The following is a 144,179-nucleotide window of genomic DNA, read 5'->3' on the forward strand; positions in this document are numbered from 1 at the left end:
TCCCAGTTTCAGCACATACAAGCTATGTAACCTCAGAAAAGTTGCTAACCTCCATGTCTCCATTTCCTCACCCATGAAACAAGAGTGATATTAACACCTTCTGCTCAGAGTGGTTGCAAATATATCTAGGAGACGATGAAAGTAAATGCACTATGCAAACAATAGAGATTCTCATTTTTCAAATGAAAAGTATTTCTCAGGAGTATATAGTCAGGATTCTAGGCCTCCCTGGGAAAAAAATAATCTAAGATATTAGAGCAGCATTTGTCCTTGTGTCCAAAGGCTCTGTGCTAATGACTTCAACATGACCACACAGTTTGGCCCATTTATTTGTTGACCACAATCTCACCAGGGCTAGTTTAGCTCTTGCACAAGCCCCAACTGGGAAGATTCCATTAGTCTAAACAAAAAAAAATCTTATGGGGAGTACTTCACTGTGATCCACATATACTTATTTAAGGCTTTCGGGGTAAGGGATGAGGAGAGGCGAGGAGGCAGAGGGATCACAGTATGAAACCAAGTAGGCAGAACAGAATGTCGGTAGACAGTAGAAGCTCCGAGTTCAGCGTGCCTCTTTACATCACTTTCTGACTGTAAACCTAAGAGATGCTATTTAACATTTCTATCTCAGTTTTCTCATTTGTAAAATGGGGACAGTGACAGTACCTAGCTCATTGGATTGTGGTGTGAGGAGATGAGATGAAGTATGTGACATGCTTGGGACAGTAGATGGCACATGGAAGCGCTCAATAAACACTAGCTATCCTCAAAACACATGAAAACTACTCAAGAGACATTTCATTTGTGGGCACATGAACTTACTACCAATCGAGAGTCAGAGTGCTGAGGGTGAGCAGTGAAGGAGCATGTCAAACGGTAGGAATTAATCAAGAAATCCTTCCAGGAGGAATGACAACTTCAACACAGGTTAAAAGAGAAGAGACAGGATAGCACTGCCTGCAGTTGGGCATGTCCTAGCGTGTTTCCCCATTATGCTAGACCGGCAGCCAAGAGGAGCCAAGTAACCCCACAGAATTACCACCAAGCCACCAGCAGATGGAGCCAGCCACCTCCACACACCGCTGCTCAAGGCATCAGCAACCTCTAAATGGACCGGCACCCAGCCCATCTCCAGTCAAGAGCAGAACTGAGAGAGAAAAAGGGAGAGTCACCCCCCTCACCCCTGTAGAGATGATAGGGGTGCTTTCCTGCCCCAGTGTGAAGGGAGAGGGAATCCAGACTCTCCCTGATGCCTCAGAGGCACAGATCACTGTCAGAGTCTTTGTCATCCTGGGAGCCTAGAACTGCAGCCCGTGCCCTTGTTGTTCCTCTCCCCAGTTGTGGGAAGGAAAAGCAGGATGCCTGATGAACTTACTTTGAGGGCTGGGACTGCACTTGAATGTAGAGACTGGTACCCATCGGAGTCCGGGAGATTCTGAAAGCAAGAGGCCCACTACAGTAGCCCCTCTAGCAGGGCTCGAAGGATCCTGGGGCAGCATGACTGGGAAGAAGATGGTGGCAGCTCTCCCTTCCCAGGGCTGTGGGGTCCTTGAAGGATTATGGGAAAGGATCCCTACAGGCCCTGCAGCTCTACATGGAGATGCACGGAAGTCAGTAGAAGGGCAGGAGCTGAGGGTTTGCCCAGGTACCCATGGCCAAGTCAACAAAGGGTCATTGGGTGCCTGTACCATTGTTGAGGCTAAAGGGAGGTGCATCTGTGTAAGGGAAAGGGGGGAAAGGGTGGTTTTCAGTGATGGAGGAGGGTGGTGTGAGATCTTCAGCATCTAACAGAGCCACACAGAACAGGAAGGGGTAAAGGACACTCCTGTAAAGAGGTCTCTTACTCTCCATCCCTCCCCTCTGCTCAAATACAGATGCTGAGGCCCAAGGAGGGAGGAGGTGAGGCACCTTCCAGCCAGGACCTACTTCCCCTCCACTGCTCCAAACAGCCAGGACCCAACTCTCACTTGTCATGGAGGGAATGGGAGAGAAGAGCTCTGAATCGAGTTTGCGATGAAAGTTTTAAAAATATAAGAGGCTGAGTCTTTATTACTGGAATAAGACTGTTATAGTAACCGAACGTGGCTGAAAAGTTATGGAACCAGACCAAGACATCGTTAAGGGAGCGGCTCCTCAGCAGGAAAGAGAGATCTGGCACAGCACAGCCAGGGCAGTTACTGGAAGAAATAAAATCATTTCATGTTTATACCCCAACGAGGTGAGACTCCCCAGTGAATCAGGCACACAGGAAGTACCCAGGCCTTGAACACCAGTGTCCCTGTGGTCAGAATACCCCAAGAAGGATGACATCACGTGGAGCACATCCTCCTCTTCCTATTCAGGTGCTATCTCACCTCCCAGGGCAAGTGAAGCGGGAGGAATTTGTCCTCCAGCTTTAATGAGGCACTTACAAAGAGGAACAGGATGGTTTCTTCTTACAGGAATCTTCGCTGGAATGCAGGCGCAGGCAGCTGAAAGAGATGGTGCAATTTGCATACTTCTGGTGGATTCCAGGAAGCATCAGCCCTATTTCACCCTAACAGCCAGTGGACTCTGCCTGGGAGGGCCAACAGTCAAAGAGAGCTTTCAGTCTCCAGGCTGAGAAAGTCAGGAAAGGAACAAGTCAGGGGACACCACCAGCCTTGGGACAGCATGGCAGCATATCCAGAAGATCAGGAAACTGCCACAGAGACTTGGTCCCCTCCTGGAAATTGAAAGAAAATGAAGTTTAGAAAGAGCAGGGTGGGAACTGGTTTGCAGAACAGAATGTTCCCTTGGCTTATTTTCATCTGGGGGAAAGGGAAGAACTAATACTTATCAAATGCCTGTGCTGAATCAGACACTATGTTCATTCTTGCCTTATTTAATCCTCCCACAACCCTGTAAGGAAAGCATTTTCTCCATTTTACAGATGGAAAAACTGAGGAAGAGTGGTTGCCTAAGGTCACATGTTGTTGGAATTTGAACTTCATGTTTGTCTGTATGGCAGACATGGAGATTCCATGCTTACATTGCCCCTTCAATAAAGGACTCACTCCCCTGCTACCAAGAATGTTGGTTTATTTGCCCCCAGCAATTAGTTCCTTCAAGGACCACCTCAGTTTTTAAGCCACAGTCACTCTCTTCTTAAGGCAGCTCCCAGCCAATGGCTGAGCAAGGTGGTAGCACAATGGCCCATCCCTCTTCTACCAATGTGGAACTCCTCTAACAAGCGATTTTTGCTCAGAGTACCCCATTAGACTGGCAGAGGCTTTGTCAAGTCTACATCAGAGGCCAAGAGCTCTTCCTGGCCAAACTGCTTCCTCCCTTTTCCATTCACAGATGTCCTCCCCTTTGCACTTCTACCTCTGTTGCAGCATCTAGTTCCAGAGAACCCAATGGAGACTCCCAACAGCCTAACTGCAAAGTTCTCCCTTTTTCTGACACTTTATCTTCATTTTCACTTGTCCTTAGGTAACAATGCTGCAGTGCAGGAAGTGAGCTCCCTCTTGGTAGCAGGGGCTTCTCCCCTTCCAGAAGAAAGCTACTAAAAGTTTAATGATTAGGGCAGTTCCCAAAGAGTTAGTTATGCTTGATGATTATGTGTTCAATGCTCAAAGGCAGTTGGTAACATTCATACTTTGAGGTCTAAAGTCCAAGTAAAGAGTCTACCCCCATCTTCTCCCTTTCCCTGATATCAATTCTACTCCCTTAAGTTGCTACAACGTGGAATTAAGATATGTAGTTTTATTATTTGTTGTGCTTAATGGAAAAGCTTTAGGATTTCTGAGTTTAATTTAAAAAGCAGATGGTCATAAGCAACAAAAGAAAAAAATAAATAAATTGGACTTCATCAAAACTAAAAATTTTGTGCTTCAAAGTACACTATTAAGAAAGTACAAAAATAAGCCAGCACCCATAATTCCAGCTACTCAGGAGGCTGAGGGAGAAGGATCACTTGAGCTAAGGAGCTCAAGGCCAGCCTGGGCAACACAGAAAGACCCCATCTCTAAAATAATAATAATAACAAAGAAAGCAAAAAGACAGCCCAATTAAAAATGGGCAAAGAATTTGAATAAACATTTTTTCAGATAAAGTATACAAATAGCCAACATGCACATGAAAAGATGTTCAACATCATTAGTCATTAGGGTAATGCAAATCAAAACCAGAATGACATATCACTTCATATCCACAAGCATGGCTATAATTTTTAAAATGGATAATAACAATTGTTGAAAAGAATGTGCAGAAATTGGAACTCTCATGCATTGTTGGTAAAACTGTAAAATAGTATGGCTGCCTTGGGAAACAGTTTGGCAATTCCTCAAGAAGTTAAATAAAGAGTTACCATATGACCCAACAATTTAACTCCTAGGTATATATCCAAGAGAATTGAAAACATGTGTCCACATAAAAACTCATACTCAAATGTTCACAGAAGCATCATTCGTAATTTCCAAAAAGTAGAAAGAACCCAAATATACATCAAGTGATGAATGGATAAACCAAATGAAGTATATCCACACAATGGAATATTATTCAGCCACAAAGAATGAAGTACTGATACATGCCACAACATGGATGAACCTTGAAAACATTATGCTATATAAAGAAGTCAGATATTAAAGCCCACATATTGTATGATGCCACTTATGTTAAACATCCAGAATAGGCAAATTCATAGAGACAGAGAGTAGATTAATGGTTGCCTGGGGCTGGGAGGAGGGAAAAATGAATAGTGACTGCTTAATGGGTATAAGGTTTATTTTAGGGTAGAGTTAGATAGTGATGATGGTTCACAACTTTGTGAATATAATAAAAACCACTGAAATGTGCAACTTTAAAGGGTAAATTTTATGATATGTGAGTTATATCTCAATAAAAACATTTTTAAGCTTCTGAGTTGAATATTTTACGTTTCCCTAAGGAGACCAAACCACTTCAATTAAGCTGGCTTATTAAGTGACCTTTGACTGATTTCCTCCCCCCAGGCTCATGGTCTTTGATAAAATTAAACTGCCTATCTTTGGTCTAAGAGGCTCATATTTCAGATACTTGAGGGCAGAGACTAGATTAAGTAAAGTCATTAAAGTTTTCATTTAGGGGAGAAAAGAAGAGAGCTAGCTGGGACCCGGTGAAAACCCAGATGTGGCATTAAGGACAATCAGGAAAACCGATCAGTCAACCAGAAAACAGAAATACTAGTCTGTCCTTCCTGTTAGAAAATGAGTTCAACATCAGGGTTTAGAGGACAATTCAAAAGACAAAGGTCCTCTGGCCAAAGCTCGGTCCAGCACTTTGAATCCATTTCCATCGGTTCTTACAGTCAGTCATCAGACCCCAACACTCAAAATGGTGAAGCAGAAGAGCAAGTTTGCTTTTCAGGAAGGCTCAGATGCTGCAGGCGATAAACTTGTAGTTGACTTCTCAGCCACATGATGTGGGCCTTGCAAAATGATCAAGCCCTTCTTTCATTGCCTTGCTGAAAAGTATTCCAGCGTGGGGTTCCTCAAAGCAGATGTGGATAACTGTCAGGATGGGATGTTCGCTTCAGAGTATGAAGAAATGTATGCCATCTTCCAGTTTTTTTAAAAGGAATGAAAGGTGGGTGGGCTCCAGTTTTTGGAGCTGATAAGGGAAAACTTGAAGCCACCATTAATAAATTAGTCTAATCATGTTTTCTGACAACATAATGAGCCATTAACTATTTAAAACTTGTAGTCTTTTATTTACCAAAAATAATGAAGTATGGAGACTATATACCCAGCTGCCATCTGATTATAAATGACAAACAAATATTAATTCTACCTTTTAAAACAAACAAAAAAAAAAGTTATCTGGCCTCATAGGAATAATTCTATCCTAATCTGAGGCCAGTGCCTAGAGCAAGTTGTGAAACTAGATTCAACCACAAACCTCAAGAAAGGATCCAAGGTTATGAGGCATCACGTCTTCATAATGAACAACTGATATGGCTCATTAAGTTTATGAAATGGTCATGTCTTCTTTTTACAAAAAAAGAACTAATGACCCACACATGTATGGACAACTGATTTTTGACAAAAGTGCAAAGGCAACTCAGTGGAGAAACGATACCTTCTCAACAAATGGTGCTGAAGTTATTGGATATCTTATCAAAACTAAAAAATAAGAAATCTCTCTGAGCATGCCCTGGCTGGAAAGGCTGCCCAAAGATAAAAAGATTAAATTAAATTAAAAATAAATAAAAATAAACTTCAATCCACACATTTTACTACACACAAAAATGAATTCAAAATAGATCATAGATCTAAATGTAAAACCTAAAACTATAAAACTTCTTAAAAAATAGAAGAAAAATTTGTGTTAACTTGAGTCTCAGGTAAAAATTTCTCAGCTATGGCACCAAAAATACAATCCATAAAAGAAAAAAAAATAAATTGGACTTCATCAAAACTAAAAATTTTACTCATTGAAAGACACAGCTAAGAAAATGAAAAGACAAGCTACACATTTGAAGAGACTCTTTGCAGAAGACGTTTCTGATAAAGGTCTTATGTCCAGAAAAATACAACAAACTCTAAAAATCCAACAAAAGAAAGCAACCGATTTTTCAAATGAGCTAAAGATTTGAACCGACACTTCAACAAAGAAGATAGATGGAAAGTAAGAACATGAAAAGATGCTCAATATAATTAGTCATTAAGAAAATGCAAATTCAAACCATAATGAGGCACCCTACACACCTATTGGAATGGCTAAACTTTTTTAAATGGCCATACAAGTATTGGCAAAAATGTGGAACAGGTGGAACTTTCATGGTACAACCACTTTGGAAGACAGTTTGGTAGTTTCTTTAAAAGTTAAATACATACCAAACATATTCCAAGATAGTTACCTGAAAGAAAAGATAGCATAATTTCAGAAAAGACTAGTACAAGATTCATCATAGCAACTTTGTCTGTAATAGCCAAAAAATAGAAACAACCCATTTGCCCATTCATGGTAAAATGGAGAAACAAATTGTGGTGTATCTATACAGTGGAGTATTATTCAGCAATTAAAAAAAAATGGACTGTTGCTATGCAGAACAATGTGAATGAGTCTCAAAGTAATTATGCTACATGAAAGACTCTTGAGAAAAGGAGTACATATTATATGATTCCATTTATGTAAAATTTTTAGAAATGCAAACAAATGTATAGTGACTGAAAGCATATCAGTGATTGCCCGAGGCTGGGGGAAAGGGGCAAAAGTGGGTGGGAAAGACAGACAGCAAAGGGATACAAAGAAACTCCAGAGGATGATGGGTATGTTCACTGTCTTGATTTTGAAGACAATTCTGTGGATGTATTTAAAACTCATGAAATTGTAAACTTTATATGTAGTTTATCGCATGTCAGTTGTACCTCAATAAAGCTAGAGAGACAAAAAAAGAGACAGAAAAAAAAAAAAAAGAAAGAGACAGAGAGAGAGAATTCATGAGTAAATGTACAACGTATCATTAGGCTGGGCACAGTGGTTCACACCTGTAATCCCAGCACTTTGGGAAGCCGAGGTGGGCAGATCACCTGAGGTCAGGAGTTCAAGACCATCGTGGCCAACATGGTGAAACCCCATCTCTACTAACACACACACACACACACACACACACAAATTAGCAGGGCATGATGGCAGGTGCCTGTAATTCCAGCTACTCGAGAGGCCGAGACAGGAGAATCGCCTGAACCCCAGGAGGTGGAGGCTGTAGTGAGCCGAGATTGAGACATTGCACTTCAGCTTGGGCTAAAGAGCGAAATGCCATCTCAAAAAAAAAAAGAAGTATCATGATAATATCCTACAAAATGGAAAAAATGTGACAGAGACTGCAGCTCAGATCCTGTCCCACCCAAAGGACTTGGGGTTTCAGGATGGAATAATCCCAGAAAGCCCAGTTGGCTGACGCTTCCCCAGATCTTTTACACAAACTTTTCCTTTATCAGAACACCTATCTCTCACCTTATTGCTGTTGAATATCAATGTATCTTTCAAGCCCAGCTCAAATCTAAACTATTCCCTGAAGCTTTCATTGTCTTCTCCAGGCAGAGCTAGTTTGTGGCTCAGTCTGTGCTCTCTCAGCAACTGGGAATCCAGTAATATATCCCCCTTGATATTCTAGGATGTAAGATTTGTGGTTTCAGCTGTTCCCAAAAGACCATAAACGTCCCCCAACTTGTACTGATTTGTCATTTTACTGAGGCATAAATTTGATTCCAGCCAGCTATGAAGTCCCTACAGAGAAGGAGTAGATGAAATAGTGAGTAAGACAAGCCCCAACCCACCCCCAAGACTTCATAACCCAAACCAACTTGGTTGGCATCTACTTAACAAAAAACAAATTTTATTTTTTCTTTTATGAAGAATGGACTGCCCCCCCGCCTCTCCACCACCAACAACAAAAAACTATCATCTGGTGATGGAAATGATGAGTGAGTGAAACAGCCCAAAAATGGAATGGTCCTTAGCCAGAAAATAGCTTTATAAATTACTTTAATCTTTTATTAAGAATCTGGAAGGATCACTTAAAAATCTTTGTTGTACTTCACAGCATTTTATGGGGAGAAGTTATATATATACTACAGTGGAATTAACAGGATTGGAAATTTGAAAAGGCTTTGGGCCTTGCCCCTCAATAATGTTAAAATTTCCCAGTAGCTCTAGTGAGTACTCATCACATTGCGTTATAATCATGTGTTTAGCTATCCCTCCAGCCTAAGAAGCAGTCATTGACACCCGAGAGCCACAGCATCTGGGCTCAGATCTCAGTTCACCTAATAACCAACTTGAACAGGTTGCTTCACCTCTGGGTGCCTTGATTTCCTCATCTTTAAAGTAGTAAAATAGGCCAGGCACAGTGGCTCACGCCTGTAATCTCAGCACTTTGGGAGGCCAAGGCGGGTGGATCACCAGGTCAGGAGATCGAGAACATCCTGGCTAACACAATGAAACCCGGTCTCTACTAAAAATACAAAACCTTAGCTGGGCGTGGTGGTGGGCACCTGTAGTCCCAGCTACTCGGGAGGCTGAGGTAGGAGAATGGTGTGAACCCGGGAGGCAGAGCTTGCAGTGAGCCAAGATTGCACCACTGCACTCCAGCCTGGGCAACAGAGCAAGACTCTGTCTCAAAAAAAAAAAAAAAAAAATACTAAAATAGTACCTAACTAATCACATTAATTTTGAGGGTTAAATATGGCGATACGTAAAAAGCACTTAAACTGGTGTCTGACCCGTCAAAAGTGATTGATAAATGCTAGTAACTAGTTTAAGAGTTTGCTCAAGGGCAGAGTTTATGTCTTAGGGAGCTTTTTAAAAATGTCTAGCTCTCCAGTGGCTTAATGCAGTGACTTGTGCACATGGTACGTGCTCAATGAGAGCTGAAAGAATGAGTGAAGGAGTCAGTGAGTAAATGAGTTATGGCTCTGCCACTTTGTCCATAAAGTAGAAATTGCTTTATTCTAGTATAATGGCGGCATTTTGGCTTGGCTGGTCTGGTATTCACACATAACTAATTCTGGCCAACATTCTCACAATTATCAAATCCACTACTGCAACCAATTTGCAACTTTTGAGAAACATGGTGCTATGATTGAGAGTGAATGAAAGGAGCAGAGAGGACTGATGGAGGGGCAATGCTTGACCTTTGACATGGTTTGGATGTGTGTCCCCTCCAAATCTCATGTAGAAATGTGGTCCCCGATGTTGAAGGTGGTGCATGGTGGAGATGTCTGGGTCATGGGGATGGATCCCTCGCCAGTGGCTTAATGCTGTCCTCGTGGTAATAAGTGAGTTCTCACTTTATTAGTTCACATGAGAGCTGGTTGTTTAAAAGAGCATGGCGTCTCTCTCTTGCTCCCTCTCTCACCATGTGACATGCCTTCTGCCGCAAGTAAAAGCTTCCTGAGGCCTCACCAGAAGCCGAGCAGATGCCAGCACCATGCTTGCACAGCCTGCAGAATCATGAGCCACATAAACCTGTTTTCTTTATAAATTACCTAGTCTCAGGTATTCCTTTATAGCAATGCAAAATGGACTAATGCCTGTTGACCATGGTGGAGAGATGAGGAATAGAATCTGCCAAAACTGTTCAAGAGATGCAGAAGACAGAGCTGCCTTGTTATTCAGGTAGCACGCACTCTTGCCCCCTGAAGTCTATGTTCAACCCAGCACCTGGTGTCATCCTTTTAAAATGTAAATTGGATCATGTCACTTTCCTACAGAAAACCCTCCAGTGGCTCCTTGTCTCACTTGGAACAAAACCCAAAATCCTCCCAATGGCCTGGAAGGTCATCATACAACCAGTGGTGCCTCTCCCCTCCCACCTATCTTGCTCCTCCTTGCACACTCCACTCTTGCCTTTCTGCTAGACCTTAGCCTTCTTGCTGTTCCTCAGACACTCTCAGGAGACTCCTACTTGGAGTCTTTGCACTTGCTATTCCCTCTGCCAGGTATGCTTCTCCCCAGAAGTTCATGGTTTGCTTTGCCACTTCATTTGAATCTCTGCACGAATACCCACTCTACCTACCTAAAACTCCATGACTGTAGGGACTTTATTGTATGCATTGCTCCAGCACCAATACCTGGCCTAGTGTCTGGCACAGAGTATTCAATAAATACTTGTTGATTGATCTAGGTAAAAAAACCCCAGGAATCCTCTTGGTTTCTGCTCCTATCTCCCTTCCAGGGCTAAGTCCTCCCCAAGTAGAAGCTTCTCCCTAGTAGTGAACTATCTGTGTCCAAACATAACTCCTGCACCCCCAGCAAAATAAGGGAGATAAAAATGTGTTATTGAAACAAAAAGGAGCTGCTGATTGTATAATCCTCTGGTGGAGAAACTCAGGGATCCTCGGCTTGACAAAATGAGTTTGCATTTGCCATTGTTTTCAAGGAAAGGCATAAGGTATAAGGCGTTCAAAAAACGGAAGTCCTGATTACTGTGACTGTTCAACAACTAAAGTAATGGAAGGGAATATGGTATGAAAAGAGAGAAAGAAAAGGAAAAATCTGAATCATTCATGAGGCTCCCCCAGGGTGGGATTCAAGAATATGCATTTTAACAAGTTCCTTGAGCGCTTTTTAAGCAATCAGCTTAAGACAGGTCCTTGGAAATGGCCTAGAGATTTAATAAAGGATGAGTTCACACATTATGGTGGGAAGGACATGAGCCATTACAGCCAAAAAGGCCTGGGTTCAAATCCTGCCATCACTGCTTATTATCTGTGTAACCCTCTGCTATTCATACCTCTCAGATGCTGATGTTCAATTTCTAGTTACAATAGATAAATACATCTATCCTATTGTACTGTTATGATGGCTAAATTGAATAACATATGTAATGTGCCTGGTATATAGTAGTAATATAGATGGTAGTTTATTACTATTAGTTTTACGAATTCTGTTTTCTGAGTGCTTTCAACCTCCCTAGAATGTTCTGTGGCAAATTGGCATTCTTACCCCTCACCCCACTATGTGACCTTACAGAAGTGAAAACATATAGTCAAAAGGACCGATTCTTCTGCGAATAGGAAAATCTTCAGCCCATAGCTTCCCCAGAGTTCATCTTCTCTAGAATAGATCAAGGAACATATTTTTGCTCTTAACTACCCATTAAGCATTAATAATAAATCCTTATATTTTTAGAGTCTTCACTCTACCAAGGCTTTCACATATATTTCCATTATCACTCACTTTCAGAGGTCCAACAAGTGGCCTGTGTGCCCACAGCTAAAATGTGAGTGCTCTGGGACTTAAAACTCATAAACCCTGTGAACGTTCCATTAGATGACATTCCCCATCATCAAGACCTCCTCCCCCGAGGCAATAGGGCTCTGTAGTAATGGTGGAGAATGAGAAGGTAGCAAAGTCAATCTCCCAAGCTTGGCTCTCCATGAGAAGGTAACAGTCTCCCGAGCTTGACTCCACATACCGCAAGGATGATTCCATCCAAATCAGACGGTGGCAGCAGCGCCGCGTTCCGCTCAAGGCTGCCAGCCTTCTGCGACTCCACAGCCCCACCTGCTGGAGGCTGCCTTGCACACAGCCTGACTGTCCACAGCCAGCCCTGGACTACCGCTCTCCCTGAGTCCCACACGCCGCCCCGCTGGGGCTGGTTTGGGGGCTACCGTACAGACTGGTAGCCTCAAACTTTGACTGAGGGAAGCATCTTTATTTCTTTCACAGTCTATGGTAAATCTTAATCTATGCTGTTGAACGAACTCTTTGCTTTTTCTGAACTTCAGCTTCTCCCAAGTTGTAAACAGAGAGATTTCACCTCAGGCTTTCCAGGCCCTCCTAGGGTGTTACACCATGGAATAATAAGGCATCGACTCTGCCAGATGGAAAGAATTGGGACTTTGGAGAGAAAACTGCTGTAAATTTCAGAACTAGGGGGATAAAAGCAGCAGCATTCCCCAGGAAACATGGAAAAATGAAGTCTCAGAGAATCAAAGTAAGAAGCCACAAGAAATGGACTGTATTCAGCCCTCCACTTGGCTGTATTAAATGAGCACCTACTATGTGGCTGATACTGTGATACATGGATGAAACAGTCTCCACACTTTAAGTCTTTTCACTGGGACTTTCACTTTCCCTGGGACATCACCTTTCTCCTAGCCATCTTCCTGTCAGTTTTCCTTCTGTGTTCTTGGTAACCTCATTCCACTAAAAACAAATTATTCTATATCCATAACAACCTGCAGGAACTTTCACTATACCTTTCTCCTCCTTACCGTAATGGAAGCCTGGCCTTGCCCCAAGAACACTGGTTCACTTGCAGCCCTCTTAAGGGAAAGCTGCTCTTCCTCCCACGAGTTCTATTTTCCAGCCAAGAAGGGGGCACTTGGGGTCAGCAGTCTCCCAGCTTCCCCTGCCAGTTCTACATGATTACTTTTCTACCTTCATCAAAGTCCCCCTCATACCAAGTGGTTCATTGCCCTCTACTTCTGGCTGTCACTGACCCTGGCTCACAGCAGCTGAGGGCTCCCCCATTTACCTTACACATTAACCTCCACCATCATCCTGAGACAAACTGCCGAACCCAATCCATCCCACACCCTAACCTTCCCCGAACTTCCCTAATCATTTCAAATAACCTTCTGCTCTACTTATACTTTTCAAGGCCACAATTAGACCATTACTACCATAGCTCCACTGCCTCTCAAAAAAAAACTTTGGATCCTTTGGTAGTTCATAAGCGTGATGACTGGGTTTTCACTTTCATGCGTAAGATGTGCCTCCCTCAAACCTTGTTACAACATTGGCACATTACCCTTGTGATATGGAAAAGCATGAAACTTCAACATCCCACTTGAACCACAATCCTCCCAACTCTATTCTGTTCCTCCCACTTCACCACTCCTCGGCCTCACTGAGTTCCAGCCCTTTAACCCCTTTGTGGCCTCACAGTTTATCTTTCCCTTCCCCTCAATCCCCAGGCTTCAGTCTTTTAAAACCCAAGCTAGACCTCTGGCCAACAACTTGAATTATTTCCCACCAGCTCCCTCAATACCCATGCTCCCCTTTCCCTCCACTCATAAGTCCTGGAAAACCCTACAGAACCCAGTTCTACAGCTGCCCACCCTGGTCCTAAACCTGGAGCTCCGAGTCCTGGTACAGAATACTGTACACTCTGCAATAGATTTGTCTTTTGAGAGGTTCGTGAAGGACTATTAGAAATCCACCTCATTCTCCCCATCCCCTCATCATATAGCCTGGCCTCCTGCTTCACTGGGAAAATTAAGTCCAAGAACTCTCAACTTATCCCCTTCTTTCAAAAATATACTTGCATTACCCGCCACATGGTCTTCTTGAACCCAGTAAAGATATCTATAGGCTGGGCACAGTGGCTCATGCCTGTAATCCCTGCACTTCGGCAGGCTGCTTGAGCCTAGGAGTTCGAGACCAGCCTAGGCAACATAGTGAGACTCCGTCTCTATAAAAATAAATAAATAAATAAATCACATCTACAGTGCTTTGCCTGAGCAACATAATGACACCCCAGCCCTGCAAAAAATAAAAAATTAGCTGGGCCTGGTGATGCACTCCTATAGGCCCAGCTACTCAGGAAGCTGAGACAAGAGGATCCCTTGAGCCCAGAAAGTTGAGGCTGCAGTGAGCCACGTTCACGCCACTGCACTCCAGCCTGGGTAACAGAGCAAGGCTCTGTCTCAGAAAAAGGTAAAAAAAGCAACTTAGTGCTTACATCATACTTTATGGTGGAAGAATGAATGCTTTCCCTCCCAAGATCAAGAAGAAAGCAAGAAGATAGCTGCTCTTTCAGCTTCTATTCAACAATGTATAGCATTTCCAGTACAGAAGAGAGAGTGAAGAAGATAATACAAGTTGTAAAAGAAGAAGCAAAATGTTCTGTAGTCACAGATAGCATGATTGTGCCCATGGACACTCCTAAGGAATCTACCACAAAAAATTGTGAAAATGCCAGGCATGGTGGCTCACACCTGTAATCCCAGCACGTTAGGAGGCTGAGGTGGGAGGATCACATTAGCCCAAAAGTTCAAGACTGGCCTGAGCAACATAGTGAGACCCTGTCTCTACAAAAAATAAAAAATTAGTCCAGGCACGGTGGCTCACGCCTGTAATCCCAGCACTCTGGGAGGCCGAGGCAGGTGGATCACGAGGTCAGGAGATTTAGACCATCCTGGCTAACACGGCAAAACCCCATCTCTACCAAAAATACAAAAAATTACCCGGGCACGGTGGTGGGCACCTGTAGTCCCAGCTACTCGGGAGGCTGAGGCAGGAGAATGGCGTGAACCCGGGAGGCAGAGCTTGCAGGGAGCCGAGATTGCACCACTGCACTCCAGCCTGGGCGACAGAGCGAGACTCCGTCTCAAAAAAAGATAATAATAAAAATTAAAATTAAAAATTAAAAATTAGCTGGTCATGGTAGTGCACATCTGTATTCCTAGCTACTTGAGAGGCTGAGGTAGGATGATTGTTTGAGCCCAGGAGGTTAAGGCTGCAGTGAGCCACGATCACGCCACTGCACTCCAGCCTGGGTGACAGAGCAAGACTCCATCTCAAAAAATAATAATAATAATTAAATACAAATTTAAAAAATATGTATTTTTGGTCGGGCACAGTGGCTCATGCCTGTAACTCCAGCACTTTGGGAAGTCAAGGCAGGCAGATTGCCTGAGCCCATGAATTCAAGACCAGCCTGGACAACATGGTGAAACCCCGTCTTTACAAAAAAACACAAAAAAATTAGCTGGGCATGGGGGCACGCACCTGTTGTCCCAGCTACTTGGGAGCCCAAGGTGGGAGGATCATCTGAGCCTGGAGGTCAGAGTCTGCAGTGAGCCAAAATTGTGCCACTGTACTCCAGCCTAGGCAACAGAGTGAGACCCTGTCCCAAAAAAAAAATTTAAGTGAAAACTAATATGTGAATGTAACAATGTTACCAAATACAAGGTCAAATATCAAAAATAAAATATTTCTCCAAAGACTATGAATAAATAATTGGAATTTTTTAAAAACTTTAATACCATTTAAAATAGCATCAAGTAAGGAAAATGTTATACATACACACACACACGCACCATGGAATACTACTCAACCATAATAAAAGGAAGGAAATCATGTCTTTTGCAGCTACATGGATGGAATTGGAGGTCGTTATCCTAAACGAAATAACTCAGAAACAAGAAATCAAATACCACATGTTCTCACTTGTAAGTGGGACCTAAACAATGAGTACACATGGACATACAGAGTAGAAGAGCAGACATTGGAGACTACAAAAGGTGGGAGGGTGGGAGGTGGGTGTATTAGTTCATTTTCACACTTCTATAAAGAATTTCCTGAGACTGAGTAATTTATAAAGGAAAGAGATTTAACTGACTTACAGTTCCACATGACCAAGGAGGCCTCAGGATACTGACAATCATGACGGAAGGGGAAGTAGGCATGACTTACGTGGTGGCAGGTGAGAGGGAGAGCATGTGAGTAAAGGAGGAACCTGCCAAACACTTATAAAACTATCAGATCTCATGAGGACTCACTCATCACTATGAGAACAGCATGGGGGAAACTGCCCCCATGATCCAATCACCTCCCACCAGGTTCCTCCCTGAATACGTGAGGATAACAATTCAAGATGAGATTTGGGTGGGGACACAGAGCCAAACCAGATCAGAGGGTGAGGTCTGAAAAATTCCTTATTAGGTACAATGTGATAGGTACACTAAAAGCCCAGACTTTTTTACTACGTAATATATGTATGTAATAAAGCTGCACTTCTACCCCCTAAATATATAAAAATTAAAAATTGGCACTTCTGAGAGCAAGATGGGTCACCAGCAGCTGTACTGGAGCCACCCGCGAAAATTCGGCCAGGGTTCTCGCTCTTGTCGCGTGTGTTCAAACCGGCACGGTCTGATCCGGAAATATGGCCTCAATATGTGCCGCCAGTGTTTCCGTCAGTACGCGAAGGATATCGGTTTCATTAAGTTGGACTAAATGATCTTCCTTCAAAGGATTATCCAAGGCATCTACTCAGTGAAAAACCATGATAGTTCTTTGTACATAAAATAAACATTTGAAAAAAATAAATAAATAAAAAATAAAAAAATAATAAAATAAAAAATTAAATAAAATAGCATCAGGACTTCTAATTCTGATCGACATGGAGTCACAGGGACCAATTAAAACTCCAGGCACAATATATGAAACAACAGCTTTCAGACATTAGGCATCAGGCATCAGTGAATTCAGGAAACAAGCAAGGTGTGTTCTATGATTTTCTCAATCTGTGATAGGAAAGAGTTTCCAGGCTTCACCACAGGAAGGAGGAATGCAGGCAGAGCCCAAAAGTCTCCCTCAGTTCAGGAGATCATGCTGGGAATCTGAGGAGGCCAAGCCAGCTAGAGTTCATCCGGGAGAGCAACAGAGCTGAGAAAGCAGCACAGAGAAAGAGCTCCAGGGATCTGCGGAAGGTCTGCAGCTGAAGGCTGATCTGCACATGCGTGTGAGGAAACTACCAAAGGCTAAGAAAAATTACACCTGAAAAAAGTACAGGGAAAAATCTTCAGCGGTCACCTACTAGCCACAGTAGAAAACCTCATCATTAACAGGTCATCAGGTAGAATATTCAGAAAGGCGTTGCTGTAGTAGTGGGCAATATCAACCATACACCAAAGAATTCTGGTCATGCCAAACAAAGTAAGCCTCAGAAGGACCAAACAGTTTTCAAGTAACTTAACTACATCACAGAACAACACTCAAGAATATTAATAAGAATACAGAAGTATTCAGCACCCAACAAGGTAAAATACATAGTATTCGGAATTCAATAAAACATTATAAGACACACAAATAAGCAAGAAAATACAATTCATAATGAAGAGAAAAATCAATGAGAACTAATCTAGAAATGACATGGATGATAGAATTAGTAGACAAAGACATTTAAGTGGTTATTAAAGCTATATTCATATGTTCAAGAAGGTAAAGGAAAGATTGAGCATGTTAAGTAAAAACATTGAAGATATTTTTAAATTACCAAATGGACTGACTGTTGTGGCTCATGCTTCTAATCCCAGCACTTTGGGAGGCTGAGGTGGGTAGATCACTTGAGTCTAGGAGTTCAAGACCAGCCTGGGAAACATCGGAAGATCCCATCTGTACAAAAAAAAATTTTCAGAAAAAATCCCATAAGAAAAGATCCCATCTGTACAAAAAAATTTTTTTACAGAAAATGTGGCACATATACACCATGGAATACTATGCAGCCATTAAAAAGGATGAGTTTGTGTCCTTTGTAGGGACATGGATGCAGCTGGAAACCATCATTCTCAGCAAACTATCGCAAGAACAGAAAACCAAACACCACATGTTTTCACTCATAGATGGGAACTGAACAATGAGATCACTTGGTCACAGGAAGGGAACATCACACACCGGGGCCTGTTGGGGGTGGGAGAAGGGGGGAGGGATAGCATTAGGAGATATACCTAATGTAAATGACGAGTTAATGGGTGCAGCACACCAACATGGCACATGTATACGTATGTAACAAACCTGCACATTGTGCACATGTATGCTAGAACATAAAGTATAATAAAAAACTAAATAAATAAGAAATTTGTTGGGCATGGTGGTATGCACCTGTAGTCCCAGCTATTTGGGGTGAGGTGGGAGAATCGCTTGAGCCTGGGAAGTCAAGGCTGCAGTGAGCCAAGACTGAGCTACTGCACTCCAGCCTGGGTGACAAAGTTAGACCCTGTCTCAAAAATAAATATATAAAAATAAGAAGCCCAAATTGAACTTGTAAAGATAAAAATTGAAATATTTGAGATTAATAACAACACATTAGACATTGAAAAAATTTAGTGAAGTCTAAGACAGAGCAATAGAAACTATCCAAAATGAAACATGGAAAGAAAAAAGACTGAAAAAAAATGGCCAGAGCATTAGTGAGCTACGAGGCAATCAGACTCCAAAGGGGGAAAAAGAAAGAGACAGAGGGAGTGAGAAGAGAGGTCAGAAAAAAGATATTAAGAAATAATAACTGAAATTTTCCAATTGTTATGAAAATTAGATGTCCAGAAACCTAAGAAACTTAATAAACCCCAGGCACAAGAAACATGAAAAACCAAGCACATCATAAAATTGCATCAAAAACATAATATGCTTAGGAATAAATTTAACAAAATAGGCGCAAAATCCATACGTGAAAAACTAGAAAACATTGCTGAGAGAAATTAAAGAATACCTAAATAAATTGACAGATATATTTTGTCCATGGATTGGAAGACACAATATTGCTGTCCACTCTTACCAAAATGATTGATCGATTCAATAATTCCAGCGAAAAACCCTACAGACTTTATTTCACATAAATTGACAAACTGATTTTAAAATGTATATGGAAGTTCAAATGACCTAGAATACCCAACACAGTTTTGAAATAAAGAGTAACAAAGTTGTAGGACTTGTATAACCTCACTTCAAGGCTTATGATAGAGCACCCTAAATAATACAATGTAATATTAGGGTAAGGAAAGACAAATACACAAATACAACTAAATAGACCAGAAATAGACCTGATGCATGGCCAACAAGCACATGCTAAGATGTTTAATCATTAGTCATCAGGTAAACAGAAATTAAAATCACAATGAAGTACTACCACACACACCTACCAAAATGACTACAAATTAAAAATTGCAATGATACCAAGTTTGGTGAGAAAATACAGCATCTAGAAATCTCATATATTACTGAAGACAGTATAAAACAGTTGAATCCTTATCTTGATTATTATAAATAGTGCTGTAATAAACATGGCAATGCAGATATCTCTTTGATATACTAATTTCCTTTCTTATACCCAGCAGTGGGATCGCTGAGTCACATGGTAGTTGTATTTTTAGTTTTAGTTTTTTGAAGAATTTCCATACTGTTTTTCATAACGGCAGTACTAATTTACATTCTCACCAATTGTGTGCAAGCGTCCCCTTTTCTCCTCTTCACCAGCATGTTAGTTTTTATCTTTTTGATAATACCATTTTAATTGGGGTGAGATAATATCTCATTGTGGTGTTGACTTGTATTTCCCTGATGATTAGTGATGTCAAGCATTTTTTCATATACCTGTTGGCCATTTGTATTTCTTCTTTTGGGAAGTGTCTATTCAGAACATTTGCTCAGTTTTTACCTGGATCTAATTTCGTTCTTCTGCATATGGATCTTCAGTTTTCCCAGCACCATTTTTTTTTTTTTTTATAGTTTTCTGACAGAGAGGTCTCTCTTTGTCACCCAGGCTGGAATGCAGTGGTGCAACCACAGCTCACAGCAGCCTTGACCTCCCAGGCTCAAGTGATCTTCCCATCTCAGCCTTTTGGGTAGCTAGGACCGTGGGAACGCACCACCACATGTGGATAATATTTTTTATTTTGTAGAGTCTTTCTTGCCAAGGCTGGTCTTAAACTCCTGGGCTCAGGCATTCCTCCTGCCTTGGCCTCCCAAAGTGCTGGGATTACAGGTTTGAGCCACTACACCTGGTCCCCAGGATTATTTATCGAAGCAATTGTCCTTTCCCCAGTGCATGTTCCTGGTGTCTTTGTCAAAAATGAGTTGGCTGTAAATGTATGGATTTATTTCTGGGTTCTCTACTCTGTTCCACTGGTGTATGTATCTGTTTTTATGGCAGTACCATGCTGTTTTGGTTATTATTGCTTTACGGTGTAATTTAAAGTCAGGTTATGTGATGCCTCCAGCTTTGTTATTTTTGTTCAGGATTGCTTTGGCTATTCAATGTCTTTTGTGAGTCCATCCAAATTTTAGGATTGTTTTTCTATTTCTGTAAAGAATGTCATTGGCATTTTGGTAGGAACTGCATATAATCTATAGGTTGCTTTGGGCGGTATGGGCATTTTAACAATACTAATTCTTCCAATCCATGAACATGGGATATCTTTCCATTGTGTGTGTTTCCTCTTCAATGTCTTTCATCAGTGTTTTATAGTTTTAATTGTAGAGATCTTTCACTTCTTTGGTTAAATTTATTCCTAGGTATTTTATTATTGTAAATGAGATTGCTTTCTTGATGTATCCTTTTTTAGATTGTTTGCTGTTGGCATATAGAAATGCTGCTGATTTTTGTGTGTTGATTTTGTATCCTTCAACTTTACTGAATTCATGTATTCTAACAGTTTTTTTGTGGAGTCTTTAGGCTTTTCTAAATATAAGATCATGTCAGCTGTAAACAGGGACAATTTTACTTCTTCCTTTCCAGTTTGAGTTCCCCTTATTTCTTTCTCCTGCCTAATTGTTCTGGCTAAGAATTCCAGTGCTGTGTTGAATAAAAGTGGTGAAAGTGGGCATCTTTGTCTTGTTTCAGATCTCAGAGGAACAGCTTTTAATTCAGCATGATGTTAACTTTGGGTTTGTCATATATGGCCTTTATTGTTTTGAAGTATGTTTCTTCTATACTTAGTTTGTTGTAAGTTTTTATTATAAAGAGATGGTGAATTTTATCAAATGCTGTTTCCTGCATCTATTGAGATGATCATATAGTTTTGTTCTTTATTCTTTTGTACAATGTGGTATATCACATTTATTGATTTGTGTATGTTGAACCATCCTTGCATCCCTGGAATAAATCCCACTTGATTCTGGTGTGTTGTCTTTTTGATGCATTGTTGGATTATGTTTGCTAGTATTTTGTTGAGAATTTTTGCATCCATGTTCATCAGGAATATTGGCCTGTAGTTTTATTTTTGTTGTTGTTGTATCCTTATCTGGTTTTGGTATTAGAGTAATGCTTATCTTATGGAATGAGTTAGAAGTAATTCTCTCCTATTTGTCCTTTTGGAATAGTCTGAAAATAATTGGTGTTACTTTGGAGGGAGATTTTAATACAATGGAAATGTTCTACATCTTGAGTGGGGGCAACATGAGTATATACTTGTCAAAACTGCACCAGAACTGCCTGTCAGCTGCTCAGGCAGTAGCATCTGATGGTGGCATCTCTCTGGGAACTGTACATTCAAAATAGGTGCATGGGTTGTATGTAAATTACATCTCAATAAAGTTGATTTTTAAAAAGGAAATAGAAAAAATCTAATTAAATTAATCCCTCTCTCCTGATTCTCCACCAACATCTCTGGAGAGTCCTCCTTAATCTTCTTTATAAATTCTTCACTTTTCCCTTTGAAACTCAGGGGTTACTTGATGTTCCATTCTTGATGCTCTTCTCCCTCATATAACCATAATTATTTCACTCAGTATTTGTGTTATAACTACCACCTATTTGAGGATCGTTTCAAATCTATATTTCTTGCACAGACTTTTCCCTTGCACAGACTAGCCCCAGAGAGCTATATCCAAATGCTTAATGGAAAATCTGTATCTCAAGCTCAACATATCCAAAACTAAGATAATTACCATACATAGGCCAGAAGCAGTGGCTTACGCCTGTCATCCCAACACTTTGGGAGGCCAAGGCAAGAGGAAAACCTGAGCCCAGGAGATCAAGACCAGCCTGGGAAACATAGCGAGACCCCATCTCTAAAAAAAAAAGAAAAATTAGTCAGGCATGGTGGCATGTGCCTGTAGTCTTAGTTACTCAGGAGGCTGAGGTGGGAGGATTACTTGAGCCCAGGAGTTCGAGGCTGCAGTGCACTATGACTGTGCCACTCTACTCCAGCCTGGGTTACAGAGCAAGAGTCTATCTATCTCTAAAAAAAAAAATTACCACACACAACTTTAAGCCTACCTTTTATACAATATTCTTTATTTTTCTTTTCTTTTTTATTTTTCTTTTGAGACAGAGTCATGCTCTGTTGCCCAGGCTAGAGTGCAGTGGTGCAGCCTTGGCTCACTGCAACTTCCACCTCCCAGGTTCATGTGACTCTTGTGCCTCAGCCTCCCAAGTAGCTGGGATTACAGGCATGCACCACCATGCCTGGCTAATTTTTGCATTTTTAGTAGAGACAGGGTTTTGCCATATTGGCCAGGCTGGTCTCAAACTCCTGGCCTCAAGTGATCCACCTGCCTCATCCTCCCGAAGTGCTGGGATTACAGGCATGAGCCATCACGCCTGGCCCTATACAATATTCTTCATATGCATTGATGTGCTGTGGCTGACACATAGTAAACACTTTATATATTATTTGTTGAATGAATGAAATGTGAAATAACTAACAGTCAAATATGTCTTCAATTCTCTCTGGTGAGCACCTATATTATTAAGCTCATGACCAACATGCTTTGTGGAAATAATTTCCACAAATGTTAGTTCATTCTCTTGTTTCTTTCTCCTCCCCACCACTACCTCCACTCCCACCCCAGATGGAGAGAGGGTGAGAATGGAGTTGGTACACATCTCTGAATAGCACCTCCTCAGATTGACGGGCTTCAGTATTTCAAGATAAGAAAAGCTGCTCTCCTCTTCCCCTTCTTTCCCCCTTCCAACATCGTGGTCACCGCAAGAACTGCCTGCAATTGGTATTCTGGGCAGATGTAGCCAGCTGCAAGGTGTGTTATCTGATAGTGCATCTGTCTGGAAAACCAGAAAAGGGAAAACTGTGTTTAGAAGGTATATTTTTCTCCTCCCCAGGTAAGCAGGAGAAATAATAGAATTCATATAGGAATGACTGTGCAGCAAAACTTCTGTGCACTAGGTGTTTATCCCAGTTCATAAAAACAACTGTTTTGAAGTAATGAAAAGAACTCCCTGTTGGGGAAGCAAATGGAACAACATGTTTCTGAAACAGTTTGAAAGAAAACATCACACTCAATGACCAGACAGCAAAAACATGTCAAGCAGATTGGAACAGTTTGCTTCGCTCACAAATCTTCCCCAGATGAGGCTCCAGGAAAGGCTGGACCCCTTGAAATCATACTACCATCAGGAAACCACGTGGCCTTCTATTGTCAAACCCATACAGCCTACTCAGCTTCAGGGGGATGTAAAGGCTCCCCTTTTTTTCTATACTCAGAGCCTAAAAATTCAACTTCATATCTGTTTCTTTAATGGTACCCTACCAACTCTGAACCTTGGGACGCTGTCCCCCAAGTCCTTTTCTCTGTTGTCTCTAAAAACAAACACACAAGCTTTTATGGTTGGAAGAATTAGCTGCTATTCACTAGAGGAAAATAGACACGGAAAAACAAAAGCAATAAAGACGAAAACGTTTATTTACCTAAGAGCTCTTATATACAGGGTAACCAAATGTCCCTGTTAGCCCAAGACGGTCCCGATTAACATCTATTTTCCTGGCATAATTACTAATTGCATCTGTTTCACTCTCAAAAGTATCATGTTTGGTCATAAAGTAGAATAAGTTATCCTATTTATATGGCACTTACTTTATGCCGGGCATATAAACGTTAACCTATTTGATCCTCAAAGCAATCTCATGAGATAAGAAACGTTTTCAAAGTAATCAAACCAAAGCATGGAAAGGTTGAGTAGCTTGCCCAAGAGTACACATATAGTCAGCATCTGAGCCAGGATTTGCCAACAGAGGCAACTGGCTTCAATGTCCTTGTCCTTAACCATTGTGGTAAGCTATGACAAAGCTTTAGGAAATCATGCGTTCTTTCATTTAATAAGTATAATTAATGCTTACTATGTGCCAGGCACCATGCTACAAACTAGGACTACAGTCATGAAACAGGCCAAGGATGTGCCCTGAGGAAACTTTCAGTCTGAGGGAAACACAGATACAACTAAAAGGACAAGGAGTACAGGCACAGGGTCCATGGAGAACAATCGGGATAGAGGTGGGGGTGGCATCTAATCAGGCATTAAGAGATCGTGGAAAGTTTCCTGGAGGAAGTGACATCTGAGGAGAGTGCTGAAGAAAGAGCATTTTATCTAGACTGGAAGGACCAGGAAAATGTGGTTCAGGCAGAACAGTAAATCAGATGGTCCTAAAGCCAGAGAAATCACAATGAATTTACATAGTTCAGGAGGGTTAGTGTTGCCTGGGGTCAGGGAAGGAGCAAAAGTTGGAGCTAGAAATATATACAAAGGCCAGATCAAGAGGAGATGTGACTGACATGCTCACATTTGCACTTTGTCCTGAAATTAATGGGAAGCACATGGCTTACTAGGAACTTAAGCAGATAAGTGACCTGATCAAATTTTCACTTTACAAAAATCATTAGTGCTGCCATGCAGAAATGGTTTGAAGAGGCAAGAGCCAGAGCAAACACAGGAAACTCAGACAGAAGGCTGTTGCCAGGATCCATCAGAGGGAGGAAGCAGGCTTGAACTAAGGTGGTGACTAGAGATGCAGAAAGACTTGGTGGATCAAGGAGGTAGAACTGGCAGGATTTGGTGATGGGGAAGATGTGGTGAATGAGGGGAAAGAAGGGTTACAGATGCCAGAGAGATGTCCTATCCGAGTCTGGAGCTCAGGAGAGAGACCTGGGCAAGAGACACACATTTGGGAATCACCCACATACAGATGGTAACTAAGCCAGCTGGTTAGGTGGCTTACACAGGAGAGTGTGTAGAGTGTGAAGTGAAAGAATTTGCAAGACCAGGCACGGTGCCTCATGCCTGTAATCCCAGCACTTTGGGTGGCCAAGGTGGGAAGATCTGAGTTCGAGACCAGCTTGGGCAATGTAGGGAGATCCCATCTGTAGAAAAAAATATTTTTAATTAGATGGCCTGGGCCGGATGCAGTGGCTCATGCCTGTAATGACAGAACTTTGGGAAACCAAGGCAGGCAGATCACCTGAGGATGGGAGTTCAAGACCAGCCTGACCAACATAGAGAAACCCCATCTCTACTAAAAATACAAAATTAGCTGGGTGTGGTGGCACATGCCTACAATCCCAGCTACTCAGGAGGCTGAGGCAGGAGAATTGCTTGAACCCAGGAGGCAGATGTTGTGGTGAGCCGAGATCACGCCATTGCACTCTAGCCTGGGCAGCAAGAGCAAAATTCCGTCTCAAAAAAAAAAAAAAAAAATTACCTGGGCAAGGTTGCATGCATCTGTGGTCCCAACTACTAGGAGGCTGAAGTGGGAAGATCACTTGAGCCCAGAAGGTCAAGGCTGCAGTGAGCTATGATTCCACCATTACACTCCAGCCTGAGTGACAGAGCGAGACCGTGCCTCAAAGCAAAAAAATAGAAAAAAGAAAAGAAAAGAAAAAAAGAACTGGCCACATCATCCAGTGTTAGTGTCTCTCCTAACAAGAAAATACAAAGAAAAAAACTGTCCATGCGCCAGTTGGGGTGGCTCATGCCTGTAATCCCAGCACTTTGGGAGGCCGAGGAGGGTCCATCACCTGAGGCTGGGAGTTCAAGACCAGCCTGACCAACATGGGAAACCCCATCTCTACTAACAACAACAAAAAATATATATATACATATATATATATATATATGTGTGTGTGTGTGTGTGTGTATATATATATGTGTGTGTGTGTGTGTGTGTGTGTGTATATATATATATATATATATATATATATATATATATAATTAGCCAGGGGTAGTGGTGCATGCCTGTAATCCCAGCCTCTCGAGAGGCTGAGGCAGGAGAATTGCTTGAACCCAGGAGGAAGAGGTTGCAGTGAGCTGAGATCGTGTCATTGCACTCCAGCGTGGGCAGCAGCAAGGCTCCGTTTCAAAAAAAAAAAAAAAAAGAGAAAAGAAAAAGAAGAAAACTGGCCACAAAGAGTTGGAAGGAGGAGAGATGGGGGAGACCGAGCAAGAAAGCTTGGTGTCGTCATGGCCGCCAAGAGAAAAGGAAAAGGAAACCAGTGTCTAAGGCTTCAGGGGGCACAAGTTTGGGCCCAGGCATATCCACACAGTTTATCAACAAGATGGTGTTTGCAAATCTTAATGGTGCAGTTTCACTTGCAGGCAGGAGTGAGCTGCAAAGCGAAGAAGAGAAACTGCAAGGTGGGAACGGGGAGCAGGCAGTGTCTCAGGGAGAACTGTGGGGGAGGTCGAAGTAGAAGTCATGTCCCAGAACAGAGGCATCCAGCACCCTGCTTTTGTGTACGTGTGGCAAGAACGTTTAAAATGAGATCTACCCTCTAAATAAATGTTTAAGTATACAATACATTACTGTTGACTATAGGTATGATATCATACAGCAGATCTCTAGAGCGTATTCATCTTGCTGGACCAAAACTGTATGTATGCACGTTGATTAGTAACTCCCCATCTCCGCCTCCCCTCTCAGCCCCTGGCGTTCCACTCTTTGCTTCTATGAGTTTGACTATTTTATTTTATTTTATTCCAACAGGTTGGGAGAGTTTGACTATTTTAGGTACCTCATACAGGTGGAATCATGCAGTATTTATCTTTCCATAACTGGCTTATTTCACTTAGAAGCCTGTCTAAAGTTTGGTCAAGGAGAGAGTCCTTGTCACCAGTTGGCTGGGGCACAGAGAGAGAGGAGGCAGATCTGCTCTGGCTTATTCTGGAGAGACAAGCAGCAGTCAAGGCTTTGCAAATCTAGTTATCCCAAGAGCACTGAGAAGTTGTAATTGGGAGGGAAATTATATGACATCATCAGATTGTGTTTTCTCAAAATCTACTCAGATTGCTGTGTGGAGAATGGGCTGGAGGGGGCGAGAAGGAAATGCTGGAAGACGAGTTAGATTGCCAGTACTATGGTCATGGATAGAGACAAGAAAATGGGCAGAACAAGGTGATGGCGGTGGTAGAAACAGACATAGAGGGATTTGACAAATGTAAAAGGTGAAACTGACAGGACTCGGTGATAGAGTGGTGGTAGGGAGAAAAAGTTATCAGTAAATGGCTTGGTATCTCATTTAATCTTTACTACAACCCTGTGAAACATATTATTATTTCCTCCATGTTATGGATAAGGGATTTGAAACTCAAAGTACTTGAGCGACATGACCGGATCACACAGCTGGTAGGCCTGGCTGTAAAGTGATGCCCCCCTCCACTATGTTATACAGCAGTCAAACAGTTCTTCCTTGAAGAATACTCTCTTTCCTCTTGCACCACTGAAGGCTATACCTAGTCAATACTGCTACTAATAGCATGGTACTTCACCTACAATATTCTCATTATCTGTTTGTCTATAAAACAGGAAAATAAATAAGAATATTATCACAGAAGCTGGCCACAGCTTAAGCCAGCTGACCTCTAAGGACAGTACAAATCAATTCCTTTGCTGAAGAAAGTGACTTCTTGGGCTTATCTGGCTATAAAAAGTGAGGGCCCCTGAAGACAGTTGAGATAAGAAAGGTTAGGGCAAAGAAGTTAACTTGCTCTGCATGACAAAGTTACAGGAATTTTGAAGAAGGAACCATAGCCATTAATATAGTTTGGATGTTTGTCCCCTCCAAATCTCAGGTTGGAATGTGATCTCCAATGTTGGAGGTGGGGCCTAATGGGAGGTATTTGAGTCATAAGGATGGATGCCTCATGAATGACTTGGTGCCCTCCCCACAGTCATGACTGAAGTTTTATTCTATTAGTTACCATGAGATCTGATTGTTAAAAAGAGCCTGGACCTCCTGCACTTCTCTCTTGCTCCCTCTCTTGCAATGTAACATGTCTGCTCCCCCTTTGCCTTCCACCATTAGTAAAAGCTTCCTGAAGCCTCACCAGAAGCTGAGCAGAAGCTGCTGCCATGCTTGTACAGCTTTCAGAACCGTGAGTCAAATAAACCTCTTTACGGTGCAAATTCCCCAGTCACAGGTATTCCTTTATGGCAATGCAAAATGGACAACTACGACCATCATACTCGTCACTGTAACCCTAGTGCCTAGCACACAGGTACTCAACATATTTTGGTTGAATGAATTTGCTTTAAGAAGGGGATTATCTCTGAAAGAGAAGATGGGAGGCAGGGTCTGGAGAGAAGCAAGGACAGAAATTAATGAAGAAACAGGAGTGACCGGGCACGGTGGGTCACGCCTGTAATCCCAGCACTTTGGGAGGCCAAGGAGGGCAGATCATGAGGTCAAGAGATCGAGACCAGACTGGCCAACATGGTGAAGCTCCGTCTCTACTAAAAATACAAAAATTGGCTGGGCGTGGTGGTCCGTGCCTGTAGTCCCAGCTACCTGAGAGGCTGAGGCGGGAGAATTGCTTGAACCCAGGAGACGGAGGTTGCAGTGAGCCGAGATTGTGCCACTGCACTCCAGCCTGGGTGAGAGAGTGAGACTCCATCTCAAAAAAAAAAAAAAAAAAAAAAAAAAAAAAGAAGAAGAAGAAAAGAAAAGAAAAAGAAAAAGAAAGAAACAGGACTGATGAAGTCAAATGGAATTCCTTGAAATGGGATGGTCCATGGCTCTCTAGAAACAGTATTAACTGATACTAAATTTAAAATGTTCTGTTTTAAAAGAAAAGTTGTTATAAAACTGGACTGAAATAGAACTTTGCATTACATAAATCATGTAAATTTCTGGTCAAATGTTTATACAGTTGTCTGATACACATTAAAGGCAAATTCTTTCTTATGGGTGACATTGATGGCAGTGGTGGGCCATCCGGAGCAGCCACTGCCACTGCGCCAGCTGCAGCGGGGAGGTGAAAGTGGTGGTGGCAGAAGTAACTGTGGGAGCAGCAATGGTGGTGCATCCCCTGTGCCCCATGTCTGGAGACAGCTGACTGCACCACCCCCACCCTTGCATGGCCAGGTGGGACCCACTCCCAGGCCCGGAGCTTCTACTACTCTGGACCCTGGCACCGCATCACGGCTCTTGCATGGTGCCCCTGCAGGGAGGGTACAGGGAGGAGGGATAGCTGGGCCTGGGACACTGCTGTGCTCCAAGGGAGCCAGCAGGAGCCAAGGACAAGTGGGAACCCCCCACAGCCTCACTGCCACAGTGAAGCCAGCCAAGCCACCCACTAGCAGGGGAGGAGGGTGGTTGGGCATGCAGGGGTGGGCAGAGAGGGGCCCAGTGAGGACCTGGAGCCCCCCCACTCCAGACTGCAAGGAGATGCCACCGGAGCTGCGTGCATGATCCAGGGACTGGGTGACAGCCCCGCCCTCCCAGGCACAGGACCTGGGCATCTCTATACTCTGCACCCTCAGGGACCCAGGAAAGTCCCTGCTGCCTCCCTATGGAGGTGTCTCAAGGTGTGTCTGCTCCCACTGCATGGCCTCTCCCCACTCCTGGTGCCCGCTCTGATCTCAGAGCAGGATTGGGGCAGATTGCAGGGGCAATGGGGTGGGGAGAGCTGAGGTGGGGCAGAGGGCAGGTTGGAGCTAGCCTGCAGGTACCCTTTGGTGGGAGCAGCCTGGGCACCATGGACGGCAATAGGAGGCAGACAGGCTCCTGGGTAGAAGGGGGCAGGTCCCTGATGAGGCCCCACCTTCAGGCCAAGGAGGGCCTGAAGGCTGGAGGCCAGGCTGCTAGTCCCTCTGACCCAAGTGGGAACTTGTGGTGCCTTTTCCGGGCTGCCCATGGACCAACTGACATGCACTTCCTCCCCTCTGAGGCCCATAAAAGCCCCAGGCTTAGCCAGAGCTGGACAGATGACAGCTGGACAGATGATAGCTCGAGCTGACCTGTGAATGAGAGCAAATGTGAAACAAGCTCTCAAGTATGTAGTAGATACTATTTTCTTCCCAAACATTCATCCCCACTTTTTCTGGTAATAGATAGAGATAGATGGATGGATGGATGGATGGATAGATAGATAGATAGATAGATAGATAGATAGATAGATAGATAGATAGATACAACATTTGGCTATAACTTTTCCCTACTCTTCATCCATGTCTGCAGGCACATGACCTAGATCTAGCCAATAAAAGCACATGACCTAGATCTAGCCAATAAAAGCAGTCTATCCCTGGCCACAATGACTGGTTCAGGGATGAACACATGGTCCAAGCAGAGCCAAGGAGACAGTGGGATATTTCTCCCACTTCTGGAAAAGAGCAGGTGCTCTTTCCTATTGAATATGATAAAATATGAAGCCTGAGCTACTGTGCTTTTGCCAATTGAGGAAGAACGCATGTCTAAAACAGAACCAACACAGAGGAAGCAAAGTTGAGAGACACAGGGATAGAAACCTGGTCCTGGCTGGGCACAGTGGCTTGCCCCTGTTATCCCAGCACTTTGGGAAGTGGAGGTGGAAGAAGCACTTCAGACCAGGAGTTCAAGACCAACTGGGCAACATAGTAAAACCCCATCTCTATAAAAAATTCAAAAATCAGCCAGGCCTGGTGGCTCACTACCTGGGAGGCTGAGGCAGGAAGATTGCTTGAGCCCAGGAGTTGAAGGCTGCAGTGAGCTATGTTCACACCACTTGCTCTGTCACTCCAGTCTGAGTGACAGAGCAAGACCAGAAAGAGAGAAAAAGAGAGGAGGGAAGGAAGGAAGGAAGGAAGGAAGGAAGGAAGGAAGGAAGGAGGAAGGAAGGGGAGGGAGGGATGGGATGGATGTGATGTGTGTCGCTGATGGGAGGGAGGGAGGTGGGATGGAGTAGTCGTTATTCCCTTCCCCTGCCTTCCCCTTCCGTTCCCCCCCTTTCCCCTTCCCACGCCCTCGCCCTTCCCCTGCTACGCCCTCCCTCCCTCTCTCTCTTACCTTCGCTCCCTCCCCCCATCCCTCTCCCTCCTTCCCTCCCTCCTCCTGCCCGCTCCCTCCTCACAGCCCTTCCCATCCCTCCGTCACCTTCCTCCATAACCGACAAGAAAGAAAGAAAGAAAGAAAGAAAGAAAGAAAGAAAAAGAAACCAACCAACCTGGTGGTCCTGGTAACATTTTTGAGAAAACTGATCAAGCCTCATCTGAGGGCAGACTACTCCTGGACTTTCTTATTGTGTGCTTCAATAAAAATCCTTTTTCCATTTTGGATAACAATTTCTGTCCCTTACATCTGGAGTCTCAACGATGATGTAAGATAGGGATTAGAGTTATTTTATTTGGAAAGCATGGCTGCAGAATGGAGTTACGCAAGTCTACCTCCATTCAAGACTGAGTGCCCTGAGGTCCAAATCCTGTGTTAGTTATCACTGCAATGTTAACAGGCATTAATGGTTATTTTTAGGAATAAAAGGAGGACAAGAAAAAGGCAAGTGGCAGAAAGAAAAGGGGATGGGAAATGTATAAACTCCTCCCAAGAAAGCGGGTCACCTGGTCACTTTGTTCAGGGCAGACTGGCCCTGCAGGAGCCCAGCAGGAACCATGAAGCAGGAAATGAGGGCACAGAAGCTTCCAGCACCAGACTGTTCCAAAGAGCCATTTACCAGGAAATTGCCTAGAAATGACGGTGCAGCCATAACCGGGTCATTAGTTTCCCTGCAAATATTTCTCCCTTTTGTGTGCAACAAGGACCCATTCAGCCAACTGTGTGGTGCTTCAGCTGAAATAACAGACCAGAGGAAATGTGTAATTGGCTTTCATCAAATTGAAACTGTAAGGCAGACTAGCCAAGCTGAAGCTCTGTCTCTGGCCCTAGCACAGAAATTATTTTCTGCTTAATGTGAGGTTATGTGTGGGAAAGAAGGGGGAATAGAGGAGAAAAAGAAAGAGGACCAGCCTTTGGGTCAGCTTCAGCCCTTCTGGCAAGGCTGCTCAGAGCTTTGTCTTAAGAGCCAACAAGGACAGAAGAGGAATCTGGCTCCACACTTTTGGAGAGAAGGGACCTGGGACAGAGGAAGAGAGGCAGTAAGGGGAGGGGTGGGAAGAGAGGAAAAGAGTTACTCCTTAATGAAATAAGGTAACTTACAAATTAGCTTTTAAAAAATAGTTCCCAACTGATATATTTTCCCACCAGACTATTTATATGAAATTTACACCTCGAAATAACAACCATAACGTCAACCAGTTTGCGAACTTACCACCTGGCATATGTGATGGTGACAATTTAATAATTGTTTAAGAATTTAAAAGAGAAAAGTGAAAAAGAAAATTTGTGACTCACCCAAAGGGACATAAAACATTATTCCAGGCACTTATGACTAATTTATATTTTGGGTGTGAGGGGAACTTTGCTGGATGATTTAGGAACTCTGTGGTATAGCTTATATATTTACAGTAAATTTTTCTTTTTTGAGAAGGAGTCTCACTATGGTACCCAGACTGGTCTTAGACCCCTGGACTCAAACAATCCTCCTGTCCCAGCTTCTCAGGTAGCTGGGACTACAAGCACACACCACTGTGCCCTGCTTATTTCTGGTAATTTTCTATCTGGAATTTTCTCTCTCATCTACTGCCAGGAATTTTCCATCTACCTTTCCTTTTAGGTCCCTTTGAGCTTTGCATTCCCCATCCCGGCCCACCAGCTTCAGGGAAACATTTGAGGGAAACAGAATTACTGAAAGGAGACAGGACTCAGCTCCTCTGACACCCTCCCCGGGGCCCCTGACAGCAATATAGTTGTGCAGTTCCCATAGTGCTGCTCTGCTCACGTGCTTTACTGAGCAAATTTTCCCCAGGATCCTTTGGACTTCTGCCTTGGTGTTTTCATTGCCATCATCTCAGGTGGGGAACTCCAAAAGACCACATGACCCTGGGTTTCCTGGTTTCCTGGTCCTCAGGAAGAACTGCCAAGCAGCAGCAGTAATGGAAAGAACATTGAGTCACACAGGCCTGGGCTTGAGTCCCACCTCTACCACTCACCAGCTCCATGAGGCCATGGCAGAATGGAAACAGTGTGGGACTGGAAACAGGAGGACCTCACTGTGTGACCTCAGGCAGCTTCTCAATTATTCCTTTCTTACACTGTCCAAATCTCAGTTACCTCATCATTAAAATGAAGATTATGATCACCACTTTAACGTGTTGCTGTGGGGAGTAAAAGAAATCATATGCCTGGTGTGGAGTAGGCACTAAATAATTGGCTAATGTTGCTCTCATATTGTTATTGCTATTATGTGACCTTGGGGAAGACACTTAACCTCTCTGAACTTGTGATCTCTTCTGAAAACCTAGAATTAATAAAAACTACCTTTCAGGATTGTAGCAATAATTACATATGTAAAGGTTACAAGGATTATGTATGTCACATATGTACCTGGTAGGCACCCAAGGTTAGATTTCTATCCTCCTCACTTCTGGACTTCCCCTAATGAAACCTAGCATAAGAGTTTAAAGCTTCCGGCCGGGCGCGGTGGCTCAAGCCTGTAATCCCAGCACTTTGGGAGGCCGAGACGGGCGGATCACAAGGTCAGGAGATCGAGACCATCCTGGCTAACACAGTGAAACCCCGTCTCTACTAAAAATACAAAAAAAAAACTAGCCGGGCGTGGTGGCGGGCGCCTGTAGTCCCAGCTACTCGGGAGGCTGAGGCAGAAGAATGGCGTAAACCTGGGAGGCGGAGCTTGCAGTGAGCTGAGATCCGGCCACTGCACTCCAGCCTGGGCGACAGAGCGAGACTCCGTCTCACAAAAAAAAAAAAAAAAGAGTTTAAAGCTTCAAACTGGGCACAGTGGCTCACGCCGGCAATCCCAGCGCTTTGGGAGGACTAGGTGGGCAGATCACTTCTGATCAGGAGTTCGAGACCAGCCTGGCCAACATAGTGAAACCTTCTCTCTACTAAAAATACAAAATAATAATAATAATAATAATAACAATAATAATAATAATACACAATTGGCCGGGCTTGGTGGCAGGCGCCTGTAATCCCAGCTACTCAGGAGGCTGGGGCAGGAGAATCGCTTGAACCCGGGAGGGGGAGGTTGCAGTGAGCCGAGACTGGCGCCACTGCACTCCAGCCTGGGCAACAGAGCGAAATTCCGTCTCAAAAAAAAGAGAGAGAGAGAGAGAGAGTTTAAAGCTTCCATCATGGCCAAGCTGGCTCCTACATTTTGCCAAAAACCAAAGAATCTGTCTGTCCCTGAGGTGGATTTTTGAGCTGCCAGTCCTTGGAGTCCCCACCTGCTGTGCTGTCAGCCCACACCCATAAAAGGAAAAACTGTGTTGGGCGGGAGGCATTAGAGGGACGGTCAGAAAGGAAGCCGACGGCTGCAGTATTCACTACTGGACACTAGGGGGCACAATAAGCTCAGGAACACTTTAGGGCCACACCCAGCAATCTCGTTTCCCGGTGCCCGAGTCTCCCCAGATAGGGCAGATCCAAGCAAGAAGAGAACGGGAGAAAATGATGGGAGAAAATGCAGAAATGCAGGGGGCAGTGGAGGGCACACCTTCCCTTCGGCTTCAGCGTGGTCCCGGGCTGGAGAGCCCTGTCTGGCTTTCAGATTTTTCAACCCCGGGGAGAAGGGGCGGGGCCGGGAAGCGTGAGGAAGAGATAGTGAAGACAAGCCAGAAGAAAGCAAGCATTTCTTTTCATCACTTTTCCCACTCATTTCAACTTCTACGTCTAGCTCACTCAAGAGTCAGCATCTTAATAAGTCCCAGTCCAGTGGGCCACAGCTAGAAAGAGCCTTATGGAGCCCCAGATGTTTAGTTGGAGGCTGGAACTCAGAGAAGAGGATTGAGCAAGGTCTCCCAGGTAGTTTATACTTTCATGTACATCAGGTCGCTTGGATACTGACAACCACTTGGTCATGTAGACAGAGGCTATTACCTCACTTAACAAATAAGGAAACAAGTTCAGGTAAGTGCCCATAGCTCTCCTCCAAGCTACTAAGCCTTTATTGCCACCCACTATCCCCGCTTCTCTTGCTTTCCCTTGTTTTAAAATCAGTCCAGGCCAGACGCGGTGGCTCATACCTGTAATCTCAACACTTTGGGAGGCCGAGGCAGGTGTGTCATTTGAGGTCAGGAGTTCAAGACCAGCCTGGCCAACATAGTGAAACCCTGTCTCTACCAAAAATACAAAAATTAGCCGGCGGTAAGGTGCACGCCTGTAATCCCAGCTACTTGGGAGGCTGAGGTCAGAGAATAGCTTGAGCCTGGGAGGCGGAGGTTGCGGTGAGCAGAGATTGGGCCACTGCGCTCCAGTCTGGGCAACAGAGTGAGACCCTGTCTCAATAAATAAATAAAGTCCAAACTATACACATAACTTCAGGAAATTGCTACTCAGCTCCAAATATTCTATATCAAATTTGAAAATATTTGTTGCATTCCCCATCTTCCTAACCCACTTAGCATGATGGAGAGATGATAGAGCCTAGTAATTTTGAGGGTGTACTTTGGAATCAGATCTAAGTAAATATTCTGTGTTCATCACTTATGAATTCTGTGACCTTAGACCTCTTTGTGCCTCAATTTCCTCACCTGCAAAAGGGGACCGTTAACATCTATCTCGTGGAATTCTTTTAAGGATGAAATGAGATGTCACATAAAAAATTGCATAATGCTTAGCACATAATTGAATAGCTTGATTAATGCATCTAGCATATAGCATTATATTAAATCATAGGCTGAAATGATCTTTAGGAATTAGTCCACTACTTTCATGCCTTTTGTCAATGAACTTAAATGGAGTTAAGTGAGAAGGTTACTTTGCCAAGTAAGTTTGTGTATCAGGTCGAATGGTGTCCCCCCAAAATTCATGTGCACCCATCTCAGACTGTGAATTTATTTGGAAATAGGGTCTTCGCAGATGTCATGAGTTCAGATGAGATCATGGTGGATTAGAGTGTGCTCTAAGTACAACGTGAGTGGGGCCTTTATAAGAAGAGGAGAGGACATACAGAAATGCTGAGACATAGAGAGAAGAAGGCCATGTGAAGACAAAGGCAGGGATTGGGATGATGTAGTTACGTGCCAGTGATCACCGGGAACCACCAGAAGTCAAGGGAGAGAGGCATGGGATGGAGCATCTCTCAGAGCCCCCAGAAGGAACCAACCTTGTCAACACCCTGATATATATATATATATATATATATATTTTTTTTTTTTTTTTTTTTTTTTTGAGATGGAGCTTCGCTCTTTCTTGCCCAGGCTGGAGTGCAGTGGTACGATCTCGGCTCACTGGCAACCTCCACCTCCTGGGTTCAAGCGATTTTCCTGCCTCAGGCTTCTAAGTAACTGGGATTACAGGCGCCTGCAACCATGCCCAGCTAATTTTTGTATTTTTAGTAGAGACAGGGTTTCACCATGTTGGCCAGGCTGGTCTGGAACTCCTGACCTCAGGTGATCCGCCCACCGCAGCCTCCCAAAGTGCTGGCATTACAGGGCTGAGCCACTGCACCTGGCCAACACCCTGATTTTGTACTTCTAGCCTCAAGAACTGAGACAGAACACATTTCTGTTGTTTTAAGCCACCCAGTTGGAAACTACTATAGTTGATGACAGAATGAGAACTAGACTCCAGATTTTTTAACCTCTAGTCTAGGCCTCTTTTACTCCATTGCTGCCTCCCCAAGCCAGCAACAAATATTTATGGAACATCTTCTTAGAAAGTTTACTTATTTGGAAAAAATCGACACAATCTATAATTTTTAAGCACTTTAAGTTGTTGCCTGACACACAATAGGTATTTAATAAATATTTTACTGTCCAGTTGATAAAATGATAGACATTAAAATGTTATATTTTGTTATACAAATCTAAGATATTGTTATGAACCATTTTTTACCTCTGCATACACCTATGCAACAGACTCTACATTTATTTACCAGGTTTGTATATTGAAGAATCCCAAGGCTCCATAACTCTCTCACTGCTACCGTCTGAAAGATACACGAGGTTCACAAGTCCTGCCTGTTCCCTACTTCTGGGGGTGAAAAATTAAAAGGAAAGCAATCTGAACACCCTTAGGACTCTGAATCCTACAAGGGTTGTTTACATTTTTGCTGAGTCCATCTACACTCATTTAGGAACATGCAGAAGGGAAGCTAGGAAATCAGGGGAGCTGCCCATTGCTCAAAAGGAAGTAGGTCACAGGGCACTGCTCCCACCCACTCACCGAGGGAAAAGAATGGGTGGTGGTGGGTTAACAGTTACAAAGGGAATGAGGGAAAGTAGGGAGGACCTGCCGGGCATGGTGGCTCATGCCTGTAATCCCAGCCATTTTGGGAGGCCAAAGCGGGTGGATCACCTGAAGTCAGGAGTTCGAGATCAGCCTGGCCAACATGGCAAAACCCCATCTCTACTAAAAATACAAAAATTAGCGGGGCACAGTGACAGGTGCCTGTAAGCCCAGCTTCTCGGGAGGCAGGAGGCAGAGGTTGTAGTGAGAGATTGCGCCATTGCACTCCAGTCTGGGAAAAAGCGAGACTCTGTCTGAAAAAAAAAAAAAAAAAAAAAAAAAAAAAAAAACAAGGGAGGAGCTGATTCACTAGAACAACTCTCAGAGTGACTCAGAAGCCAGAAGAAAATAGCCTGTTCTCCCACATCTGCTTCATTGTCAGGCGATGAGGCACTTCCTCATTGCATACCCATAGGCAGAGCAAAGGGGAGGAGGAGGAAATGGGATTTTTCAAGTTCCTTTGCCTGTTCCAACACCTAAGACTCCGTATTTGTAATCATTTCAGACATTTTATTTCGAGTCAGTATTTATTGAGTACCTACTCTGTGCCTGGCCCTTCATCTTACCTTTCAGATTGTCAGTCTTCAGAACACAAGGCATGATGCCTTTCTGAAGTTCGGTATACCCTACATCATTACTCCAGATTCACTTACGCTGCTATTGAGCACCTCCACACATAGTCTTGCCATCCTTCATGTATAGAGATGACCCTCCCAAGCCTAAAATCAACAGGGGGAGGCATGGAGCTGTCCTTCTGGCTCTAATGTTTGCTTTACAATCATCCACACCCATTCTTAGTCCACCATGTGAGAGCCAGTGTGAAGTGAGCAGAATATGGCATAAGTTTGGAGTCATACATCCTTACTGGAAATTATTTACTATTTACTAGCTCTATGACTTTATTTGACTTCTCTGAATCTCTATCTTCTCATCTGTAAATTGGACACAATGATGTCTATTCTACACTGTAGGACAGATTTCTCATACAGTACTGAAGATGACATCAAATACCATTAAATGAAAGTACATGGCACAGTGATAACATGATAAATACTCCTTTACTTCTTTCAGACTATAATCGCACAGACTGATCACATCCCTCGGTCAGACTGTAAACTGCATGAGGCAGGCGGCATCTGCCTTGAGGACTATCTGCCTAGGCAAGTACTAGGTCCCTAATGCTGTCTTGCGAATTATAATTGCTAAGTTTAGGGATAATGTATTAAGTGTACTACATTATTTGTGCATTCTAAATATTCGTCTCAAATATTTACTATATTGTATTTAAAATAATGTGGTTATCATAAATGTAACCAGCTGAATCTGTGAGCTGACAGCCATTCTGTGGAAATGGAATTCAGAAACTTTGACCTCAGGTAGGGATACAACTAGTTGTACATCCACTCCCCTTTCTGAGTTACTTGGTCCTGCCTAAGACTTGCTGCCACCAAGATCTGCATTCCTGTGTTCACAAGGCAGACATTCCTTGCATCCTCTGTACTCTCCATTGCTTCAACTTCACGGCAAACACCATTCCCCGCAATATAATGAGGCCAAGGACAGAAAAAAGTCGCCTCAGCTGGCAAGCATAGTGTGGAAAAACCTGCCACACAAATTTGCAATTATTCGATTTCTGCCTGGAAAGCAGGTCGGCTGGATTTATGTCCCCCAAAGTTAGTATCCTCTTCTGTACAAACTGTGGTTGAGAGAAGAGTGATCTCCAGGTGTTTCATCTTTGCACCCTTGCTTGCAGCACCATGCCCACAGTCGCGTCCAGAAAAAAGAAAAAAAAAAGGGGAGCAAGGAAGCCAGGTTTTCAACAACTAATCCATTCTAATGCAGACACCAAAGCCCACTTTATTTATCAACATTCTGGAAAAAATCCCAATCGATCAGGCCACCAGAGCCCTCCATTCCTAAACTCCCCGTACAGTCAGGGAAAAGCACGAAGCACTAGCCACGGTCCTGCCCAGAAACCACGCAGAGGTGGAAAGTTGCTGACCAAGGGCCGGGAGGGGCACGAGCCCACCCTGTAGCCCGGGACCGAGGACGGCGCTTCCTCCCGGAAGTGACGCGAGCTCAATCCCAGCCTTGCTCTTCCCAAACAAAAGGGATCTTGGGGCCCCGGGAGGAGCCTGAATGACATTGGAGAAGCTCCGCCTCCAGCCGGCGCGGATTGGGGACGATGCTGGAGAAGCAAGGAGGCGATTGGCGCTGGTGAATGCCAATGCCCCCGCCGGGCGGCGAGGGGGCGGAGCCTCAGTTGCTGTGGATGGGGACTGGAGGCGGAGGGGAGCGGAGCCCGGAGCGTCGTGGAAAGGTAGGAACCACACTCCCTGGGGCTTGATGATGGCTGAGAGGCCGGGTTCTCAAGAGCAAAGCAAGTATAGGGGCACCGGTAGCCTCCCGCCGCTGTCCTAACGGCCTCTGGGCCCATCCCCTGAGGGGGCGGGGCCGTCTCTCCACCTCCCGGTATTCCCCGAGGAGGCGGCTCCTCATCCTTTGAGGGTCCTCACAGCTACTTTTTGTCCCTCGTCGATTCCCAGCTCCTCAGAAGGGGCTTCCCTCTGATACCCCTCATTCAAAGGCTCTTCCCACCCCGCACCTCAGCCTTGACGGAGAGGATTCACAGGTACCACACCGATTCTCTAGGCTGCCGCCCCCCAACCCCGTTTTGCACCCCCGGAAGGCCAGACATCCCTCCCTACACCTGTCTCTGCTCTCCAGGGTGGGACTGGAGCTGCTTTCCTCCGTAAGAGAAAATTACTGTTTCCCAAAAAGGAGGGATGGGGCGAAGCAAAAATCAAAGTCCGACCTAGACAGCCAGCTTTACCGAGGAAGCGGCTTCTCCCACTTAAGTTCTTCCCATCCCCCATTCTCTGATGCTCAGTCTTCCTCCCGCCGCCCCTCGCATCCTCTCGCCTCTTGTGAGGAGTCGAGAGCTCTCCTGTTTTGGGACTTCTTTGGACTCTGAAAGAGGGAGAACTAGGACCTCCTCTCCCTCGCCCTTTGTACCTTCCTTTTACTTTCTGTTCCTTCTGGGAGAACCCAGCCTCTAAGGGTTTGTTAGGTTTGAATTGCGTTTCATTTTTCCTTTTCCACCCTATTTCTTCTCTGAGAACTTGATGAAAAGCCATCTTATATTTCACAGTGAGGTGGGTGTGTTGGATATCTGCAGAGTTGGCTTTGTGTGGGCAGGAATGCAGTGTATGTTGCTTGACAGTCAATGAATAACACCATGTTTTCAAATGAAACAGTATACTTAAGTAAATAAATACCAGTAGATTAGGAATGAGTATATCCCAGTCTAGGGTGGGCTGGTCCATTGCTCAGGGAGACTGCAGTTAACCTTGAAGGTATACTGCAGTTTGAAACAAAAGGCAGGAAGTGTTTGAAGAAAATTCAGGGTCAGTCGTCTAGGCTTATGATTAATCTAGTCCTGTGTCCTTTGGTTACTCTCTAACCCCTTTTTTATAGTGTCCCCCCCGCCCCCAGGAAAATTCGTGTATATTTTGATTGGTGTTACGATCATCCATCAAAATTTAGACGATGAAAAGTAAGAACAATTTTTTAATCTCAGAGATAAAATAAAGGCAAGGTATTCTAGCTATTCATGTTTACCAAAAAGTGCCTCTAGTGTGCTCCTAAAGGTTTTGTCAAGTGGCCTTCATTTCAGCAGGTGCAAAGTGTTAATTTTGACCTCAAGTTAATGTCGTTGAATCCCCAGTAATCATCTATCGCTAGCACTTTTATATATTAAAATTTACCATATTTTTAGCATAGTTTTTTTTTTTTTTGCTTTCAATCTCAAGTCCACCTCCCCGCTGTCAGCTATAGCCAAAGCTGATGGCAATGAAATTCAAGGAGTTGGAATCACAGAGGGTGATTGTAATGACTGTTGTCTTTTACCTTCTTGATTAGACTTCCTGAAGGTAGACTTCCTGAAGGTAATTATTTTTGAATAGTTAGAATTGAAGGTTTCAGAGTGCTTACAGATCTTCTTAGTGATTGTTTCCAAATCTCCAATAAGAAAGCACAAAGAAGAAACTGGAGGGTGTCTCTAGCAAACACAATGTGTGCTGCAATAGAAGGGTAAGACATGGGCTCCCTGCAATAACAGCAGAAAAAGCTAAAAGTAGAACAGACAATCCCAAAAAGATAAGTTGTATTACATCAGCAGAGAACAGAAAATAAACTAAGGTAAGAGACTAAGCAAACCAAAGTTGTGGTGATTGCTGAGCTTTAATAGGAAAAAGCAAATAATGTTCTTTTATTATTTAGCACAGTAAGCTAGATCTGTTTGTTACACTTTTGGGTCTTGAAAATCTTTCCTTTAACCTTTTCAACACGTGTTTGGTCATGCCAGATGAAGAAAAGCATGGTATGCAGAGGATATACGTCTGATCTCTCTCCTTGAATTATAACTTCTTTGAGGGCAGACAGTAGTATTTTTTGTTTTTCGTCTTTGTCTCTTTCACGGTTCCTAGTATATAGTATGACTTTAATGAGTGTTTGTTTAACTTAGTTTGCAGCTGTCACCTTAGGGTAGACTGAAAGGCAATGCACTGATTAGATGTGGCACAACTTGTTAGTATAAACGGTCTGCTTGTCTTCATTTAACTTGATTTTCCCCATCTGCTGTCTTATGAAATTCCAGTGTCTTAAGTGACTAAAATTTTGAATTTCTTATAAAGAACTATCTGTGAGGCAGGATGTGGTGGCTTATTCCTGTAATCCTAGCTACTTGGGAGGCTGAGGCAGGAGGATTGCTTGAGCCCGGGTGTTTGAGGTTACAGTGAGCTATGATCATGCCACTGCATTCTCCAGCCTGGGCAGCAGAAAGAGACCCTGTCTCTTAAAAAAAAAAAAAAAATATATATATATATATATAAATCTGTTCGTTAGAAAATACTATTTTACTGTCATGAAATTTGCACCAGACTTAAGAACATAATGAGTGCTAATGATTTTAGGATTTTATTGTTCTAAATATCTGACCTGATAGGAATGAAGTGAATTTAGAAGAGCTCACTAGGGACTGATTGTTTGCTGATTTTTGCTCAAGAATAGTTTCTGAGGCCAGGCTCCGTGGCTCACATCTGTAATCCCAGCACTTTGGGAAGCCGAGGCGGGTGGATCATGAGGTCAGGAGTTCGAGACCAGCCTGGCCAACATGATGAAACCACATCTCTACCAAAAATGTAAAAAATTAGCTGGGTGTGGTGGCACGTACCTATAATCCTAGCTACTCAGGAGGCAGGCAGGAGAATTGCTTGAACCTGGGAGACAGAGTTTGCAATGAGCTGAGATTGCATCACTGCACTCCAGCCTGGGAAACAAAGTGAGACTCTGTCTCAAAAAAAAAAAAAAAGAAGAATAGTTCCTGAGTGTTTGATTTTGACAAGTTACTGATCTACTTTGGGACTTTTAAAATGGATTTTTAGTTGATTTTGTGTTTTTAAAGTAACACTAAAAATAGGAACAGGGGCACAGAACAGCCTTGGGTCCCTAAGTGTAATTATACAGGCTGATTATTGATTATGGTGGGCATAATACAATCAGTCTTCTCTGGATTTGTATCTTGGCAAAATCACATTTGCAGTGCTACCAGTTAATTTGAAGAACAGAATTTGAATTCTTGGTTTTTCTGAGTGGAGCAGAATGATGTTTCTTGGGGGTTTCCATCTAATTGGTGTTTGGCGTCATGAAGCAGGAAGCAGAGATGTGCTTCTAGAGGAAATTTGTTCAGTCTGTGGTGGTTGGCCCCAGGAGTGGCTTGTTAGCCTGTTTTCTAAAGGCCATTTTAAAATTTTTGAATATTTGGCTGAGCATGGTGGTTCACACCTATAATCCCAGCACATAGGGATGTCCAGGCAGGCAGATCACCTGAGGTCAGGAGTTCGAGACCAGCCTGGCTAACATGGTGAAACCCTTTCTGTGCTAAAAATACAAAAATCAGCCAGGTGTGGTGGTGGGCACCTGTAATCCCAGCTACTAGGGAGGCTGAGGCAGGAGAATGACTTAAATCTGGGAGGCGGAGGTTGCAGTGAGCCGAGATCACAACATTGCACTCCAGCCTGGGCGACAAGAGAGAAACTTCATCTCAAAAAATAAAAAATTAACAAAATTAAAATTTCTGAATATTTGCTGCTATTAACTAAAAATTAAATCTTCCAAAGTTCAATTTAAAGCATTTTAGTGAGAAAATGGCTTATTTATTATGAGCCTCAAGAATGTAGTTATTTACAACACAGACTTTAAAGGCAAACCTAGGTTCAAATCCCAACTCTGCTCCTCCTGTTCACTGTGTGATCCAGGGCAAGAGAAAAATTTTCTGTCTTCACCTTAGCTCAGTCTCAGTTTCCTCAGCTGTGAGATAGAAATAACTTGGAGAGGTTTCTTTAAGGATTACACGAATAGGCCAGGTGCAGAGGATCACACCTGCAATCGCAGTAGTTTTGGAGGCCGAAGCAGGTGGATCACTTGAGGCCAGGAACTCGAGACCAGCCTGGCCAACATGGCAAAACCCCGTCTCTACTGAAAATACAAGAATTGCCAGGCGCGGTGACTCACGCCTGTAATCCCAGCACTTTGGGAGGCCAAGGTGGGCAGATCACCTGAGGTCAGGCGTTCGAGACCAGCCTGACCAACATGGAGAAACCCTGTCTCTACTAAAATACAAAATTAACCGGGCATGATGGCGCATGCCTGTAATCCCAGCTACTCTGGAGGCTGAGGCAGGAGAATGGCTTGAACCCTGAGACGGAGGTTGCAGTGAGCCAACATCGCGCCATTGCACTCCAGCCTGGGCAACAAGAGCGAAACTCCGTCTCAAAGAAAACAAAAAATACAAAAATTAACCAGGCATGGTGGCACATGCCTGTAGTCCCAGCTACTCAGGAAGCTGAGGCATGAGAATTGCTTGAACCCAGGAGGCGGAGGTTGTAGTGAGCTGAGATTGTGTCGCTGCACTACAGCCTAGGTGACAGCGATACTCTCTCCAAGAGAAAAAAAAAAAAGGATTACATGAATATACACACACACGCACACATATCACAAAGCAAGGTACCCAGGATATAAGAAGCACTTAGTAATTGACAGGTATATTATTAGCACTTGGCGTGTGAGTTAAGGAATTTAATATTAAACATTATTTTACTCCTTCAGCATTTTAGTAAAGGTGAAGACTTAGTGTTGGATTTTAGTTATTGATTGGTTTTGTTTTAAATTTTTCAACATATGACTAAGTCCTAAATAGAGGGAAAGAAAGCTTGCTTGCATATGTCATGATCTCAAGCATCTGAACCAAGGAGTTTTAGGAGAGTGTATATCTGTCTTGGAGTGTGTGTATTTAATAATTTTGTTATGCAAATTATGTTTCTTGAGTTTTTTTGGTCCAAGGAAGAAAGAAAAGCAAGAAAGAAAAGCAAGATGTCTTCTTTCTGAATTGTCAGTTGCTCCACTCCAAGCTCTATTCTCTTTAAGTAGCACCATCCTGAATGTCATATAAATGGTTTCGTGGATACTGTGATTACTGTGCAGAGTTACACCTTCTGTGAAATTTAAGGAACTTCTAATGGTAATTTTGATTAAAAGTGGTGTTTACCTTACTTTTGAAGACAACCTCCCAAACTGTCCCCAAGGTAAGGAGCGATGATAGGAACAACCAAAACTGGAGTGAGAAGAAAACGTGGATAGGGGAGTTGAGAAGAAGTGGGGGAACATGAAGGGCGGGAGTTTGTGGGTTGGAGAAAACAAGACTACAAGGAGACATCGAACTAGATAATGCTATATGCTGTAATATGGCTCATCTTTGCCAATTATTTCCAAACTCTACATTTCAGGTACAGAGCCAGAACTTCCAATCTAAATGTGTCATTTGCTGTTTAGTGAATTCTTTCTGACTTCTGGAGCCACAAAGAATATAGTTCTCAATTGTTACTGAATTTAAAGAATGCAACCCTTAATTGTTACTGAGTTTAATAGAAACAAGAAAGGAAAATAGGAAAGCACAGGATAATGGTGTCTACAGACGAAGACTCCTGACCCTGAGCTTTGGGAACATCTGCATAGATTCTATGTGCAAAACTGCTGGGAAAGGCTAGGCTGAAGCTGAAGTGTACTCTGGGTCTACCCACCATAGAAAGGTGAGAGCCAGGCCAGGCATGGTGGCTCACGCCTGTAATCCCAGCACTTTGGGAGGCCGAGACAGGTGGATCACTCAGGCTGGGAGTTCAATACTAGCCTGACCAACATGGAGAAACCCCATCTCTACTAAAAATACAAAATTAGCGAGGCATGGTAGCACATGCCTGTAATCCCAGCTACTCAGGAGGCTGAGACAGGAGAATCAGTTGAATCCAGAAGGTGGAGGTTGCGGTGAGCTGAGATTGTGCCATTGCACTCCAGCCTGGGCAACAAGAGTAAAACTCCGTCTCAAAAAAAAGAAAGGTGAGAGTCAGGGAAGGAGAACAGAAAAGAGAAGTGGGGATAAATTGTTTTAACATGAGATAAGAATTGTAAGTGATAATGGAGAGAAGGATGAAGGATAACTGACAGGTAGGTTATAGGAAAAAGAAAGAAGCACAAACTGGTTTTTTTGTTGGAAAGTGGGGGCTTAGGGGGAGGCCCTCATTACTTAGTTTCTGCTAAATAGTCTTTTCTGTTATAGCAGGTACTACAGAAGTAACAACAGAACCAATCTAGTTCTTAACCGACTTAATGTTTGAGGGTATAACAATGATCTGGTCTAGCCCTATATATCAGTTTCATCTTGTTGCCTCTTGTCCTTAAATTGAGGCCACAGAATAAATTTCCTTAAAAGGCTCTATCCCCAAAGACTTCTTCACTTCTAAACCCTTAGCTGTCACCACACTAACAGACTCTTAACACATTCCTCTTGGGGGTTGAATTACTTCTCATTCGGCCTGTCTCATATCACAGTCACCATTTCCCCAGTAAATGCAGTTCCGTTTCTGACATCCCTGTTTTTGCTAGTGGTGTCATCATTCTAGTCATCCAGTCTCAAAACCTCAACTGATCTGGGATTATTTCCCCTCTTACCTCCCTAAATGAAAATCAGTCATTTACGGTAAGTAAATTCTTAAATAACTAAGTAAATTCTTTTTAATGTCTCTTTTGTCAGTCTCTTCCATTCTTATTGCTACCATCCTAGTTCATACATTTTTGCCTTATACCTATGCTGTTAAATTTTTCTCCCGACTACTCTTTCTGTTTCCATTTTCTTTCAGTCAAGTCAGCTCTGTACTGTAAGCATTAACCTTCCTAAAACTATGCTTTTGTTATGATTTTCACCAGGTTAAAAATGTTAAGTGGCTTCCCATTTTCTGAAAGGTAAAGTCCAGTTGTGTTGGCTGAGATTGAAAGTGCTGTACATTTCTTTCCAACCAGCATTTTTTTAGTATCTCTTTGAACCAGAGACTCCTAGTGCTAAGTGTGATCAAGTTGAACAGACAGAGTAGTTGTTCAAATGAGTTCAGAGTCTTGTGAGACAGAAGACAGATATGTAAACAGATGAATTGATGTAATAGAATGTGGTGACTGCTCTTGAATTACGAATGTAGATACATGTCCATTATGCATTTAATTTAATGTAAAAAGGAGCTGTGATATTTTTAGGAAACCCATTTCTCAGTCATCACAAGTTAAACTTGATTAAAACCTGTTAAAATTCAGTAGAAGCAAAGGCATGCATTTACCTGTATGCTAAAGGCACAAAAAACTAATCTAAGAGTGGCCTTTTCTTTGCCCAAGTATTGTGCAGATAAAGTTGGCTTGAACATGTCCCTAAACTGACTTTCCCAGGAACTGGCCAGGCCATCTCTTTCTTTTTGGAGCAGATCAACCTGCCAGAAGTCAGAAGTAAACTTGTTTTGGTTTGTAAATTAGACATGAATGATAGACAATGATGACCCATTGGAAAAGGGTCATTATCCTTGCAGATGAAACCAAAAGTATGCTCTTTAAGGATGAGAAATGAGAAACTGACCAGTCACTAACTCATTTAAACCATGCAGCCTCCTGTTACAGTATGTATTGTTATGTCCATTTTATAGATAAAGAACTGAAGTTCAAAGGTTAAATGGATCAAAGAGCAAGTGGCAGAGCCAGGATGCAAACTCAGCTCTGTCAGATTCCAAAATCCATGTGCTTTCCACTATAACACACTGTCTCCCAGCAGAATTACTGTCCCTGAAAAACCATAGAACAAAAATTGACAGGCTTGTTGTTGGTAGTATTCAACTGATACTAAATTGTTAAAGTTTTTTTAAGTCAGTTATCTGACTTAGAAGACAAAACATCACCAGTTATATTTCTGTTAGAGGATTATTTGAAGTTTTTTTTTGCAGTTCAGATAAAGTCAGGTTCTGGGCATAGCTAAAACACAGATTCCTTAACTGTTTGATGGTTAATCCTTCATACCATACTCTGTGGAGTTTCTTCTCAGTATGGAATCTTAGTGGAATCAGTGACGTCATCATCCTACATTAGCATTTGAAGGGTTTGCAATCCAGGCTGCCTCTAGAATTGTGGCCCATGAATCATCTTACTGAAAATAATCAATCTACATGTTATTGTTCCCTTGTGGTATTTTACAAGTTATGGTGACATTATTTCAGAAAAGCAAAAATTTAGGGGACTGATGGACAGACAGTAGAGATGGTCAGATACATATTTGATTGAAATCATGTTACAATTTCATTTAAACGAAATAAAGCCATCTAACAAATTATGTAGAAATGATTCGGCCGGGTGCAGTAGCTCATGCCTGTAATCCCAGCACTTTGGGAGGCCGAGGCAGGCGTATCTCCTGAGGTCAGGAGTTCCAGACCAGCCTGACCAAAATGGAGAAACCCCGTCTCTACTAAAAATACAAAATTAGCCAGGCATGGTGGCACATGCCTGTAATCCCAGCTACTTAGGAGGCTGAGGCAGGAGAATCTCTTGAACCTAGGAGGCAGAGGTTGAGGTGAGCCAAGATTGTGCCATTGCACTCCAGGCTGGGCAACAAGAGCAAAACTCCATCTCAAAAAAAACAAAAATGAAATGATTCAGTCTCCTGGTAATAATATTCTGATGTTAAAAGACATATCTTTTTTAAAATGTTCAATAGTAAAAAAATTATTAATATAAAAGTTGTTATTCATTTTCATTAACATCCATTCCAGTAGCTTAACTAATGTAGTTCTAGTTTGGCCTTGTCTCAGATGAGAATACTTAAGGTGGTGTAAATAGATACCCAAGTAGACAGACCTTTTGTTTTTGTTTTTGTTTTAAGATGGAGTCTTGCTGTGTCTCCCAGACTGGGGTGCAGTGGTGCAATCTCAGCTCACTGCAACCTCCACCTCCCGGGTTCAAGCAATTCTCTTTCCTCAGCCACCTGAGAATCTGGGATCACAGTTGTGTGCCACCACGCCCGGCTAATTTTTGTATTTTTAGTAGAGATGGGGTCTCACCATGTTGGCCAGGCTGGTCTTGAACTCTTGACCTCAGGTGATCTGCCTGCCTCGGCCTTCCAAAGTGCTGGGATTACACGCGTGAGCCACTGCACCCAGCCCAGACCTGTTTTTAATAACTTTGCGCTAATGTTCTCATTTGAGGGAAAAGATATTTGAATGTTTGTTTATGGGCATAAGGCTACTTCCTTCTTTTCTTCAGTATACATATAAATCTTGCTGACACCATATATGAGAGACAGAGAAAGAGACAGATGTGTACACACATGCACTTACACATTCACACTCACAGAGAGATACAGCACAGTTGCATGAGTCTTAGAACTAAGCAAAACAAAAACCTGGTACCTAATATGTTGTCGCAGAAAGCAAATTAGACTGGATCTTAAAAAGACGTGTGCTAGACCTAGTTTTATTTAACTGTATTCACATTAACAACTCTGGCCTCTGAAAAATGAGAGTGCTGAATTAGATTATTGCTGAGGCTCCTTCCAGCTTTGTGGATCATTCTTTAGCTGAGGTTTTTCCACCATACAATTCCTAAGGCTGATAAAATGAGAGGATCAGATGTAAGCAGTGGTTACCAAGGGAGTCTCTGGAGTCAGTTTACCTGGGTTCACATCCCATTTCTACCACATACTAGCTGTGAGGCGTTGAGCACGTTTTTTAGCCTCTATGCCTCAGGTTTCTAATCTGTTAAATGAGGAGGATGATGATAATGATGAATTTGTTGGGGATGGTTGTAGCATATCACCTGAGGTTGTTGTGAAGACTGAATTAGTTAATACCTGTACATGTCAAGTACTTAAAACACTGTCTGGCATACATTAATGTTTAGCTCAATAAATGTTTATTTTTTTTCATTATTAGTATTATTGTTTAAATTCTTCTTAGAAAACTATGCTATAGAACTCTGAAGTGGTGATGATTATTGCTGATCGTGTATCATAATTAATTTCTCTATTAAGCATAGATCCAGATAATCTGGTAACCTGGAATCTGCTTTAATATAAATAGAGCACTATGTATTTGAATAGAGTACTACAGTGTTATAAATGTTGACCCTTAAAATTACTAGCTTAATTATAGAGCTGATCTCTTGAGGCCTACTTCAAAGTCTGTGTTGGCAGTATTGAATAAACAAGCATCTTGATCCCTTGGCACCATTGTAATTTCTTTGTAAGTTACTGTTCATATTATATTTCAGGATAGCTCAAAACATCCTTCCTCGTGGGATACTGAAATTGATTTTCTCTAAAAATGTTCCCAAACCATTCTGTTTTATATAATGCTATCTATAGTGTGGCTGGGAAAAAACAGACTGATAAGGCAAAATAAGGCATTCTGAGAAATACTATGTTGTAGTGCTGTCATGGTAAGAGGAAGGCTTAGATCCCCCTTACTTACAATTAGATTAGATCTAGTTGTTCTAATAGTCTGTCAAAGTAGTTAATGGTTAACATGTTGCGTGAGTTTGCTAGGGCTGCCATAACAAAGTACCACAGATGGGGTGGCTTAAAAAATAGAAATTTATTTTTTCACAATTCTGGAGCCTAGAAGTCTGAGATCAATGTGTGAGCAAGATTGGTTTCTTCTGAGGCATCTCTTCTTGGCTTATAAAGATGTCTGTCTTCACATTGTCTTCACTCTGACCCATCTATATCTCTGTTTCCTCTTCTTATAAGACACCAGTCATATTGGATTAGAGCCCACCCTAATGACCTCATTTTAACTTAATTATCTCTTTAGAGATCCTGTTTCCAAATTCAGTCACATTTTGAGGTACTGGGGCTTAGAACTTCAACATATGAATTTTGGGAGGTACAACTCAGCCAGTGTTACGTATATTTAACACATGTATTATAGTAATCCAAATATTCCAGTAATATCTTTCACCTTCAACTGAGAGAAGCTTGATTTGAGATATAATAAATCTTATACTGTTTAATATTGGAATTGAATAAAATGAGATTAGTTATTATACCTTGATTTTAAACCTTTTGTAAATAGTAACAAAACGGCTTTCTTTTTTCTTTTTCTTTTTTTTTTTTTTTTTTTTGAGACAGGGTCTCGTTGTATTGCCCAGGCTGGAGTGCAGTGGTGTAATCTTGTTTCACTGCAACCTCCACCACCTGGGCTCACGCAATTCTCCTGCCTCAGCCCACCAAGTAGCTGGGACTACAGGCACACGCCACCATGCCTGGCTAATTTTTGTATTTTTTGTAGGGACAGGATTTTGCCATGTTGTCCAGGCTGGTCTCAAACTTCTGAGCTCAGGTTATCAGCCAGCCTTAGCCTCCCAAAGTGCTGGGATTACAGGTGTGAGCCACGGCCTTCAAAAACAGCTTTCTTTAACAAATGTACAAAAGATCTGCTTTTCTTAATCAGAAAATTCTTTTTTTTTTTAATTTTATTTTATTTTTATTTTTTGTAGAGACAAGGCCTTGCTATTGCCCAGGCTGGCCTTGAACTCCTGGTCTCAATTGATCCTTCTGCTTTGGCCTCCCAAAATGCTGAGATTATAGGCATAAGCCACCACACCCAGCCAGAAAATTATTTTCTAGTAGCACATTGACATGTTTTGCTTCCTAGCCTAACCCTTAAATGCCAGAGAGGAATGAAAGGGACCGTTTAGAATGTTGTCACTCTTTTATTCCAAATGAATAAATAATCCTTCTGAAAAATTAGAATCTTAAATCTTTTGAGATAGTCAAGGTAGTGTGTGAACACCTTCTACCCCCAATATGAGGTTGTTTTGAATACATTTTAATTTTTTGTTAAAGAGCAACCCAATTAACTGAAGCTTTGAATGCATTTTTTAAAATAGCAGTGCATTTCTATTCATATTCAGATTTAGTGTTTGTAAATGTGGCAAATTTCTTTTTTATTATTATTTGTATACTGGGTTTTAAGAAAGTACATGATCTAGTGGGAAACTATCAAAAACACCCATTTCACCTGTCCATCTTGGCTCTTTGAGTTTTAAGAATTTACTGGCCTCCTATATTTTGGCTTGGCTTGTATATATTGAAAGAGTCTTTACGGGCTGGGCATGGTGGCTCACACCTATAATCCCAGCACTTTGGGAGGCTGAGGCGGGCGAATCACTTGAGGTCAGAAGTTCAAGACCAGCTTGGCCACATGTTGAGACACCGTCTTTACTGAAAATACAAAAGTTAGCCAGTCATGATAGCACGCACCTGTAGTCCCAGCTACTTAGGAGGCTGAGGCAGGAGAATCGCTTAAACTGCAGAGGCAGAGGTTGCAGTGAGCCAAGATTGCGCCATTGCACTCTAGCCTGGGCAACCGAGTGAGGCTCTATCTCAAAAAAAAAGAAAAAAGAAAAGAATCTTTACATAATTGGAGTCAATCTCCTTTATATCTTTGCTCACTGATCACTAATCACTTTGTTCACCAATACTAAAAACTCACTGAATGACCTTAATCTGAGTTATTTGTAGTTTAAATATAAATTTCTTAAATATGATAGCTGAGTATAAATTTCTTAAGTTTGATATCTGAGTATATAATTAAAAAGTGATTTTTATCCAGTGTGGCAAGAATGATCTCCTAGGTTAAATTACTGATTTAAAAAATTAGTCCAGTTATTTAAATAGATCTATATAGATTTTTTTGAGGCATTTCTATGTCAGGAACTATCTAAAGCCTCATCTAAAAATGTTGTTTTCCTACCTTATGTGGAAAAACCTACCACCTGGAAAGAAAGAAAGCCTCAGTTCTATGTAGATATGCTCACACCCAGATAATAGAGAGACAAACATCTTGCTTGTACTCCACCCTGCCCTGCCCTGCCCTGCCCTGCCCTGCCCTGTCCTACTGTTTACATAGCTATAGAAGCTGTTTGGGGTGTTTCTTTTTCTGCCACTCAGTCTCTATATGGTAAAATGGCAGCAATGCTTGTTATCTTATGGAATTAAGTCAGAATTCCAGAGCAGAAACTGGGACTTCTTCAAGAAAAAAAAAAAAAAGCATAACCAAAACCAGAATGAATGGAGCTTGGATAGTATCCAGAAGGGGGAAAATATCAGAATAAAATGAGCAGAGCCCAAGCCCCACCAACATACTTCTAGGCAAAATCAGTAGTACAGTTAAGGAGGCACAGTGGGGTAGTCGGGGGGATGCAGTTTTTAATACCCATAACTTCTGACTATTGGCACAAGAAAGTTCATCTAGAAAAGACTCGTGCTCTCCTGGCTATTGGCCTAAGATTTCATGGTGGGATGAAACCTGTGAATAGACCAAATGGTATGCTGGGCAGGCTCATTTGAAATCACTTATTGATAACATAAAAATAAGTGTAGGCCGGGCACAGTGGCTCACACCTGTAATCCGAGCACTTTAGGAGGCCGAGTCAGGTGGATCACCTGAGGTCAGGAGTTCAAGACCAGCCTGACCAACGTGGAGAAACCCCATCTCTACTAAAAATGCAAAATTAGCTGGGCGTGGTGGCGCATGCCTATAATCTCAGCAACTCAGAAGGCTAAGGTAGGAGAATCACTTGAACCCGGGAGGCGGAGGTTATGGTGATCGAGATCATGCCATTACACTCCAGCCTGGGCAACGAGAGCGAAACTCCATCTCAAAAAAAAAAGAAGTGTTATACTTAGCCCTTAAATGGGTTTATTTTTCCAGGCTATTAAAATATCTTTTTTAAAGATAAATATCTTTATCCTTTTTATTGTATATATTTATATGTGTATTTTTTATTGAGAAAACTATAAAGCTTAATATAGCTATAGCTGGCTATATCACAGTGTATGATAATGTATCCAGACAATTTGTCTACAGGTGGTTTTTATTTCAGATTTATAGACTGTAGCATTCCTTAGAAATATCTGTCTAAACTCTAAGGAAAGTTGGGTCTTGGAAGGAATGAGCTGAGCATTTAGTTGAAATGATCTTGTCCTTCAGAGTCACTGATGATGAAATTGACAAGTGACAGCTTACTTAGAACATAAGTAGGGAATGAGTCTATAGACACAATGTGGCATACCAAATATCCATCAATCATATTTCTGATAATGAATATGGGGCTAGAAATACCCTTTTTCTGAATATCCTTGGCCACATAATTCTGCCCATATATTGGGCAGAAATTGCTGGAATAGCTTATTCAGTGGTTTGTGTATATGTTGTTGGGTCTATATTCTTGACTGTTTAACAAACTCATACTTCCTGTCCTAACTTGAGAGATTTGTAATTAGTTTAATTACTGATTCTTATTTTAATGAAACAACCAAGGACTTATTGCAGCATTATTTCTTCCTTTGACACTGTCCCCATTTGACTGTTAGGTTTCAGCAACTCAAATGGGCTTTCAGACTTAGTGCCTTAAAATACAAAACAAAGATTACATTTTATCAAATAAAAGTGAAGGCCTATCATTATTAATAAAATTTGTTGGGTCTAATACACTGTTAGGAAATCATAAACAAAAAAAATTACATATAATTTAACATTTAACATCTGATCATAAATGTGAAAGAGTAGAAGCTGGGGATGTGTAATCAACCTTATAAACAAAGTCAAGATGCTAAGAGGCTGATTTGTTTGTTTATGGATTGTTGGGAGGTGAGATGAGAATTTTCCTTGTATGAATTTGGCAGTTTAAAAATTTCCATTGCAATTATGATTTTTTTCTTTTTCTTTTTTTTTTTTTTTTGAGACGGAGTCTCGCTCTGTCACCCAGGCTGGAGTGCAGTGGCGTGATCTCAGCTCACTGTAAGCTCTGCCTCCCAGGTTCACGCCATTCTCCTGCCTTAGCCTCAGGAGTAGCTGGGACGACAGGCGCCCGCCATCGCGCCCAGCTAAATCTAAGTGCATTGTGCTTAAGTCATGGTGATTCAAGCAAATAGGTTTTTGTCATTTCAGAAAGAGAAAAGTCGGAAGTTAAAATGGCAGTGGACATCTTAAAGTAGGAAAGATCTCAAAAGCCTCTACCTTTCCTTATTTTAGTTACCAAAGGGAAGTCAGATTCCTGGTATTTTTCATTTATTATTCAACTTCAACTTGAAAAACTGGCTCTTTTCTTCTTTCTTGTCATTATCAACCTATAGCTGTCAGACCTCATCAGCGATAACAGTTGACATTAATGGGATTTACCAAATTGTTTATAGTATAATCACATGAACAATAGATTTCTTCTTATTTTGCAGCATTGGACACATTTCCACCATGCTAATGGCATTTTAAATGTATTTGGCAATTTTCCCAATTTTTTACTGAAGAAAACTTGAAGAGTTTATACTTGAGGACTGAAGTGTGACTCTGCCGATTGTCAGGTCAGTATCACCCCCACCTCCAAGAATATCACTGCTCTCCTAAAATCTAGTGCAGTTTTACTATCATTCTTTTATATTTCAGGCAATAATTTGTTGCATTGTCCTATATATTGAGATTACATTCAAATGCATAGAATAGAAGGAATTGTTAAATTTTAATACTTATAAATAGTGGTTATTGGAATATGCAAAAACAGATCTGTTGGTTCTTACGTTACACAGCAGTGGCCTTTCTTTCCTTCTGTGTAATATTTGTATTGTATTCATGTAGACACTAAGCTGAGTTGGTATTTTTTTTTTTTTTTTTTTTTTTTGAGACAGAGTCTCACTCTGTTGACCAGGCTAGAGTGCAGTGGCGTGATTTCGGCTCACTCCCATCTCCACCTACCAGGTTCAAGCTATTCTCCTGCCTCAGCCTCTCGAGTAGCTGGGACTACAGGTGTGCACCACCACATCCAGCTAATTTTTTGTATTTTAAATAGAGACAGGGTTTCACCATGTTGGCCAGGCTGATCTTAAACTCCTGAACTCAAGTGATCTGCCCGCCTCCACCTCCCAAAGTGCTGGGATGGGATTACAGGCACGAGTAACCATGCCCACTCGAGTTGGGACATATTAGTGAAATGTTCCAGTTATTAACATTTGTGTGCAGAAGTGATTTGTAAACACAGAGATAATAAAAGAAATCTTTGTCATTGACAAGGAATCGACCTTTTTCTTGCCTAGGCTGAACTGTTTTGTAATTAAAGTGACTCTGAAGATTGTTTTAATTTTACTCTTTTATAAGGATGTATATTTATCATAACAGATCAAAGACTTTTTTCATTTTACATATCAAAGACTTTAGATACAATGTAATTTAGTTCTTTGTATATGTACCTCTAATTTTTATTTAATTAGACTCTAACAAATAATACTTGATTTTTACTTAGAAGCTTAAAATGGAACCAAGAAGGACTTCCCAATTGCAAAAGGGCAGCTGAAGTTATTTCTGAGGTCATCGATCTTGGCTGTCTGCAATTTTTGATAGTGCCTTTCTTAAATTCTTTTGAATAATGAGACAGGGTAATAGTTACTAATAATGAAACCATTAATAATGAAAGCAGGTATCAGCAATGTGGTAAGATGTTCTACATTTATTAACTCAATCTTCATAGCAGCCTTATGAGTTAAATATCATCATCCCCCTTTCACAGATTAGAAAACAGAGTCAGATAACTTGCCCAGTCACACAACTTGGAAGATGCAGATGTGGCCTCTGACTACCAAGCTACGTGTTCTTTCCAGTATAACCTCTTATAAAGTGTAACTTTATTAGGTTTGTTATAATTTTTTTGTTTAGTTTTTGGTTTTTATTTTTAAAATAAATGTTATGAGATATATCCCTGATACTAAAATGAACGTCATTTACTAGTTGCTAAAATTCACTTGTTAGAAAATAGAGGCCAGGCGCGGTGGCTCACACCTTTAATCTCAGTGCTTTGGGAGGCCAAAGTGGGCAGATCACCTGAGGTCAGGAGTTGGAGACCAGCTCGGCCAACATGGTGAAACCCCGTCTCTACTAAAAGTACAAAAATTAGCTGGGCATGGTGGCACATGCCTGTAATCCCAGCTACTTGGGAGGCTGAGGCAGGAGAATCGCTTGAACCCGGGAGGCAGAGGTTGCAGTGAGCCGAAACCTCACCATTGCTCTCCAGCCTGGGCAACAAAAGCGAAACTCTGTCTCTAAATAAATAAATAGGCCAGGTGTAGTGGCTCATGCCTGTAATCCTAGCACTTTGGGAGACTGAGGTGGATAGATCACCTGAGATCAGGAGTTCAAGACGAGCCTTGCCAACATGGTGAAACCCCGTCTCTACTAAAATACAAAAATTAGCCATGCATGATGGCAGGTACCTGTAATCCTAGCTACTCAGAGGCTGAGACTGGAGAATTACTTGAACCTGGGAGATGGTGGTTGCAGTGAGCCGAAATCACCCCACTGCATTCCAGCCTGGGTGACTGCGTGAGACTCTGTTTCAAAAAAAGAAAATTAGCAATTAGAGTTGAGGTTACATTGAAGATGTGTTACTGTGCTTTAAAAGGCTTGTGCAGCATGTCTTGGAACACAATCTAACAACAAAGTGAAGTATGCATTTTATACATGTTCACTTAAAAGCAGTAGCTCTGGAAGGAATCACTTCTTTTTTTGTGTGGCCCCTAGAATTTAATAAGAGTGATAAATTTCTGGAGGATCTGTGAACTGGTCATGTTGTGATTCATTTTCCTTAAGAGTGGCCATTTGGAAATAAAAAGTGGGGAGAGAAATATTTGTTCTACTTTGGAAATTATAAAACATATCTTAACCATACACACTGGTCAGAAGGCCCTTCCAAGATTGTACAGCAGTCTAACTTCTATCTTTATGTGGTTTATGAGAATTAGTCTTGTAGAAAGGATTGAGTTTGTGCCATGCAATTTGCCATTTAACATACTTTGGAACATGCAGATTCTCAGAGAAATGTGAATTTATTAAGTCAGATAAATTCAGTTTGTAGTAGCCTAGCCAATTAAGATGTTTAACAGGCCTGGCACAGTGGCTTATGCCTGTAATCCCCGCACTTTGGGAGGATAAGGTGGGAGGACCGCTTGAGCCCAGGAGTTTGAGTCCAGTCTGGGCAACACAGGAAGACCCCATTTCTACAAACAATAAAAAATAAATTAACCAGGCATGGTGGCATGTATCAGTGATCCTAGCTGCTTGGGAGGCTGAGGCAGGAGAATCGCTTGAGCCCAGGAGGTTGAGGCTGCAGTGAGCCATGTTTGCACCACTACACTCCAGCCTGGGTGACAGAGCAAGACCCTGTCTTAAAAAAAAAAAAGTGTTTAAACATTATACTTTGAGAATTCATTTAAAAGTAAGTTTGCATATAGTTGAATTAAGTCTATTTTACTATACAGAATATAAATATTGTGATAGCTATTGTCTGTGAAGGTAGACAATTTAAAAGAAAAATTTCTCCCATACTCCCAGCAACATTATCTCTTTGCCCAAATTTTGTTTTAACCAATTGAAGAGGGATATCAGAATGTTTTATATACAGTTTTGGAAATTGGTTATCTAAAATAAAACTGGGAAATCTTTTGATGGTCTAACAATTTTTCAGAGAAATGGTATTCATTATAACACAATTTTACCTGAAAAATTAGTGGCTAATTTTTTTTTTTTTTTTTTTTTGAGACAGAGTCTCACCCAGGCTGGAGTACAGTGGCGTGGTCTTGGCTCACTCCAGTCTTTGCCTCCTGGGTTCAAGTGATTCCCCTGCCTCAGCCTCCTGAGTAACTGGGGCTACAGACGCTCACCACCATGCCCAGCTAATGTTTTATATTTCAGTAGAGACAGGGTTTCACCACGTTGGCCAGGATGGTCTCCATCTCCTGACTTCGTGATCCGCCCACCTCAGCCTCCCAAAGTGCTGGGATTACAGGCGTGCGCCACCGCGACCAGCCCTAGCGGCTAATTCTTTCTGAGATTTTCTAGGATGTTTGTTTGTAAACATGTCTGGAGGAAATATGAAAAATTGATCTTTGTGAGTGGTAGTGAAATCAATAATTAAAGTGAATTTTATTTTCTGTTGCTGCTCAGTTTGTGATTAACATCAGAAAACTTATATTTCTATTTAATTGCAACTATTTCCTTTATTAAGGCATTTGATACTATAATTGCCCTTATCTCTCACTTTATTTTTTCTTTAATTGTATCAAATTAACGATGTCTTTGGAGATTGTCTGATTGTTACCTTTGTTTTAGGCTTTCAGGATGAATCTGGAAAAACTCAGCAAGCCTGAACTCCTGACACTATTTAGTATTCTTGAAGGAGAGCTTGAAGCAAGGGACCTTGTTATAGAAGCCTTAAAGGTATGTTAAAAAAAAAAAAGAGGCCGGGCGCGGTGGCTCAAGCCTGTAATCCCAGCACTTTGGGAGGCCGAGACGGGCGGATCACGAGGTCAGGAGATCGAGACCATCCTGGCTAACACGGTGAAACCCCGTCTCTACTAAAAAACTACAAAAAAAAAAAAAAAACTAGCCGGGTGACGTGGCGGCGCCTGTAGTCCCAGCTACCCGGGAGGCTGAGACAGGAGAATGGCGTGAACCCGGGAGGCGGAGCTTGCAGTGAGCTGAGATCCAGCCACAGCACTCCAGCCTGGGTGACAGAGCGAGACTCCGTCTCAAAAAAAAAAAAAAAAAAAAAAAAAAAAAAAAAAAAAGAGAGAGAGGTCATCATACATTTGGAAAGTCATTCATTGGTTGTAATTTATTTAACTAAGGTATTTCTGTAGTTTCCATTGAAGTTGAATGGAGGACATACTGATACTTGGATAGGTAGCCACCTACATGGTGTGATATTAGGGACACTGGTGAAACCTTTGTGTTTTCAAAATAGTTGCCTTAGTTTCTCGATCTGATGTCTAGACCTTGAACTTCATTCTTCTTTTTTTTTTTTTTTTGAGACCAAATGTCACTCTGTCACCAGGCTGGGGTGCAATGGTGCTGTCTCAGCTTACTGCAACTTCTGCCTCCTGCGTTCAAGTGCCTGCCCCAGCCTCCCGAGTAGCTGGGACTACAGGCACACACCACCACACCCAGCTAATTTTTATATTTTTGGTAGAGACAGGGTTTCACCATGTTGGCTAGGATGGTCTCGATCTCTTGACCTGGTGATAAACCCCCACCCTCGGCCTCCCAAAGTGCTGAGATTATAGGCGTGAGCCACTGCGCCCGGCAGAACTTCATTCTTTTAGTTTAGTGGCCCTTAGCTGTTTTTGAATGCTGACCCCTTTTAGATTTGATAAGACCAACTTCCTAATAAATGTATATACATCCATATATCAGAATTTGAAATACAGTATCTGTGAGATCAAGGATCCCGTGAAAACATCCACGGATTCCTTGGACCCCAGATTAAGAATTCTTACTTTTGGTAGTTTTAGCCCATTTCTAATTCTCACCACTAATTGCCTATTGTTATTCTCACTTCTTTCCCCCATTTATCGTCTGTCTCAATCCCTTCATAATTAGGATATGAGTGGGGGTGACAGCTGCCTCTAATGGAAAAATCAGAGGATGACCTTGTTTTCTCTTTTATAGTTTTACCAAGAAAACATCTCTGCTTTTCAGCCTTAGAAACTGTACAAACCTGTAGTTGTTTATGTCTCTATTTACTAATCACTGTATCCTCAGTACCCAGCTTCGTGCCAGGCACGTAGATGCTCAGTAAATGTTTGCTGAACAAATGAAATGATTATACCATTGTGGTGTGTTACTTTAAAAGACTACCATAATACTTCTAAGTGGATGTTGTGAATTACTAAATTTTAAAGCCTCTTCTTATGTGCTCTGCAGCATACACTGCCTTCTGGTTTTAATGTTAACAGATGCTTAGATGCTTTTTGCACATGTTTTCCTAAAATACATTTTTTTCTGCATGAATCCAATTTTGGGTACTATAGGCAGTTCTGATAAGTTGAAAGAGAAGCTTGAGAAGCAAGAGCTAAAATTAAGGGAGCATTTTGATATAAGATACCATTCAGAATCAGGCGCAAGTGTTGTATTTAGTCTGCATATGGTCTGTAGGTGATAAAATTATTCTGAGGCTTAACTCTGTGCAGTTTAGGTGAAATGAATAGCTTCACCAGAAGTGACACATATTTAAACAATCTATTGTTAGATAAAATAGGGGGCAGCTGGGATTAAAATTGTTTCAATCCTTTGAGAAAAGTTACTGCCATAGCATTCTTTAAACTGAATATCATTTTATCTATGGAGTTTTGGGGATTTTTTTTATTGTTATTTGTTTTGGTTCTCCAATATATCATGATTTTACTGCATTATTTGTATAGCTTTTGCTTAACAATAAACACTTGTTGGACTTTATGAACTAATATGGCAACTTACTAATTTTCTTCCTTTTAATATTGGTTCCTAATTGATGCTTAGTGGGTTGAAAAGGTTTTGGTCTTTGTTCTAAATAGCTATGATTTGTTTTTCTTTTCTGTTTTGCTTCCAGTAAAAAAAAAAAAAAAAAAAATCTTTTTATTTTCTCCCTAGCTTCAAAATAGATTTTTGTCTGTACATAAAATCTGTTCTTTAACCTTATATCTCTAAACAAAACCATATGGCTTACTGTCACTTCTCTGGCAAGGCTTGAGTTTCTTTCGGGATATGTTGTAAAGCTCCCATAGGCTATAAGTTGACCTTACCTGTAGAGTTAGAATTGTAAAAGAGCTACATTCCTATTCCAAAATTTCTGCAAAGTGCCAGATTGCAGGTATACTCTTCTAGAGCCCCCATAATTATGTTCTTTTTCTTCCCAGAAGCTTCCTCACCCACTCTCTGTTGCAGCCAAGACCATGTTTGGCATAGAACCAGGGAAAGCCAATAGAAAATAATTTAACAAATTATTCAGTGTCTTGTGTATTTCAAATCTAATTGTTACAGAGGGGACCTGTACTATATTTGGTCCTAATTAAATTTTATTTAAAGTGGTTTTCTGATTTAGAAGGAATCATGTCAGAAAAAAAAAACCCTTCTTTATGAACATCTTTCCCTTTTATTACTTTAATTTCATGAATAAGAACACTAAAGGAATACCCTCTACAAAGAAAGAAAATTAAATTGCTCATGAACTGTCTGGGGGAAGCAGAGAGTGGAACCACACAGTTCAGCAGGAAAGCCTCAGTTCATTAATTCCAAGCAAATCTAGTAAATGGCTTCCTACCATAGTCTGTGATTGCTCCAGAGGAGAATAAAGGAAGGTTAATCAATGGCCATTTTTAAAAACCTGAAAAATAGATTTGACTGCTAATAAAATTTAGATTAAATAGTTTATTTCTGAATATTCCACATCAGGTATATTATATCTGCACATCTTAGATCTTATGCAAAACCACACTAAATGGCTTCTGTGACTAGATAGAATCCACCTTGCATTTATTGGTATCACTTTATTTTAAAGCATTCTTTAAATCATCTATACAATGATAAATGGTGAAATATTACAGCTTTCATGTGGAATTAACTTAAGGAGTCTTGAATTCCTTTTCACTGATGCCTCAATCATAAAACAGGTATAACTCTTTTAAAACTGAGGATAGAACTTTGTTGTGTTTGGCCAAAGGCTGTTGCAAAATTCCCCAAGCAAGAAGATTTACAGGCAAAAATGTTGCAGACATGACAAAGTTAGAAGTATATTTAGAGTACGAGATTATGTAATATATCATTCTATAGGTTTAACTTTGTGAGTTTTTTCAGCCCCAAAGGGTTAAAATGAAAAAATCTAAATGTTATGTCTGTGTTGAAACAAATAATTTACTTTCACTGAAAATATTCTTGAAAAAATAATCATAAGGATCTAATGACAGTGCCAGATACAGAAAACAAAATAAAAGTTACCATGGAAGGTGCTGTAGCTTAAGAACATCACAGCTATGATCATATAGTGGTTAGTACTCTGTGTTGTGCCTGCAGCAACCTCAGTTTGGATCCAAGTTGTGGCACCAAAAATTAAAAAAAGATAACATCGCAAGTTCACTGTAAGTCCATAGTCTAACATCTGCTTTTGGTCATGGCCTTGTACTTATTATGGAAGCAGATTATTATAAAGACTGGTCTGAAATGGAAAAAGGTAAAATTGAACTTAGCAATCACCATACATTGTCATCTATACTAATAAGCCTATGAAGGGAGTTTGCATTTTTTTAAAAAATCAGATATTAGCTTGCTTGATAACAGATCTTTGAAAGTCTTAAATGGACTCAAGTTGAAACATTCTTTGGCACCCATAAGCCTGGACCTAACAATTCTTTGGCCAAAAATGATCCCATTTTAATAGATGGTTTTTAGGAAGAGCTTTTAAGATCGGGATGGGTGGTTTCAATCATTGAGAAAGATCACCTGAACACATGAACACAGGCTATAACTGACAGAAGTCCAATTTCTGTCTAGTTCCCAACTGGGATATAGGGTGAAAACAGAACTTTATTTAGGTTACTGAGTTATAAGGTTTTTATATTTACATTCATAACCTTTATCATAAAACATGTTAATGAATTAATCAGTGACCATTTGTGGCCGTATTTTAATGTGTTTTTTAGAGTTGGAGTGGCTTCTTTTTTTTTTTTTTTTTTGAGATGACGTCTCGCTCTGTTGCCCAGCCTGGAGTACAATGGCACGATTTCAGTTCACTGCAGTCTCCGCCTCCTGAGTTCAAGCAATTCTCCTATCTCAGCCTCTGAGTAGCTGGGATTACAGGCGTGCGCCACCATGCCCAGCTAATTTTTAAATATTTTTGTAGAGATGGGGTTTCACCATGTTGGCCCGGCTAGTCTTGAACTCCTGACTCCTGATCCTCCCGCCTCAGCCTCCCAAAGTGCTGGGATTACATGCGTGAGCCACCACACCCTGCCTGGAGTGGCTATTTTTATTCCTATACTCTCTCTCTTTCTTCTTCTAGAGACAGAGTCTTACTCTGTCGTCTAGGCTAGAGTGCAGTGGCTGGAGTGCGCAGCTCAGTGCAGCCTCAACCTGCTGGGCTTCAGTAATCCTCCCACCTCAGCCTCTTGAGTAACTGGGACTACAGGGGCATGCCACTATACCTGGCTAAGTTTTGTATTTTTTGTAGAGATAGGGTTTTGCTGTGTTACCCAGGCTGGTCTCGAACTCCTGCTCAAGCAATTCTGCTGTCCCAGCCTCCCAAAGTGCTGGGATTACAGGCACGAGCCACCGTGCCAGCCAGTTCCTGCTCTCTCTGAGTAAAGTTTATACATGGATTCCTGGCTTTTCACAAAAGAAACATAAAGATAATTACTAGGCACTCTTCAAAACTATCAACCAGAACATTCAATTAAGTGTAGCTGTTAGGAACGTGAGCTTTCAAGTGAGATGGACTTAGGGTTTGAGCTCTGCCACTCGATTATAGTGTGATCTTAGACAAATTATTTTACCTTGTAAGTTTTATCTGTAAAATGTTGTGGTTATTTTGAGGACCAGATGAGATAGCAAATGCTAATTGAAGTGCTCAGTGCTCATTTACTGTTAGTTATTATTATTAGAACATAGGTTCAAAGTCCAGCCATCCATTTAGGGACAAAGATACATTCCATAAAGCAAGAAATACTAATAAGACCAGGCACTGTTGCTTATGCCTATAATCCCAGCACTTTAGGAGGCCGAGGCAGGAGGCATTATGTTGCCAAGGCTAGACTCAGACTCCTAGCCTGAAGTGCTGAGAGTCTGAGTCTAGCCTTGACAACATAATGAGACCCCCTTTTCTACAAAACAAACAAACAGGCAAAAAAAAACAGAGAGAGAGAAGAAGAAGAAAGAAATACTGATAATATGCTGTCCTTCGTAAGGAGAATGACAGTTCTTCTCAATTAAATCTTTGTTGTTATGAGTGGCGCTTGGCCATTGTCTTGTTTTTCTTATTGTAATTGACAGTTTTGAGTTGACGCATTCCCATCCACACACCGAAAAGCATGTATTTTGAGACAGCAAAGGTTAAGGGCGTACTCTGGGGCATGGAGCAGATGTTGTAGTTCCTTCTCTTCATGATGAAAACAGGAAATACAGGGATAATGCAGAAGGCTTTGTAGCAGATCTTTTTTTCATTGATTTGTTTATTCTTCCATTGTTTGATTCAGCTTATTTTGTTTTTTTGAAATAGCTTTATTGAAGCATAATTGACATATGATAAACTGTATTATTTGATATGTGTAAATTGATGTTTTGATATGTATTTCCCCATGAAACCATTATCACAATCAAGATAACAAACATATCCCCAAAATTTTTATGCCCCTTTTTGTGACCTCTCCTGCCCAACTTTCCCCACTACTCCCTGCCCCTTACCCCAAACCACTGATCTGCTTTCTGTTATTAGAAATTAGTTTACTGTTTTGGAAATTTTATATAAGTGGAATCATATGGAATATACCCCATTTTTGCCTGGCTTCTTTCACTCAGCATAATTACTTTGAGATTTATTCATGTTGTTGTGTATACTGATAGCTCATTTCTTCTTTGTTACTTAATAGTGTTGGCATTATATGTATGTATATACCACAGTTGCTTTTATCCACTTATCTGTCGATAAATATTTGTATTGTTTCTAATTTGGGACTGTAAAGTTGCTGTGAACATTCATGTACAAGACTTTATGTGGATATATGCTTTCATTTCTTTTGAATAAATAGCTAGAAATTGAATGGCTATATCATATGATAGACGTATATTTAATTTTTAAGAATCTGCTCCAGTGTTTTTCAAAGCGATTGTACCATTTTACATTCCATGGATATATCCAGTTGCTGCATATCCTCACCAAAACTTGGTATAGCCAGTCTTTTTTATTTTAGCCATGCTTATAGGTGTGTAATATCTCATTATAGTTACAATTTGCATGTTGTTGGCTGTTGTTATTATTTCATGTACTTACTAATTTGTTCTCTGTATTGTGGGGGTTTTTTTGTTTTGTTGTTTGTTTGTTTGTTTTAGAGATGGGATGTCACTTTGTTGCCCAAGCTGGAGTGCAGTGGTACAGTCATGGCTCACTGCAGCCTCAACCTCCTGGACTCCAGCAATCCTCCATCCTCAGCCTACCCAGTAGCTGAAACTACAGGCACACACCACCATGCCTGGCTAAGTTTTAAATTTTTTAGTAGAAATGAGGTCTCACTATGTTGCTCAGGCTGGTCTCAAACTCCTTACCCTAAGTGATCTTCCCACCTTGGCTTCCCAAAGTGTTGGGATTGTAGGCATAGTCACCAGCCCGGCCTGTGTTGTTTTCTTTGGCGCAGTGTCTGTTAAAATCTTTTGCCCATTTTTTTTAAGTTATTTGTTTTCTCGTTGTTTAGTTTTGAGAGTTTCTTATATATCTGGATGCAAGTCCTTTATCAAATATATGTCTTGCAAGTATTTTCTCCCAGTCTGTGACTTATTTCATTCTCTTAACTCTATTTTTTTTACAGTTAAGATACTTAACTGTTATAGTCAATAACAATGTATTGTATACTTGAAAAATCACTGAGAATAGATTTTAAATGTTCTCACTACACAAAAATGATAAGTATGTAAGATAATACATATGTTAATTAGCTCCATTTTGCTGTTCCACAGTGTATACATATTTCAAAACATCATGTGATGCACTATAAATATTTACAATTTTTTATTAATTAAAAAATAAATTTTAAATAAATAAAAACCCAGCCATAATCTAGACCAGGAAAAAAAAAGTGCATCTTTTGTAGGCAGGAAAAAAGAAAAGATACTTAACTGTGTCTCATTTCATTCTCTTAACAGTATCTTAAGAAAAGATACTTAACCTTGTCTCATTTCATTCTCAACTATATCTTTTGAAGAGCAAAAGTTTTTCATTTCCATGAAGTCCAATTTATCAGTTTTTTTTGTTCTGTTTTTTGAGATGGAGTCTCGCTGTATTGCCAAGGCTGGAGTGCAATGACGTGATCTCAGTTCACTGCAACCTTTGGCTCCTGGGTTCAAGTGATTCTCCTGCCTCAGCTTCCCAACTAACTGGGATAACAGGCACACGCCATCATACCTGGCTAATTTTTTGTGTCTAGTAGAGACAGGGTTTCACCATGTTGGTCAGGCTGGTCTTGGATCTGACCTCAGGTCATCCACCCGCCTCAGCCTCCCAAAGTGCTGGGATTACAGGCGTGAGCTGCTGCACCCAGCCTATCAATTTTTCTTTTATGGATTTTGTTTTTAATGTTATATCTAGGAAATCTTTGCCTAAACCAAGGTCAGAAAGGTTTTCTCCTGTTTTTTTGGTTTTTGTTGTTTTTCTTATAAGTCTCATAGTTTTAAGTTTTACACTTAGGTCTATGATGTATCTTCAGTTAATGTTGTTATGTAGTATAACATGTGGACCCTTTTTTTTTTGCATATAGCTCTCCAGTTATTCTAGCACCAATTGCTGAGATTATCCTTCCTCTTTAGAATGGTCTTTGCATCTTCATCAGTCAGTTATCCCTATATTCATGTGTTTATTTCTAGACCCTCTGTTCTGTTCTTTTGATCTATTTGTCTGCCTTGATGCCAATACCACACTGTTTTGATTATCGTGGCCTTGTGGTAACTTAAAATCAGTTAGTGTTAGTCCTCCAACTTGTATTCTTTTTGAAACTTGTTTTTCTTATTTATGGTCCTTTGCATTTCCATATGAATAGAATCAGCTCGCCAATTTCTTTAAAAATCTTGTTGGGATTTTGATTGGGATTGTATTTAATCTAGAGATCAATTTGGGGAGAATTCATATCTTAACAACATTGTGTTTTTCGATCTATGAATATGCTATATCTCATCATTTATTTAGGTTGTCTTTAATTTCTCTCAGCAGTGCTTTGTAGCTTTTAGCGTATAACTTTTTCACATTTTTTTGTCGGATTTACCCCTAAGTGTTTCATGCTTTTGATGATACTGTAAATGGTATTGGGTTTTGTTGTTGTTGTTTTGGTTTAGTTTGTTTTCTTGAGACAGGGTCTCACTCTGTCACCCAGGCTGAGTGTAGGGGCATGATCATGGCTCACTGCAGCCTCAAGTCCCCAGGCTCAAGTGATCCTCCTGCCTTAGCCTCCCAAGTAGCTGGGACTACAGACACACACCACCATGCCCAGGTAGATTCTTTTTTTTTTTAGAGAGATAGGATCCCACTATGTTGCCCAAGTTGGTCTTGAACTCCTGGACCCAAGTGATCTTCCCATCTCAGCCTCCCAAAGTGCTGGGATTACAAGCATGAGCCACTGCACCCAGCCAGTATTGTTTGTTAGATGTTAATTTCTGATGGTTTATTGCTGTTTTACGGAAATAAAATTGGCCAGTTGGGATGGCTTACACCTGTAATCCCAGCACTTTGGGAGGCTGAGGCAGGCAGATCACCTGAGGTCAGGAGTTCAAGACTAGCCTGGTTAACATGATGAAACCCCGTCTCTACTAAAAGTACAAAAACTAGCCGGGCAAGGTGGCACACGCCTGTAGTCCCAGCCACTCAGGAGGCTGAGATAGGAGAATCATTTGAACCTGGGAGGCAAAGCTTACAGTGAGCTGAGATCGTGCCACCACACTCCAGCCTGGGTGGGAGAGCAAGACTCCGTCCCCTCCAAAAAAGAAACAAAATTGATTTTTGTATACATTGATTTTATATCCTGCAACCATGCCAATAAACTCACTTATTAATTCTAGTAGCTTTTAAAATAAATTCCATGGGGGCCTGTCACAGTGGCTCATGCCTATATAATCCCAGTATTTTGGGGCCTAGGTGGGTGGATCATTCGAGTCCAGGAGTTCAAGACCAGAATGGGCAACATGGTGAAACCCCTTGTCAAAAAAAAAAAAAAAACCAGCTAGGGGTGGTAGCCTGCATCTGTAGCCCCAGCTACTAGGGAGGCTGAGGCAGGAGACTTGATTGAATCAGTGAGATTGAGACTGCAATGAGTTATATATAATTGCACCACTGCACTCCAGCTTGGAAGATAGCATAAGACCCTGGCTCAATCAATCAATCAGTCAGTCATTTTCATTGGATTTTCTACAGACTATTATGTCTGCAAATAAGGACAGTTTTACTTATTTCTTTCTAATCTGGATGCTGTGTGTGTGTGTGTCTGTCTGTCTGTCTGTCTGTCTCTCTGTCTTACTACATTGACTAGAACCTCTAGTACAATGTCAAGTAGAAATGATGGGGATATCTGTGTCTTCTTCCCAGAAAGCATTCAGTCTGTCAAGTTGTTAGCTGTAGGTTTTTCGCAAATGCTCTTTATCAGATTGAGGAAATTTCTATTTTTAATTTGTAGGGAATTTTTATCAGGAATGGATGCTGGATTTTGTCCTGCTTTTTCTGTACCTATTAAAAGCATAAAAATTTTTATGCCCTTGTTGTGTGTCTGAAGTATTGTGTGAAAGAGAGCTTCATCCCCTTTTTTATTGACCTTCTCTGAGATCAAGTAGAGTGATGTGGGGTAGCTTTTTCAGATTTATTCTGCTGCTTTTTAGAAACTAAATTCTGTAATTTTTTAAATTCTTTAATTTTTAAAATGTTGCTGTGCTGGGCACAGTGGCTCACACCTGTAATCCCAGAACTTTAGGAGGTCAAGGCAGGAGGATCACTTGAAGCCAGGACTTGAAGACTAGCCTGGGCAATATAGCAAGACCCCATCTCTAAAAAAAGAGAAAAAAGAAAAGAAAGTAAAATTTTGCTGAGTAGAGTCTGGTAATTAAATCATTTTCCCTATCGCAAAACTTTTTTGTTTTATTTTGTTTTTGAGACAGAGTCTTGCCCTTCACTGAGGTTGGAGTGCAGTGGCATGATCTTGGCTCACTGCCGCCTCTGCCTCCTGGATTCAAACAATTCTCTTGCCTCAGCCTCCTGAGTAACTGGGATTACGGTTGCCCACCACCACACCCAGCTAATTTTGTATTTTTAGGAGAGACGAGGTTTCACCATATTGGCCAGACTGGTCTCAATCTCCTGACCTCAAGGGATCTGCCCACCTCAGCCTCCCAAAGTTCTGGGATTACAGGAGTGAGCCACCACACCTGGCCTCCCAATGGCAAAACTTAATAATTTAAAAATCATAAACATTTCAACAGAAGAAACAAATAATAACTCTACTGCTTTTGTGAACTCCTCTCCTTTAAAGCAACTTTCCTTTGTCTTTTATTAGTTTTAATATTTTATTGGCTGCTTATGATCGTTTTTCCAAAGACAAAAATACAAAGTGTGAATTTTTATACCTGATAGAATATTATTACCCCTTTCCCAAGAATAACAGAAATAATCTATTTGAAACTATCTTAAAGGCTCCTTTTATGGTAAACCATTTAAGTTGATTTTTAGTGGATCAGTCAGGAAATAGACATCAAAATTACCATTCCTTTAGTATTTTTCTGAAGGCATTTTTTGTCATCGTTAATCTGGGAGTACAAGAACATGCATTCTAAAGGGGATTGTGTTTATAGGTGACATCCCCTATATCTGAATGCTGCTCCAAAGTCAGTTGTTGCAGAATAAGTAAACATAGTATTGCTTCTCTGTTTTACTTTTGGGTAAAAAAATTCAGGATTGGTTTCTTTTACTGAATTTACTAATCTTAAGACACCTATTGAGGAGAGTTGCTGTAGTCGACATGATTTTACTTAAAAATCCATTTACGAAACAACATTTTATATAAGTTACTTCCAGTTACCCCTCAAACAACCCATGATAACATAGTTATATTGATCTGGCAATTAAGTCTTCAGAAAAAGTAAATCCTGCTGGGTGCAGTGGCTCACGCCTGTGATCTCAGCACTTTGGGAGGCTGAGGCAGATGGATCACGAGGTCAGGAGATCGAGACCATCCTGGCTGACACGGTGAAACCCCACTCTACTAAAACCACAAAAAAAATTAGCTGGACATGGTGGCACATGCCTGTGGTCCCAGCTAGTTGGGAGGCTGAGGCAGGAGAATCACTTGAACCCAGGAGGCGGAAGTTGCAGTGAGCCAAGATCGCGCCGCTGCACCCCAACCTGCGCAACACAGCAAGACTCTGTCTCAAAAAAAAAAAAAAAGTAAATCCTTTATTAATAGCTACATGAATTGGGTGGTATATCCACATGATGGAACATTATGAAGCCATTTTATAATAAGATGCATATGAAAAATTTTGAATGACATAGTAGTGTTCCTAGGACAAAATTAAATATATCCTTTAATCTCAATTATAAGTATTTTATATATATAATATATATACACAAACACAAACACACATATACACACACATAAAAGACTCAAGCAAATACATTGAAATTTGTAGTTTGAGTGTTAATAGTGGTTGGCCCTAGGTAGTGGAATCATATGCATATTTTAATTTTTTCTTCAGAACTTCTGCTTTATATCTTAATTACTTTTATTTCAGAAATGTTGATTTTTTTAAGTAACAATAATCTTGTACAACACATTTTTTTCTCAACTCTCAGTTTATTAACATTCTTGCCCAAAGAAGATACTTTAGCCTTCTATTATTCACTTTGTGGGAAAATACGTTAGAGCTAATCAGACCTACCATTAAATTCTTCTTTTTTTGTTGTTCCTGATATTAAGTTAATGTTATTTCTTTCCAACCCACCTGAAATAACTCAACTGTCTCTGCCTAAAAAACCAACCTAAATTTCCAAACTATCCAGAAAAAGATTGCAGAGTTTGGGGGAAGAAAAAAGAAGACTCGAATAAAGATACCTTTTATCGTACCACAGTCTAAAGAGTTATCTTTTAAACATTTTTGAAATACATTTCACATTTCACCATAATCCAGGACACATATACACACCTATATACTTACACTAACTAAAACCAAAATTTCACTAGAATTTACTTTGTGTTTTACTATACTATAATGTTTGCACTATACCATACTGTACTGTAATATTTTCTGTTATACTTCATTTTTCTTTAAATGCTGATTATGACCCCACTAGACTAGTTTTATGATCCACTAATGAGCTGTGATCCAAAGTTTGAAAAACATTAGTCTAACGCACTTCCTGTAATGTCTTAATTTGTTTTATAGTGGCAAAATTGTACTTTGTTTCATCTTGGCAGGTCCTGAGACTGGAAATAAGATTTATTTAGGTATGTTTCTTATAAAATTCTAAAAGAATTTTGCTGAGCTATGGAATCATAAGCTATTCCCAAAGTTAATTCCTTTAACAAGAACTAGCATTGTATATAGTCCTCTATAGTTTTCAGAGTGTTTCTATGTGTGATATGTTGCTGAAATCTCTATACCCATGTGAAGTTGATATTCTACATGCAGATCCTGGAGCTCATCTCTTGTAATTTAATGTATTATTTTCAGATTAACCGTGCTCAGCTAAATGAACTATAGGATCTGACCATAAGAGATAAAATATGTTTCATTATAAACTGTACCTGTAAAGGTGAGGAGCAACTGGCACTCTCCTATATTGTTGTCCTCAAATGGTTGAGGAGAGTTTGGAAATATCTATCAAATTTAAAAATGCAGAGCCAGGCATGGTGGTACTCGCCTATAGTCCCAGCTACTTGGGAGGCTGAAGTGGGAGGATCATTTGAGGCCACAAGTTCCAGGCTATAGTGTAAAATGATTTTGCCTGTGAATAGCTGTTGTACTTCAGCCTGGGCAACATAGCAAGACCCTACCTCTTTCTTAAAAAAATGCATGTATCTAGAAGAAATTTCATTTCTAGGTATTTCTGCTACAGATGTTCTTAAGCCTTTACAATACAGATGTTCTTAGATCTGATCTTTACATAATAAAGTATATGTGTGAAGATACTCATTACAGCATAATTTGTAGAAACAAAATGCTAGAAACAATTTAGTGTCTCTTATTAGGGTTCTAGTCAGTAAATTATGGTGTGATTGTAGAATAAAATACTGTGAAACTATTAAAATGAAAGATCTTTATATATAGTAAAGAAAGTCACAGAGCTGTGTACTAAATTCTTAAAAAAAGACAGTATTAAGTTGCCACTGGTGAAGCCAGAAATACGTCTCACAAAGCCTCTTCCTTCCTTCCTTCCTTTTAGCTTGGTTCTTTTGAGAATGGTAGGAACTCCTCTAATGATCTGTTCTAGGAAGAGCATGAAATTAGTAAGAGGGAAGTGCCAGATTCTTTTATTTTTATTTATTTATTTATTTATTTATTTTTGAGACGGAGTCTTGCTCTGTGGCCCAGGCTGGATTGCAGTGGCCGGATCTCAGCTCACTGCAAGCTCCGCCTCCCGGGTTCACGCCATTCTCCTGCCTCAGCCTCCCAAGTAGCTGGGACTACAGGCGCCCGCCACCTCGCCCGGCTAGTTTTTTGTATTTTTTAGTAGAGACGGGGTTTCACCGTGTTAGCCAGGGTGGTCTCGATCTCCTGACCTCGTGATCCGCCCGTCTCGGCCTCCCAAAGTGCTGGGATTACAGGCTTGAGCCACCGCGCCCGGCCGGAAGTGCCAGATTCAAAAGGTACAGGACAGGCTATTCATATGTGTTGGTTGTTCATAAATTGGCTATTTATTTAAAAAAGGACTGCATTCTTAAGCGAGTAAATGTCTTTGCTCCATTCAGAAAAACATCAAACCCCATGTATAACAGCTAGCTCTTTTCTTTCTCTCTCTCTCTCTCTCTTTCTTCCTTCCTTCCTTTCTTTCTTTCTCTCTCTCTTTCTTTCTTTTTCCTTCTTTCTTTCTTTTCTTTCTTTTTCTTTCTTTCTTTCTTCTTTCTTTTTTCTTTCTTTCTTTCTTTCTTTCTTTCTTTCTTTCTTTCTTTCTTTCTTTCTTTCTTTCTTTCTTTCTCTCTCCCTGCCCTGCCCTGCCCTGCCCTGCCCTTTCTTTTTTGAGACAGGGTCTCACTCTGTCACCCATGCTGGAGTGCAATGATGTGATTTCAGCTCAATACAACCTCCGCCTCCTGGGCTCAAGTGATCCTCTCGCCTCAGCCTCTTAAGTAGCTGGGACTATAGGCATGCACCACCACACCCACCTGGCTAATTTGTTGTTGTTGTACTTTTTTTGTAGAGATGGAGTTTCTCCATTTTGCCCAGGCTGATCTCGAACTCCTGACCTCAAGTGATCCACCCGCCTTGGCCTTCCAGAGTGCTGGGATTACAGGCATGAGCCACCACACCAGGCCATAGCTAGCTCTTTTTTTTTTTTTTTTTTTTTTTGAAACAGAGTCTCACTCTGTTGCCCAGGCTGGAGTGCAGTGGCATGATCTCGGCTTACTGCAACCCCTGCTTCCCAGGTTCAAGCAGTTCTCCTGCCTCAGCCTTCTAAATAGCAGGGACTACAGGAACATGCCACCACGTCCAACTAATTTTTGTGTATTTTTAGTAGAAACTGAAATACGTGTCAGTAGAGACTAGAATACATGTTTGTAGAGACTAAAATACATGTTTCACCATGTTGGCCAGGATGGTCTCCATCTCTTGACCTCGTGATCTGCCTGCCTCTGCCTCCCAAAGTGCTGGGATTACAGGCATGAGCCAGTGTGCCCGGCCAGCTAGCTCTTAAAAATTATTGTCTGGCATCAGCTGTTCGCTGTATAACTTTTTATCATGTCATCATTCATATTACAAATTGTGGCATTTAGGGGTTCAAGAATGAAGATGCCAGAAGAATAAGCAAATTTTTCGTTTGACTGATGTCTTCCTGTGGGTTCTGTGTTTCGTTTTGTTGTTATTGTTGCTGTTTTAATGTTTTTGAAGAAAGGGGAAATTCAGTTCATAAAACAGTACCTATTTAGAGAACATATAGTTTTCCAGCAGTTATGGAGGAGCTTCAGGAAAGATTACAGCAGTGAGGAATTTCATTGCATTTATTCAGCCTGTAACTAAAACAAATAAAAAAGGGAAATAGCTTATTCCTATTTTGACTTCCTCTTATTGTATCTTCCTTGCATGTGTTAGCCTTGTGATTTGAAATTAATCAGGGGTTATTTCTAGTTGTCCCCATAAAGAGAAGAGAAGCAAAGGAAGACAAAGAGGTTGCTTCTAAAACTAAAACCCATGGTATATCATTTAGTATTCCAGTTAGCCAGTTGTAAGAATAATTTGGAAGATAGGAGAAAACCATCTTGTATGTTTGCTGAAAATCTTTATGGAAAGGAGGCATTTATAGAATGAACTGGGAGTTTTATTGTGCAAAATTGTTTTGTTAGAAAAGCATAGTAATATAACTATTCTACAAAACAGTCCTCTCACATATGCACAAGTTTGCTTATTGCAGCATTGTTTAATACAGTATTGGAAACTGTAAACAACATAAATGTTCATCACTAAGTTCCATCAATGGCTGCATAAACTGGTGCATCCTTAGTATGGAATATTATATAATTTTTTTAATGAGAAAAAAAGCTATGTACTGACTTAAAAAGATCTCTCTCAGACAGTGAAAACAAATTGCAGAACGATTTTACACAATAATAATATCTATGTAATTAGGTTTTATACACACAGACACCACACACATGCGAATGTATATATATTCTTGGAAATGGAGGCTGGGCACAGAGGATCACTTGAAACCAGAAGTTTGAGACCAGCCTGGGAAACAAAGCAAGACCCTGTCTCTACAAAAAAATTAAATTAAAAAACTTAAATTAGAAAAAGAAATTATCTGGGAGGATACCTAACATACTAAGAACTTTTAGGGAGGAAAGTGAAAGGGGGTTATGGTCAGGAAGAGCTTCAGCTTTATCTATATAGTTTGAATTTTTTTTTTTTTTTTTTTTTTTTTTTTTTTTTTTTTTTTTTTTTTTTTGAGACGGAGTCTCACTCTGTCACCCAGGCTGGAGTGCAGTGGTGTTATCTCAGCTCACTGCAAGCTCCGCCTCCCGGGTTCACGCCATTCTCCTGCCTCTGCCTCCCGAGTGACTGGGACTCCAGGCGCCTGCCACCCTGCCTGGCTAATTTTTTGTATTTTTAGTAGAGACGGGGTTTTACCATGATCTCGATCTCCTGACCTCGTGATCCACCCGCCTCGGCCTCCCAAAGTGCTGGGATTACAGGCATGAGCCACCGCACCCGGCCTATAGTTTGAATTTTTATGAGAAAATATTTACTGATGATGGAATTAAAATAAAAATTTTTAAGAAATACAATATGCACAATGGGATGTCAAGGAGACTGGATTCATTGGTAGAAATGAGTATATGATTGTATTATTTTTAAGTCTCTGTTCTTACTGATTGGAAATGTCTAGAGATTTTTTTCATCCATTTAATAACACATTCTTTTCTTACACCACCCTATTCTAAGAGTAATGCCACCTGTACTCTTGATCTTATCTTGACCCTGTTTCTTCATGACCTTACTCCATCAGTTACACCTTGCCTTCTCACTTGGTGACCTAGTTTCTTCTTTTAATACTACTACTTATCGTTGGCTAAAGCCTGTTTGAAACTTTCCATTCTATATTTAAAAAAAAAAAAAAAAGAAGAGAACTCAATCTTGCCGTCCTTCTGAGTTATCACCCTATTTCTCTTTCTCTCTTTACACTGAAATATTTAAATGTAATTTGTACTCCTGCTTCTAGTTTCTCATTCCTCATTACTCATTTGCCTTTTGTTTCTACTACAATAATGAATTTTACATTTTGAAGTTAAAAGTAACCTCTGATGGCCTCTTTTAATTAGATTACAATCACCTAACTCAGCGTTCAACGGCGTTGACCATCCTCCTTGTTAAACTTCTTTCCTTGGCTTCTGTGATATTCTTGTCTTGGTCCTTCTCAGACTCCTTTGTGTTTTTTTCTTCCATATTCCTCTTAAATTTGATATCTTCTGTGACTAGATAAAATGTCCTTTCCTGTAGTTCCCATCGCATACCATTCAAAATCTACTATAGCACTTTTCATAACTATATTGAAATAGCATTGTCTCTTGCCCTATAGACTTTTAAGATCCTAAAGGGTAGAAGCCAAAATGTTACTCATTTTTGTATGGTTGTGTGTGTGTTTGTTTTGTTTTAAAATTCCCCACAGCTGGGCGCAGTGGCTCACACCTGTAATCCCAGCACTTGGGGAGGCCAAGGCGAGTGGATCACTTGAGGTCAGGAGTTCGAAACCAGCCTGGCCAAAATGGCAAAACCCTGTCTCTACTAAAATACAAAAATTAGCCAGGCACAATGGTGCATGCCTGTAATCCCACTACTCAGGAGGCTGAGGCGGGAGAATGGCTTAAACCCGGGAAGCAGAGGTTGCAGTGAGGCAAGATTTGTGCCCCTGCACTGCAGCCCGGGCAACAGAGCAAGACTCCATCTCAAAAAAAGAGAAAAACATAATAATAAAAAAATTCCCTGTATCCTCAGTTTCTACTCCCATGCCCTTCTTGGTCTCCATAAGCAACTATTCTTAAACATTTTTTATTTGTATATATTCTTGTGAAATGTATTGCCTTGTATGTATCAATTTGCATAAATGGTATTGTGTTATCTAGCTTGTCCTGTTTCTTACTTTTTATAATTACTGTGCCTTTGCAGTCCATCATGTTGCCATGTCTTCACATGATCTGTTGCTTCTATCTGCTGTGTCATACTCCGTAGTATACACTTATTTTACTGAGTCTCCTATGTGGCTTTTTTTTTTTTTTAAAGAGACGAGGTCTTGCCATGTTGCCCAGGTTAGTCCTGAACTGCTGGCCTCAGGCAATCCTTCCGTCTTGGCCTCCCAAAATGCTGGTGTTACAGGCATGAGCCACCATACCTGGCCTCCTGTGTGACTTCAGGTCTACACCTAGCATAGCACAGTGGTATGTAGAGTATATTAGCTGAATGAATAATACATAAACAGATGTTTCCTGATACTTTGTTCTTAGCCCTGTCACATCGTAACCTATTTACTCTCTTCCTCAGTGGGTGATTTCATCCTTTTTATTGGTTTCTATGAGTTGTTAACACCCAGATTTGTTATTTTCTTATACCTAGACCCATATATCCAAGTGCCTTTTTGACATATGTACCTAAATATCCCATATCACAGTCTCTGCATCCTTCCCTAAAAGCCTGTGTGTTCTGCCTTTGTTCTCTGTTTTGGTTAAGGGTATCACCAGCCATCCACTCACCCAACCTAAATACTTCAAAGTATCTGTGTGTCTTCCCTCTTCGTGTCTAATCAGGTGCCAAAACCTGTAGGCTCTTCCTCCTGAATACCCCTTAAATGTGGTATCTCTCTCCCTCTTAATATTTTGACTTTAGATCCAAATGGTGTCTGGATCTAGCCTCCTATCTGACACTCTGCTACTCATCTTATATCCTAGATTTGTAGCCTAACCATCATTAGTATCAAGTGGATTTTGTTGTTTTTCTCTTTGAAAACCTCTTGTGACTCCTTGCTGCCTAGAAAATTAAGCTTTAAAGACATTACATTCAAGACATTTGCAGACTGGCTGGAACCTAGTCTCATTTCCTGCCAGTCTGCTAGCTATGAATCTGACCTCTGTAGCCAAATTATGCATTTTCATTCTTCCATACCTTGCTTGAACTGTTCCCTTGCTTGGAATACCATTTTCCTTTCCTTCTTCTTCACACCTAGAACCCTTCACATAAAAAGTGTATCCAGCTGGGTGTGGTGGCTCACACTGGTAATCCCAGCACTTTGGGAGGCCAAGGCAGGTGGATCATCTGAGGTCAGGAGTTCAAGACTAGCCTGGCCAACATGGTGAAACTCCATCTCTGCTAAAAATATAAAAATTAGCCGCGCATGGTGGCACACACCTGTAATCCCAGCTACTTGGGAGGCTGAGGCACGAGAATCACTTGAACCCGGGAGGCAGAGGTTGCAGTGAACCGAGATGCATGTCATTGCACTCCAGCCTGGGCAACAGAGCAAGACTCTTGTCTCAAAAAAAAAAAAGTGTACCCAATAAATGTTCATAAAATTGAATCATACATAACATGGTTTCTCTTTTTCTGTTGTCTACACTGAATTAGTGATAATAGGAGAATTTATATATTTGTGCTGATAAGCATCACAGATTATAGGGATTTGTCTACTTTCTTTATGTTTACTATTTTTTTTTTTTTTTCCCACTAAATGTAAGCTCCTTGGAGGGGGCAGGTCCTTAATCTTATTTGCCACTATATCCCAGGTATCTCGACCCAAGTAAGTACTTCATAAGCATTTGTCATGCAAGAGAATGAGTTCAGGCCTTGTAAGTCTACTTTGAATGTATTCAAGGCTCAAAACAGATTGCTAATTATTAATTCATATTTCTCAGAAAAGAAGCTTAACTTTAGTAATACAGTTTTATAACTTTTACTGTTGTTGATAATTTCCATTTAGTGACATTATTTACATCTTACCCTGTACTAAGAAGGAACAATTTGTTCTTCAGACAGGAAATCATTGCGTTGTGTTTGTTTCTTTATTGGTAGTGAAGGATACCACATAATTGGAATATGTACTTTTGCTCACTGTTTTGTATTCATCTAAAGAAAAAATGGTTTGGAAATTATTTCCTATTATTTGTTAATTTTCAACTGACATTTAATCTTGGTATCCTTTCCTATCAAACTGCGATGTGATCATCTGCATTCCCTGACTAGTTAGTAAGGGGAACTTTGAGTATCAGATAAAATAGTTCAGTATGAAAAAAAATAGTACAGTGTTGCTTGTCTTTTCTTCATCTGGATACATACAAAAATATTATTTCCCAGACTTTTTAGCTAAGGACCTTTATGGTCATCTGTCTAAATTACACAGGTTCTCTATCTTTCGGAATGTATCGACTGATCCTCCATTTCGCCTGCGACTTTTTTTTTTTTTTTTGAGATTTGCTTTTTTATTTATTTTTTGTCCCGTTTTACTGTTGTTGTTTGTTTGTTTCTTTGGCTTTCACAAAATCTTTATTGTCCCCCTTTGTCTGTTTGCTTTCCAAATTGATAACTTTGAGTTCTTTGACCTTTAAAATGTCTTTTTCAGGCTCTTGTCCATCCTTTTCTACAAATATCTGTCATAGGACAAATGACTGACATCTTCACAACAGACCTAGAAATCATTAAGGGAAGAAGGTGCCAAAACAGAGTCTTAGAGGCCTAGAATAGAGCCAATTTTCCTCTTCTTATAGGATTAAAATGGAAAAGGGGGTCTTGGTTATTCTATTCTTATCTGGTGACATTTGAAGTTTCCATATGGTGTTGCCACACTTCAGAATGAAAAGAAGAGCTCATGCCACCAAAGATCACTCCTGTTCTTCTTGTCCATCCGTATCCCAATCCCCTTTAGCACACTTCTTTTTTTTCTTAGAGATAGATCTCACTATGTTGCCCAGGCTGGTCTCACATGTCTGGCCTCAAGTGATCTTCTTCCTTCAACCTGCCAAGTAGCTGGAATTATAGGCATGAGCCACTGTGCCTGGCTCCCTTTAGTATACTTTTTTTTTTAACTTTTATTTTAAGTTCAGGGGTACATATGCAGGTTTATTATATAGGTAAACTAATGTCATGGGGGGTTGTTGTACAGATTATTTTATCACCCCTAGTACCCAGTAGTTATTTTTTCTTGTCTTCTCCCTCATCCCATCCTCCACTGTCAAATAGGCCCCAGTGTCTGTTGTTCCTCTCTTTATGTCCATATGTTCTCATCATTTAGCTCCCGCTTATAAGTGAGAACATGTGGTATTTGGTTCCTGCGTTTGGTAAGGATGATGGCTTCTAGCTCCATCCATGTTTCTGCAAACGACGTGATCTCATTCTTTTTTATGGCTGTGTGGTATTCCGTGGTGTATATGTACCACATTTTCTTTATTCATTCTACCACTATAGGCACTTAGACTGATTCTGTGTCTTTGCTATTGTGAATAGTCTGCAGTGAACATTCATGTGCATGTCTTTGTGGTAGAATGACTTATATTCCTTTGGGTATATATTGAGTAATGGGAGTGCTGGTAGTTCTGTTTTTAGGTCTTTGAGGAATTGCCACACTACTTTCCACAATGGTTGAACCAGTTTACACTCCCACTAATAGTATATAAGTGTTCCCTTTTCTCAGCAACCTCACCATTTGTTATTTTTTGACTTTTTAATAATAGCCATTCTGACTACTATGAGATGGTATCTCATTGTGGTTTTGATTTGCATTTATCTAATGATCAGTGATATTGAGCATTTTAAAATATGCTTGTTGGCCACATGTATGTTTTCTTTTGAAAAATGTCTATTCGTGTCCTTTGCCCACTTTTTAATAGAATTGCTTGGTTTTTTTTCTTGTAAAGTTGTTTGAGTTCCTTCGGGGTTTTTTTGTTTGTTTTTGTTGTGAGACGGAGTCTCACTCTGTTGCCCAGGCTGGAGTGCAGTGGCGTGATCTTGGCTCACTGCAACCTCTGCCTCCTGGGTTCAAGCAATTCTCCTGCCCCAGCCTCCCAAGTAGCTGGGACTACAGGCATGCGCCACCACACACAGCTAATTTTTTGTATTTTTAGTAGAGACGGGGTTTCGCCGTGTTAGCCAGGATGGTCTCGATCTCCTGAGCTCGTGATCCACCCGCCTCGGCCTCCCAAAGTGCTGGGATTACAGGCGTGAGCCACCACACCTGGCCAAGTTCCTTCCTTATAGATGCTGGATATTAGACGTTTGTCCGATGCATAGTTTGCAAACATTTTCTCCCATTCTGTAGGTTGTCTGTTTACTCTGTTGATAGTTTCTTTTGCTGTGCAGAAGCACTTAAGTAATTAGATCCCATTTATCAATTTTTGCTTCTGTTGCAATTGCATTTGTTGTCTTTGTCGTGAAATCTTTGCCAGTTTCCATGTCCAGAATGGTATTGTCTAGGTTGTCTTCCAGGGTTTTTGTAGTTTTGGGTTTACATGTAAGTCTGTAATCCATCTTGAGTTAATTTTTGTATATGGCGTAAGGAAAGGGTCCAGTTTTGATTTTCTGCATATGGTTAGCCAGTTATCCCAGCAACACTTACTGAATAAGGAGTCCTTACCCCCAGTGGTTTTGTCAGCTTTGTTGAAGAGCAGTTGGTTGTAGGTGTGTTGCCTTATTTCTGGGCTCTCTATTCTGTTCCATTGGTCTATGTGTTTGTTTTTGTACCAGTACCATGCTGTTTTGGTTACTATAGCCCTGTAGTATAGTTCAAAGTTGGGTAGCATGATACCTCCAGCTTTGTTCTTTTGCTTAGGATTGCCTTGGCTGTTCAGGCTCTTTTTTGGTTCTGTATGAATTTTTAAATAGTTTATTCTAGTTCTGTGAAGAATGTCATTGGTGGTTTGATGGAAATACATTGAACCTGTAAGTTGCTTTGATCATTATGGCCATTTTAATAATATTGATTCTATAGTTCATGAGCATGGAGTGGTTTTCCATTTGTTTTTGTCATCTCTGATTTTTTTGAGCATTGTTTTGTAATTCTCATTGTAGAGCTCTTTCACCTCCCTGGTTAGTTGTATTCCTAGCTATTTTATTCTGAGTGTGGCAACTGTGAATGGGATTACGTTCCTGATTTGGCTCTCAGCCTGGCTGTTGTTGGTGTGTAGGAATGCTGGTGATTTTTGTATGTTGATTTTGTATCCTAGACTTTGCTAAAGTTGTTTATCAGCTGAAGGAGTTTTTGGACTGAGACTATAGGATTTTCTGTAGTCTATATTTCTGTGTCTATTCTAGATATAGAATCATGTCATCTGCAAACAGGAATAGTTTGACTTCCTCTCTTCTTATTTGGATGCCCTTTATTTGTTTATCATGCCTGATTGCCCTGGCCAGGATTTCCAATAGGAGTGGTGAGAGAGGGCAACCTTATCTTTTGCCAGCTTTCAAGGGGAATGCTTCCAACTTTTGCATATTCAGTATGATGTTGGTTGTGGGTTTGTTGTTTACTTCTGTCATGAACAGAAGATAAAGGCAGTCTTAGGTTGGGATTACTTGGACTTAATAGTTGCAGTGGTCAACTTTAGCATGCATGATTTCACCATATATTTGTGCCTTATTGCAGTGATGACCATTGCCAGGTTATATTCAAAATTATCACTAAACACCCTGCAATGCAATGATAGCCCACCTTTTACTTTTTAGTCTTGACCTTTTTACTCTTTCCCCATTTTGTTCTCTAAAGAAGAATGATCCTTCCTTAATTTGAGTTGCAATCTGTCTATTTGCTGGTTGAAACCGAATAGGTAGCTAGCTACTTCTCTCTACGTAAGGCTACAGTGACAGCCGAAATTGCTTCCTTTCCATCTGCTGACTTGTGACATAGGGCTTGTTCTTTCTCTTAATATGTTACTTAGATACTCTATCTCTGTCATTAGGATGTATGATTACACTGTCCTTGCTTCTGTTTGCCTGCCCTGGCATCCTGCTCTCACCATGCTGGGGATCTTAAAGTATTACTATCCCCTTTTTCATTCTGCCCTGTCTCTTTTCACACCTCCACCTCCACTTCCCCCACAAATTTCTTATTCCTGTTAGTTGATTACTTCTAAATATGAATAGTTTCTACTTCTTAACCACGATAAGGCCCTCTTCCCAGGACCTTACTTTTGAGCAGCTTGTTTCTTGGCATGTTTCTGTGTGATATCAGTCTGTTTATAATTGAAGAAACTTGCTTCAAATAAATTTTTAGTTAAGACCCATCTCACAGTTATGCAGCTTCAGATCTCTCTCCCATAGAGTACCTTAACCAGAGGAAATGAAGATATCCTTTAACATCTTGTTTGCTGAGCTCTTTTAAAATATATTAACCTTGAAGTTTTCTGCACTCTCTGTTAATAGTGAATGAAAGAGCCCAGCACATCTCCAACAAAGGTTTTTCAAGTTCATAGGGTTAACTTAAAGTGTCACACACAGCTATAGTCTGTAGACTGGGCTTCATTGTGTAATACTTCAGAGAGAGTTTTGGGTTGTGTGGGCCCCCTACCCGAACCCCGCCAACCTCATAGCGTTTCCTGTAATTCATTAAATTGCCGATTGCTCCATTTATCTGCCAGAACCCACCCACTTCCAGGGTTGGCCTTTTCCTTCCTATTCCTTGTGAATGTAAAGTCTAAGTCTTAGAAAATTCCGATCTCAAATAAATTGTACTTGGTGTTCCTCTAAACATTAATGATATCGTTTAGAAAACATTTAAACAGAGAGGCTATTTGTTCATTGCTGATGTTAGGCCTTATACTTGTCTAGCAAATTTTAAGCTCCTTGAGGGCAGTGGACTACATCTTACATAGTCACATCTCTATTCCCATGTCATTACTCACGTCACTTATAATACACAGTACCCAGCAAACATTAAGTATTCAATCAAACCATTCAAAGCCTAGGCTCTGCAAATCACACACAAGTCCGGAAAACTTTCCCAGATTTCTCCAATAATATTTTGGTTGTTTAACCCTGATAACACAGAAATGTGTTGTGTTGTTTGTTTTTTGTTACATTGTGTATATTTGATGTTAGACCAAACCTCTCCTGGTTTATAGACTTTATAACATTTGTTAGTTTAAAATAAAACAATAATACTGATTACTTATCATTTCTGTTAGAATTTCCATGTTTATCATAGCTTAAATTGTTTAAAATGATAGATTCAGGATTCAGATTTCTTGCATTCTTCATTCCATTCTAGTGTTTCTCAAACTTTTTGGACAGTGACACATATTAAAAAGTAGACTTTGCAGGGTACTTCTAGCATAAGAATACAGGGTACACACCTGTATTCTTATGCTAGAAGAAAAGTTCCTCAAAATGCATCTTGTGACATTCAGTGCTCTGCAGTGTTTTTTATTCTGTTTTGTTTCATTTTTAAGTTACTGATCAAGACCTACTAAATTGAAAGTCATTCCTTCAAAGTCCTGGGGATGTGTTTCTGTATTACTCAATCAGCTAACATAGTCAGCACTTAACTATATATACCACTTATTGTTCTTCACTACTTAATTAGTTTTGCGGCCTTGGGAAAGTCACATGTTTAATGTTCAGTTTTTCTACAAAATGAAGATAGTAGTAATGTTTACTTCATAAGGAATGTTGTTAGGAATAGATTAGATATGTAAAATACTCAGCACTCGCAATAAACGCTCGAATGTTAACGTCTCTGTTGTTTTTGCTGTCATTATTGTTAAAATTACTTTGATTTGACCTTCCTATCTGTTTTGGAAATACTGTATGTAAAACATACACTACATATAACTTGTTTCCTTTTAACTTTTATTACATATATTTACATTTTACATTGTTTAGCTGTAGGTATAATTTGGATATAGTGAAATGCACAGATCTTAAACATTTCAATTCAGTGTGTTTTTACAGATGCACACATCCACATAACCCACACTCCTATCAAGACTCAGAACATTCTTATCACACCAGGAGCTTGTCCCCGTTCCCAGTCAGTGATCCCCCTGTCCCCAGAGGAAACCAGTGTTCTGATTTTTTTTCACCATAGTTCAGTTTTGTTTATTCCACAACTTCATCTAAACAGAGTCACATGGAACATACTCTTTTATGCCTGGCCTCTTTTTTTTTGTTCAGTATGATGTTCAGGTTCATCAGTGTCACTGTATGTATCAGCACTTTGTTCCTTTTTTTTTTTTTTTTGAAACGGAGTCTCGCTCTGTTGCCCAGGCTGGAGTGCAGTGGTCGGATCTCAGCTCACTGCAAGCTCTGCCTCCCAGGTTTACGCCATTCTCCTGCCTCAGCCTCCCAAGTAGCTGGGACTACCGGCGCCTGCCACCTCGCCCGGCTAGTTTTTTGTATTTTTTAGTAGAGACGGGGTTTTACCGTGTTAGCCAGGTTGGTCTCAATCTTCTGACCTCGTGATCTGCCCGTCTCGGCCTCCCAAAGTGCTGGGATTACAGGCTTGAGCCACTGCGCCTGGCACTTTGTTCCTTTTTATTGCTGTCTAGTATTCCATTTTATGAATGCACCACATTCTGTTTATTCTCCTGTAGACTGATATCTGATTATTTCTAGTTTGGGGCTATTATGAATAAAGCTGCTATAGGTAATTGTATAAAACTCTTTTGTAGATATGTCTTTTTATATCTTTTGGATTAATATTTTAATACTTAGAAGTAGAATTACAGGTAGGATTTGTCTAACTTTATGAGAAATTTCCAAATCAGTTTCCAAAGTAACTGTACTATTTTATACTCTCACTAGCAATGTGTGAGTGTTCTAGTTACTCTACATTCTCTCCAACATTTGATGTTGTCAGTCTGTAATATTAGCCATTCTAGTGGTTGTATAGTGGTATCTTCTTATTTTTTTAACTTACACCTCCCTGATCCCTAATGACTTGAGCACTTTTTCATATACTTTTGCCTATTGCAATTTTCTCTTTAGGTCTGTGATGCATTTCTATTTTTGTATATGGTGTAAGGTATGCATCTTCTCATTGTATTTTCAGAAATGTACAGTCTCCTGAAAAAAGAGATTAGGATCTAATGTATCATTTGAAATAATACTTTTTTCAATTGGAACAAATGTACCACTTTGGTGATGATACTGATAATGGGGCGACTGTGCCTGTGTGGGGCAGGGGATATATGGGAGATCTCTGTATCTTCTACTGCATTGTGCGGTGAACCCAAAAGTGCTCTAAAAAATAAAGTTGTTTGGTTTTTGTTTTGTTTTGTTTTGTTTTGAGATAGTGTCTCACTCTGTAGCCCAGGCTGGAGTATAGTGGCGTGATCTCAGCTCACTGCAGCCTCTGCCTCCCAGGTTCAAGCAGTTCTCCTGCCTCAGCCTCCTGAGTGGGGACTACAGGCATGTGCTGCCATACTAATTTTTATATTTTTAGTAGAGACAGAGTTTCACCATGTTGGCCAGACTGGTCTCAAACTCTTGACTTCCGGTGATCTGCCCGCCTCAGTGAAAAATAAATTATTTTTAAATTATACTTTAAAATTCTTAATTTATATTCAGAGCATTCTCCCTTTATTAGTTTATTAATCTGTTCGGTACTTGTTGAATTCCTAAACTTATTTTCTTCCCCACCTCAAAAGGTTATTATTATGGACTCAGTTCAGAATGTACATATAATTTGTTTCAACCACCTACCTACACTGAACAAGTAAGAAAAAAAAGAAAAAAAACTCTCAACACGTTTGATTTCAGTTTCATTAGAACATTTCACAGGACTCTGGAAATTGAATGTTGAAGCAGCTACATTATGCTGTTTACTCATATTCCTTTTTTTTTTTTTTTTTTTTTAAGAGACGGAGTCTCACTCTGTCACCCAGGCCGGAGTGCAGTGGAGCAGTCTCAGCTCACTGCAACCTCCGCCTCCCAGGTTCAAGCAATTCTCCTGCCTCAGCCTCCTAAGTAGCTGGGATTACAGGCACCCACCACGACACCCAGCTAATTTTTGTATTTTTAGTAGAGACGGGGTTTCGCCATGTTGGCCAGGCTGCTCTCGAACTTCTTACCTCAGTTGATCACCTGCCTTGGCCTCCCAAAGTGCTGGGATTACAGACAGGCGTGAGCCATCGTGCCCAGCCTGTTTACTCATATTCTCATGCTGTCAACAAGCAGCCTAGGGGCCAGAAGTGCCACACTTGTACCTATTTATACAAAACTATTTTTAGTCTTGAATTTAGTACACTTCAGTCAAATAATAATAAATGGTCATCAGTCCTTATGTAAATAATTGCTCTTATAAATATTTATGGTTGCAGGTTGACTCCAAAGGGAATATTTGAAGTTCATTCTATTTCACAGTTAGTTAAAATATTTTTGAGACAGAGTCTCACTCTGTCACCCAGGCTGGAGTGCAGTGGTACGATCTTGGCTCACTGCAACCTTCCCTTCCCAGGTTCAAGCGATTCTCATGCCTCAGCCTCCTGAGTAGCTGGGATTACAGGCATGCGCCACCATGCCCAGCTAATTTTTGTATTTTTAGTAGAAACGGGGTTTCACCATGTTGGCCAGACTGGTCTTGAACTTGTCACCTCAAGTGATCTGCCCACCTTGGCCTCCCAAAGTGCTGGGATTACAGGTGTGAGTCACCACACCTGGCTAATTTTTGTATTTTCAGTAGCAACGGGGTTTCCCCACATTGGCCAGGCTGTTCTTGAACTCCTGACCTCAAGTGATCTGCCTGCGTTGGCCTCCCAAAGTGCTGGTATTATAGGTGTGAGCCACTGAACCTGACCTGAAATATTTTTAAATCATGAAAATTTTTTCCCTTTACTGTCATGTTAAATTTTTATACTATTTTCCAAAAATTAAAGTTTAATTTAAATGAGGCTAAATCAGCTCTTTTATTGGTATCAAACATTAAAATCTAGTTCTTGTTCAGCAATTGTAAAGGAATTTCCAGAACAAGATTTTCTTATAATATTGTTGTCACTTTTATCCAGAATGTTTGCTTTATTTCCAGTTGCTCAGGTTGCTATAAACTGTAACTTACCTATAGTGTGAATTACTTGACAATAAATAGATTCAATGTGCATGTGAAAATGATTCCTTTTAATGTGCTTTTGGTAGCATTAACCAAATGCTTGGAATCATATTCTTGTTCTGGTCCCTGGCATGAGGTCTTCAGATTTCTTTGAAGACCTATGATGTTCATATTGCTGATTACTTTTTAAAATATCACTTCAGAATTGTCTCATTAGTGGCAAAAATGCATCCTAATCCAGTTATGGTACCAGCCTTAGTCTTGAAAATAAAACCTTGTAGTCGAATATAAACTTCCAATTAAATGGGCCTTAATTCTTCAGCATTGGATTTTGAACCATTTTTCATGTTAGTGCCAAAGAATAAAAAGAAATTGATTTCCTACTTTAAGATTGGAATATACACACACACTATCCTGGGAAGTGAGGTGGAGATGACTACTTCATATTTCGTTTTGAAGTTAGGAATAACACAACTGAAACTTCTGGAGAGCAAGTATGGCCAACTCTAAGAATATTATGTGATTTGATTTTAAGCTTTCAGTAGTGGTGTGTTTCATTCAGCCTGTGACAGTAAAAATAAATGAGTAATAGATGACTAGTGTGCTCTGGCTGCTGTGATAATACCCTCTATTATTTATTGAATCTGTCTAACCAGCCATTTATTTTTCTGTTGTCTGCAATTAAAGACCATCATGTTTTCTGACAATGTAGGAATTTCTGTTCAGTTAAAGTGTATGTTGTTATTGGATTAAAAATCATAAAATTGAATTTATTTTTATTACTAAACCCCCCCAAAACATAAATCTAAGATCATTTAAAATTTCTTATAAAATAACTGAAATATCATTAATATATTAAAACCCAGCTTTGATAGTTTTGAATATAGGTGTTTGGTCTTCAGATTTTGACCTGAGATATAAATGACAGTGATAGCACATCTAGTCATTGACCTTGTAGCCAGCCTCCAAGATGGCTCCCAGTGATCTCTACCTCCTGATATTCACACTCTTGGGTAGTCTGCCCCCAAATTTACCAGAGTTGGTCTGTGTGACTGATAGAATACATCAGAAATGATGGTGTGTCACTTCCAAGATTAGGTTATAAAAGACATTGGGACTTGCATCTTGGTCTCTGTCTCTTTTAGGGATCTGGGGGTCACTTGCTCTGTGGGAAGCTGGCACTTGTAAGGAGCCAAGGCCTATGCCAACAGTCATGTGAGTAAGTAAGCATGGAAGTGGGTCCACCAGGCCCAGTCATGATTTCAGATAACTACAGCCCTGACCAACAGTTTGACTGCAACCTCATGAGACCCTGAACCAGAACCACCCAGCTAAGCCCCTCCCAGATTCCTGACCCTCCAAAACTGTGAGATGGGCCGGGTGCGGTGGCTCAAGCCTGTAATCCCAGCACTTTGGGAGGCCGAGACGGGCGGATCACGAGGTCAGGAGATCAAGACCATCCTGGCTAACATGGTGAAACCCCGTCTCTACTAAAAATACAAAAAACTAGCTGGGCAACCTGGCGGGTGCCTGTAGTCCCAGCTACTTGGGAGGCTGAGGCAGGAGAATGGCGTGAACCCGGAAGGCGGAGCTTGCAGTGAGCTGAGATCCGGCCACTGCACTCCAGCCTGGGCGACAGAGCAAGACTCCGTCTCAAAAAAAAAAAAAAAAAAAAAAAAAACTGTGAGATGTTTTTTTATGTTTATTATTTAGGCTGCCTACTTTGGGGGTGATTGGTATGCAGGAATAGGTCATCATTACACAGCCCCATTAAATTTCTTCATTCTTCAAATCTTAATATCTGTTTTGGGGTTTTATTATTATTTATACTATTAAACCTGTAATCCATATAGTTCACCTGACTGAATCATTAAGTTGATTGAAAAATACCATGTTCTGTCTTCCATGTTGCAGTTCAGTGTTTGGTATAATAAATATAGACTTTGAATTCACCTTTCCTATATTTGATCCCATATTAGAATGTACTTAAGAGAATCGCTCTCTGACAAGGAGTCTTTTTAGGTTATTCCACAGATCCTTTTCCTTTACAGGCAAAGCTGTCTGTATTATACAACTTGTAATTACTATGTAAGTGATTATGGAATTACTATGAAGTACTGCAAGAGAAAGCAGACAGCCAAACAACTGTTCTCAGGCTGAGACCTCACCAAAGAAGCTCTTTGTCTATTACTCATAACTCTGTGGTGCTTATTAATTATACAGGGTAATCACAGTGTGGGTTTTAAAAGTCATATTTTGGGGATTAGTTAACTATATACTACTCAAACCAGAGAGACAGCTTCTCAGCAGATCTGATGTCAAGGTCATGAATTGTAGTCTACCTCCTACTCTTCCATCCCACTTTCTTCATGGTGCTCTGAAAAGGAAAAGGTTATTAAAAATATTTGGGTGTACTTTTTCTATTTCCTTTTTGCCCTACTAAACCAACAATGCCAATAATTATTCCTTTACCATCACTAACTATACTGAAATGGCTATCATGAATAAGAAATGTGACAGAATTCTAAGTAGTATTTCAGCTGCGTAAAGAGATTATTTTTCTTTTACTTCTTTTTCTAAACTTTTCTATTTTTCTAAACATGGCCTAAAAAAGTGGGGGGAAAAAAAACATAGCTGGGTGAGGTGGTATGTGCCTTTAGTCCCAGCTACTCAAGACGCTGAGTTGGGAGGATCACTTGAGCCCAGGAGGTCAAGGCTGCAGTGTGCTGTAATTGCACCACTACACTGCAGCCTGGTTGACAGAGCCAGACCCTGTCTAAAAAAAAAAAAAAAAAAATGTTGCTTTCAGTGAGTTATAGGTAATCAATTTCAGGTTTTTTAGCTGAATTTAAAGAAATTTAAAGAAACATGGTAAAAGGGAAACATTGATGAGTCCCATGTTGTTTGGCACTGTTGCTTTTAAAATATAACTAGCTTTTTGGTTTTATTTTCATTATGTTTTATTGATTGATTGATTGAAACAGGTTCTCCTTCTGTTAACCAGGCTGGAATGCAGTGGTATAATCAGAGCTCACAGCAGCCTAGATCCTGGGCTCAACCAATCCTCCTGCCTCAGCCTCCCAAGTAGCTAGGGCTACAGGCACATACTGTCATGCCCAGCTAATTTTTTGTTTTTTGTAGAGACAAGGTCTCCCTATTTTGCCAAGTTTGGTCTTAAACTCCTGGGCTCAAGTGAGTCTCCTGCCTCTGCCTCCCAAAGTGCTGGGATTACAGATGTGAGCCACTGCACCTAGCCATTCACCATGTTTTAAAATAAGAAAAAGAATGACTGGTTCAGGAGTTGATCTTTTATTTCTGCATCCTAAATGGACTAGAGGTTATTTTGAAATTTTACTGTGAATTTCCTTTTTAACTTGGAGCTGAAAAAAGTCAGGTTTCATTTTAGACTCTGTGTTTTATACCTCCCCCACTTTTAATTACACACACACACATATACACACAATAAGGCTAGAAAGATGGTTATTAGCAACTTAAAGAAATGGATTTCTCTCTTCATATTTCCAGTATACAAATACCATCCAAATACTCCATTAATGTCATAAAGTAAGATGGCTGTAGTTGAGCCAGAAGTAAAACCCCAAACTTCTGCTTTGAATATTTGCCAGCTAATAACAACATAAAATTTTACCGTAAGGCTAAGTGATTCCTGGGGCCTAAATTGGACAGTTAATGAAGAAGTCTTCAGATTTTCAGCACTGAAATAGTTCTGTGTTAAAGAAACCCCATGTTTGCTTTATTTTCTTAAAGATTCCTTTAAATTAAAGCATAGCCATTGAATTGCAAATATCCATTTCTTTTTAAACAGGCTCCTATCTGTGGATGGCGGTGCTAAGAAAACATAACTACTGATTAAATAATTTTTAAAAATGGATAAATAATAATAGTTTTCATAAATAGATTTAATTTGAAAGCTTAAATTACATAGTACTTTGCTGTAATTTTTTAGTTTCTTCAACCCTGTTAACACTTCATTTTTCATTGCAAAATATCTCAAGAAACTTTTAAATATCTGTGTAGTAAGTAAAAAGTAATGTGCGTGTAGTATGTGATGCTCATATGGAGTTCTTCAAGGTCTTCCTACAGAGGTAAGGAAAGGGGGAACCTTAGGAATATCTTTCCACCCACCTCCTGATCCTTATACTTCCAACTGGGCACCCAGGGCTAAAGCCCTTGACCAGACTCCAAGCACCAGCTTGCATCCCCTTCTTACATGCTCATCCCCAAGGCTCATCAAGCCTTGAAAGAGACAGAAAAGAGAATGGAAAGTAACAACCAAACAGAGACAAGAAGAGGGGGTGGAATTCGGCAGCAGGTGGAAGAGATTTTGTGTGCATTTCTGGTTGTGAGGTGCCTCCATCCTCCTTGACCCATCAACAACTGAGTAATGGTTCATATGTACAGATCACAAGTCATCCTAGATTGTAATGTGATCCTACTTATAATTTGCACACTTTATATATCTGCTGGCATTTTGTTAGGTCTCTAAATATATAAACTCATAAAATTGTCACGCTTAACATATTTTAGAAATGCTAGTGCCATAACATGGGAAAAAAATAAGATGTATCTGCTAATATAAGCATTCATAAGCAGATACAAGCAGAAGCAGTAAGCACAGAGGTTAAGGACACAGATCTTGGAGCCGGGCTGCCTGGGTTTAAATGCCAATTCAGACAACTTGCTAGATGAGTAACCAGGAATAGTTCTCTCATCAGCAAAATCGAGATGATAGCACTACCTTACAGGGTTGTAAATTTTAAACAAGTTAATATGCCTATAAATATTTAGAACAATGTCTAATACATAGTGCTTTATAAGTATTTGTTCTTGTTAATATACCATGCCACCTTTCTAATGCTCTTTCTTTAGATGGCTCAATCTGACTTGTAATTAGCAGGTTACATTTATACTAATACTACAACCTTTAATGTATAACCACTGGATAGCAAATACCCCCTTCTCAGTAGTTTTAAAAAGCAAGATGCTTATTTTTTTTTTCCTCTTTCCCAGGCCCAACACAGAGATACTTTCATTGAAGAACGCTATGGAAAATATAACATCAGTGATCCTTTAATGGCTCTACAGAGAGATTTTGAAACACTGAAGGAGAAAAATGATGGCGAAAAGCAGCCAGTCTGCACAAACCCACTCTCTATTCTTAAGGTGGTGATGAAGCAGTGCAAGAACATGCAGGAACGCATGCTGTCCCAGCTGGCTGCTGCTGAGAGCAGGCACCGAAAGGTAGGCTCACCTCAGTTGATGTGTAAATCTTTGTGAAATCTTTATAAATTATGCCTGATACTTTCTTGTCAGCCGCCAGTTTTTCACAGTAATTCAATTGGGCATCTTGTGGGTATCAAAAAGCCCCTTAGTTTATGTAAGAGTCAGGAGATAGAAAAGAAAACACAGCTTATTCCAAGTGTTAAGTTTAGAGAATGTGCCAGACACATTATTTAAGACGGCATTCCTTCTTGATATATCACTCCAAAACACTTTGTATGTTTTTTCAGTTCTTGATCATTCAAACTTTGGGGTTTGGCCAAGCTTGTAGCTGAAGGGAGTGTTCTCTATTTGCTTACTTAAGAGATAAATAAAAAGATTAACAGGTATTTGAGGCATGCTATATCCAAGGGAGAGAAAGAATTTACCTGAGGATAAACACAGAAGCCAATAGATTTATTCCTGTTATTCCTAGTTTTGAGTTTCATTGCATTTTATTGCTCATGAAACCATAAACAGTTGCTAGTGTTCTACTCTATTAGTGAATGTGTGTGTGTGTGTGTGTGTTTCCATATTTAACGAGCCCTAAATTAGGAAGGCAAACCTTACAGTTATTTACCTTAAAGCTGTTCTACCCTATTAGTAAAGAGTGTGTGTGTGTGTTTCCATATTTAACAAGCCCTACATTAGGAAGACAAACCTTACGGTTATTTACATTACTTACCTTAAAGCTGTTCTACCCTATCAGTAAAGAGTGTGTGTGTGTGTGTGTGTGCGTGTGTGCGTGTTTCCATTTCTAACAAGCCCCTAAGAAGGCAAACCAGTGCTTTCCTCTGCTTCATCTTACTGGAATTCTAGTGCTTGTGAATTTCTTCACCAACTTGTCATCTTGTCATTTACTGCTCAAATTTGGCCTGTGAAAGATGCTTAGCTACAATCTTCATTTTTAAAACACTATCAGTTTAGATTCATGCCAACAAGGCAGTTGTCAGTGCATTTGGTAGGAAACATTTTCATCTGAAAAACTGGGTTAGCAGCTGCAAAATTTGGTGGACTTTACTTTCCTGGTTACCAGCATGAGAGCCATCTGCTTAAATTGCATCTGATAAATTTTCTAGGCTCTGGGTCTTGCACGTGATCTTTTCTTTCCCTTCACGGAAGCCAAATGAAAGGCCAGAGTGGAACTTCTTAACCATGTGGATAGGCCTCAGATGTTCCACAATCCCCCACCAAATAGAATGTTCAGAGTTTATGTATTTTTGTAGGAAATGTATTTTTTCCATAGCTTTAATTAGAGTCTCCAAGTTACCAGTTACCCAGGACCCAAAAAAGTTTAACCTCTGGTTGGAATGAAGTAATCTGAAAACATTTACACTCCAATTTAAAAGGTTATCAGGCCGGGCGCGGTGGCTCACGCCTGTAATCCCAGCACTTTGGGAGGCCAAGACGGGCGGATCACGAGGTCAGGAGATCGAGACCATCCTGGCGAACACGGTGAAACCCCGTCTCTACTAAAAACTACAAAAAACTAGCCGGGCGACGTGGCGGCGCCTGTAGTCCCAGCTACCCGGGAGGCTGAGACAGGAGAATGGCGTGAACCCGGGAGGCGGAGCTTGCAGTGAACTGAGATCCGGCCACTGCACTCCAGCCTGGGCGACAGAGCGAGACTCCGTCTCAAAATAAATAAATAAATAAATAAATAAATAAATAAATAAAAGGTTATCAATGGGTGGATGGGTGGGAGTTAGTTGCCTTAATTTGGTGGGGGGGCGGCTTTTACATAATCCTCTAAAAAATCTCCACAACATTCTTGTTTAATAGGCAGGCTTTATTTCCACTTCATCCATGAGGTGACTGAGTTGTGTTGAAGTTAGTTGGGCTAGCTTTCATGCCCATGGAAGGTGTACTATGGATAGTTTGTGGCTCTAGGTGATTGGAGAGAGGAAGAAGTTAAAAATAATTCAAAATTTCTTAATACTGTATTGCAGTGCTAAATGTTTTAAGTACTAAATTTAAGTACTACATTTTTGAAACAAAGGACCTATCTTTTTTTTTTTTTTTTTTTTTTTTTTTTGAGATGAAGTCTCACTCTGTCACCTAGGCTGGAATGCAGTGGTGCAGTCTCGGCTCCCTGCAACCTCTGCCTCCCAGTTCAAGTTTAAGTGGTTTATCAAAGTAGAATGCTGACTTTGTTAGAAATCAAAGAGTACCTAGAGGCTTATAATTAGAGTGCTCATAGTCTCACCTTATGCCTGTCACCTTGGCTTAGTTATTAACCATATTCCCTTTGACTGTCAGAAATATTCTGGTTTGAATAATAAATTACATGGTCATTGTGCTTACATTGAAAAACAGAGTTTCCTATTCCACCTCTTCTCATTCCCCATCCTCCCTTGTATTCACAGGCAACCACTTTTTTCTTTTAGCCATTCACTTTGGTAGCTAACCTCCATATTTCTAAATACTGCACTGTTCTCTCTTGCTTTATCAATTTTAGACTTTTATATTACTTTCTTTTGTATAGGTGCATATTTAGTTATCTTACACCCCACCTCCCTTTCCTTAACCCTTACCCAGAAGAAATTTAATCCTCTTTTCCCACCACCATTCTCTGTCACATCTAGTATTCCCAAATCCTGAGCCTGTCACACTATTTCTTGAGTGTGACAGGCTCAGGATTTGGGAATACTAAATGTGACAGATGCCAGATGCTGATGGTCTGTGTGCAGGAATCAGGGTGAAGGGACAAATAATTCTGAAAATACAGGCTTTAAAGGCCAGACACGGTGACTCATGCCTGTAATCCCAGCACTTTGGGAGGCCAAGACAGGCAGATCACTTGAGGTCAGGAGTTCAAGGCCAGGCCAGCCAACGTGTGAAACCCTATCCTCTGCTAAAAATACAAAAATTAGCCAGGCATGGTGGCAGGCCTGTAATCCCAGCTACTCGGGAGGCTGAGGCAGGAGAACAGCTTGAGCCCAGGAGGTGGAGGTTGTAGTGAGCTGAGATCACACCACTGTAATCCAGCTTGGGTGACAGAGCAAGACTGTCTCAAAAACAAAAACAAAAAACAAAACAAAGACAGGCTTTCAGCCAGTTCTCCTGTTTTCTGTTCTACATTTCACTTCTCCTCTGTAGTGCCTGCCACCTCCAGGTTCCATCTCTTTGGGGCTCTGCAAGGCAAAACAGCTTCCCTCCTTCAAATTAAAGTAGTTACCACTCCTCCAGCCTCTTTTCTTCTTTAAAGTATTATTAACATTCCTTCTGTGCTAGAGGCTCTCTCCTTTGTCTTTGTGAGGTTTTAGTGTTTTTATTCCATTTCTGTAATTTTAGAGGACTCTCAAACGGAAGAAGATACGACTTACCACTTTTGGCCAAAAGCATGTCTTTCTATTAAATTGAAAAATTAGATTAAAAAAGGAAATGTGCCAAATTTTTTTTCTTTCTTTTATTTTGAGAGACAGGGTCTTGCTATGTTGCCTGGGCTGGAGTACAGTGGCTATTAACAGGTGCAATCATAGCACCCTATATCCTGGAACTCTTGGGCTCAAGTGATCTACCTCAGCCTCCCAAGTATCTGGGACTACAAGCACACACCACAGCACCAGTCACTCTTTTTTTTTTTTTTTTCTTTGAGATGGAGTTTCACTCTTGTTGTCTAGGCTAGAGTGTAATGTGCAATGGCACAATCTTGGCTCACCGCAACCTCTGCCTACTGGGTTCAAACGATTCTCCTGCCTCAGCCTCCTGAGTAGCTGGGATTACAGGCATGTGCCACCACACCTGGCTAATTTTATATTTTTAGTAGAGATGGGGTTTCTCCATGTTAGTCAGGCTGGTCTCAAACTCCCAACCTCAGGTGATCCGCCCTCTTTGGCCTCCCAAAGTGCTGGGATTACAGGCATGAGCCACTGTGCTCAGCTCCTTTTTTTTTTTTTTTTTTTTTTTTCACTCTGTTGCCTTGTTGCCTGGGCTGGAGTGCAACGGCATAATCATGACTTACTGCAACCTCGACCTCCCTGGGCTGAGGTGATCCTCCCACCTTAGCCTCCTGAGTAGCTGGGACTACATGCACACCTCACCATGCCTGACTAGTTTTTGTGTTTTTTTGTAGAAATAGGGTTTTGGGTTGGGCACAGTGGGTCACACTTGTAATCCCATCACTTTGGGAAGCTGAGGCAGAAGGAGCACTTGAGTCCAGGTGTTTGAGACCAGCCTAGGCAACATGGCAACACCCCATCTACAAAAAATCAGCAGGCCGTAGTGGTGCATGCCTATAGTCCCAGCTGCTCAGGAGGCTGAGATAGGAGGATCACTTGAGCCTAGGAGGCAAAGATTGCAGTGAGCCGACATGATGCCAGTGCATTCCAGCTTGGGTGAGAGTAAGACCCTGTATCCCCCAAAAGAAAAGAGAAGAGAAGAGAAGGAAGGAGAGAGAAAGGGGAGAGGGGAGAAAGAAATGGCTGGTCTTCAACTCCTGGGCTCAAGCGATCCTCCTGCCTCTGCCTCCCAAAAGTACTGGGATTACTGGCATGAGCTCATTTGTATTTTTATAGGGCGGTTTCATGTCCCAGAAAATTTTCTCTCTTCACTCATAAAACTTTTTAGTGAGAAGACTAAGAAATGGCCTTTGGGACAAGAGTGCTCTACCCTGGAGGCCTGGGCCAAGGCACTTCTGAAGCATGAGCAGAAGCTACTAAGCAATCAGAATATTTGCAGTTGTAGATGGGATTATGTGAAAAATGTCCCTTTAAATTTGTATTCTCAGCCATGTGTGATGGCTCACACCTGTAATCCCAGCATTTTGGGAGGCTGAGGCGGGTGGATCACTTGAGCCCGGGAGTTCAAGACCAGCCTGGGCAAGATGGCAAAACCCCATCTCTACAAAAAATACTAAAATTAGCTGGGTATGGTGGTGCACACCTGTAGTCCCAGCTACTCGGGAGGCTGAGAGGTGAGAGAATTGCTTGAGCTCAGGAGGCCGAGGCAGCAGTGAGCCGTGATTGCACGACTGCAGTCCAGCCTGGGTGACAGAGCAAAGACCCTGTCTCAAAAAATAAATATATTTGTCTTCTTCTTAAAATTGGGCTTAATCCTTTGGCACCAGGATAAGTGGAATAGGGGTAGGCAGGTTAAATAAAAGGCCTTATGAAAAATCTCCATTTAAGATCTGTATAATTGAGCCTTTTTTCATGCAGTAGGAAGTCAAGAGAGTCTTTTCACCTCTTACTTAACTATATAAAAAGGTATATTATTAGTTAAACAAGGCACACTTAGAATGTCACCTATTTGAAATGTTGAATTTCAGGCTTCTTCTTTGGTGCCTCTGGTGATTTGAGCATTGAGAGGAAAATCTCAGCTTTCAGGTTTCTGTGATCCTGTCTTGCTCCATCACCTGCACCTGGCCCCCAGTAACACCAAACTGCCTGCAGTTTCTTGGAATTGCCATTATTTCTTGAAACCTCCTCAACCCCTCTAGCTAATTAGTTGCTCTCTTCTCTCTGTTTGCATATCATTCTCTGCATACTTCAAGTAAAGTAAATATCTTACTGTTTAATGCAGAGCTTTCATGTCTTTCACTGTAAGTCAGTGTGCTCCTTGATAGCCCTTGCTGGATTTCATTTATTCATTTGTTTGATCTCTGGAACTATCTTAGGTGCCTGATTTGGCACTTAGTATTGGTTGTATTAATAAATGTGACTCCTTGATATTTGGAAATGAAATTTTAAAAATTCTTTAAAGGTGATCCTAGACCTTGAGGAAGAAAGGCAGCGGCATGCACAGGATACAGCTGAAGGAGATGATGTCACCTACATGCTAGAGAAGGAAAGAGAGAGGCTGACTCAACAGGTAATTAAGGTAGAGGGATTAACAGTAGCATTTGCCTGGAATCTCATTTCCCAAAGATTATTTTGCAGGATGCCAATTGGTATTATTCAAAAAGGGGGCTTTGTGGTCAAATAAGTTTAGGAACTACTGGATTAACCAAAGTTAAACAGGTTTCTAACTTTGTTAGGATCTTTAGTATGCAGAAGCACATTGTGAGTCTTGAAGAACAAGATAGGGTATTCTGTGTTTAGAAAATCCATGGTTTTATAAAATCTTTCATTGGCATAGATCCCTCACTGTGGGACTATTGTTCCATAGAACACTCTTTGGGGAATGGTAACTTATGGCTTGTAGCTCTCAATCTTTTGACTTAGAACCCCCAGTAAGAAATGATATTTTATGTCACAACCCAGTATATGTAGCCACACACAGTCATGCCTGAAACAAAAATCTCATGAAATCATATATAACCCCTACTGCTACAGTACACATTGATGTTTTCTATTTATATATTTTTTAAAAATTCTAGTCATGGCTCAATTTGTTTCCCCATCTGTTAATGGATCTTAGTTTGAAAAACACTTGAGTTTCTTCAACCTTTCCTTCTCACAATCTCTGCCTCAAATAGGGTTGGGAAGACAATTAAAACAGACTATATTTGTGTAAAAAATATGATTCAGGCTGAGCACAGTGGTTCACACCTGTAATCCCAGCACTTTTGGAGGCTGAGGTGGGCGGATCACCTAAGGTCAGGAGTTTGAGACCAGCCTGACCAACATGGAAAAACCCCATCTCTACTAAAAATACAAAATTAGCCGGGTGTGGTGCGCGTGACTGATCCCAGCTACTTGGGAGGCTGAGGCAGGAGAATCGTTTGAACCCAGGAGGCGGAGGTTGCAGTGAGCTGATACTGCGCCATTGCACTCCAGCCTGGGAGACAAGAGTAAAACTCAGTCTCAAAAAAAAGTATGATTCAAATGCAACTGTTTGTTTGTTTCTAAGACCCAAGAAAATTATTGCTGAAACTTTAAAAGGTTTGTTTTCAGCAACATTCATCACAAAATGTGGTTGATACAGCTTTCCGTCATCTTGTTTTGATTGGTTCTGATGCTCTGCACATACATGAAATGCAAAGATACATCATATTCCCACTAATCACTCCAAGACAGTACAGGAACTAGAAGTGCCTCCCAAATCATCAAAGAAAGATTAAATCATAATGTGTGCATTTTTTGTTAGGTGTTCTAAAACTTCAGCAACACTTGATCTAAGCACTGTGATATGCATGTTAATCCTGTATACCAGAGAACAGCTAACGAAGACACTCTCCTTGATCATAGTTTTTCAGTATATCTCTCTTTTCTTTTTTTTCTAGTTGGAATTTGAAAAATCCCAAGTGAAAAAGTTTGAAAAAGAACAGAAGAAGCTCTCTAGTCAGCTGGAAGAGGAGCGCTCCCGCCACAAGCAGCTCTCATCCATGCTTGTGCTTGAGTGCAAGAAAGCCACCAACAAGGCAGCCGAGGAAGGACAGAAGGCAGGAGAGCTGAGCCTGAAATTGGAGAAGGAGAAGAGCCGGGTGAGTAAGCTGGAAGAAGAGTTGGCAGCTGAGAGAAAGAGAGGCTTGCAGACTGAGGCCCAGGTAGAGAAGCAGTTGTCAGAGTTTGACATCGAAAGGGAACAACTGAGAGCAAAACTGAACCGAGAAGAGAACCGGACCAAAACTCTGAAAGAAGAAATGGAAAGCTTAAAGAAGATAGTGAAGGACCTAGAGGCTTCCCACCAGCACAGTAGCCCTAATGAGCAATTGAAGAAACCAGTAACCGTGTCCAAAGGCACAGCAACTGAGCCTCTCATGCTAATGTCTGTGTTTTGCCAAACAGAGAGTTTTCCAGCAGAAAGAACCCATGGGAGCAACATAGCCAAGATGACAAACACTGGGCTGCCTGGTCCTGCCACTCCTGCTTACTCATATGCAAAAACCAATGGCCATTGTGACCCAGAGATACAAACTACCAGGGAGCTGACTACAGGCAACAATGTAGAAAACCAAGTGCCTCCACGGGAAAAATCTGTGGCATTGGCCCAAGAAAAACCAGTGGAGAATGGTGGGTGTCCTGTGGGGATTGAGACTCCAGTCCCAATATCCAGTCCACTCCCTTCCAGTGGGAGCTCACTGTCTCCCAGCAGCACTGCCTCCTCCTCTCTAACATCCTCTCCTTGCTCTTCACCGGTACTCACTAAGCGTTTATTGGGGTCATCAGCTAGCAGCCCTGGCTACCAATCATCCTACCAAGTAGGGATCAACCAACGGTTCCATGCAGCTCGGCACAAATTTCAGTCCCAAGCAGATCAGGAGCAACAAGCCAGTGGCCTACAAAGCCCTCCGTCCAGGGATTTATCCCCCACCCTCATAGACAACTCTGCCGCCAAGCAGCTGGCCCGAAACACAGTCACTCAGGTGCTCTCCAGATTCACTAGCCAACAAGGGCCAATCAAGCCAGTCTCTCCCAACAGCTCTCCCTTTGGCACAGACTATCGAAATCTGGCCAACACTGCCAATGCAAGAGGTGACACAAGCCATTCACCTACTCCAGGGAAAGTGTCCAGTCCCCTGAGCCCCCTGTCTCCAGGAATCAAGTCCCCAACCATCCCCAGAGCTGAGAGAGGAAACCCTCCACCCATCCCACCCAAAAAACCTGGCCTCACCCCTTCTCCATCTGCTACCACTCCATTGACCAAAACTCATTCCCAGGCAGCCTCTTTGACCACCACAGAAGACCTTGCCAGCAGCTGCTCTTCCAGTACTGTTGTAGCAAATGGTAAGGATGTTGAGTTACTTTTGCCTACCAGCAGCTAGTCCCTAGGAGGGAGTCTCCACGTTTGACATTCCATCAGATTTCGTCCAAAAGCTCAGTCAGACTTTTGAGTCAGATTATGTTATTTATTTTGATAGTAGCTGAAACCATCTGTATAATACATTTAGTGTATTTCACCATTTTATATTTTTTAAGTAGAAACTGAGTAGTTTGGATTTTTATGGCTCACATCTTTTTACTGAAGCCAGAAAGGCACCTCAAAGATGTCTCAAGCTCAGCAGTCACCGTCATGTTGTGATGAAGAAAGCAAATCACCAGGTGGTGATTTGGTATCTATTTGGGAACTAAAATCACTCAACACTCATTTTGAATTATGCAGAAGTGGTTCATGCAGATTTTTATTCCAGATGAACATGTTTTAAAAGTGCCTGAAATATGACTGCCATATGAATGTGATTCTGCAGCAAAAAACACAAAATGGATCATTTAATTGCAGAAAATGACATCCTCTGCGAATTCTGAATGTTAAAAACCAACACTGCTTTTGATTCTCTTTTAATGTTTTAATACAAGCTTTGTGTTCTGAAACAAGGCTGCATACGTAGAATGGGAATCCTCCTAAAGGTGGGTGTGAACTCACCACAAGCTGAGCTTTTTAGAGCCCTTGAGAAACCCTCCTGAGCACTAAGCAGTTGGGGTGCTGATTTTCTTGTACTTTTGAAAAATTAAGTCACTCCCAGTTTCCTGCTTAAGTTCTTGAACAGAATGAAATCACATCTCCATTCAAAAAATGTCTCAGATATCTACTGTTGTGTAAGGAACTTCTGATTCTGATTGCTGTTACTTGAATAGGAAATGGTTACTCATTCTGTATAAAAGTTTTACAACAGAATGACATTTTTATTCTGTAGTCAAAAAGCAATAACTTGAAATTCACTCTTTGTAATATTATAAGTCAGAATTATACAAGTTTTACCAAATTGTTACACTTAATCTCCAAGCCGCCAGAACCTGGTATCTATATCTATAAAACCAAATTAACTTTTGCTTAAATGGGAAGTATACATAGATCTGTACAGAAACATTACCCCTTTACATGTTTACCATACACACACTTAAACACATAAATATTAGTGTGATTATATCTTTGGAGTTTGCAATATAGCATAAAGGACAAGTAGAACTGCACATTAAGATTACCTACCAAAGCACCTGGATGTGGCTGGGACGCAGTCAAAGGAGGAATTTTGTCCACAGGATGGTGGGGAAATTCCAAATGAAGCCCAGATCTTCAGTATCACAAAAAGGCAGAACTGGCCAGGCACAGTGGCTCATGCCTGTAATCCTATCACTTTGGGAGGCTGAGATGGGGAGGATCGCCTGAGACCAGGCGTTCAAGACCAGCCTCATCAACATAGCGAGACCCCATCTCTGTTAAAAAAATAAATAGGCAGAACTAAACTAGCCCCAGTGTCACAAAACTCAACTGGTCATATAAATGAGTGAAACAGGCCCTCAAGCAGTGTAAAACAGCTGGGAGTAGTGGGAGCTGTGGCAAACTGAAGTGCCCAAGCCCCATTTAAAAAGGGCATCTGTTCAGCTCCATCTGCTTGCTGCCGTGCGAGAATGCTAAACCAAGATTACCAGTTCTTCACATTTTTTGAAATCCAGATTTCCATGAGAAACATTCTCATTTTTAAATATCAAGAACTGATTTTAAAATGTTTAAATAGTGCTGGTTAAACAAACACTTCTGCAGCTGGATTTAGGTTGCAAGCTGCCAAGTTGCAACCTCTTTCATTCTGAAAACTTCTGTCATTTTCATCATAGCAAGTCTATGTGGACAAAAGCCTCCAGACTTTCCAACTGTGTAGGCCAGTACAGCTGGCAACGTTCATAGAATATAATGACTATCCCTGTCTGCCAAATAAGACTATCCACAACCCAGCTCAGACACAGTGGTTATATGGATTTTGTGTCCATACTGGGGAGGCCTTGGTGTACTCACATACATTCTCCTAGCCAACATCTATCCAGCAGCCCTGACCTCCTGCTATAATTTAAGTCTATTTCCTTTTAATCTAGTAAGAGTTGATAGTAAAAAGGCAGGTGATGGAAATCAGTGTATAAATCACAATGGAGTATATTGGTGACTCCACAGCTTATAGTTTGATAAAGGCAAATATGTGAAAAATAAAAATGCTACTAATGCCCCAAGGTGTCTATCAAAATGATGTAGGGGGTATCTTAAACTGTCCAAAACAATCATGCATTGAACTTTATTCCTATGCAGAGCCAAAATGAATAGTGTTGATAAAATAGTTAAACTTTCTAAACTGGAGAGGAGGATACAGTGCCAGAGAGTTATTGTCTCTTTTGCTTTAAATGGTAATCTTAAAAGTTGCATTGTGCTCTTCCTTTGTTTTGGGATAGATATATATAGAGAGAGATACTATAAGGAAGTTTATTTCTTAGGAAGTGCACTGAATAATGTATTTCTTTTACAGTGTAATATGGGGGTGGGGATATGCAAAAGAAATTGTATTTTTGCTAGTTGCCTATCTTCTGAGATAAATAAGCACAATCTTGCAATGGATCCAATAACCCAGTTAGGTATTATAGATTAGTATTTAAGTTTGCTGTAGATTGTGTGTGTGTGCTAAGTAAAAGTTCCATGATTCACAATTTTAGTATTAACCCATGTTGCAAAAGCTATTACTGGCCAATAGATTGTAATGATGTGTACCATATAACACAAGCATTAACTAGGCATTAACGTTTGTAAAGCCAAATACACCATGCAGAAGTCTTCATTTTTATAACAGACTACATTAAAACAAGTTAAATCATGCTGTTTGGGGGGAAAATAGTCTTGTTTGTACAAAGTGAAAAATGGCACAATTTGGGCATATTTTGTTGGGAAGAGGGTGGTATGGAGGGAGCACTTGACTGTGGCTTTGACAAACCAAATGAAGTCAATGACCCATCCAGGTTAGACTCCCTAAGGAACTAAAACATTGATTTTCTTTAGAGTCTTAGAGCTGGAAAAAGCCTTTACAATAATCCAGTCTGTGATTTTTTAAACCATTTGGTGGTTCTGGAGCCTTTTTGAGAATCTTAGAAAAGCCATAAAGTTTATCCCTAGAAAAATGAATATGCCTATATGCAAAATTTGTTTGATGGCTTCATAGGATCCAGAGACCCTGAAGCCATCCATGGCTCATGTATTCCTGCTTAAGAAAGCATAATCTTGTTCTGCCCTCTCATTTTACAAATGATTAATGTAACCCTTTTCAACTACTCCAGTGCTGTTGCTGCTGCAGTGTTAGCAAATGCAAGCCAGACAGAAGCACTTGAAAATCCTTTGATGTACAAAAAATGTTCAAACAGTGTGGATGTTTACATATCTGATGTTGCCAGCATTTAAGCCAATTAATGATCATTTCAACAAATACTAGCTATATCCAGTTTCCCTTAATAGCCTGTCAGCAGTGCTGCCTTGTCAATTTGTGTGCATGTGTGTGTGTCTGTGTGTGTGAATTCATAAGGAGTGCTTCTGATGCTTAGTCCTTGAAATAGAGCTTCAGATGTCTTTCGAAACACTGGCTTCAAAATAGGATGTGTTTTCCTTATGAATCAGAAGTAGGCAGTGAGCATTGTGCCACAGGAATAATTTTTAATTTCTATCAAGCTAGTTGAGAAATGAGAGCCTGTCCACCCACTATTTGTATATCAATGGCCAATTCATTAGTAAAAATAAAGGAGGAGAAAGGAGACTGGAGTAGTGGTTCTCAAACTTTACTGTGTGTAAGTATAACCTGGGAAGCCAGCTAAAATAAAGATTTCTGGAGGTTGGATCCTCAGACTAGCTGATGCAGCTAGTCTGTTTGGAGAAACAGTCCTTCGTAGCCCTTACCTGTTCTTTCACAACAACTTGCTATTTGCCGCTGACCTAAGGAAATGTCTTAAGCTCCTGAAACTGGTTTGGCAGAATGTCAGTGATATTCAGAGTCAAGAGTGCCTACGTGAGTACGAAGCACCACGCTAATGATTTCACATACATAGTGCCTTATTAATCCTCCCACGGGTGCTGTGTGGTGTTACTATCCCCAGTGTAGTGATGAGGTAGTTGAGGTAGAGATTTGTACAAGCACCCTCAGCATACAACAGCCAGGATTTAAATCCTAGTGCTTTGTTCTTTCACTACCGGTGTTTCCCAAATGAGAGTCTCCTGGAGCTCTTGTTAAACATGCAGACTCCCGGGCTCCTCCCCTGGCGATTCTGACCTCAGCAGGCTGAGCTGGAGCTCTAGATAAATGTCTTGGTGGTTCTTCAGATAGAGCAAGTTTAGAAAATCCTGCAGGACACCATGCTGCCCCACAGCCACCCCAGAAATGGGTCATCAGACCTAACCAATGCCAGGAGACCTGCATCAGGTCAGATAAATGGAACGAAAACAAAACATCATTAATTCCCCTCAAACAACATGTTTTTTAAGTATCTAAGATGAATCAGAAAGCAAGGTAGTTATTTAGAAAGACACAAGTTTAATCCTGTTCCCTGCCCTTAGGGTACTCACAATCTAATTGGGGAAGCAAAACATTTAACAAAATGATATATAATGAGTCCAGAGGCAACAGTTTGATAGAATAATGCAGGCGAGCTTTTAAAAACCGTAGGGAGGGCCGGGCGCGGTGGCTCATGCCTGTAATCCCAGCACTTTGGGAGGCCGAGGCAGGCGGATCACGAGGTCAGGAGAACGAGACTGTCTTTGGTAACACGGTGAAACCCCGTCTCTACTAAAAAATACAAAAAATTAGCCGGGCGTGGTGGTGGGCGCCTGTAGTCCCAGCTACTTAGGAGGCTGAGGCAGGAGAATGGCATGAACCCAGGAGGCGGAGCTTGCAGTGAGCTGAGATCACGCCACTGCACTCCAGCCTGGGCGATGGTGGAGCAAGGCTCCATCTAAAAAAATAAAACCATACAGAGTTATTGAAGGTGGTTCTGGTAAAAGCACTCTGGTAGCTCAGAGGTAACACAGCTCTTTATGGGCAGGAAAACGTTAACTAGAAAGGGAATGAATGTCTTTTCTCCTCTCTCCAGGGCATTATTTACCTGGAGTTCTGTAACATGTCCCTGTGTTTGCTTTTTGTTTTAGTTGACTTGTCTTGATTCTAGGATAAGGTCAGAGGCACAGGACGTCCCCAAGAGCTGAGTTGTGTTTCAGGGAGACTGACAGACACCAGTGAGTGCTTTCTGCAAGGGTTGGAACTGACCTAAGAAAGAGCTCCCAGGTCACAGCATTTTGCAATACATTGTCCGATAACGTGTAGGGAAGATCTAGGAACACACAAAAGGCAGTTTGAAAAAGGACCTGGTTGCCAAAATACCATATTACCCATCAATGTCCTCTCCTACCCATTTCCCTTTTTCACACCCTCTAAATCTCTATAAGCAAATGAGGGGAATGCAAACTAAGCTTTGAACAGAATCAGATGAGTCCCTCTGGGACACTTGCAGAGGACTTATTTCTTCCGAAGGATGTGGCAGCAGCTTCTCCCAATAGGGTAGTGTTTGTTTCACCATTAGACTGGAGGAGCACAAGGAGCATGCAACATGTGGCTCTGTCCACACCACTGTGAGACTTGGTTCTGAGAAATTACTGGGGGAAGTGTTAAAACAAGATTGGCCTTATTTCTGGGGAGTCACCTGTTTAACCTGACAAGAATCCTACTCATTAACTCAATGTGTTAGACGCTAGGATGTGCCACATGGGTTCCCCTTCAGGAGTGAAATTTAATTCCCTAGGTGCGGGGAATGCTGACAGTAAGTGGCCCTCAGATATAACCCCTTATAGGAATTGCCTTCACTGAAAGAAAATCAACTTGGACAGCTCATATATTAATACAAAGACCGGGCATGGCGGCTCATACCTGTAATCCCAGCACTTTGGGAGACTGAGGCAGGTGGATCGCTTGAGGTCAAGAGTTCGAGACCAGCCTGGTCAACATAGTGAAACCCCATCTCTATTTCTATTAAAAATACAAAAAAAAAAAAAAAAAAAAAGAATAGCCGGGTGTCGTGGCACACACTTATAATCCCAACTACTTGGGAGGCTGAAGCAGGGGAATCGCATGAACCCAGGAGGTAGAGGTTGCAGTGAGCCAAGATTGTGCCACTGCACTCCAGCCTGGGCGACAGAGCAAAACTCTTTCTCAAAAAACAAACCAAAAAACAAAATAATTCAAAGACTAATTGATGTAAAGTTTATACTGACCCTCTTGTCCCAGATTAGAACTCCGAAGGTTCATCTCAGCTTCAAAACCACCTGTAGAGTTGCCTGAGACCTTTATTGAGACTATATTGCAGATCATCTTCTCCCTATGCCAATCCTGCTTCCATTCCCTAGGTGTGGATCCCAAGGGCATTCCCAAGTAAGCCGCCTCCATCATAATCTCCATCTCAGTCTACTCTGTTCCTTTGGTCATGATGAAGTCCTCTAAAGAAGGGAGGACACTTCCTGAATATTTATATAGTGCCAAGCTCTCAATCAGATATTTTACACGTTACTTCATTTAATCAACAACTACTAAAAGAGGCAGATAATCCGTATTTCACAGGTGTGATCATTAACCCCTACTGAGATACAGTAAATTGCCCAAGGTCCTATAGCAAAGCAGAGCTGAGATTCAGTGTTAGCTGGGATTCTAATCGTTGAAACCCTATTTGGCTTTCAAGTCCACTCTCTTTCTGCTGGCCACACTATAGTATCAAAACAGTAATGATACATTTGGGGAGTTTTGAATATTTGCTTTTTGTCAGTCAAATACCCAAGTATAAGCACCCTGATCAGCTAGATTTCTTTGAGACCTTCAGCTAGAAACAAGATACTGAAGGAATTGGGTTTGGGTGCAGAGAAAGGAAAAGGATGACTTCCCTACACACATGGAGTCATCAGATGTTAGAGCTAGAGGTAATCTTAGAGACCCTTAATTCTAGCTCCCTCATAATCTAGATGAGGAAACTGAGCTCTAGAAAGGCCAGGGGACAGGCCCAATTGTACATGTCTAGTTCACAGCAACGCCTGGCCTGTAGAGAAAGTCTGGCTCCCTCATCCTGCCTCAGCTAACTGCTCCTCCCTGAGCTGACCTGAAACCAGCAGTTCCTAGCCCAGCCCTGGCTGCTCCCTGGAGCACTCCTTCCCTCTCACCTGCTCTACCATGTCTGGCTTTGATCTTGTTCACCTGGGCTGCCCCATATTCCAGGCCTAGCCCTCTGCCTAGGGCTGTCTGCCTGCCACACTTGTTGCCACAAAAATCCTGTCCCCATGTCTCTGAACAGGTTTGACGGCTGGGGCAAGGGTAGGAGCGGGGAGGGTGGTGGGGCTTCTCCTCCCAGGCTGTGCCTCCGTCTGTCTAGAACCAGCTCTGGGAAGCACTCATCAGGCATGTCTTGCTCCTCAGGTCAGTCATGGACAAGATGCCACCAAAGTCCTGAGCATCTAGCCCCTCCCTGCTCGGGAGTCTGACTTGCCACACCTGCCTGTGGAGGAGGGAACAACTGAATGCTTGAGGCGAGACTCCTCCTCCTTCTCCTCCTCCTCCTCCTCCTCCTCCTCCCCTGAGGCCTTCCGGACCTGAACTCAAACATACAGCTCTGCTGGGAAGGAGCTTTTGTCTTTTGTGTCTTCAAAGGACTTACCCATTTCCCTTCTCTGTAGTGCCTACCCTCCTACTCCCCCTCTCCCTCAGCCCACCCAACCCAAATCAAAGCCTTCTAGGACGGTTTGTGCCTCTGAGCAGACAGGGTGTCCTCAGGAAGACCCTGATCCAAAGGGATTCAGGGTGGTGGGGCAGTTTAGGGGTGGCGACCAAAGCATACAGGCCCCTTCTTCATCCCTAGCGTGTTTTCCTTCTCCTGAGTCTTGGTGAGTCAGAGCCACAGGGCCACGCACAAGGCTCCTATTCAGGGCTCGTTTTCCTTTCCCTCTACTCAGATCTTGGCATCTCTCACTCCTTCATTCTCTATGTGGGCCTTATTCTCACTATGGGAAAGCTCTGCTCCCTGCCCTGTGCCGCCTCACTTTCCCCCAGCAACCCCCGCCCAACAACACACACACATACACACACACACACCCCTCATCCTTGGCTTTTGAGAGTTTGCAGGCCCAGCTGGATACAAACATATAGGAGGTAGAACAAAATAGAAATGTTACGCTAATAAATCCTTATTCACATGTTCACCCGGTTTTATTGCTTCTGGCTCTGTGCGGACCTCACCCAGGTTGAGAAGGGGGCACACACCACACGCTCGCTGTGCTTGCCCTTCATCTATTCAGCATATAGTTATTAAGCACTGACTGTGTCAAGCAAGCATCATGCTAAGGGCTGGCATTTACACTCTGGTGGAGGAACATGTCTCAAAGAGGTGACTCTCAGGGTTGTGCAGTGCAGGATATTACAAGTGCTCCAAATGAGGGGTGGGGCCCCTAAGATTCAGGAGAACTGGAAATCCGTGGGTCTAGAGACTTAAGAAGCACCTGCTTTAAATAAAAGAGAGGAGATCGGTTTGCACTGATAGGGTTCTGGGTACACTACAGCAAGGAGTCCGAGCAAGAAAAGCAGTTCAGAACAGGAGCTTTGTCGCTCTGTGCGCAACTTTGGACAAGTGAGTGAACCTCTGCCAGCCTCCATCACAGCATCAGTAAAATAAAGATGCGAACCTCCCTCTCAGGGTTTTGTGAGAATGCCGTGAGATAAAGCAGGCACGTGCCCAGCACACAGTAAGAATTGCGTGGGTTTGCTGCTCCCTTTGTGGAGCGGCACTATGGGTCAAGGCGCGGCGATAGGAGTTGCTTGTCTAGATTGGAAGCCATGTGGTTCTGACGCCAAGGCCCTGCTGCAACGTGCCCGACTGGCTACTCCGGGCTGGCAGCCCCGCCCTTCTTCGGAAAGCTGACTTACTCGCGCCCCCTGGTGTTTCGCATGCTGTGAATCTCTCGCGACCGAGGTCTGGGCGCGCGCTACCTCTCTGAGGAAAGGACAGGGTCAGCGGCCAGGAAGGGACCCACTTCAGACGCCGGGGCAAACAAGGATGTGCCTCCTCTCGTCCGCGTGCTCAGCCGCCTCTAGTTCGGAGCACAGCAGCTTACCCTGCCTGAAAAGCGGAACGAAGCCTAGACTGCTTAAAAAAAACAGAGGAGAACAGAAACCACCTCACAGGATTGTTGTGAGCCTTAAATGAGCAAACTTAAGACTTAAAACAGGTCATTGACATAAGAAAACCTTCAAAAAGTGATAGCTATTAGTATTATGTAGCTCCTAGAACAGTGGCTGACTTATAGTAGACGCGCATAACTGTTAAAAAGGGGCCAGGAGGACTCTATTTATTCATTCATCCACGTAATTATGCTTCGGAAATGTCTTGCTCTTTTCATACTGTCGATGCTGTAAACTACAAAAGCCATAATAAGCCAAGTAAGTAAGCAAGAGCCAGCACTCTGAGAGGAAAACAAAGAGATTTCCTTTATTGAAATATCCATGTCACAGTTCCTACCAGGTGCCAGGCACTGGGAGAGGCACTAGGATAGAGAAATAAGTTACAGGCCTTTAGGGATTTTAGGTGCTGGTGGGAGAGACAGAACATGAAACGCAATGTTATGTGGATCATAATAAATAGAGGACTGTGGCTGCACAGTTAACCCCCAGTGGAGTCAGGAAAGGTCTCACAGAGGAAGGAACAATTGTCTTGGTCTTGAAGGAGAAGTAGATGCTCCCGGGTGAAGAAGAGAACGAAGGACATTCCAAGGAATGAGGATAGCATATACAATGCACCAAGTTGCCAGCAGGCACCATGTTTCTGGTGAGAAGCCTGGGATGGAAGTCTAGATCAGGAGAAGTAAGCAGGAACTCGACAGGAAAGGACATGGTCTGCCCAGGCAAAGAATTTGGGCCCTTATTTGGTGGGCCGCTGGAAGCCTGAATTGAGGAGCATCGTGAGCACAGGCACATTTACTAAGAAGCTAATGAGCTTTAAGCTTCGAGGCCCATCACTGGCATGGCCCCTTCCAAACCCTGAAGAGCCCAAGCAATGTGGTTGTAAAATTTGCAAAATAAGATAAATCTTAACTGCAATCAGTCAACACTGCTGTCTCTTTTCACTCTTTCTCCTGTATCACACTTTCCCCCATGTTGGATGGCCTTGGAGTGGTAGCCGTAAGCATTTTTGGAATTCAACTAAAAGTAAGTTGAGTGAAACACTACTTTGTTTGATACTTGTACTTAATTTTCCCCTTTTCTTCTTGATACATAATATTTTACATATTTATGGAGTATATATCGTATACATACTATGTGTAATGATCAAGTTTGTTATATACATGGTATGTATAATGGTCAAGTCTGTTGTATATGTGGTATGTATAATGATCAAGTTTGTTATATGCGCAGTATGTATAATGGTCAAGTCAGGATATTTGGGATGTCCATCACCTTGAGTATTTATCGTTTCCATGTGTTGGTATCCTTTCAAGTCCTCTCTTCTAGTTACTTTGAAACATACGAAGTATTGTTGCCAAGTATAGTCGCCCTATTCTGTTATCAAACATTAGAACTTATTTCTTCTATCTAACTGTATGTTTCTACCCATTAATCAACTTATCTTTGTTCCCCTCCCACCAACCACCCTTCCCAGACTCTGGTTTCTATCTTTCTCTTCTCTACGGCCGTGAGGTCAACTTTTTTAGCTCCCACATATGAGTAAGAACATGCAGCATTTGTCTTTCTGTGCCTGGCTAATTTCATTTCACATAATAACTTCCAGCAAACCTTATGACTGCAAATGAGTTGATTTCATTCTTTTTTATAACCGATAATATTCCATTGTGTATCTATACCAAGTTTTCTCTATTCATTTATCTGTTGATGGACACTTAGGTTTATATCTTTGCTACTGTGAATCATGCTGTAACACACATCTGAACGGAGGCATCCCTTTGATATACTATTTATTTTCCTTTAGCTAGATACCCAGTAGTAGGATTCCTGGATTATAGTAGTTCTATTTTTAGTTTTTAATAAATCTCCGTATTGTTTTCCATAGTGGTACTAATTTACATTCCCATCAATAGTGTGTAAGAGTTCCCTTTTCTCTGCGCCCTCATCAGCCTCTGTTATTTTTTTCTTCTTTTTAATAGCCATTCTAACTAGGGTAAGATGATATCTCATTTTGGTTTTGTTTTGCACGTCCCTAATGATTCATGACATCGAGCATTTTTTCATGTGTCCGTTGGCCATTTGTCAGTCTTCTTTTGAGAAATGTCTATTCATGCCCTTCTCCCATTTTTAATGGGGTTATTATTATTATTATTTACTGTTTAGTTGTTTGAGTTCCTTGTATATTCTGGAATTAGTCACCTGTTGCATGAGTAGTTAGCAAATATTTTCTCCCATTCAAGAGGTTGTCTCTTTACTCTGTTGATTGTTTCTTCTGCTACATAGAAGTTTTTCAGTTTAATACAGTCCTATTTGTCTATTTTTTTGTTTTGTTTTGTTGCCTGTGCTTTTGAGGTCTTGGCCATAAAATCTTTGCCTAGACCAATGCCTTGAAGAATTTTCCTTGTTTTCTTCTACTAGTTTTATAGTTTTGCATCTTACATTGAAGTTCTTAATCCATCTTGAGTTGTCTTATGTACATAGTGAAAGATAGGAATCCAGTTGCATTCTTCTGCATATGGTTATTCAGTTTTCCCAGCACCATTTATTAAAGAGGGTGTTCTTTCCCCATTGTATGTCCTTGGTGATTTGTTGAAGATGAGTTGGCTGTAAATATGTGGATTTATTTCTGAGTTTTCAATTCTGTTCCATTGGTCTATGTGTCTGCTTTTATACCAATACCATCCTGTTTTTGTTACTAAAGCCATGTAATCCATTTTGAAGTGAGTGAAGAAGTGACTCTGAAGTCACATCGGAAGATAGTGTGATATCTCCAGCTTTATTGTTTTTGCTCAGGATTACATTGGCTGTTCTGGCTCTTTTTTGGTTCCATACAAATTTTAGTATTTTTTTTCTATTCTGCGGAAAATGGCATTGGTATTTTGATGGGGATTGCATTGAATATGTAGATTGCTGCAAGCAGTATGGTCATTTTAATAATATTCATTATTCCAGTCCAAGAGCATGGAATGCCTTTCCATTTGTTTGTGTCATCCTGAATTTTGTTCATCAGTTTTTTGTAGTATACCTTGTAGAGCTCTTTCACCTACTTGGTTAAATTCATTCCTAAGTTTTTTGTTTGTTTGTTTGTTTTTGTAGCTATTGTAAATCAGATTTCTTTCCTTTTTTTTTTTTTTTTTTTGAGAGGGAGCTCTGTCACCCAGGCTGGAGTGCAGTGGTGCCATCTTGGCTCACTGCAACCTCTGCCTCCCAGGTTCCAGCGATTCTCCTGCCTCAGCTTCCCGAGTAGCGGGGATTACAGGCACATGCCACCACGCCTGGCTAATTTTTGTATTTTTAGTAGAGATGGGATTTCACCATGTTAGCCAGGCTGGTCTCAAACTCCCAACCTCAGGTGATCTAGCTATCTCGGTCTCCCAGAGTACTGGGATTACAGGTGTGAGTCACCGTGCCCTGCCTATTTATATCTTCTTGTACTACATCTTCAAAAATTGTTGTGATTATTATTTCTGATTGGCTTATCTTTTAGTCATTCTACTCAAAATATGAGTAGTTTACACACCACAATTACAGTGTTAAGATATTCTGTGTTTTTCTGTGTACTTCCTATTACCAGTGAGTTTTGTACCTTCAGATAATTTTTGATTGCTCATTAATGACCTCTTCTTTCAGATTGAAGAACTCTTTTTAGCATTTCTTGTAGGACAGGTCTGGTGATGATGAAATTCCTCAGCTTTTGTTTTTCTGGGAAAGTCTTTATTTCTCCTTCATGTTTGAAGGATGTTTTCACCAGATATAATTTTCTAGGGTAAAAGTTTTTTCCTTCAGCACTTTAAATATATCATGCCACTCTCAGCAGGGCGCGGTGGCTCACACTTGTAATTCTAGCACTTTGGGAGGCTGAGGTGGGTGGATCACCTCAGGATGGAAGTTTGAGACCAGCCTGTGGCTTCTCACAGGGTCTGGCCAATACGGTGAAAGCCCATTTTTGCTGCAAATATAAAAATTAGCCAGGTGTGGTGGTGCACACCTGTAGTCCCAGCTACTTGGCAGGCTGAAGTGTGAGGATAACTTGAGCCCAGGAGGCGGAGGTTGCAATGAGTCAAGATCACTCCACTGCACTCCAGCCTGGGAAACAGAGTGAGACTCTGTCTCTAAATAAATAAATAATAAATCATGCTGCTACAGTGTACACGTGGGGGAAAGGCGTCCACTCTCTATGCACGAACCTAAGCACTGAGGCTGCTCCACCAGTGGGGTTAGGGTCACCGCCCCAGGCCCCAGACAGTCAGCTCTCAGGCTCGCCCACTTGGACTCCTGGTGGCAACAACCACTGCATTTGTGTGGGTGGTGGGGAGGAAGGGGAGGCAGTGGGATGGGTGGAAGGAATTCCACTCTCCAATTATGAGACCCAGAATAGAGTCTGTGCCTCTGCTGGGGGCAAGGTCGCTTCTCACAGGGTCTGGAAAGTGTGTGCTCTGGTTTACTGCGACTGTGTCCCAGGGGCTGCCTCCTTGGTGTGTGGCACCATCCTTTCCCTGAGGAGTAGCAGTTAACGTGGGCCAGGGTACTGGGGACCCTGTAGCACCTTTGGGTCCAGCCAGTGCTGTGCCACTGTAACCCTCTGAGTGGACACTAAGGGATATCAGTGGGGGATCCTGAAATGTGGACATAGGAGGGTGCTTTCACAATGATGCTGTGCTGCAGTCAAGTATGTCTTGCGGAAGCATGTGACCCTGGTGCGATGCCCTGACAGGGCCACCAGACCACCACCCACACTAGTCTCAGAGTTTGTATGGGTAGAGGAGCTCTCTCATGGTTAGGACTGCAGCAGTCTGCAGCAGGGATGTGTATAGCAGAGGGATTCTCACGGCCAACCTTGACTGAGTTGGCCACTCCCTTCCTGCTCCATCTGTGCCTCAGGTATTTCCCATAACTTCTCTGTTGAACCCCAGTGTTCTCTCCTAGATGTTCTATTGGAGGGATAATGATCTATTCACAATTATTGATTCCTTCTGTAAAGAGTGAGTGTCCAAAGTCTCTAGTCAGCCATTTCGAACGCCTATCTCAGTTTTTTTGAGAGAAATGTATTTCTGTGGTTTGCCGTCACTTCCATGAGTTTATGCCATCCATGCCAATAGGAATAGCTTCTGGGAATACTACCATCAATCAATGTGCTGCCTGACCTGACGTAAGGACATGAAGCAGCAGTGCCAAAGGTTGTGTTCAAGGAATATACCCTATAGTATCTGGCACTAAAAGTAAAGTGGGAAGCGAAGGAGAAACCAGTTTGGAATATGTGGAGCCAGGACACATCTATAGAAAATTCATCTAGTTCTCAGCTGTGTAAAATTATAAGTAGGCAATTAATTTTTCATTAATGCCCAGCAAAAACAAAATTTATCTCTTGCCAAGGAAACTGCTCAGTGATGCAGCGTATGTAATTATAAATACATCATACATATGAAGATGTGATCAAGGAGTATGAAGTCAAAAGATATATATATCTTTTTATTTTCAAGAATTCTGCTTCTGACTTCAAATAGAGTAACAGGAATTGGATTTATTCTCACACCTAAAAAAAAAACTAAACATTAAACCAATTATATTAAAGACATTGACTATCAGACAACAAAGGACAATGATGGGGAAAAAAGTGAGTCTTATAATTGCCCCCCAACTGGAAGGAGAAATCCAGGCATGGCCATGTGATCTCCTTAAGTTGAGGAGGTCAAGCTGGGAATCTTGGGAGGGAAGAGTATTGGAGGTAAGACAGCTTCAATGAGAGAGATCGCCAAAGGATGTCAGAGGCCTCCCCTTGGAGTCTTCGACTAAGTGCTAATCAGCAAATGTATGAGGAAACTACCCAAGGCCAATGAGAGAACCACCCAAAAAGATTAGAAGAAACTACTCAGAGATCTCATGGGACTGGGAGTAGTTTCTGTTCTCATTAGCGAACAATGAAAAATCTCATAATTTGTAGCACATTCATAGAGTCATCAGAGTTTTGTCTCTATAGTGGGCCAAAATAAGCCCTAGAATAAATGATGCTCTGTTCCCACCAACCCCCAACCCCTGACAAAAAAGAAAAAAGAAAAAAACTCAAAAGGATAAAACTGTTTCTAAATAACTATGTCTCAGAACAAAGCTCAAGAATATGTATAGGAAAGCAAAAATATCCAGCAGTCAAAAGGTAAAAATCACAATGTCTGGCATCCAATAAAAAACTACAAAGCATACAAAAAAGTAGAAAAATATGGCAAATAGTTAGAAGAAAACTCAATCCTTGAAAATTACTCCAGCCTGGGCAACATGGAGAAACCTTGTCTCTACAAAAAATACAAAATTTAGCTGGATGTAGTGGTGTATGCCAGGAATCCCAGATACTCAGGAGGCTGAGGTGGGAGAATCACTTGAGCTTGGGAGATTGAGGCTGCAGTGAGCTGTGATCACGCCACTGCACTCTAGCCTGGGCAACAAAGCAATAGTAAAAAAGAAAAGAAAGAGAGAAAGAAAGAGAGAGGGAGAGAGAGAGGAAAGAAAGAAAGAAGGAAAGAAAGAAGGAAGGAAGGAAGGAAGGAAGGAAGGAAGGAAGGAAGGAAGGAAGGAAGGAAGGAAGGAAGGAAGGAAGGAAAGAAGGAAAGAAAGAAAAGAAAATAAAGAAAAGAGAAAGAAAGAGAAAGGAAAAGAAAAGAAGGAAGGAAGGAAAAGAGAGAGAAAGAAAGAGAAAGAGAAGGAAGGAAGGAAAAGAGAGAGAAAGAAAGAGAAGGAGGAAGGGAGGGCAGGAGGGACAGAAGGAGAGGGGGAAGGAGGGAGGGAGAGGGAAGGAAGGAAGGAAGGAAGGAAGGAAGGAAGGAAGGAAGGAAGGAAGGAAGGAAGGAAGGATGGAAGGAAGGAAGGAAGGAAAAGAGGGAGGGAGAGAGGGAAGGCAGGCTGGCCAAAATAACACAATGACAGAAATAGCAGACAATTACATTAAAACAGCTATTATAACTGTACTGTATATTCAAGGAGATAGGGAAAGGATTGAGTTTGTTAACTAGAGACATGAAAGATGCAGAAAAACTAAAACCAAAATTCTAGAGATGAAAATCACAGTATCTGAGATCTAAAAAAAAATTGGATGGGATTAACAACAGATTACACATTGTGGAAGAAATGATTATTAAATATGAAGCAATATTAATAAAAGCAATCCATAATAAAACACAGAACATAAGAAAATATTTTTTTAATGACCAAAGCATTAGTGAGCTTTGGGTTACATTCAAGTGACCTAATATAAGTTTAATCGGCATCCCCAAAGAAAAATATTTGAACAAACAATAGCCAAGATTTCCAAATTTGATGAAAACAATAAATTCACAGATACAAAAAAGCCAATAAATATAAGCATAAGAAACATGAAGGAAACTGCAACAAGAAACATCATCATCAGCCGGGCGCGGTGGCTCACACCTGTAATCCCAGCACTTTGAGAGGCTGAGGCAGGCAGATCATGAGGTCAGGAGACTGAGACCATCCTGGCTAACATGGTGAAACCCCGTCTCTACTAAAAATACAAAAAAAAAAAAAAAAAATTAGCCGGGTATGGTGGCGGGCACCTGTAGTTCCAGCTACTTGGGAGGCTGAGGCAGGAGAATGGTGTGAACCCAGAAGGCAGAGCTTACAGTGAGTGAGCTGAGATCAGGCTGCTGCACTCCAGCCTGGGTGACAGAGTGAGACTCTGTCTCAAAAAAAAAAAAAAAAGGATAAAAAGGAACATCATAATTAAATAGCCTAAAACCTATGATAAAAAGAACGCTTTTTTTTTTTGATGGAGTTTCACTCTGTCGCCCAGGCTGGAGTGCGGTGGCACAATCTCGGATCACTGCAACTTCCGCCTCCCAGGTTCAAGCAATTCTCCTGCCTCAGCCTCCCGAGTAGTTGGGACTACAGGTGTATGCCACCACACCTGGCTGATTTTTTTTTGTATTTTTAGTAGAGACGGGGTTTCACCGCGTTAGCCAGGATGGTCTCAATCTCCTGACCTCATGATCTGCCTGCCTCCACCTCCCAAAGTGCTGGGATTACAGGCGTGAGCCACCATGCCTGGCCAAGAGAACACTTTTAAAACAACCAGAGGGAAAAAAGTTATTACATACAGATGAACAAACATAAAAGAACAGGAGATTTCTCATCAGTAATGACACAACCCTGAAGACAGTGGAGCAGTAGTGGTAGACTACTGAGGAAAAAAACTGTCAACCTAGAATTCTAAACCCAGTGAAAATACCTTTCAAAAACAATGGCAATAGTCACCTTTTAAAATACGAAACACCATTCAGAAAAATGAGGATTGTGATATGGTTTCAATCTGTATCCCCACTGAAATCTCATGTTGAATTGTGATCTCCAGTGTTGGAGATGGGATCTGGTGGGAGGTGATCAGATCATGAGCATGGATCCTTCATGAATAGTTTAGCACCCTTGGTGCTGTTCTCATGATAATGAGTAAGTTCTTGAGAGATCTGGTTGTTTAAAAGTGTGCAGCAATCCCTCCAACACACACCTCCAGCTCTCTCTCTCTTGCTCCTGCTTTGGCCATGTGATGTGCCTGCTACCCTTTCACTTGCCACCACAATTGTAAGTTTCCTGAGGCCTCCCCGGAAATGGAGCAGATGCCAGCATCATGCTTCCTGTACAGCCAACAGAACCATGAGACAATTAAACCTCTTTTCATTATAAATTACCCAGTCTCAGGTACTTCTGTATAGCAATACAAGAATGGACTAATACAGATTGCTTTCCTTGATGTGTGCGAGTCATCAATTCTCCTGTTGGTTCATTATTGAGTGTGCTGTAAATGAAATTATTTGCAATTAAAGTGAGATTTGCTCCCCCAGGCAAAAAGCAAAATAAACATATTTCTCAAACATGCACATGATGAAAGAATTCCTCATCAGCAGAACTGCAGTACAAGAAATACTAAAGGAAGTAGTTCAGGCAAAATAAAAATAATAATAAATCCGCATCTTTACAAAGGAATGATGAGCATCAAAAAATGGTAGGCATATGGGTCAATGTGAAAGACCCATTTTAAAGAGATTTAAAGAACAAGAACTTTTCTTCAAATCTTTAAGTCTCTTTAAAGAGTTATTACAGTGTATTGTGGGGTTTTTCACATATGTAGAAATAAAATGTATGACAACAATAGCACAAAGGCTGAGGGAAGAGAAGTGGAAATATACTGTAGTAAGATTCTTATTCTGTAAATGCATCAGTATAATATCACATGAAGCTAGACCACAGTAAGTTAAAGATGTACACAATGAGCCATAAAGCAACCATTAAAAAAAGCAAAACAAATTAATAAGGCAACAAAGAAGATAAAAGTAGAATCATAAAAATAATCTATGAGAAGGAAAGAACAAAGAACAGATGACAGAAAAATAGTAAGATTATTGATTTAAGCTAACTATATGAATAATCACTTACAATTTAAATAGTCTAAACAACTCAATTAAAGGCAGAGACTGGCCGGGCACGGTGGCTCATGCCTGTAATCCCAGCTCTCAGGGAGGCAGAGGCGGGAGGATAGCTTGAGCCCAGGAGTTCAAGACCTGCCTGGGTAATATAGCGAGACCCTGTTCTCCACAAAAAGGAAAAAAAAGATAAAGGCAGAGATTGTCCGATTGTATTTTAAAGAAAAACATGCAAATATATGCTGCCCACAAGAAATCCACTCTAAATATAAAGACATATGTAGGGTAAATTATTATTGACTACCCTACCCAAATGCAAAAGAATACATATTATTTTTTAATGCACACATAGCACATTCACAATGATAGACAATATTTTTGGCTACTGAAAAGCCTCAATAAATTTTAAAAGTTCTAAATCTTACAAATTATGTTCTCGCCGGGCGCGGTGGCTCAAGCCTGTAATCCCAGCACTTTGGGAGGCCGAGACGGGCAGATCACGAGGTCAGGAGATCGAGACCATCCTGGCTAATATGGTGAAACCCCGTCTCTACTAAAAAATACAAAAAACTAGCCAGGCGAGGTGGCAGGCGCCTGTAGTCCCAGCTACTCGGGAGGCTGAGGCGGGAGAATGGCGTAAACCCGGGAGGTGGAGCTTGCAGTGAGCTGAGATCCGGCCACTGCACTCCAGCCTGGGCGACAGAGCCAGACTCCGTCTCAAAAAAAAAAAAAAAAAAAAAAAAAAATTATGTTCTCTGGCCACAATGGAATTGTGGAGTAAATAAAATGTAGAGTAAATAAAATGCAGGTCTCTGGGATATCCCTAAACGTCTGGAAAATAACACACTTCCAAATAACCCATGGGTCAAAGGAAATTAAAGGCAAAACTAGAAAATAATTTGAACTGAATGAAAAGGAAAATGTAGCATATCAAAATTTATGGGACACAGATTGAGTACTTAAAGAGAAATTTATAACACTAAATGCCTATATTAAAAAAGAAGAAAGAGGCCGGGCGCGGTGGCTCAAGCCTGTAATCCCAGCACTTTGGGAGGCCGAGACGGGCAGATCACGAGGTCAGGAGATCGAGACCATCCTGGCTAACACTGTGAAACCCCGTCTCTACTAAAAAATACAAAAAACTAGCCGGGCGAGGTGGCGGGCGCCTGTAGTCCCAGCTACTCGGGAGGCTGAGGCAGGAGAATGGCGTAAACCCGGGAGGCGGAGCTTGCAGTGAGCTGAGATCCGGCCACTGCACTCCAACCCAGGCGACAGAGAAAGACTCTGTTTCAAAAAAAAAAAAAAAAAAGAAGAAAGATATAAAATCAGTTAAGAAAATAGAAGTCCAAATGACATCACCAAGATGGTGGATGAGAAGGTAATGCTCATCCTCCACTGAGAAAAAGAATGAATAAACAACTACATACCAACTAAAATAGCTCTGGGAGAGCTTCAGAGTACAATGAAAAACTTACAGCAACACAGAGGAGCACACAAACCAAGACAGCCATATTAAAAAATACAGAAAGTATCTTACCTACTCCACCCCATCCCACAGTCCATCACAGCTTGGTACCAAGAGGCATCTCCTTGACACAACCCACAACCTCCACCTGTGGGAGAAAAGGAGCTGGAGCTGATGCTGTGGCTTCCCAGAGCTAGAACAACTACACCCAACTCAGATAGCATCTTCACGCCCACTTATAAATGGTCTTTCCCTATTGAAGTGAGTCCATAAAATCTGGAAGAGGTGGCTATTACTTCAAACATGCAGACATCACTACAAAGCTAAAGAAACATAAAAAATCAAGGAAATATTACACCACCAAGGGAACACAATAATTTTTCAGTAATTGACCCCAAAGAAATAGAGATCTAGGCCAGGCGCGGTGGCTCAAGCCTGTAATCCCAGCACTTTGGGAGGCCGAGACGGGCGGATCACGAGGTCAGGAGATCGAGACCATCCTGGCTAACATGGTGAAACCTCGTCTCCACTAAAAAATACAAAAAACTAGCCGGGCGAGGTGGCGGGCGTCTGTAGTCCCAGCTACTCGGGAGGCTGAGGCAGGAGAATGGCGTAAACCCGGGAGGCGGAGCTTGCAGTGAGCTGAGATCCGGCCACTGCACTCCAGCCTGGGTGACAGAGCGAGACTCCGTCTCAAAAAAAAAAAAAAAAAAAAGAAAAGAAAAAAGAAATAGAGATCTATGAACTACCTAAAGAATAATTCAAAATAATTGTTTAAGGAACCTTGGTGGCTACAAGAAAACACTGGCAATTCAGTGAAACCAGAAAAACAGTACAAGAACAGATTAAAAGTTCAAGAAAGAGATAGAAGTAGTTTAAAAATAACCAAACAAATTCTGGAGCTGAAAAATATAATAAATGAAATTGAAAATGCAATAGAGAATTTCAACAGCAGACTTGATCAAGCAAAATAATAATAAAAAATCTGTGAACCTGAAGACACATCATTTGAAATTATCCAGTCAGCAGACAAAAGAGAAAAAAGAATGAAGAACAGTAAAGAAAGCCTATGGGATTTATGGAATACCATAACTGAAATCAACATATGTATTTGGGAATTCCAAAACCAGAAGAGTGGCTGAGCACTGTAGCTCATGCCTATAACCCTAGCACATTGGGAGGCCAAGGCAGGAGGATCACTTGAACCCAGGAGTTCAAGACCAGCCTGGGCAACATAGTGAGACCTGGTCTCTATAAAAAATGTAAAAATTAGCTGGGTGTGATGGTGCATGCCTGTAGTCTCCACAACTCAGGAGGCTGAGTTAAGAGGATCACTTGTACCCAGGAGGCCAAGGCTGCAGTGAGCTGTGATTGTACCACTGCACTCCAGCCTGGGCAACAAAGCAAGATGCTGTCTCAAAAAAAGAGAGAGAAAAGAAAAAAGAAAAGTAGGAGAGAGGGCAGAAAGCTTTTTAAAAAATAATAATAATAAAGGCTGAAAATTCCCAAATCTTGAGAGAGATATAGACATCCAGATTCATGATACCAAACAGTCCCCAAATAGAATCAACCCAAAGAAGGCTACATCAAGGCATATTATACTCAAATTACCAAAAGTTAAGGACAAAGAGAATTTTGAAAGCAGCAAGAGAAAAGTAACTGATCGCATGTAAGGGAGACTTCATGGGACTATTGGAAGATTTCTCAGAAGAAAACTTGCTGACCAGGAGGAAATAGGATGATATAACCCAAGTACTGAAGAAGGAAAAAAAAAAAAATGCCATTTAAGAATACTATTCTTAGAAAATTTTTCCTTTAAAAATGAAGGAGAGGTGGGGCATGGTGGCTCACACCTGTAACCCCAGCACTCTGGAAGGCTGAGGTGAAGGATCACTTAAGCCTAGGAGTTTGAGACCAGCCTGGGCAGCATGGCAAAACCTCATCTCCACACACAAAAAATTAAAAATTAGCCAGGTGTGGTGACACACTCCTGTAGTCCCAGATACCAGGGAGGCTGAGGCAAGAGGCTTGCTTGAGCACAGGTGTTTGAAGTTGCAGTGAGGCATGATCACACCACAGCACTCTAGCTTGGGCAACGGAACAAGACTCTGTCTATAACAATAAAATTAAAGGGCTGCGTGCCGTGGCTCATGCCTGTAATCCCAGTACTTTGGGAGGTTGAGGTGGGCAGATCCCCTCAGGTCAGAAGTTTGAGACCAGCCAGACCAACATGGTGAAACCCCGTCTCTACTAAAAACACAAAAATTAGCTGGGTGTAGTGGTACATGCCTGTAATCCCAGCTACTCAGGAGGCTAAGGCAGGAGAATCACTTGAACAGAGGAGGTAGAGGTTGTAACTAGCTGAAATTGCACCATTGCACTCCAGCCTAGGTGACAAGAGTGAAACTCTGTCTCAAAAAAATAAAAAATAATATAATAAAAATTAAACTACAAATAAGATAAAATAAAACATAATACAAAAATTTGCAGGGGCTGGGCATGGTGGCTCACACCTGTAATCTCGGCATTTTGGGAGGCCAAGATGGGTGGATCACTTGAGGTCAGGAGTTCGAGACCAGCCTGGCCAAGATGGTGAAACCCCATCTCTACTACAAATACAAAAATGAGCCAGGTGTGGTGGCAGGCACCTGTAATCCCAGCTACTTGGGAGGCTGAGGCAGGAGAATCACTGGAACCTAGGAGGCAGAAGTTGCAGTGAGCCAAGATCACAGCACTGCACTCTAGCATGGGAGACAGAGTGAGACTCTGTTTCACAAAAAAAAAAAAAAAATGCTAATGGATATACGATATAAAAACAAGCCAACAGCCAACAAGATCACAAAGTGTGCAGGGGTGCAGTGATGGAGAGTAAAAGTCTAGTGTTTTTGAAAGCAATTGAAGTTAAGTTGTTATGAACTAAAAATGAGTTATAACTCCAAGCTAACCATAAACAAAAGACCTATGGCTGGGCACAGTGGCTCATGCCTGTAATCCCAGCACTTTAGGAGGCCAAGATGGGCAGATCACTTGAGGTCTGAGGTCAGGAGTTCAAGACCAGCCTTGCCAACATGGTGAAATCCTGTCTCTACTAAAAATACAAAAATTTGCCTATAATCCCAGTTACTTGGGAGGCTGAGGCAGGAGAATCACGTGAACTTGAGAGGTGGAAGTTGCAGCATGCCGATATCACACCATTGAACTCAGCCTGGGTGACAGAGTAAGACTCCATCTCAAAAAAAAAAAAAAAAAGAGAAGACAGTACAACTGATATCACAGAAACTAAAAGATTTATAAGGGACTATTATGAACAATTATATGCCAACAAACAGGATAACCTAGAAGAAATGGATAAATTTCTAGAAACATACAACTTACCAAAACTGAAGCAAAAAATAGAAAGCCTGAACAGACCAATAACACATAAGGCAATTGAATCAGTACTCAAAAAGTCTCCCAAAAAAGAAAGCCCAGAACCAGATGGCTTCATAGGTGAATTCTACAAGCATTTTGAAAAGAATGAACACCTAATCCTTCTTAAACTCTTCTGAAAAATAGAAGAAAAGGGAACACTTCAGGAGTTATTCTGTGAGGCCAAAATTACCCTGATACCAAAACCAGACAAAGATACTCCAAGAAAAGAAAACCTCAGGCCAATATCCCTGATGAACTTAGATGTAAAAACCCTCAATGAAATACTAGCAAAACTAATTCAACAGCACATTATGAAAATTATACACCATGGGCCAGGCGTAGTAGCTCACACCTGTAATCCCAGCACTTTGGGAGGCTGAGGTGGGTGGATCACCTGAGATTGGGAGATCGAGATCAGCCTGATCAACATGGAGAAACCCTGTCTCTACTAAAACTACAAAATTTAGCTGGGCATGTTGGCAGGTGCCTGTAATCCAAGCTACTCGAGGCTGAGGCAGGAGAATTGCTTGAACCTGGGAGGCAGAGGTTGCGGTGAGCTGAGATCCCGCCACTGCACTCCAGCCTGGGCAACAAGAGCAACACTTCGTCTCCAAAAAAAAAAAAAAATTATACACCCTGAGCAAGTGCAATTTGCTTATTTATTTGTTCATTTGTTTTATTATCACTGGAATGCAAGTATGGTTCAACATATGAAAATCAACCAATGTGATACAACATATTAGCTAAAGAAAAAATGTGATTATCTCAATAGATGCAGAAAAAAGTTTGGCAAAGTTCAATATCTATTCATGACTAAAACTTGCAGCAAAAGAGGTACAGAAGAAACCTACCCTAACATAATAAAGGCCATTATGAAAAGTTCACAGCTAATATCATAACCAATGGGGAAAAACTACAAGCTTTCCTTCTAAGATCTGGTACAAGGCAAGGATGCCCACTTTCACCACTTCTTTTCAACATAGTACTAGAAGTCCTAGCCAGAGCAATGAGACAAGAAAAAGCCATCCAAACAAAAAAGAAGTAAACTTATCCTTGTTTACTTGCAGATGGTGTGATCATATACATAGAAAACACAAAGACTCAATGAAAAAACTGTTAGAACTCATAAATGAATTCAGTAAATTTGCAGGGTATGAAAATCAACATAAAAAAATTAATCAGGCCAGGTATGGTGGCTCATGCCCATAAGCCTAGCACTTTGGGAGACCAGGTCAAGAGAATTGCTTGAGTCCCGGAGTTCAAGACCAGCCTGGGCAACATAAGGAGACTCCCATATCTACAAAACATTTTTAAAATTGATCGGGCATGGTGGCTCATGCCTGTAATCCCAGCACTTTGGGAGGCAGAGGCAGGCAGATCACTTGAGGTCAGGAGTTCGAGACCAGCCTGACTAACATGGTAAAACCCCATCTCTACTAAATACAAAAGATTAACCAGGTATGGTGATGCATGCCCTGTAATCCCAGTTACTTGGGAGTCTGAGGCAGGAGAATCGCTTGAACCTGGGAGGCAGAAGTTGCTGAGATGAAGTTGCTCAGAAGTTGCTCAGAAGTGAGCTGAGATGTGCCATTGCACTCCAGCCTGGGCAACAAGAGTGAAAACTCCATCTCAAAAAAAAAAAAAAAAAAAAAAAAAAATTAAATTAGCCAGGCATGGTGGTGCATACCTGTGGTTCCAGCTATTTGGGAGGCTGATGTGGGAGAATAGTTTGAACCCAAGAGGTCAAGGCCGCAGTGAGTCATGATTGTGCTACTACACTCCAACCTGGATGACAGAACAAGACCCTGTGTCAAAAAAATAATAATAATAATCACAAAAATATATTTTGAGACAGAGCTTTGCTCTGTCATCCAGGCTGGAGTGCAGTGGTGTTATCATAGCTCACTGTAGTCTTAAACTTCTGGACTCAAGCAATCATCCCACCTCAGCCTACTGATAATCTGCGACTACAGGCACATGCTACCAGCCCCACTAATTTTTTATTTTTTATTTTGTAGAGACAGGGTCTTGCTATGTTGCCTAGGCTAGTCTCAAACTCCTGGCCTCAAGCAATCCTCCTGCCTCAGCCCCCAAAGCACTGGAATTACAGGCATAAGCCGTCATGCCCACCCCTAGTCACATTTCTAGACACAAACAGCAAACTATTCAGAAAGAAAATTAAGAAAACAATCCCATTCCCATTAACAACAAAAAGAATAAAATATTCAGGAATAAACTTAGCCAAAAAGACTTGTACACTAAAATTATAAAACATTGAAGGAAATTAAATAACATTATATAGAGATGAAAAGACATTCCATGTTCACAGATTGAAAGAATATTGGTAAAATGTTCATACTACCCAAAGTGATCTACAGATTTAACACCATCCCTATCAAAATCTCAATGGTATTCTTTACAGAAATAGACAAAGAATCCTAAAATTCACATGGGATGACAAAAGACCTAGAATATCCAAAGCAATCTTGAGCAAGAACAAAGCTGGAGGAATCACACTTCCCAATTTTGAAATATATTATAGCCAGATATGGGGTAGTCCCAGCTACTTGGGAGTGGAGTCTGAGGCAGGAGGATGTCAGCCCAGGAGTTTGAGGCTGCAGTGTGCTATGATTGCACCTGTGAATAGCCACTGCACTCCAGCCTGGGCAACATAGATACATACATACACACACACACACACACACACACACACATTATAGTAATCAAAACAGTATGATACTGACATAAAAACAATATATAGAACAAAGGAACAGAATAGAGCTCCCAGAAACAAATCCATGCATCTATAGTCAACTGATCTTCAACAAGTGTGCCAAGAACACACAATTGGAAAAGGATCATCTCCTCAATAAATAGTATTGGGAAAACTGGATATACAAATGCAGAAGGATGAAATTGGATCCATGTCTCACACCATATACAAAACTCAACTCAAAAAGGATTAAAGATCTAAGCTTAAAAGCTAAAACCATAAAACTCCTAGAAGAAAATATAGGAGAACATTTTCTTGATATTGGTCTGGGAAATGATTTTTTTGATATGACACCAAAAGCACAAGCAACAGAAGCAAAAACAGACAAATGGGACTGCATCAAACTAAAAAGCTTCTGCACAGCAAAGGAAACAGAGAAAAACGGCAGTCTGAAGAACAGGAGAAAATAGTTTGAAACCATGTATCTGATAAGGGGTTAACATTTAAATTGTATAAGGAACTCATACAACTGAATAGCAAGAAAGAAAGAAAAAAGAGAAGAGAAGAGAGGAGAAGAGAAGAGAAGAGAAAAGAAAGAAGGAAGGAAGGAAGGAAGAAAAGTAAAAAAACAAAAACAAAAAAAACCCCTATTTTAAAATGAGCAAAGGATCTGAATAGACATTTCTCAAAAGAAGGCATACAGATGGCCAACAAGTATACGAAAAGGTGTTCAACTTCACTAATCATCAGAGAAATGCAAATCAAATGAAATGTTACCTCACACCAGTTAGAATTAGTATTACCAAAAAGACAAAAGCCAGGTATGGTGGCTTGCACTTATAATTTCAGCTATTCAGGAGACTGAGGTGGGAGGATCACTTGAGCCCTGGAGTTCAAGACCAATCTGGGCAACATAGTGAGACTTTGTCTCCAAAAATTATATAACTTTTAGTATAATAATTTTTAATATTTTTATATAATAATAATTTAATAAATTATATATATGTTATATATATATTAATTTTGTCTCCAAAAATTATATATATATAGAGAGAGAGAGAGAGAGAGAGAGAGTGCAAGAGAGAGAGAGAGAGAGAAGAGGGTCTCACTCTGTCACCCAGGCTGGAGTTTGGTGGTGCAATCTCAGCTCACTGCAACCTCCACTTCCCAGGCTCAAACGATCCTCCTGCCTCAGCCTCCTGAGTCACTAATTTTGTTTTTGTTTTTGTAGAGACAGGGTTTCACTACATTTCCTAGGCTGGTCTCAAACTCCTGGACTCAAGTGATTCACCTATCTCGGCCTCCCAAAGTGCTAGGATTACAGGTGTGAGCCCCTGTGCCTGGCCACCAAAATTTTTAAAATTAAAATTTAAATTTGTTAAATCACCAAACTCTATGCCTGGCATGTGCCTGTAGTCCCAGCTACTCAGAAGACTGAGGTGGCAGGATTGCTTGAGACCAAGAGTTCCAGGCTGCAGCAGGGAGCTTTGGTCATGCCACTGCACTCCAGCCTGGGTGATAGAGTGAGATCCCATTCCCAGTCTTAAAAAAAAAAAGACATGATAACAAATGTTGGTGAGGACATAGGAGAAGAAAGAACTCTTATACACTGTTGGTGGGAACATAAATTGGTAAAATCATTGTAGAAAACAGTATGGAGGTTCCTCAAAAAAAAAAAAAAAAAATAGAATACTTTATGATCCAGCAATTCCATTTCTGGGTATACATCCAGAGGAAAGAAATCAAGACCTTAAAGAGATACCTGCATTCCCATGTTCATTTCAAGCATTATTCGCAATAGTCAAGATATGGAAACAATCTGAATATTCATTAATGGATGAATGAATAAAGAAAATGTGATACACACACATATACAGTGGAATATTACTCAGCTTTAAAAAAGAAGGAAATCGGCCGGGCGCGGTGGCTCACGCCTGTAATCCCAGCACTTTGGGAGGCCGAGACGGGCGGATCACGAGGTCAGGAGATCGAAACCATCCTGACTAACACGGTGAAACCCTGTCTCTACTAAAAATACAAAAATTAGCCGGGCGCGGTGGCGGGCGCCTGTAGTCCCAGCTACTCGGGAGGCTGAGGCAGGAGAATGGCGTGAACCCGGGAGGCGGAGCTTGCAATGAGTGGAGATCGCGCCACTGCAATCCAGCCTGGGCGACAGAGCGAGACTCCGTCTCAAAAAAAAAAAAAAAAAAAAAAAAAAAGAAGGAAATCATACCATTTGTACAAGGATGAACCTGGAGGACATTTTGCTAAGTGAAATAAGCCAGATGCAGAAAGACAAATACTGTATGAACTCCCTTATATGTGGAGTTGAAAATCGTCAAACTTTTAGAAACAGAAAGTAGAATGGTGGTTACCAGGGGCCAAGGGGAGGAGGAAATGGGGAGATGTTGGTCAAGGGGTACAAAGTTTCAGTTATGCAGGATGAATAAGTTCCAGAGACCTAATGTACAACACTATGAGTATAGTTAACAATATTGTAATACTCAAACTTTGCTAAGAGGGTAGATCTTAAGTGTTTTTGCCACACACACACACACACACACACAGAAAATAGAAACGATATGAGGTGATGAATGTGTTAATTAGCTTGTAAATATTTCACAATGTATATGGATATCAAATCATCAAGTTATCCACCTTAAATATATACAATTTTTAATTATCAACTACACCTCAATAAAGCTGTGGAGTGGTGGAGAAAATAGAAAAAGAATAGCAAATTCAACCCAAAGTAAACAGAAGAAATAACACAAGAAAGATCAGATCAGAAATATATGAAATGGAAAACAGAAAAACAACAGGGAAAAATCAGTGAAACCAAAAGCTAGTTCTTTGAGATCAATAAGACTGATAAACCTCTAGCTAGACTGATCAGGAATAAAAGATAAAATGATCAATGTCAGGAAAGAGATGTGTCATCACTACAGATTGTACAGGTATTAAAGAAAAATAAGGAAATATGAAAAATTTTATGCCGATAAATTCAACAACTTATATCAGATGAAAACATCCTGTGAAAGACACAAAACACCAAAACCCAGCCAGGAAGAAACAGGTAATCTGACTAGTCCTGTACCTACTAAAGAAATTGACTTCTTAGTTTAAAGCTTTCCCACAAAGGAACTTCTCACCCAGATGGTTTCATTGGTGAATCCTGCAAACTTTTTTTTTTTTTATGGAGTCTCTCTCTGTCACCCAAGCAGGAGTGCAGTGGCACAATCTCGGCTCAGTGCAACCTCCACCTTCCGAGTTCAAGCAGTTCTCCTGCCTCAGCCTCCCAAATAGCTGGGATTACAGGCACCCGCTACCACACTGGCTAATTTTTAGATTTTTAATAGTGGGCCACTGTGCCCAGCTGACCCCTATGTTTTTTTAAACATTCTACAAAAAGTCTTCCAGAATATTGAAGAAATTAGAACACTTCCAAACTCATTGTTGGGAACAAGCCCCCCAAAATCTGGCCATAAACTGGCCCCAAAACTGGCCATAAACAAAATCTCTGCAGTACTGTGACGTGTTCATGATGGCCATAATGCCCACGCTGGAAGGTTGTGGGTTTACGGGAATGAGGGCAAGGAACACCTGGCCAGCCCAAGGTGGAGAACTGCTTAAAGGCATTTTTTTTTTTTTGAGACGGAGTCTCGCTCTGTCACCCAGGCTGGAGTGCAGTGGCCGGATCTCAGCTCACTGCAAGCTCTGCCTCCCTGGGTTCATGCCATTCTCCTGCCTCAGCCTCCCGAGTAGCTGGGACTACAGGCGCCTGCCACCTCGCCCGGCTAGTTTTTTGTATTTTTTAGTAGAGACAGGGTTTCACTGTGTTAGCCAGGATGGTCTCGATCTCCTGACCTCGTGATCTGCCCATCTCAGCCTCCCAAAGTGCTGGGATTACAGGCTTGAGCCACCGCACCCAGCCAAAGACATTCTTAAGCCACAAACAATAGCATGAGCGATCTGTGTCTTAAGGACATGTTCCTGCTACAGTTAACTAGCCCAGCCTATTCCTTTAATTCAGCCCATCCCTTTGTTTCCCATAAGGGATACTTTTAGTTAATCAAATATCTATAGAAGTAATGCGGAGGGGGGAGGGGGGAGGAGGGAGGGATTGCATTGGGGAGTTATACATGATATAAATGATGAATTGATGGGTGCTGACGAGTTGATGGGTGCAGCACACCAACATGGCATAAGTATACATATGTAACAAACCTGCACGTTATGCACATGTACCCTAGAACTTAAAGTATAATAAAAAAAAAAATAAAAAAAATAAAAAATAAAAAATAAAAAAAAATAAAAAAAAAAAAAAAAGAAGTAATGCTCATGACTGACTTGCTGTTAATAAATTCGTGGGTATATCTCTGTTCAGGGCTTTCAGCTCTGAAGGCTGTGAGACCCCTGATTTCCCACTTCACACCTCTGTATTTCTGTGTGTGTGTGTCTTTAATTCCTCTAGCACTGCTGGGTTAGGGTCTCCCCAACCAAGCTGGTCTCAGCAAGTGGCGCCCATTCATAGGGGCTCAAATCCAGGTCAAAGGGTCACCGGAGCAGCAGTTGGAGAATGTGGAACTAGCTGGAGGACACCCGAGTACTCTTAAAACAATCCCTGTGGTGAATAAGAAGGGCAGCTTGGAAGCGTCAGGGTAACCATGGGACAAGTGTGGGGTCTGGTTTGTTCCACCTTGGAACTTTTTCACACTGATGATGAGGAGGAAGGAGAGTATAATGAAGTAACAGAAGAGGTTACAAAGCAGGTTTATTTGCCAGCTAAAGCTAAAGCAGCAAAGGAGGGAGAGGTTCATCCCTACCCTTCTGCACCACCTCATTATTATTTTGAAGAAAAAGACCCTCCAGATCTTTCTTTTCCAGAGGAAACTCGGCAAAAAGTAGTTGCCCTAGTGACTGTTCGAGGAGCGCCTCGAGTGACTGCTCTTAGTTCTGTTCAGGCAGGAATTCAGCAACCCAGACAAGAGGGTGATTTAGAGGCTTGGCAGTTCCCTGTTAGAATATACCTCCCAGATCAACAGGGAAATATTATAGCTACATTTGAGCCTTTTCCTTTTAAATTGCTCAAAGAATTTAAACAAGCTATAAATCGGTATGGACCAGGTTCTCCTTTTGTAATGGGACTGTTAAAGAATGTTGCTCTTTCCAGTCGGATGATTCCTACTGACTGGGGCACTCTTACTCGAGCTTGTCTAACTCCTGCTTAGTTCTTACAATTTAAAACTTGGTGGGCAGATGAAGCTTCCATTCAGGCTGCTTGCAATGCCCAGGCCCAACCTCAAATTAATATAACTGCAGACCAACTTTTGGGGGTTGGCAGCTGGGCTGGTTTAAATGCACAACTGGTCATGCAGGATGATGCTATAGAACAGCTTAGAGGAGGGTGCATTAGAGCTTGGGAAAAAATCACTTCAAGTGAAGAACAATACCCTTCCTTTGGTGCTATAAAACAGGGACCCAAAGAACCACACATTGATTTTATAGCTTGGTTATAGGAGTCTCTTGAAAAGATGATTGCAGATTTGGCTGCTCAGGATATAGTGTTGCAGTTATTAGCTTTTGACAATGCTAATCCCGATTGCCAGGCTGCTCTGCGACCTATCAGAGGGAAAGCACATTTAGTTGATTATATCAAGGCCTGTGATGGTATTGGAGGTAATCTGCATAAAGCTACTTTGTTGGCACAGGCAATGGCAGGACTGAGAGTGAATAAAGGAAATACTCCATTTCCTAGAGCTTGTTTTAACTGTGGGAAGTATGGTCATACTGAAAAAGAATGTAGAAAAAAATCAGCAAGTCAGGCCGCCAGTAAGGGGAAAAAAGAAAACTGCTGAGCCTGTAATATATCCAAAATGTAAAAAAGGAAAACATTGGGCTAATCAGTGTCACTCTAAGTTTGATAAAGAAGGGAACCCAATTTTGTGAAATGCCATGAGGGGTCCATCCCGGGCCCCATTCTAAACCGGGCATTTCCAGCTCAGGTCATTCCCTCACCCCTATACAATGTCTGTCCCCTGCCACAGCTGGTAGTGCCACAGTAGATTTATGCTGCACGAAAGCTGTGAGCCTTCTGCCTGGGGAACCCCTGCCAAAGGTCCCAACAGGAGTCTTTGGACCCTTGTCAGCAGGGACAATAGGATTACTTTTAGGAAGGTCTAGTTTAAGTTTAAAAGAGGTACAAATACATACACGAGTCACTGATTCAGATTACAATGGGGAAATTCAAATTGTTATATCTACTTCTGTTCCCTGGAAAGCAGGAGAGCGTATAGCACAGCTCCTGATTGTGCCATATGTGGGAATGGGAAAAAGTGAAATTAAACGAAGAGGAGGAATTGAAAGCACAAATAAACAAGGCAAAGCAGCTTATTGGGTAAATCAAATTACTGATAAACATCCTACCTGTGAAATAACTATTCAGGGAAAGAAATTTAAAGGTTTGGTAGATACAGGAGCGGACATTTCAATCATTTCTCTACAGCACTGGCTGCCTGCACGGTCAATTCAACCTGCTCAATTTAACACAGTTGGAGTTGGTAAAGCCCCTGAAGTATATCAAAGTAGTTGTATTTTGCATTGTGAAGGGCCCGATGGACAACCTGGGACTATTCAACCAATTAAAACTTCTGTACCTATAAATTTATGGGGAAGAGATTTATTACAACAATGGGGAGCACAAGTTCTAAATCCAGAACAATTATAAAGCCCTCAAAGTCAACATATGATGCATGAAATGGGGTATGTCCCTGGTATGGGACTAGAAAAAAATTTGCAAGGTTTGAAAGAACCGCTTCAAACGGAAAGACAGAATTCCCGCCAAAGATTAGGATATCATTTTTGATGGCGGCCATTGTTAAGCCTCCAGAACCTATACCTTTAAAATGGTTAACAGATGAGCCATTTGGGTAGAACAATGGCCGTTAAGTAAAACTGGGGGCTTTAGAGAAATTAGTTACTGAGCAATTAGAAAATGGGCACATAGCTCCAACATTTTCCCCTAGGAATTCTCCAGTTTTCCTAATTAAGAAAAAATCACGGCCGGGCGCGGTGGCTCAAGCCTGTAATCCCAGCACTTTGGGAGGCCGAGACGGGCGGATCACGAGGTCAGGAGATCGAGACCATCCTGGCTAACACGGTGAAACCCCGTCTCTACTAAAAATACAAAAAAAAAAAAAAAAAAACTAGCCGGGCGAGGTGGCGGGCGCCTGTAGTCCCAGCTACTCGGGAGGCTGAGGCAGGAGAATGGCGTGAACCCGGGAGGCAGAGCTTGCAGTGAGCTGAGGTCTGGCCACTGCACTCCAGCCTGGGTGACAGAGCGAGACTCCGTCTCAAAAAAAAAAAAAAAAAAAAAAAAAAAAGAAAAAATCAGGTAAATGGAGAATGTCAACTGACTTAAGAGCCATCAATTCAGTTATACAACCTATGGGAGCATTACAGCCAGGATTGCCTTCTCCTGCTACAATTCCAAAACATTGACCTTTAATAGTCATAGATTTAAAAGACTGTTTCTTTACTATCGCTTTAGCTGAGCAAGACTGTGAACGGTTTGCATTTACAATTCCTGCAGTAAACAACCTGCAGCCTGCTAAGCATTTTCATTGTTTTACAGATGGGTCTAGTAATGGTAAAGCTTCTTACTCTGGATCAAAAAGTGATGTTTTCCAGACACCCTATATTTCAGCTCAAAAAGTGGAGCTTGTAGCTGTAATTGAGGTATTGACTGCTTTTGATATGCCTATTACTGTGATTTCTGATTCTTCATACGTGGTTCATTCCACACAGTTAATTGAAAATGCTCAGTTACGATTTCATACAGATGAACAACTGATGACTTTATTTACCTAATTGCAAACAGCATTTAGAAGTACAATGCACCTTTTTTACATCACTCACATTAGGGCTCATACAACTCTTCCAGGACCTCTGACTGAAGGGAATCAAATGGCTGATCGCCTAGTTGCTAATGCAATATCTAATGCTAGGCACTTTCACAATTTAACCCATGTTAATGCCTCTGGTCTCAAATGCAGATACAGCATTACCTGGAAAGAAGCTAAAAATATTATCCAATGATTCCCAACTTGCCAAATGGTACATTCCTCACCTTTTACAGGAGATGTTAATCCTGGAGGATTGGAACCTAACTCTCTTTGGCAAATGGATGTCACACATATTCCCTCGTTTGGGAGACTAGCTTATGTACATGTATGTGTGGACACCTTTTCTCACTTTGTCTGGGCTACATGCCAATCAAGAGAGTCTTCTGCCTGTGTTAAACATCACCTTTTGCAGTGTTTTGCGGTGATGGGCATTCCAGCTTCTATTAAAACAGATAATGCCCCAGGCTATACTAGCCAAGCTCTAGCTATATTTTTCTCTAAGTGGAATATTAAAACACATTACTGCTATCCCATACAATTCTCAAAGACAAGCCATAGTGGAAAGGATGAATCTCTCCCTAAAACAGCAGTTGCAGAAGCAGAAAGGGAGAGACAGAGAATATGGAACACCATAGATACAAATGAATCTAGCATCATTAACTTTAAAATTTTTGAGCCTGCCCAAAAGCCAGATGTTATCAGCACCTAAACAGCATCTACAGAAACCAGCTGCAAAGACAGAAGCAGAACAATTGGTTTTGTGGAGAGATCCAATAACAAAAAGTTGGGAAATAGGTAAAATAATAACTTGGGATAGAGGTTATGCTTGTGTTTCTCCAGGCCAAAATCAACAGCCGATCTGGATACCATCAAGACATGTGAAACTTTATCATGAGCCAGATGCCGAGGAAGAGACTCTGGGAGGATCCGAGGACCCCCCCAGTTGCAGCCATGTCGAGGCTGACACTGAGGAGGACCCCAACTGTCACGAGCAACACCCGTCAAACACAGCCACCCAGCTGGAGACAGATCAAGAAGCTGTCACAGATGGTGGAAGAAAACCTGAGGAAAGTGGGACAACCAGTCACAACGAGTAATTTAATGGTAGCTATGATAGCGGTGATCACCACTGCCATGAGTGTTCCTTCAACAAGGGCTGACACAGAGAACAATTTATACTTATTGGGCATATTTATCAATCCTGGATGGTAATAATGCCTGGATATAATCACTCTATGACACAGTTACACTTGTTTTCTGATCTTGGTATTTACCATGATAAATCTGCTCTTATAATTGAGGCACACTGCCCTCAAAAACCTATTTGTGAACAAAATTGAACCTGGCCAGAAAAAATGAACATACTTGTTTGGGAAGATTGCATTGCAGAACAGGCAGAGGTGCTGCACAATGATTCCTATGGAATCACTATTGGTTGGTCCCCTAAGGGATGTTTAGCTTAAATTGCACCTCTCAGTCTGCGTGCCATGGTCACACTATGTTCAGCTGGTCTGAACAAAACAGTCAGATGGTAGAAATGGCAAGAAGCATGGCAAGAGTTCCTATTATCTGGAGCCATGGTGGTATAGTGGCACCTCCACCTCAAATGATATGGCCCGCTCTAGGAGCTTAACATAAGGATTTGTGGAAATTATTAAATGCTCTTAATAAGATCAAAATTTGGGAAAGAATAAAAAAGTATCTGGAAGGACACTCTACAAACTTGTTTTTGTATATAGCAAAATTAAAAGAACAAATATGTAAAGCATCCCAGGCACACCTGACCTTAATGCCAGGAACTGGAGTGCTTAAAGGAGGTGCAGACAAATTAGCAGCTAGTAACCCATTAAAATGGATAAAAACACTTGGAAGCTCTGTAATTTCAATGATGATTGTGCTTTTAATCTGTGTTGTCTGTCTTTGTACAGTCTGCAGATGACTCCTGCGAGAAGTAGCTCACTGTGACAAAGCTGCCTTTGCTTTTATCGATTTGCAAATCAAAGAAGGGGGACATGTTGGGAACAAGCCCCCCCAAAATCTGGCCCTAAACTGGCTCCAAAACTGGCCATAAACAAAATCTCTGCAGCACTGTGACATGTTCATGATGGCCATAATGCCCACACTGAAAGGTTGTGGGTTTACGGGAATGAGGACAAAGAACACTTGGCCCGCCCAGGGTGGAAAACCACTTAAAGGCATTCTTAAGCCACAAATAATAGAATGAGTGATCTGTGCCTTAAGGACATGCTCCTGCTGCAGTTAACTAGCCCAACCTATTCCTTTAAATTGGCCCATCCCTTTGTTTCCCATAAGGGATACTTTTAATTAATTGAATATCTATAGAAACAATGCTAATGACTGGCTTACTGTTAATAAAAACATGGGTAAATCTCTGGGGCTGTCAGCTCTGAAGACTGTGAGACCCCTGATTTCCCACTCTACACCTCTGTATTTCTATGTGTGTATCTTTAATTCCTCTAGTACCGCTGGGTTAGGGTCTTCCTGACCTAGCTGGTCTCAGCACTCATTAAATGAGTCCAAGCAATAATAATAATATGGCAAGAAAACTACAAATCAAAATCCATCATGTAAAAAATCTTAACAAAATTTTATCAAATCAAACCCAACAATATAAAAAGATAACACATAAATGACTAACTTGGGCTTATGTCAGGAATGCAAGGTCGTTTTAAAATTTGAAAATCAATTGATGTATTTTACCATGTTAACAATTCAAAAAAGAAAAACTATATGATCATGTCAATAAATTCATCAAAAGCATTTGGCAAAATCCTACATTCATTTCAGATAAAAACTCAGCAAGCCAGAAATAGAAAGGAACTTCCTCAATCTGATAATGGACATCAAGGAAAAACCTACAGCTTACATCAAATCTAATAATGAAAGATTAAGTGCTTTCTCCAAGATTAGAAATAAAATAAGAATATTCACTTTCAGGCCAGGCGTGGTGGCTCACGTCTGTAATCCCAGCACTTTGGGAGGCCGAGGCAGGTGGATCACCTGAGGTCAGGAGTTCAAGACCAGCCTGGCCAACATGGTGAAACTCCGTCTCTACTAAAAACACAAAAGTTAGCAGATGTGGTGGCAGGCGCCTGTAATCCCAGTTACTTGGGAGACTGAGGCAGGAGAATTGCTTGAACCTGGGAGGTGGAGGTTGCAGTGAGCCGAGATCATGCCACTGCACTCCAGCCTGGGCAACAGGGCAAGACTCCCTCTCAAAAAAAAAAAAAAAAAAAAACCAGAATATTCACTTTCATTACTTTTATTACTGTGAAAGTACTAGCCAATGCAATGCAGTAAAACAAGGAAAAGAAATAAGAGGCATCCATATTGGAAAGGGAGAAGTAAAACTGTCTTTATTTGCAGACAACATATTTAAGTAGAAAATCTGGTGGGTTCTATTTTTTAAAAAGCTACTAAACTAAAAAGTGAGTTTAGCAAGGTTATAGAACAGAATATAAATGTATAAAAATTGGTTGCAGTGAGCCGAGATCGCACCACTGCACTCCAGCCTGGGTGACAGAGCAAGATTCCCTCTCAAAAAAAAATTTTTTTTATTTCTTTATATTAGCAATGGAAGTAGAAATTAATAAACAATACTGTTTATAATAGCATTAAAAATACTAAATGTAAAGATATCTGACAAGAGATGTGCAAGACTTATACACAAAAACTACAAGTCATTACTAAGACAAATTGAAGATCTAAATAAATGGAGAGATATACCGTGTTTATAAATCAGAAGACAATATGGTTATGATGTCAGTTCTCCCCAAATAATTCACATATAGATTTAATGCAAATCCCAGTGAAAATTCCAACAGGTTTTTTGTAGAAATTGACAAGTTAACTCTAAAATTTTTATGGAAATGCAAAGGATCTAACATTTGAATAACAGAAACAAATTAGAAAATGTCACTATCTAACTTCAAAGCTTTTTATAAAGTTATAGTCATCAAGCTGGGGAGCATGGTGGCTCATGCCTGTAATCCCAGCACTTTGAGAGGCCAAGGCTGGCAGATCACCTGAAGTCAGGAATTTGAGACCAGCCTGCCCAACATGGCAAAACTCCATGTCTACTAAAAATACAAAAATTAGCTGGGCATGGTGCAGGTGCCTGTAATCCCAGGTACTCAGGAGGCTGAGGCACGAGAATTGCTTGAACCCAGGAAGCAGAGGTTGCAGTGAGCTGAGATTGTGCCACTGCACTCCAGCCTGGGTGACAAAGTGAGACTCTGTCTCAAAAAAAAAAAAAGTTATAGTCATCAAGACTGTGTTTTATTGGCATAGAAATAAAGAACTGTATCACCATATCAGTCAAACAGAATGGAGAGTCCAGAAACAGTCTCTCAAATATGTGCTTAGTTTATTTTTTGACAAAGGTGCAAAAGCAATTCAATGAAGAAAGCATAATCTTTTCAATAAATGGTGCTGAAACAACTGGATATCTATATGCAAAAACTAAGCTTTGATCCATACATCACACCATACACAGAAATTAACTAAAGATATATTTTGGAACAAAATGTAAAACCTAAAAATCTGTAAAACTTCTAGAAGAAAATATAACAGAAAATCTTTGTAACCTTGGGTTATGTAAAGATTTCTCTTAATATACCTAAAGCAGCCAGGCCCAGTGGCATATGCCTGTAATCCCAGCTACTTTTTCTGAATTCATTGACATGATCATATGGGATTTTTTGACTTGTTAATATGGTGAAATATATTGATTGATTTTCAAATATTAAACCAATTATGCATTCCTGCCATAAACCCAGTTGGTCATTTATGTATTATATTTTTATATATTGTTGGGTTTGTTTTGATAAAACCCCAGCCTACTGGGAGGCTGGGAGGATGGCTTCAGCCCAGGAGTTCAAGACCAGCCTAGGCAACATAATGAGTTTTTAACACACACACACACACACACACACACACCAGGCTGGGTGCTGTGGCTCATACCTATAATCCTAGCACTTTGGGAGGCCAAGGCAGGTGATCCCTTGAGCTCAGGAGTTCAAGACCAGCCTGGGCAATATAGCGAGACCCTATCTCTACAAAAAAAATTTTAATTAGTTAGACATGGCGGTAAGTGCCTGTAGTCCCAGTTATTCAGGAGGCTGATGTGGGAGGTTGGCTTGAGCTTCAGAGGCAGTGGTTGCAATGAGCCAAGGTCACACCACTGCACTCCATCCTGGGCAACAGAGCCAGACCCCGTCTCAAAAACAAAACAAAACAAAAAGAACACACCAAAAGCATTACCCATAAAGAACCAATTGATAAATTGGACTTTACCAAAATTTAAAACTTCTGCTGTTCAAAAAAACATTATTAAAAGAATGAAAAGACAAGCCATCAACTAGGAGAATATACTTTCAAATCGCATATTTAATAAAAGACTTGTGTCCCGAACATATAAAGAACTTTCTAAAGTTAATAAGAAAAAAAATAAAAATAAAAATGGGGAAATATTTTACTAGAAACTTCAAAAAAGACATGCAGTAGGCAAATGAAAAGATCATTAGTCATTAGGGAAATGCAAATTAAAACTACAATGAGATAGCAATAGATACCTACTAGAATGCCTAAAATTAAAAGAACTTTTTACATTATGTGTTGACTAGACTGTAGAGCAACTCGAACTGCAAATGGGAGTATAAATGATACAACAACTTTGGAACATATTTCAATAGTTTCTTTAGAAAACATACATTAACCTGCCACATGTTTCAGTTATCCCATGCCTAGGTATTTACTCAAAAGAAATGAAGGTATATTCCATGCAAAGTTTGTAAAATAATGTTCATAACAGTTTTACATGTCACAGCCAAAAACTTGCAATTACCCAAATAGCCATCAACAAGTGAATAGGTAAGTAAACTGTGATATATCCATAAACGGAATACTATTCAACAATAAAAAGAATGTAGCTACATGAATGAATCTCAATTATGCTAGTGGAAGAAGACATTTAAAATCAGTGCACACTATATGATTCTGTTTGTTTAAATTCTATAAATGCAAGATAAGATACAGTAAATAAAAGATTTGTGGTTGCCTGGGGATTGGGGGAGGGAGCAAAGAGAATAGAAATGGGATTACAAAGGTGTGATATAATAAGAAATATATACAGATGCCTCTCAATTTATGATAGGGTTACCTCCTAATCAACCTATCATAAATTTAAAATAACCAGGTGAAAAACGTATTTAAGACACCTAATCTGCTGAACATCTCATTGCTTAGTGTAGCCTACCTTAAATGTGCTCAGAACACATTAGCCTACAGTTGGACAAAATCATCTAACACAATCCCTATTTTATAAAAAAGTGTTGAATATTCCATGTAATTTATTGAATACTAAAGTGAAAAACAATGTAAGTATTGAAGCAGTTTGTGAAAATAAGTAATTCAAAATCTAAGCTGGGCTGGGTGTGGTGGCTCACGCCTGTAATCCCAGCACTTTGGGAGGCTGAGGCGGGTGGATTGCTTGAGGCCAGGAGTTCAAGACCAGCCTGGCCAACATGGTGAAACCCTGTCTCTACTAAAATTACAAAAATTAGCCGGGTATGGTGGCACATGCCTGTAATCCCAGCTGTGTCAGGAGGCTGAGGCACAAGAATTGCTTGAACCCAGGAGACAGAGGTTGCAATGAGCCGAAATTGTGCCACTGCACTCCAGCCTGGGTGACACAGAGAGACTCTGTGTCAACAACAACAAAAAAAATCTAAGCTGTTGGTAGACGACTCATATACAAACTTTTTTAAAGAAACAAAATCTGGCCACCCGCGGTAGTTCACGCCCATAATCCCACCCATTTGGGAGGCCGAGGCGGGCAAATCTCTTGAGCTCAGAAGCTCGAGGCCAGCCTGGCCAACATGGTGGAACTCCATCTCTATCAAAAATTTAAAAATTAGCTGGGCAGGGTGGTGCACGCCTGTAATCCCAGCTACTTGGGAGGCCCAGACTGGAGAATCATTTGAACTAGGGAAGTAGAGGTTGCAGCGAGCCGAGATCGCACCACTGCATTCCAGCCTGGACAACAGAGCGACTGTCTCAAAAAACAAACAAACAAAACAAACAAACAGCAACAACAAAAAAAGCCACACAAAAAAAACCTCTAAAATATCTTGAGCCTTAAGGGAACACGGTTATGGCACCTGAGTCACATGACAGGCAGCCATAACCTTTGTTTCTCTGATTAGACTGGCCTTCTTCCTTACCTGCCTTGTTTCGTAATAACTAGAGTGTTTAGTGACACTGCACTATGGAAAGGAAGACTCCTTCCTTCTTTATTTACTTACTGTATTTTTTATTATTTATTTATTTATTTATTTATTTGAGACAGAGTCTCTCTCTGTCGCCCAGGCTGGAGTGCAGTGGCGCAATCTCGGCTCACTGCCAGCTCTGCCTCCCAGGTTCACGCCATTCTCCTGGCTCAGCCTCCCAGATAGCTGGGACTACAGGCACCCGCCACCACGCCCAGCTAATTTTTTTTGCATTTTTAGTAAAGACGGGGTTTCACCGTGTTAGCCAGGATAGTCTGATGGTCTCAATCTCCTGACCTCATGATCTGCCTGCCTCGGCCTCCCAAAGTGCTGGGATTACAAGTGTGAGCCACCGTGCCTGGCCCTTTATTTACCTTTTTTTTTTTTTAGAGACAGGGTTTTCCTGTGTCACCCAGGCTGCTCTCCAACTTCTGGGCTCAAGCAATCCTCCCACCTCGGACTCCCAAATGGGAATTCTCATTCCCTGTTGTGAAAGTGTAAACTGCAGTGAAATTAAGCATCTGTGCCTCCTAAAACCAAGCAATCCCAGATAAATTTGCACTCTTAAAGGTCAGGTATGAAGATGTTTGTGGAGGCATTTTTTGATAGCATGGGTTCAAGGTACTTAGATGCTCATCACTGGAAGAACAGGTCAGTAAATTGTGGAGGCTGTCACTACGAATAGAGTGCAACACTTTGAAGGAATGAACTATGCATATCTATAGAGTAACAAGGACAGATTTTTTTTTTTTTAACATGAGAGTGTAAAAAAAAAAAAAAAAGAAAAGAAAAGAAAAAGAAAAAGAAAAAAAAGGCCAGGCACGGTGGCTCACTCCTATAATCCCAGCACTTTGGGAGGCTGAGGCGGGCAGATTACAAGAGGTCAGGAGTTC

At 41.2% G+C, this 144,179-nt stretch overlaps 2 protein-coding genes, 1 non-coding gene and 1 pseudogene across 4 annotated transcripts; all 4 read left to right on the top strand.

Annotated features, from left to right (window-relative positions):
• The first annotated feature begins 5,334 nt into the window (after nucleotides 1–5,334).
• LOC115899160 lies at nucleotides 5,335–5,654 on the top strand (annotated as a pseudogene).
• Nucleotides 5,655–13,170: 7,516 nt separating this feature from the next.
• LOC115899472 lies at nucleotides 13,171–13,274 on the top strand. Its single transcript, XR_004059171.1, has one exon. It is a non-coding gene; the product is annotated as a small nucleolar RNA U13 (small nucleolar RNA).
• A 3,020-nt stretch (nucleotides 13,275–16,294) lies between these two features.
• Nucleotides 16,295–16,565, top strand: LOC115899161 (40S ribosomal protein S29). The gene has a single exon (XM_030936290.1). The coding sequence runs from the start codon at nucleotides 16,306–16,308 to the stop codon at nucleotides 16,474–16,476; it is 171 nt and encodes a 56-aa protein (XP_030792150.1). The 5' UTR covers nucleotides 16,295–16,305; the 3' UTR covers nucleotides 16,477–16,565.
• Nucleotides 16,566–39,537: 22,972 nt separating this feature from the next.
• Nucleotides 39,538–104,715, top strand: CTTNBP2NL (CTTNBP2 N-terminal like). 2 transcript variants are annotated; one of them, XM_010359067.2, is made up of 6 exons: nucleotides 39,538–39,628; nucleotides 54,962–55,087; nucleotides 58,878–58,985; nucleotides 93,013–93,243; nucleotides 98,965–99,072; nucleotides 100,427–104,715. In XM_010359067.2, the coding sequence occupies exons 3-6, from the start codon at nucleotides 58,887–58,889 to the stop codon at nucleotides 101,906–101,908; spliced, it is 1,920 nt and encodes a 639-aa protein (XP_010357369.1). In that variant the 5' UTR covers nucleotides 39,538–39,628; nucleotides 54,962–55,087; nucleotides 58,878–58,886; the 3' UTR covers nucleotides 101,909–104,715. The 2 variants fall into 2 exon arrangements, with proteins under 2 accessions (XP_010357369.1, XP_030792636.1); XM_030936776.1 differs by lacking the exon at nucleotides 39,538–39,628 and adding an exon at nucleotides 46,318–46,399.
• Nucleotides 104,716–144,179: the final 39,464 nt, after the last annotated feature.

The sequence above is a fragment of the Rhinopithecus roxellana genome, chromosome 8, assembly GCF_007565055.1.
Source record: "Rhinopithecus roxellana isolate Shanxi Qingling chromosome 8, ASM756505v1, whole genome shotgun sequence".
Classification (NCBI taxonomy): domain Eukaryota; kingdom Metazoa; phylum Chordata; class Mammalia; order Primates; family Cercopithecidae; genus Rhinopithecus; species Rhinopithecus roxellana.

Bases quoted from the DNA above. Each gene is read 5' to 3' on its own strand.
- CTTNBP2NL (XM_010359067.2), top strand. From the start codon at position 58,887: ATGAATCTGGAAAAACTCAGCAAGCCTGAACTCCTGACACTATTTAGT. The intron at 93,244-98,964 runs GTAGGCTCACCT...AATTCTTTAAAG, and splicing joins CTGAGAGCAGGCACCGAAAG to GTGATCCTAGACCTTGAGGA. The intron at 99,073-100,426 runs GTAATTAAGGTA...TTTTTTTTCTAG, and splicing joins GAGAGAGGCTGACTCAACAG to TTGGAATTTGAAAAATCCCA.
- LOC115899161 (XM_030936290.1), top strand. From the start codon at position 16,306: ATGGGTCACCAGCAGCTGTACTGGAGCCACCCGCGAAAATTCGGCCAG.